The sequence below is a fragment of the Equus quagga genome, chromosome 20 (assembly GCF_021613505.1).
Source record: "Equus quagga isolate Etosha38 chromosome 20, UCLA_HA_Equagga_1.0, whole genome shotgun sequence".
In the NCBI taxonomy this organism is placed as follows: domain Eukaryota; kingdom Metazoa; phylum Chordata; class Mammalia; order Perissodactyla; family Equidae; genus Equus; species Equus quagga.
In genome coordinates, this window is record NC_060286.1 from 9,245,991 (window position 1) to 9,390,169 (window position 144,179).

The 144,179-nt window shown below is 41.1% G+C and overlaps 2 protein-coding genes across 2 annotated transcripts; one reads left to right on the forward strand and one right to left on the reverse strand.

The window, feature by feature from the left end:
- Positions 1-32,651: 32,651 nt before the first annotated feature.
- On the forward strand, positions 32,652-116,112 carry RHOJ (ras homolog family member J). Its single transcript, XM_046647737.1, has 5 exons — positions 32,652-33,359; positions 94,053-94,111; positions 104,027-104,191; positions 106,366-106,461; positions 113,988-116,112. The coding sequence occupies exons 1-5, from the start codon at positions 33,116-33,118 to the stop codon at positions 114,132-114,134; spliced, it is 711 nt and encodes a 236-aa protein (XP_046503693.1). The 5' UTR covers positions 32,652-33,115; the 3' UTR covers positions 114,135-116,112.
- An 11,450-nt stretch (positions 116,113-127,562) lies between these two features.
- Positions 127,563-131,871, reverse strand: GPHB5 (glycoprotein hormone subunit beta 5). The gene is made up of 2 exons (XM_046647153.1): positions 131,668-131,871; positions 127,563-127,751 (listed from the first exon to the last, which is right to left on the reverse strand). Exons 1-2 carry the CDS (start codon positions 131,869-131,871, stop codon positions 127,563-127,565), a joined length of 393 nt encoding a protein of 130 aa, XP_046503109.1.
- Between the last annotated feature and the right edge of the window lie 12,308 nt (positions 131,872-144,179).

Here is a 144,179-nt window from a genome sequence, read left to right on the forward strand (position 1 = left end):
ATAAATTTTACAAAGCTTTAGTTTCCTTATCTGTAAACAAAAGAGAGAGTAATAATAGTATGTCACAAAGTTAAATGTCAAGATTAAATGTAACTTGGTATAAAAAATGATTTCTAAACGTAAAGTGCTAGATCTCTATTATTACTGCTGTTAATATAATTCCTACTGGGCAAATCACTTTCCAAAGAATGACTTAGTCCCAGTATGAATTCAGTTCTCATATCCTTATGTCTCTTTATTATTGGAGCTGACTCTGCACAATAAAACTTTAAGATAGTGCTATCTTGAAAGTGAAGGAGAAAATCTGGCATGTGTAAACAAAACACACACACACATTAGTATTTGGGTGTACATTGTATTTGTAATGGATATTTTAATGATTTTTAGAAAAAAAAGCCACAGGAAACCAACAGTCTGAGTCTCACCCCCAGCCACCAAATGATATAGAACAGGAGTTGGCAAAATTTTTCTGTGAAGTACCAGATAGTAAATGTTTTAGGCTTTGAGAACCATATGGACTCTGTCTCAACTACTTAACTCAGATGTTGTGCAAAAACAACTGTAAAAATTATGTGACTGAACGAGTATGGCTGTGTTCCAATAAAACTTTATGCACACCAAAATTTGAATTTCATGTAAGTTCACATCCTGAAATATTCTTTTGATTTTTTAACTATTTAACAGCGTAAAAACTCTTAGCTCATGGACTGTACAAAAACAAGTGTTGGGCAGGATTTGCCCTGTGTGCCGATGCCTGCTATAAAAGATAACATCCCACGGTGGACGGTCTTCTGGTAAGAGAGCAATGCAAATTAATTCCTTCCAGTGTAGTAATTTAGCCAGGGTTGGTAGTTTTCTAAACTAGAATACTTTTGAGATTATATTGTATTAAAATTCTTGATTGCTGCTGGGAACATTGTCAGAGGAAATTTAGAGGTAGTATTCCAAGCGAGGTCATTGTCTAGGTTAATTCAAGGTCCAACAAAATGTGCTTGTGCATATCTTCTACCTTCAGGTGGCATTTCATGTAACCTGGAGAGACTTACACATTTTGCTTTCTCATTATAAATTTGTATCTACAAAATCATTGTATCCTGGTCATATATTCTATTTCGCAGGCAACGTAACGAGAGCTTCGTTTGGAGGGTCTCTCAAACTGGGCTTAAATCCCAACTTTCCCCGCTTAACAACTGTGTGACTTAAAGGGAGTTTGTCAAACCTTTTCAACTTAATTCCTCATTTGTAAAACAAGAAAAATGACAAGAATGTTTGCAGGGTTGTTGGAAAGTGTAAAGGAGATCACGTAACTACAGCACCCAGAGCAACACGTTGTTCCTTTTCCTCATTCTGTTTCTGAATTCAAAAAAAGTTTCACCACCCATCTGCTCCTCTAGAGGTGAATTCCCATCTTTTTTTCTCCTTTTGTCCAAATCAGTACGACTATACAAGAAACAACTAATGTTTCTAAATTTCTTATCGCACCTTGCCTCCATTTAGAAATGCCTTTCACAATGAAGCTGAGTATTCATTTTTGTGGAAACATTTTGGATGCCTTTGTTTTTAAAGCAACATCTAAGCATTAACCTAAAGTGTAGAAAGTGTCAAAAAGTTTCAGATATCACGCATATTTTCCCTTGTGAAAAAATTAATATCCTTTAAAATTGCCAAAACATACAAATCTACTTTGTTTTCTTTTTAGATGTACAATTCGTTAAAATTGTGAATTTCTCCATTTAACTTGACATCAAACCAAAAATCTCAAGAGAGGGGCCCGCCTGGTGGTGCAGAGGTTAAGTTTGCACGTTCTGCTTTGGCATGGGTTTGCTGGTTTGGATCCCTGGTGCAGACATGGCACCACTTATTAAGCCATGCTGTGGCAGGCGTCCCACATATAAAATAGAGGAAGATGGGCACGGATGTTAGCTCAGGGCCAATCTTCCTCAGCAAAAAGAGGAGGATTGATGGCAGATGTTAGCTTAGGGCTAATCTTCCTCAAAAAAAAATACTGATGAGCATTCTCATCATCAAACTAGAAAAAGTTGAGAAAAAAAAATCTCTTGACATTGAAGGGGCAATGATGTGTGATTGTCAGAGCCAATCTGTTACACTTGCCCAGCTATCCTCTCACTTGCACTCAGAGCACTGTTTTGGGAGACAGAAGGTTCTAGAATCAGACTGCCTGCACTCGAATCTCAGCTCTTCATCTAATAGGCTGAATAACCTTGGACAAGTTTATCACCTTCTCTGTGCCTCAGTTTTCTCATCTATAAAATGGGGCTACAAGTGGTTTTATCTCACAGGTAGGTCTATTGTGAGGGTTAAATCTGTGTGTCTTAATTTGGGTTCTCCTAAAAGCAAAACCTGAGATGGGACTCGGGTTCAGGTAGCTTGTTTGGGAGGTGTTCCCAGGGAGCAGCAAGAGTGAGGCAAGGGAGGGAGAAACACGAAGCCCACTAAGGATACATTGTTGGACTGGTTACCATTCTGGGCAACTGGGGCTCAGTCCCACAGGGGGCCTTCTGAAGAACCTTATAGAATGGTCCTCATAACTGTGCATCTGAGGGATGGGAAACTGGGGTCATTTATCCACTAATTCCCACTCCTCATTGTTGAGGTTCACTCCTGGAAGATTTATCTTCCCCTCACAACCTGGCTGGCTTGTTCACTGGCTAAGCAGCCTTCCCCAGCTTCAGAGTAAGCGCTGAGGCAGGAAAGCTGAGGCTTGTCCTGGGGGTGGGATGATGGCAACAAGCACAGAATGTTTCACCATAGCTGCACTAAAATCAAGCTAAGTAGGCCACATGGCTGGGTTCAGAAATTACCTAGTACAATGAATGAAACCCTAAGCACAGTGTATGGAATATAGTGGCTGCTTGATAAATCGTAGTTCTTATTACTGATATTAATTTTGTTATCAGAATCAACTCTGTGCAGTAGGAAGACAAGCACCATTCATCCATTGGGTCCTGAACACTGAATGATAATGACACATACCCAAAGGGGAAATATAAGCCAGAGGGCAAGTAGCAGAAGGGCACAAAACGATGAGCTCAGTTAGAATTTCACAGGGTTCCAGGCACCTGCACAATATTGTGGTGGAGATTTCTAGTGACAGACAGGAATTTTGGTCCGGAACTCAGGAGAAAATGGATGAGAGCTGGAGATAGAGACTCAGGAACTACCGGGATCTACGTTAGAGTTCCAATATTGGTGTATGACCATGGAGGAAGACAAGTTGAATGGAGGGAAGAAGAGGACTAAGAGTAGAACCTCAGGCCACAGTGGTATTTAAGAGACCACGAAAGGAGGGTGACGCTGGAAAGCAAAGAAAACCAGTCCTGCCAGGGAAGTAGAAGGCAGGCAGGAGAGAAAGGTGTCATGGAAACCAGAGGAGAGAGGAGGAGAAAAGTCTCCAGGAGGGAGAATTCCACAGTGTCAAATACTGCAGAAACCAACATGAAAACAACTGAAAAATGTTCATTGCATGCATATTGTAAAAGATGTATTTGTTTTTAATGGAATATTATTTTAGTTGGGGAAAGTTGAAACAACAAGAGCAATTAAAAACTGAGGCACGGGGGATCTATCAAATTGAGTTCAACACGAAGTCTTTTACTGAGCAACTTTAGTGTACTAAGAGCATAATTGAGACTAATTATCCAAAAATCATGTAAAGCTAATAATTAAACATTCTTTAAATCTCTTCTTCTCGTCTTTTTCGGTCCTTTAAAAGTGGATTTCATGATGTGAACATTTCGTATCTTGAAATTGGCCTCAAGCTTTAACTCCACTGTGTGCATTGCTTGATCCGCAAGCATTCCTGACTGTTCTTGCTCCACTAGAATGCAAAGCATGTCATCTGAACAATGGAAGCTGTGCAAGCCAACCTCGTTATTAATACGCCCACCGGCTTTCCCAAACATATGCTTAAATATCTTCTTCATTCTAGGATTTGATAGCCTAGTATTGCAAAACAAGAAACCTCACTTGTTTCATTGCCATAATAAACAATTGTCTTTTAGCTTTGTGGTCGGGAGGCATTGGCCACTAGGTGGAGAAAGATACCCCGTGAGCCCTTAGGCAAATGCATGAACTGAATTTTTAGTTTCCAAGATTCACTTAGTGACTTCTTTAGACAGTAGTTTGAATTCAGTTGTGAACAAAAGAAATCTCTATGAATGGCGATGCCAAATATTCCATGCACGTGGGGGTCATTACTCTGTTCCCTGGAATCTATGCATTCACTTTCCAAGAATGAGTTCCTTGCCCTTCTGATCAAGATAACCCTCAGAATTTGAATTAATGAGTCATTGTTCTTCCTCTTAGCCTTCCATACAGCTCTGGGTAACACAGCTCCAGCTCCATCAGTGAAATAGAGGGGAGTGTGCCCCCTTGTTTTCTCCTCCAGTCCCTGTGCCATCCTCAGACATCACTCTTGCCCTCAAAAAACATAAAGGACCAACCACACCCTCCAGACATATTTGCATTTTTACTGGGGACCTCAGAAGGGCAAAAGATCTTCAGGATCTGAAGGAATAAAACTCTCAGGGGTGAAATTTGAGAACCACAACTGGCACACTCATAACCCCCGCTAAGATCTGTCTTGATCTGGAATCATAGTAAATTTCCCATTGTTTTTTAATAACTGATGTGAATAGTATCTTAGAAAGAAATCTGTTCCTCTGGCCAAAAGACGTTTTTATTCAAGTAAATTAAAGAAATTAACTCTATTAAATGCCTTTTGCTATATTCTTTATCTCTCAAATTTTTTAAATCACAGAATAATTTTTGTTCTTTTTCTTTCTAAAGTTTTCCTCTGAATACAGATCTCTCTATTTTTAATGCATTAATCACTTTCATAAAAGACCTTAACTATAGACTTTTAACTTTCTCTTTAAATAAAATTATACACTTATTTTCTCGTCTCTCATCTAAACAGGCATGTCCACATATGTCACTTACTGGAAAATATTTTCCCACTTTCCAACTGATCGCTGTTGGCAGAGAGGAAAATTAAGTCATCATTTTTTCATAGATATGATTTTCTTTTTCCCCAAGAATATTCCAGCATCTGCCATTTTAAACCTTATATTACATAAATTAAAAAATGTAAGAGAGTAGATCCTATGAGTTCTCTTCACAAGGAAAAAATCATTTTTTTTCCTTTTTTACGTATCAATATGAGATGATGGATGTTAACATTGCGGTAATCATTTCACAATATATGTAAGTCAATTCATGATGCCCTACACCTTAAACTTATAAAAAAATGAAAAGATAGAAGTGGAATAGTGGACAGACAAAGATAGTTAGAGAGATGATACAGCTAAAAGGGAGCCCAGGGAGAAAATGAAGGAAGGAAGGGCTGACTGGAAAAACATCTGATGGGGCCCTGGGGCTACATCTGAAGACCCTGGTGCTGGTTTTTACCCCAGACTTGTCCTTTCCTCACCATAGGTCTTTTCAGATTTGATTCTTTACTTCTTTCATCACCAGATTCACTGCTTTTCCTGATGTTTTTGATCCTGTAAAGATACCAATAAATCTAAAGATAACTATTAATTTTAATTTTTTTTCAAGGAGAAATCACTATAATTAACTTAGTGATTAACTACCAACTGATTACGTTTTGTTGTTAACTTAGTTGGTCCGAAAATTGTGAGGTCAAATCTTTTACTCTGCTAGATTCTCTTAACCTTTAGGAAAGCATGCCGCATGCACACACAGGATCATGGAAATTTAGAGCAGAAACCGTGGGAAGATCTAACCCTAGCTCTCTCATTCGAATGGCAGGACCCCGGAGCCTGGAGAAGAGAAGCACCTTCCTCCACGTCTCCTGAGGACAATCAATGGGGCCAAAGCTTAAGGCCATGCTCCTGACTCCTAGTCGAGTACTCATCCCACATTACAGTTCTCCGGAAACGAGGACGAGTTCAGCCTACACTGAGAGTGTTTGTTACACTGACAAGAGAACAGCAGGCACTCAGATTTCTACCAGCAGAAACAAACAGAATGGTGGTCTGTGCAGTTCACATTTCTCTGACAGTTCGGGCTTATGGCATAAGGGGCTGGGAGCGCCATTAGCTCATGCCTCAAATTTAGACTTTTCACCTTACCTCCAAATAAGGTTTGTTCAGTTATAGAAAGACGCAAAGAGAACTGAAAGGCATTCCCCACACACCTTTACACTTGGGTCCGTTCCAGACCACACTGTAGGGCACCGGGATCATTGAATAACACAATCATGTTGCACACAATGCTTTGTGTGTATGTGCGCATGTGGTAACAGCACTGATTGGTTAAATGCAATATGCAAACCATATATCTGTTTCTATATTTCACTTCTTCATATACCAGAAAATTCAAAAAGGAAAGTACTCTGACCTCTTTGGACACCCGAGAAGCTCTGCTGACAGGAATACCAGGTTGTTTAGTGGGGAAAAAAGGAACTCCTCCAAAACAGAGGCACCATTCATAAACACCCTCTGCGGGACATTCTATTTGGTGCTTTGTGATATCGTATCGTATCATAAGATATGATCCCGTGCAATCCTCACAATACCCTCTGACATAGGTACTGTCATCATACCCATTTCACAGATGAGGAAATTGAGGCTTAGGTTAACAGCTCAAGCACAGACAACTAGCAAGCGGTTGAACCAGGACTAGACAGAACCCAGCCCTGGCTGACCCCAAAGCCATGTTCCAGGCATTCCGGATCACCACCTCCCAGGGTGGGTTAATGTCCATGCAGCAGCCCTAATCATTCAGGAAAATCACCAGAAGGTCTTCAGCTCCCCCTGAGTGGGCCATCCATCACATCCTCAGCTATTCCCATTGGCCTGTACTGCCTTTACTAACCTGGAAGGAGTGAGGGGCTGCAGCTGTCCCAGAGAGGCAAGCGTTTATCTGACGGTCTGCGTAGGTGCATCACATTCAAAGCTTAAGGTTAGTGACATAAGGACTAACTGCTGGTTGACTTACCTATGATCCTGCATCCTTTTCCCGACCTTTATTTCTAAGTCATTTCCGACACTAGCCGTTTTTGGCCCCTGTTTTATATTGTAATCTATTGAATTAGTACAATTATGGCTCATTCCTCAGCTTTTCTGCCCACTTCCAAATAATAACCAAATCCTGTTTCTGTTTCTTTCTCCATTGACCCTATAGGACAACATTTTTGTCCAACATTCTCTTAGCCACCATGATATGCCAAACTACATCAAAGCCTGAAGCTTTGTGAGCAGCCAGCCCACGACCGGGACCAGGTAACGGTGGAGAAACGGGAAGAGCTGCCCTCACTGCCTCCCTCTCCCTGTTCCCTGTAGAAGCCTCTTTTGTTCTGCTCTCCCTGGACCTCCTATGTCCACCAGCTACCCTGGATTCCGGTAGTCAGGAAAGATAATGACATTACTAACTAATGGACATAGGTATTTGTGACTGAGTGGTCACTGTCCCTTGCCCTTCCAGAGGACTCCTGGGGTCAGCAAAGCCTTTGGCAGAATTTCAGACACTGCACACCTGGTAGGGAGATATTTTTAGGAAGGAGTATTCATTAGAACATTTAAGTGGCTAATTGCTCCCATAACATTGGCCCTTCCCAGAGCTGAGTGCCACATCTCAGGGGATGGCCAAGTATATTCCCTCTTCCCTGAGGCGGGAAGATGAGGAGCCTAGGAAAGAACAGACTTCAAACTAGACCCACTCAATGGAGGCAGCCAGGCCTCAAGGACGAGTTCAGCCCAAGAAACAGAATACAGTACCCAGAGGATGCAAGGCAACAGAGAAAGGGAGTGGTCTGGGCAAGCTGCCAAATTCAGGAATGTAACACAAATTAGCAGGAACATCCAGACAGGCAGGTAGAACTATAAGGAGGAGATTCACCCTGGAGCAGGTCACATGCCAAGATCCAAGGAGAAAGGGCCATCAGGGAAACTGGGACCAGGAGCCAGGCTGGGAGCAGGAACAATGCTTGAATCCATGGCATGAGGATGGCCAAAGCAAGCTGGGTCCCCAGCTTTACAGGGAACAAGACACCAGGCAGGTCTCTGAGATATCATTGTGGCTCAGGAACTAAGCCGAGTCTCTCTCTTCAGTAGAAGCAGAGGCCTTGGGTCTCAGGGCAAAACTAGCACTAGCTGGATTGCAGCCTCCTTCTTACCCCTCAGTGAGGCCCTTTGGGCAGTAAACAACCTGCCCAACCATACCCAGCAGACCTGGGAAGTACAGTGACTTAACAACAGAAGATTTGCTCTGGAAAGGGTTAGAACCAAGGGCAAGAGAAGGGATTTCCTTCTCTCCTCTAAGGTGTAAACAGCCTCCTCATATCCTACGGGACGTAAAAAGTAGAATCAAGAGGAACGTGCACCAGCAGCTGACAGCAGACTTTTTCCTCCCAGAAAGGACATTGAAATGAATTCAAGTTAAGAAATCTGAGAACCTCCAAAATAAATGCTTTGGCAAAAACACGTACTTCATGACTTTCTTTTCACAGTCAAGTTACATTCCTCCTTTGTTTTTTCCAGGCTTCCTAGCAGAGTTTTCATTATCTATGACCAAGTAGAAGATAAGTTGGACAGATGCACCATTCAGAGGCCAAGTTCTGCACAGCAGTGTTTTTTCTAGAAGTAACATCTGGCTCTGTGGCCCTTCTTCACTTGGAGACTCGGCGGCTGTGGACGTGGCTGGCAGCTTGGCTTGCTCCGCAGCTGTGGAGCTGCATCCCAAGTCGTTTCTGGCATCAGCTGCAGCTGAGCAACATCTGACTTTGTCCTTCCACATCCTCCCCGGTCCTTTTACATGAGGCAGACCCCGAGGAGCCAGGGCAAGATTCTGGATGGTATTAGCACTCTGGCCCTGGGCCCTCAGTAGCCATTGGAAGTGAGACCTGGCTGTGTGGGGACCGGTGTTCAGTACCGTGTTACAGTTTAGGAAAGAGGTTAATCCCTTCTGTCAGGCAGGACCTAGGGGAAAAAAATGAGTTTCCGTTCACAGGGGAAATGAAATGAAAAACCTTTTTGGCTAGTGGGGACTTTTCTGTCATGAAGCCTGAAGACAAAGAATGAGGAGAGAAGCCTATAAAGATACTTGCGAGAGAAAGGAGGCCAACAGTCCCTAAGGGTTCCAGAAATACCTTTGAATTGGAAGGATTCTTGTCTGGTAATTTTTTGAAAATAATGTTTTCATTTTCCAAATGATACATATTCATTCAAGAAACTGTAGAAAAAGAAAGAAAAAAATAATACAAACCTAAGAGAATCACATTTCTACCATCCAAACTCAGTCCATTTAGGGCATTTCTTTCCTACTCTTTTTTCCCTGTATACATAGAATGCTGCGGCTGGGGTGGGGGGAGTCCCCTAGATTTAGTCATACATGATATATGTTTTTATATTCATGACGCTAAATTATAAAAATTTTACCATGTTAACATTCTTCTTAACAATTTTTAGTGGCTACATAATTGAGCAGTCATGTCAATTTTCCAAATCATTCTATTGTAATTTAGGCTCAGTGGACACTGAAGAGACATTTTCGAAGAGGAAACAGAATCAGTAAAAAAAAGATTGGATTTAGGCAATGAGAAAGAAGAAAAAGTTTACGTAAACTGAAAGATATATATAGCCTGGGAAACTAGCAGGATGATGATACTAATACCAGAAATATTGAAGCTAGTAGGAGCCTTAGAGGTTGTCTAGTTTCTTGCTACTCACAGTGTGGTCCATGAACCACGGGCATCGGCATCGCCTGGGAGCTTGTTAAAAACGCAGAATCTCACCCCAGACCCACTGAATCAGAATCTGCATTTTCAAAAGAACTTTGGGCAGTTCATGTGCACATTAAAGACTAAGAATCGCTGGTTTTAGAGCAACCCCTTCCCCTAACCAGAACGGTGAAGTCTGGCCATAGTCACTCAGCTCTATAGTGGCTGCTTTCTACCAAACTGAAATTTATCTTATTCAACTAATAATACTAACGGATAATATTTATCAATAACTATGTTCCAGGAATTATTCTAATTGCTTTACATCCAGTCCTTACAACAACCTTGTTAGTGTCCCTATTTTACAAATCAATAAAAATCAGTTTTAAGTAACTTGCCCAAGGTCACATAGTAATTGGCAGAGCTGAGACTGAACCTTGGCTCCACCACTTGTGTTCCCAACCGCGGCACTGAACTGGATGGATAGACGGATGCATGGAGGGAGGGAGGGACAGATGAAGCCTTTTGCTGTACTTTAGCCCAGCTTATCTGACAAGTATCACATTTAAGTATGTTAGGGATGTACTTAAGTATGCTAGGGATAGTATGCATGGCTATATATCGGAACCAAAGAAGTCTAGTTCCAAAACCCTCACCCACTCTTAATCAATCACTATGCCAGGAGAACCGCAACAAAAAAGAGTACCTCCTTCTGGCTGAAAGTCGCTGTCATCAATGTAAGGAGTTTTAGGTCTACAAGAATGTTAGGCTCCCCTCTTTATTGGATTTTCTATTATTTTCTATGTACCCATTGGTTTCTTCTCCCAATTCACTCATTCACTTTAATCTTTACCCTGCCCTTTTGTTCTTTTTTAGTTCTTAGGGCACTGCTCAGGAGATTATTGTAATCAAAGTAGACAGTCTCTGCCCTCATAGATTTGCAGTCTAGAGGGAGAGACAGAGATTAAGTAAATAATTACACAAATATATAGTTAACCTCAAGCAGTGCTGTGAAGGAAAATTACATAGAGCTGAGAAAGAAGAGCAGGGGTCTGTGCCCCCCACCTTGGGTCGAGCTTTTTCTGCCCCACCTCCTCCCTGCGGTTCCACACATACTTTACCTTCTTCCAGCATTGTCTCTCCACACAAACATCAAACTTAGTTTGCAAATATTTACATTCTTCCAAAAATTCGCATTCTTCCCCCATTAAATTCGGCATCTGTACTACTTTCCTACTGCTGCTATAACTAATTACCACAATCTTAATGGCTTAAAACAAAACAAATTTATTATCTTAAAGTTCTGGAGGTGTTAAGTCAGAAATGGACCTCCCTGGCTAACGGCAAGGTGTTGGCAGGTCTGCGTTCCTCTTGGAAACCCTAGAGGACACTCAGTTTCCTTGCCTTTTCTGGTTTCTCGAGGCTGCCCCCTTCTAGCCGGCAACTGCATCACTCTGACCTCTGGGCTGTCGTCACGTCTCCTCCTCTTTGTTTGACTCTCCCGCTTCCCTCTTTCACTTATGTGGAACCCTATGTTCACACTGAGCCCAGCTAGATAAACCAGGATAATTTCCCTTATCTCAAGATTCATAACTTCATCACATCTGCAAAGTCCCCTTTGCCAGGTGTAGTAACATATTCACAGGTTCTGGGAACTAGGACGTGGGCCTCTTTGGGGGCCATTGTTCTGCCTGTCACAACAGGCTAACCCAACCCTCCTGCCCTTCATCCTATTGCCCACTGTCTCCTCATTCTTTCCCCTCATAATGTAAGCATGTAATGATTCCAGTAACACATCAGCCAAACAGGAAGAAGGGAGCATAACGGGTCAAGCCATGAGCCATGACTTTTCCACTGGAGCATAATCTTTCTTCTTTTTTCCAAACAAAGCTTTTGTCTCGGATTTGATTTTCTCCGAACCAAAACAACACATTTCCTGGTTCAGAATGTGCCTATGAAACAATAGAAAGACACTCATTTTTTCCAGGTAACTTTTATAAAGGAAAAAGTTACACTGTAGCAGTTCATTATATTGGTACAGACACTGGGAAGATCAAATCGTCTATATCAAAAAGAATTTCATTCCCAAATATCTATCCTAAAAATAATTAGGGGTGAGCACAAAGATGTGCATTTGTTTCTAATGAGGAATAGAAAACAACCTAAATATTCAAGGTTATAGGATTCAGTTATTACATGTTTGTGTGGTTCACTATGCAGCCTTTAAAATAATATTGTATATATTAAGTGACATAGAAATAGAGTAGTGGTATCAATTTTCAGAACAGTATAACGTGGTTGGTTAACATCCATGATTAAGTCCAGAATTACATAACCAAGATAAACACAGGGCTTTTTTTTTCACTCTTTTGGCTTTATCTCTGGTTTTCTAATTGTTTCACTATGACTTAGATCACTAAGCAATAAAAACGCAGCATTATTACAAGTAGGGTTTACTGATGAAAACATACAAATATTTAATAATTAAAAATGATAGCAATAACAATCAGAATGCATTTAGTTATTTTCAGTTTGCAAAGTATATTGTCATGCAAACTCTATATCCGTAAATGATTTGGACACTAGCCAGGAATATTTATATTCAAAACAACCAGTGAGAATCCACACAGCATAAGTAGCAGAAACAAGATCACTCATCTTCTAGCTCTGTCTTCCTTGCCTGCTACACTCCTGTCACACAGACCTCCTGCAGTTCCTTCAACATGCCACGCTTATCGTCGCTGTAGGGCTTGCGTAGAGGGAACTGCTATTCCCTCGCCTGACATACTCTTCCCACAGAGCTTCCCAAGGCTGTCTTCTTCATATTGTTTCAGAGAAGTCTTCCTTCACCACCTGATCAAGAATTTTTCTCCTGGTCACAGTTTTCTTCACGGCACACATCAGAAATTATTTTATCCATTAAGTAGTTTGCTTATAGTTTGTTTCTTACACACATACATACTCACATCCTTTACCTCCCCTAACATGTAAAGCGTATGAGAACCAGGCTATTTTTGGTCCTGTTCACCAATTCCTAGCTCATGCCTCACACACAGGAGGTACTCAATACATTTTTGTTAAATAAAATAGTTACCAGCCCAGGTTAATTTTGAAGAAATTATATCTATTGCATTACAGAACAAGGGCTACAAGAGAGTTTTCTATTTTTCTTTGTAAGCTTCAGTTCCTTCCATGATTGTGGGTTATTTTTTCTTTTTTTTAAGTTGAATTATCAATTATATACAGTGAAACGTGCAGATCTTAACTGTACAATTTGATGAATTTTGACAACTATATAAGCCCAGTTAACCCCAATCAAGATATATAGAGCTTTTTAATCATCCTAGAAACTTTTCTTTGCCCCTAGTAGTCACCTCCACAGGGGCAATAATTATTCTGATTTCTGTCACTGTAGATTAGCTCTCTCCGGTTTTGAGCTTCATATAAAAGAAATAATACAGAACTGTGCTCTTTTCTAACTGGCTGCTTTCACTCAACCTTACACCTCTAAGATTTGCCCATGTTGTTGCACTTAGCAATAGTTGATTCATTCTCAGTGCTGTGCAGATTTCCATTGTATGAAGACTTTTCTACTCTCCTGGGTATGGACATGTGTTTTATTCCCAGTTTGGGGCTATTATAAATAAAACTAGTATGAACATTCTTGTACACATCTTTGTGTGAACATGCATTTTTTACTTCTCTTGGCTAAATACTCAGGAATAGACTTACTGGGTCATAAAGCAGTTATGTATTAAACTTTACAAAAATCTGTCAAAACTTTTTTTCCAAAATAGTTGTCTGGTTTACATTCCCACTAGCAAAGTATGAAAGTTCCAGTTGATCCACATCCTCACCAACGTTGGGTGTTGTCAGTCTTTTTAATGTTGGCCATTCTAGTAAGTGTGATATAACATCTCTTGGGGGTTAAAATTGCATTGTCCTGATGACAAATAATGTTGAGCACCTTTTATGTTTTTGTTGTCCATTTTTACATCTTCTACATGCCTATTTAATTACTTTCTCCATTTTCTCATGTGGATTGTGTGGGTTGTGATTTCTTAGTTATAGCAGGTCTTTGTTACATTCTGGTTATGAATCCTTTGTCAAATACCTGGATTACAAATATTGCCTCCCAGTCTGCACCTTACCTGTTCATTTTCTTAATGATGCCTTTTGATAAACTGTTTTTTAAATTTTTCTCAAATCCAATTTATCAATTTTCCTTCTGTAATTAATGCTTTTTGTATCCTGATAAGAAATTTTTGTGTTCCCCAAAGTCTCCTTTTGGATCCATTTTTGCGTGTGGTTTAAAGCAGAGATTGATGTCCATTTTTCTCATACAGGCATCCAGTTCTTCCCGCATCATTTGTTGAAAAACTTTCCCTTTATCTATTGAATTGCTACGGCACTTTCAATGAAAATCAGTTGACTATAAAAATATGGATCTCTTTCTAGACTCTTTATTCTAGTCCATAGATCTATTTATCTGTCCTTAATTTAATATCATGCTGTCTTGATTACTGTATCTTTATAGTTAACCTTGAAATCAGGTAATATAATTCCTCCAATTTTGTTCTTTACTTTTTAAAGGACTACTCATAGCTTCTATTTCTTGTTGTGTGAGTTTTGTAAGTTGTATCTTTCAAGGAATTTGTCCATTTCAGCTAAGTTGTCAAATGTCTTGGCACAAAGTTATTCATGATATTCTCCTATACTTTTAACGTCTAAAATCTGTCGTTATGTCCAGTCTTTCACTCCCGCTATTAATTTGGGTGGGTGGTGGAGTCTTCATCAGTTTTGCTAGGATTAATCTTATTAATCCTCTCAAAGATCCAATTTAGGCTTTCTTGATTTTCTCTATTGTTTGGCTGTTTTTTCTGGTTACTTTTAAGATTTTCTCTTTATCTTTGATTTTCAGCAGTTTGACTCAGATTGTCCAGGTGTGGTTTTCTTTGTGTTTATCCTTCCTGGGTTTGTTAAGCCTCATGGATATATGAGTGGATGATTTTCATCATGCGTGAAAAATTCTTGGCCCCATTTTCTCTCTCCTCTCCTCTGGTACCCCAGTTACATCTCTATTATAAGCTGCTCAATGTTATCCTACACGTCACTCTTTTGAAACCTTTTTTAATCTCTCTTGTCGTTTGGGTAATTTTTATCAACATAGTTTTAAGTTCACTGGTCCTTTCTTCTGCAGTGTCCAATCTAGTTGAAGCCTGTACGTTGTTGTTGTTGTTTTCCATTTCAGAAATTATATTTCTCAATTTGATAATTTTCATTTGGTTCTTATTTAGAATTTCCATTTCTCTCCTAAAATACTATACTCTTCACGCACTATACCCATCCTTTCCTATAAATTATTTTAACAAATATATAATAGATGTTTTAATGTCTTTGGCTGCTAATTTCAATACCAGGGTCATCTATGAATCTGTGTCTAGTGGCTCTGTTTTTTCTTAATTATGAGTCAAATATTCCTGCTTTTCTCATGTCTCAATTTTTATTGTATTCTAGACATTGCATATAAAAACAATCATGATGGAGTATAATACTTTTGTTTCATTTTTTAAGTTTTTTCCCAGAAAGTAAAAATTCTTCTCCCCCAGGCAGTCAAGTCACAGAGTTGATGTTTAGTTAAGCTGGAGCTAGGCTACAGCTTTACTTAGTTAATATTCACCTGCTATTGGCTCCACCCCCTATTGTCCCATGAGCCTCTGCCTTTTTGATCATCAGTATTGGGAAACAATTCTCCGTGAGACTCTAACATTCTTCACATCTTACAAGGAGAGGCACTGACTGTCTTCCAGGTGGAGAGTCTTCCAGACTCTTTTTGAGGAGGTTTGTACAGCAAACAGCCTTGGAAGATAAAGATAGCATCTCCACTTGGAACGAAGAGTGGGTATGCTTACAGCCCACTATAAAATATTTGGATTCCCCAAGCTCAGGGTTCCTTTCCTGTAACAGAACCCACTGCATGTTCAGGCATCATCTGACCCTCTTTCTGTCACCCTGTGGGTATTGGGGTTTGGAGAACTGACACAAATATGCTGATTCTCTGGCTACTACTATAGCTGCAAGTTATAAATTATCCTTCATCTCTGACCCAGGTGTTTTGTGTCTTCTACCAGCATCCATGAATCTGTGTCAGGCCAACTTATTAGCTTGAAGTACAGTAGAATCTCAGACCCAAAGGATCTTTGAGAAGCAATATTTAAGCTGGGAAGAGTTTGGCAACTGCAATTACAGATTTTTTTAATTTATCTCCATGTTCAACTCCGGTAAAACCCTGAAGTCTACTCCCACAAGAACAGGTGAAACAATATTATTTCTCTCTGCTTTCCAGCTCCTCATCCATTGTAGCTTTCTAAACGATATTTAAGGATAGCGGGGGTGGGAAGATTTTTAGATCAAGCAACTTGCTTTTGTCTTTGGTGCTCTTCAAGAGTCCAATCCATCCCACCAGCCCACATAGTCATCTAAGGCTTGAGTGATTCTCATCCCTATAAGATTTCTTTATCTATGGCAGGTTTGTAACTCTATCAGCCCAAACCTAGGGCACTGACCAGTCCCCAGATATAGAAGCTGCCACACTTGATGTTTTCCTATGAAGGGCTTCTTTCTTCCTTCCTTTCTTCCTTTCTTTCTTTTTACCTAGAATTCAGTTCTTCAGGACACCCTGTGTTCACCCCTCTTCACTAGCTCCATGTAAAAGAATAATTTTAACTTTACCTGGGTTTTTAGTTGATTTTATTACCATAGGAGCATATCTTTCCTATTCTTCCATATCATAACCAGAAGAAGAAGGTTTTCTACCCTGATTCTGATATATACCCTTACAATGTAGCATATAAGCTCTTCAAAGGCATTTTATACAAAAACTCAGGAGCTACATAAGTGTCCTTGAGTATATGTGTCCAAAACTGGTTCACTTATACAGGAACTTTGGATATAATCAACAAAATTTAAAACACTAGACAGTATAGGTAAGAGACAGCTAACAACTGCTGGCAATGCTGCTCACTAAAACCCCCCAGAGAGTTTTACTATGCCTAGAATGATAACCTGAGTGACAAAAAAAGAGAGAGAGAGAGAGAGAGAAGTTTAAAAGTTAGATTTGAGTACATGCTCAAAACTAAGGACAGTAAAACTACAGAACTGATGATGGGGCCGGCCCGGTGGTGCAGCAGTTAAGTTCACACATTCTCCTTCGGCGGCCCAGGGTTCACCAGTTTGGATCCCAGGTGCAGACCTACACACTGCTTGTTGAGCCGTGCTGTGGTAGGCGTCCCACATATAAAGTAGAGGAAGATGGGCATGGATGTTAGCTCAGGGCTAGTCTTTGTCAGCAAAAAAAAAAAGGGGATTGGCAGCAGATGTTAGCTCAGTGCTAATCTTCCTCAAAAAACAACCTACAGAACTGATGGTAAGAAAAGGTCTTTTTAATATTGCCATACTGAAAGAGACTTTTAAATGTTGAACTAGTTGCTGAAAATCAATAATTCAGCACAACTGGGATCATTCACCTTCAAGATTTGGAAATTTAGCTGTACACTTCACTGAAACTTCTTTAGAATGCCCCACTATTTCATGAATTTGGTTTTTACTGAGAGTCAAATTAAGTCCTATGTGTACCCATGAATAGGCATATGGAGAATTTATTTCCCCTCAGATCAGAGACCATAGCAGAGAAGTGCCAAGGCTCTTTGAAGCACCGCTTACCACAAAATGAGCAGACAAATCCACCCTGATATTCAAAATCACAGATTCTGACCATCCACTACCAACTAGCCTCCTGGCCTTTTTGTTAGCACCCACTACTACTTGACATTACTAATTAGGAAATTTCTTGCTTCCTCTTCAATATAAAATTACTTTATCTAAATAAACGTTTATGAGTATCTGCCACATGCCTAACACCAATTCACCTCTAAGGATGTGAGGGTAAATAGGATGCTCTCACTACCCTTGAAGACTTCGGGACTAACTTGTCTCAGGTTTCCATCTGAAGTTTCAGCTCTTCTCAATCTCTTCCTCTTCCAGGCTCTCAGTCCCAGCTGACCCCCTTGCCACCATCCCCAGTGAGATTTACTTCCCACTGTTGACTTCTTTCCAGATCCCTGACTCCTGCTTGAAACAACAGTTTCCTCTACCTTGCTCTAGAGAGCTTAGGTTCCCCGCTTTTCACAGACTCTCTCTCTGAATTCAGAGGCATCCTAGCCCCAAGACCCAGGTATTTTTACTCAGGGAACATCTCTTCCTGGTTATACCCCAGATGAAGTCATTCCTAACCCAAGGTACCCTTTAATGAACACAACTAACACACATCCTCTCATTAAGTTTCCCAGTTCCTTGAACATACACCAAAATGTAACACATTATGCCATAGGAAAACAATGATGTGTATCATCCATTCAGAACCAGATATTCTTTCCTTGTCTCTTTGTCTAATCCTGCATGCTTCCTGTCCTGACCTTCCCTTGGGGCAAAATGAAAATGAGAAGACCACAGATCCCATATGTCTCTTATGTGAATTTCAGACCTGGATTAAAGGATCTCTCAGACTTTAGTTTCCCTAGGCGCTCTCCGGTCCTAGATTTTGAAAAGTGGAATTGCCTAGTATTTGTGGTAAATTGTTTAGAAAGATGGACACAATAGTAGTTACCATCCCATATATCCTTTCAGAGACCTTGTAGTTTCTATTTCTATGCTCCTAGAAAACTCCCTGCTGGAACACTGCCTTAAGAGTACTCTGCTGCTTGGAAGCCAAGCTACTCATGTGGAGAAATCACAAGAAGAAGATTCAAGGTGCCCCACTTGCAGCTCCAGGTGAACCCAGTCTTGAACCAATCTGCCAGCTGACTGTAGCCATATGAGTGACTCCAGACAACAGAAGAATCACCCAGGCAACCCACAGGATCATGAAAAATAACTACATTTTGAGATGGTTTTTATGCAGCAATGGAAAGTGAAACAATATTTAAGGACAATATATTCAATGTATTCAAGGCTACAAAAAATTTTTCTGCAATTTTGACTTTAGTTGGAAAGTATTCTAAGAGCACTTAAAGTATTCAACGTACTGCTGGGCTAAGATTTGTTGCTCATGTTAGCACTGTATATTTTTGAAGTGTCCGATCTCAGTACTTGACCAAATGAGGTGAAGTTTCAATTTGGATGTTCAATATTTTTTAATTGATTAATAGTAAATGAGACAATTGATTTTTAACAAATTTAATACACTGCTAAAGAGCATAAGTCATTCTTTCCTTTCTATTTTGTGGTCCATTCCATTATCTTGGGGGTCAATCATGAGGACAACATGACTGAATGGAATAAATTTTCTCTTAATGTTTTTAACCCAAAGGAACTCATCTGAGGGTTAAATAACTGGAAACACAGGAATAGGAAGCCAATTTTTATAGGACAGAATTAAGCACAAATGCCTTATTTAAATATTCATGCTTGGAAAGAATTCTCTCGGAAATCTCTCTCGTTTAGAGCCATCCTTTTACAGTACAGCAGGAATTTTGGTAAACTTGTTGCAAGTTTTGAGCAGATGTGGAACAAGGCAAAATGTGACCCAATGTTACCAGCGTCTGAAAAAACCACAGAACTGTACTATTTTACACCAGTCTGCCAAAATTCATACTGAATGACTCATTAGAAGTTTATAAAATAAAAATGGATAAAATATGCATAAAGCCTTACAAAAGTATGTTGTTTTTTTCAAGTTTTTATGGTTACAGAATTTGTGTTAAAACTGATGATAACAGGCCTGAGAACATAACCATTTAATTCAAGAATAAAATGAAAACAAGCTCAGCTTTGCATTTCCTCATATTTCTTTGAGTAGATTCTTGATGTTTTAAGGCCTGTTCTGGCACTCTAAGATTGCTAAGTGTGGGGAGTAAGAGACAAGGAAGAAAGCCGATACCCAATTCTAAGATATTAGGAATATTAGAATCCTTGTGAAGAGGGAATATAAGGCAATAGTAATTTATGTAAAATAATTTGAATGTACATATATTGAAGAATAATCAGGCAACCAGCCAGCCCTGGTGGTCTCGTGGTTAAGATTCTGTGCTCTCACCACCACGACCCGGGTTCGTTTCCCAGTCAGGCAACCACATCACCCATCTGTTGGTTGTCATCCTGTGGCGGCTGTGTGTTGCTGTGATGCTGAAAGCTTCACCACTTATGCCACTATGCTAAGTGTTTCAAACACCAGCAGGGCCACCCATGGTGGACAGGTTTCAGCGGAGCTTCCAGACAGACTAGGAAGAAGGACTTGGCCACCCACTTCTGAAAAAATTGGCCATGAAAACCCTGTGAATAGTGGTGAAGCGTTGTCTAATATAGTGCTAGAAGGTGAGAGGTTGGTGCAAAAAGACTGGGCAGGGTCTGCTTTGCTGCACGCAGGGTCACTAGGAGTTGGAATCAACTGATGGCACTAACAACTTCAACCTCTCTTTAGACTTGGGTTGTGAGGGAAAGTAGGGGTGTTACAAAGACCAGATGTTTTCTTCTGTCTACCAGAATGGGCTGGAACCACATCAGGAATATGATCTCATACCACCACCCTTCCAACTTCACCCTATGGTGTGATGGAGAGATTTAAGCAAATACAAATTAGAAGCTGAACAAATTAACATTGGCCCCCATGCCAGATTCAGTTAGCTGGCTCCTAGATTCTTAATGCTTCTTCCTCCTATGGATCTGGCAATTAGCAAGCCAAGTTTTGAGTTGCAGATGTTGCTTTTAGGGGAAAAGTTTTACCACAAAATTTAACTCTTTCAGATAGCTTAATAATTATAAAACAACAAATTATAATGTTACTATGAGGAAATCTGGCAAATGCCACTTTAAATAAATGCCCAAATTAACATCACCAATAATTGGGTAAACTGGCACCACTTGCCTCCTGACATGGTACATTGAGCACGACACAACCCTAGGTTTTATAATATTCCTCCCCAAAATGCATAACCTGAATCTGAGCCTGAAGAAACATTAGATAAACCCGAAGTGAGGAGCATTTTATAAAATAGTGTTCTGTATTCTTCAAAAGTTACATCCTGAAAGACAAATAAAGGCCAAAGAACTGTCCAAATTAAAGGAGGTTTAAGAGATGTGATGACTAAACAGAATGCATGGTCTTAGGTTGCACCCTCTACTGGGAGGAAATTGCTAGGAAGAAATTTGAATATGGACAGCAAATTATAAAATGTTATTATAAAGGTGTTATATTTCCTGAATCCGATAATTGTTCCATGTCCATATATGAGAATGAGCTCAGTGTTAGGAAATACATGCTTAAGTATTTAGGAGTAAAGGAATATGACAAAAGCAACATATTATCAAAAGGGTCAGGACATACTATGTACATATAAATATAGAAGTCATGATGAAGCAGATGTAGCAAAATGTTAATAATTGGTGAATCTAGATAAAGAATTTATGAGAATCTTTTGTACTATTCTTATAACTCTTCTTTAAATTTAAAGTTATTTGAAATTTTAAAACATTTAAACATAACTTTTAAAACACAAGATTGTTAAGACTTGAAAGATAAGAAAGCTGTCATTGTTTTCAATATGCACTATCCTGGTTAATAATTTTTGTGAGTTCTAGAACTTAAAAAAAAGTGATATTTATCTCTTAGCAAACTAAGAATACAGATCATTAGAGCTATTCATTAAACAGACAGTTCTAAGTATTCATGTACGTGTTTGAAATGGATATTTTTCAGAGTGTTTTTCTTTCACAGTGGTTTCATTGGACATCATTTGAGTGGAAATTATTAACCACCTAACACCCAGAAAGCTGAACTTTGAATGTCATGAGTCTGTACTATATACAGTCCACTCCGAATCCAAAGATCCACAGCTCCTCTGCAGTATTCCTGGGTCCCCGTTATGTACCAGGTACTGCATTGCTTCTGGGCCAACTCAAAGCACAACCCTAGTTCACAATAAATTGCCAGTTCCCAGGCAGATACCGCCCACCCAGGCCTCTCTCCTGAGCTACATTTCCACGTGGGCCACACACAGCCTACTGTGTATCATCACTTGGATGTCTCACAGGCATCTTGACCTGTACCTGCCAAACTGCACTCTTGATCTTTCTCTCCAAATCTGTGTATCCTCCAGTCTTTCTCTGTTTCAATAAATACTGGGCCTTCTAGTTGATTCAGGAAGAAACATGGGAGTCACCCCTGCATCTTCCATCTTCCTCACCACAGACAGCCAATAGTTATCAAGCTCTCTTGATCCTGTCTCTAAATGTATCTTTATCTACTTTTCTCATCTCCATCTAAGAGAGGCAAGTTGGTTTAGTGATTAAGATCATGAATTATGGAATCAGATTACTTGCACTGAAATCTGAGCTTCAATCTCATAGCTGGGTGACCTTGGAAAAGTTACTTTGCCTCATTATGCCTCATTTCCCTCATCTGTAAAACTGGGACCAATAATGATATCTATTTCATAGAATTCTTATAGTTGGTACTCAATAAATGTTAAGTATTACTGTCTTCTTTGCCACCACTCCACTCTAAGTAACCATCATCTCTCAAGTAAATCAGCCTTTTATTGATCTCCCTAATTTCACATTTGTACTTCTCTAACCAATACAACAACCAGAGGATCTTTATTGAAAACACTGATAAAAAGTATGTCATTCCCCTGCTTAATGTGTTCCAGTGGCTTCCCATTGACCTTGAATACAATTCAAAGATTTTTCAAAAAGCTACATGTTTCTACATGACCTAGCCTAGCGTTTTGCCAATTTTTTTATTGGATTCTTTTTTGGGGGGGGTGGTGAGGAAGGTTGGCACTGAGCCAACATCTGCTGCCAATCCTCCCCTTTTTGCTTGAGGAAGATTGTCCCCAAGCTAACACCCATGCCAATCTTCCTCTATTTTGTATGTGGGACACCTCCACAGCATGGCTTGATAAGCAGTGTGCAGGTCTGTGCCCAGAATCTGACCCCACAAATCCCGGGGCCACCAAAGTGGAGTGTGCAAACTTAACCACTATGCCACCAGGCCGGCCCCCTGTATGTCCAACTTTTGACAGCTGAAGAACAGAGGATGGGCAGTCAGTTGACACAATGCTACAAACTTTAAGTTAAAAAAAGAAAGAAGACTTATCCCAATATTAAATAATAAAAATATAATTTAAAAATAAAAACGATAATGGTTACATGTAAGTAAGGAATAGAATATTGTTTGCAATTTTTCACGAAGGCAGCCAGCTTCACCTCAACTTTGATCAGTTTCCATCCACATATAGACGGTTTATTTTCTTATATTTTATTTCTAATAAACTTTAAAATCCTCAATCACAACTGTAGACATCAAGAATGGAAGTCTAGGACTGATCTCAGACAGTTCATGACTGAGTTAAGCAGAGGATCCAAAAACTATAGGTGATTTTTCACTGAAGATCACTTTCAAAGCTCTGTCAGATGCTGAGTCAGGGAACACATCACACACAAAGGCAGAAAGGTTAGTGATTTGAACCAATTCTCAATCCACTCTGACAGCATCCAATTCTAACAGCATCTCTTCAGGTTCTACTATAGCACTTAGATATGGTTTTCAAATATACCCCAATAACACAGAATCATTATTTTCTGGGACCAGTGAAGAACAACGTCATGTGCTAGAAAAAAGTCAAACTCTCAGCAATGGAGCTCTTTTCACTGTTGGTCAATCTTTGTAACAAATCCTGTCATTTTACCCTCAATATTAAAATCTTGATATGCCAGCTTTCAATAATGGATCAGGCTGTTTGAGATTCTGATATCACTAAGATACCACTTGAACAAACCACTTGAAAATATATTTCAGTGACACAAAGCTGTCATTATCAGATCATCATGAAGAAAGATTTTTATCTCTTCCCTCATTGCAAAAACTTGTGAACCCCTTTCCTCCCCACAACAATTCTCCCTCTATCTCCTATGTCAATTTTTTTTTCGTTTTATTAGGTCATTCTCATCAGCATAAAACTATGCTGTTTTTATGGAAACAGCAAAACAGAAAAAAATCTCCAATTTCTCTGATCCATTTCTTAAACTTCTCCAGTCAGATTCTTGTTCCCGTCAACGCCACCAAAACCACTCTTGTCAAGATCACCAGTGGCCTTCACCTTGCAAAACCCCATGGTCAGTTGTCAGTCTCACTTGAACCTCAGCAGCCTTCGGCACTGTAGCTCCCTGCCTCCTCCGGCAACAGCTTCCTCATGGCCTCCTGGGCACCACATTCTCTTAGGGTCCTCCGTGAGCCACTCTCCCTGCTCCTCTTCAGTCTCCTTTGCTTCTCTAACCTCAAGAGATTTCTCCTTTCTCCAGGGAAGCAAATCTACATCTCCAGCCTTACTCTCCCCTGACATCCAGGACCATATACATCCCCGTTTGTCTAACAGACACACGATTCCCCAAATTGAAATCTTGTTCTTCCCTACTCCCAAATCTCCACTCACAGTCTCAGTTAATGGAAGTTCCAACTTTCCAGTTGCTCAGGCCAAAATCTTTAGGGTTCATCCTTGATTCCTCTTATCTTCTCATAACCTACAACCAATCCTTCAGATCACTGATATACCCAGAATATGACTTCTTCTCTCCACTTCCTCTCTTGTCCAAGCCACCACTGTATTTCACTTGGATTATTACAACTGATCTCCTTGCTTTCATCCTCCCCCCACTCCCAGTCTATGTTCTTCACAGAATCCAGAGTGATTCTTTGAAAATACACCCAATCACATCCCTCCTCTGCTCCAACCCTTCCGTGGCTCCCCACCACACTGGGCCAAAGTCCATACATGGCCTAAAAGGTCCCACAGCCTGGCCCTCTGCTCCCTCCATCACTTTATCCCTCACTCACTCTGTTCCAGGTACACTGGAGCACAAACATTCCAAAGATACCCTCACTTAGGGTCTTTGCATTATCTAGCCTCTCTTTCTAGAATACTGTTCCCCCACATATCAGACATTCCCTATTAAACATTTGGTCTTTGAGGATCGCCCCTCTTCTGGCCAAGCATCCTAATCTTACTATAGTCTTCTTATTTTCTCATACCACTTATCACCTATTAAGATAATTTACATATTTACTATGTTCGTTGTTTATTATGTATCTCCTCCCACTAGAATGTAAGCATCACAGGGGCAATGATGTTTTTTATCTGATTTGTTCGTTACAAAATCCTCAGCACCTTACAGGTGCTCAACGAATACCTACTGCAGAAATTAATAAATCCAAGGTAAACTGCACTTCCAGCTGTCTTCCCAAACCTACACTATACATTTAAAAATCATATGAACAATTGGTTATTAGCAATGATTCTAAGAAGGCTCAAGGAACAAGTGTGATATGACCTTCAGATTCGGACTTGGACTTGAATCCTTGCTCCATCACCTAACCTGCTGGCTCTGTGACATTAAGCCTGAGCCTCCATTTCCGTTTAAGAACAATGGAAATCATGACACTTACCTCCTGACTACAGAAAAGATTAAATGTGGTAAGTGTGCAAAATTTCTCAGCACAGTGCAATACATGTAATAGTTGTTCGTGAAATGTTAGAAGGTCCATCTCCCTTTTCTTTTCCCTCCTTGATTACAGGAAGAGTCACTTGTTCCATCTGCTGAAGGTTGAACATGGCTGGAAAAGGATTTTACTTTACGTGCCAATCAGTTTGCGGTAGATGCCTGGAGCTTAGGGTTGAGAAGGATTTGGCAGCTATGTCTAGATTCAGCTAAAACCAGCGCCACGATGACATCTACCCTCGCACTGGAGGGGAGAAGGGTGGGGTCTGAGCATAATCTACCATCTTGGATTCAATGGCTTACCCTACTGCCTCAGAGAAGAAGCATCTACTTCTTAAAACGCCCAGCTGATTTTTCTAACATAACTGTGAGTAGAGTGTCGATTGTGGAATCATTTCTGAGGTTAAGAAAAGGATTAAGGAAAGACAGTGGAAAATCTATATTTCCACAAAGGCTTATCAAGCCAATTAAGCTACCACTTCATTTTATGGAGTCTGCTTCTTTCAGTATATTCAGGCCAGGGTCTAAAAACCACAGAATGTTAGCTAATCAGGTTTCACAAATCTCATCTCCTCAACCAGATTTTGAAAGCCCACACTGACTCTAAGGGGCTTTGCCCAATAACATAAAGGGAATTCCAATATTCTTTAAAAAGATCTTCAGTCCAGAATAATTTAAGATTAAGCACTGTATTGATTGCGGTAGTGTAAGAAATACGAAAATTAAATGCATGAGACAGATGTTAACTGAAGAAAAGAACTTTAGAAATGGATATAATTATTCTCCTAAAATGCTATGTTATTCGTCAAGTTGACTTGGCCTAGTAACAGCATCTCTTATGTTTTCAAGGCATAGAAAATGTGATAGCTTAATTTTCTTAAAATAAATATTATGTCCAAACTATATTCTCGAGGAAGGAAGAGAGTGGGCAAAATGGTATTTACTTCAAAAGTGGTGTCAAAGGCAGTCAACTTATCTGACAATAAGCTTTTGTCTCAAAATTAGAAGGAAATAATGTTTCCTACTATGTGCCAAGTTTACCTACCAGAAAAAAAGAAAACAAAAATTAAACCAAACAAAATGTTCTGTGGCTCCTGTTCCACATCAAATCAAGAAACATGTAGCTAAAGATTTAGTCACAACAGCCGAGCAGTAAAGTTTCACATTTACTCACAGCCCCAATCCTGTTTTGATTAAGCAAAAGGTAGCCATAAAAACAAACAGGAGAGGAAGATACTTAACGGCCATCCTTGATTCCGGAATGATCGGAACCAGCTGCAGACAGGATACACTAAGAAGTATAGTGCTTTGTCAACACCTTCAACGAGAATAAATTTGACCTAATTAGATAAAAACCTAAAGTACAAGGATTCTGAAACTGATAGGCTTCCCCACGTGGCTCCCACAATCACTGCAGACAGCCTAAAGGAGGCACGGATTGTCCGGCATGGTGCTCAACATTGCTATGTGTCATGAGCTCTTAAATAAAAGGCCAAAGATTATAACCGGAGGGTGAAAACTGAGTGTGGACACTCATTGTTTGTGACTCACCATCCATTCTTAGTTCAGTCAAGTTAAACTGTGTGAGTTATAGCCAGAGCGGCTGGGTGAATCCTGGCTCTGCCACTTCGTAGCTGTGTGAACTTAATCTCTCCGTTTTAGTTACCTCATCTGTAAGATGAGAACTTAATTCTACCTCTCTCAGGGCTATGGTCAGGTTTAGGTATGTTAATACATGCCAACACACAGTACATACTGGACTATTAGCTGTTATTACTATCATCATTACTACTAGCACTAGTAGTATTATTATTACTACTACTATTTTTTTCACTCCGCTTCCAAACATCAATATCTGGAGTTTCCTCCCTCAGTCTCATTCCCCATTTTCAGCCCTGTGATTCTGTGAGCACCAGGAGTGGAGCCTGACTGGCTTAAACCCAGCAGCATATCTCACTTCACCCAGGTCAGAGAGAAAGCTGAGCCTCGTGGGGGATGTGCTGAGATACACTCTCTCCTCCCGACCAGAAGAAGTGAAGCTCACCTTCATTGTGGCTGTGGAGTGGCCTGGAGGTGCCGGGGGCCCACTTGTAGAGCCTGAGGGTGGAGCCGACCCAGAAGTAGGAGGCCAAGAAGGGATCCCAGCGGCAACATTAAGTTCTGGATCAGTCACACCCAGAGCCAGCTTCCCTGGGATGTTCAGTTACACGACTGTAAATGCCTTTTAGGTCAAGCTAGTTTGGGTCCAGTCATGTTCCTAGATTTTTGTATATACATAACTACCTTCTATAGATATATAATTAATATCTTTATTTAAAAGACAAAATGTTATTAAATGAGGATTCTCTCAGAGTCTACACAAATAGGGGCTCAAGTGACTTGCATGTAGTTCTTAATTATGTGTCTTAGTCCATTTGGGCTGCTCTAACAGAATACCATAGACTGTTATAAACAACAGAAATTTATTTCTCACAGTTCTGGGGGCTGGGAAGTCCAAGATCAAGGGGCCAGCAGATTCAGTATCTGGTGAGAACCAACTTCCTGGTTCATAGATGGCCATCTTGTTGTTGTGTCTTAACAATAAGGGGAGTCTTTTCCAGGGCATTCAACCTGAAAGCCACGTGTCCTTTCCCGTAATGACTCCATCCATCCTCTGCCAATGGTTGCTGGGGTTAAGTCATGAAAGACTTAAATTTTCTTCCTTCCCTTGTCCTGAGGATTTTAACAGATTTTTTTTTTTGAAGGAATTTTCTTTCCCATAACCCTCTCTCCACTTATCCCACTGGGAGTTAGTTTCCAGATCTTTGCTCTCAGTCTCTATCGTGCACGAACACCGAACCTGAGGTTCGAGCTGTGGTCTTATTTTAGCCCTGGTAGTCTCTATGTCTCTCTTTCTTCTGATGCAGGTGATATCTAGACACAAATTAATTAGCAAGTAATTTAGGAATATTTAAATAATTCAGCAAGTTTGATCAGACACATTAAGTCCCCAGGGTAGAATTGCATTTCCCTCTGCATTTAGTGTTTCACCAACGAAGAGTTGGTCAGTAACCTGCAGGCTCTCAAGAGGACACATTTTTAGGTTTAATCCAGTGACAACAACCAAAATGCCTCCATGGACACAACAGAGCCCCAAGTCTCCTGCTATTGTTGAAAGGCCCTTCAAGTCCTCAGTCTATGCATTAATTTTTTCACATGGCAACAATGCATCCTAAGTAGAGGACAAATTTTGAATTGTTTTCTAGGAGGGGTGGAAAATTTATGTCAATCTTTGTCACCTGTCCCTGTAGTTCACACAAGCAAAACGGACAGCAGGTTGTGGCGTGGCCCTGACTTCACAGAAGTTCAGCCTGTGGCAGTGACACTGTGAGGCTTCCCCACCCAGAAAATGACCAATCCAATGACCTTAGGCTTCTTGGGCCCATATCACTAACCAGTTGAAATAATCATCAAGGATCTTTGTTTGACTCCACCCCATGGCTATTTCCACAAGCTATTCCCTACTCCATGGCCTTGATGGAGGAACAACCCAGCACAATCTCAACCTCAAACTCCTCCACCTTCCAAAACACACCTCTCCAATCTGGAAGATCAGGGATCAAGGGGAAATTTCCTTCTAAACTATTACCTAACTCCTGATTTTCTGGATAATGGGAAAGTGAAATGTCCCTAGCCTCTGGATTTCTATGGAGGGAGACCAAAAAAAGATAGTCAGATCACCCATAGGACTCTCTTGCTCTGGGATGAAGTTTTGTACTCAGAGTTAAGGTATACAATAGTGAAATGCAGAAGAAACACACACATACACCTTTACCATTACTGGCCAAATCAGCCTCATCTGTCCTAGAACAGAAAGAAGTCCCCATCTGCCCGAGATTTGCAAGTAACCTACTTCTATCAGAATTAAGAGATTTGGCAAAGAAAGAAAAGCCCTCCAAGCAAGAAAAAAAAAGCCATTCTAGAACAATAAGAAGATCATATCCAAGAAAATGTGGCCAATATATGATTATGATATGATATGATATGATATATGATAACATGGGCTATAACCAGAGGCTAAGTGCAGGTAGTCTGACAGATAACAAAAGCAGGTACATGAGTGTCCCCGATGGCAATGACTCACCCACCTTAGAGAGAGGTTGTTTCAGTCCAGACCTATCCTAGGACAACCTGTTAAGTTTTAGCAGTGCCCTGAATGATCTTGAGGTTTAGGCCCAGTGAGAGATTGGGGTCAGAGCCCCTAGAACTATGCAGCCCCTCCTGCCTCACGCTATACCCACCACCACTGAAGGCTGGACATCATATTAGCCCCAGAGAGGGCTTTCTCTGGACTGGAGTGACTCGTGACTAGGCTGGGCATCCCAGAATCATAGTGACCACAGCACATCTGACATTCAAAGACTGGAGTCAAAACAGTCTCCTAACTAGAGGCTACTCCAGAATCAGAGTATCTGGTCCAATTGCATGATTTCCCTGTGTGATTCCTAATTTCGAGAATAAAAGAAGGAAAAAAAAGAAGAAGAAAAGTCTGGGCTTTTTTATTAAAGTCATACTAGAACTGGAGGTAATCAGAGGAGTCGGAATTTTATGCAAAAATGCTCAGTTGGCATTTGGGAAAATTCATGTGAGGCCAAAGCTCAGAGGACAGGAGGGAGCCAAGGAATTAAGATCTCCTGGAAAAAGCAAGAAGTATCACCCAACAAGATTTCACCATGTTCTGGTAAGTTTGTGTAAACTTGGTGCTTGAGGTAAACCAAATAATTAATGGCTACGAAACCACCACTCAATCATGCACATGGCCCAAGATCCAAAAGTACAGGCATCTGGTAAAGAATCTTCTAGCAAATGGTCTTCATACCACTGCTCAATTCATACTTATAAACCTTCGGAATTAAAGTATCTTCTTGATCATTCTTCCTGGGCACAATTCTGTGGATTCATTGACTTATAAGAACAATGCTGAATTGTCTTTACTTTTTTCTTAAGATTCTTTTACTCTGGTCCAGATCAAACTTTTAATATTTAAAACAATTCTCACATGGATAACATGATCCATATAATTAGCAGGTTATTAAAACTTTAAAATTTTTTTGCCATTTTCACTAGGGTGTCTCAAACATTTTTCCCTATAATATTCAATTTGGGGGGCAGTAAACAGTGATGAAGCAAGTTCGTTTTGAGAAATATAGCCCACATTCTCAATGGCCATGAACCATCTTTGCGTATAATCCAGTCTGGTAGATGTACCAATCTTTTAAGTTAGAGTAAAGGACTCACACTGGCTACTTCAAGTCTCCTAAATGTCTCAACTTGCAGTTCACATAGCAATCATCAGGGGCTTAAATATCTGTGTCTGATGGTGCAAAGTTTAGGTTATACACAGGTGTAGCAAAATTTCACCTGACCCAATTTCTCAATTTTTTTCTAGGCCAAGTGTTCGGTAGGCTGGTGCATATTTGTAATGTAGGAATACAGGCTGGGCAGTCATGTTTGAGAACTCCGTATTTGAATGGAGCGTTTACTCCACACCACATTTACTGCCTGATCTCAGGGACAAGGCCAAAGTCAGAATTCCCTCAAAGTTCTGCCGATCACATATCATCACGTGCTCAAAGTGGTCTTGCTCATCTTCAGGATGGGGTTCCTGACACTGCCAATCACTCCTTCACCTCCTACAACCTTCATGCTCAAGCATTTTTTCTAAAAGAAAAACAAGTTTTCAAGTTGCAATTTTATTATCACGTATTCCATATGTTTCAAGTAGATTAAATGAAAATAAAACTATATAAATCACATGCAGTCATAGGTGTCTTTAAATCGTTCAGAATGGCAATAAACATAAACAATTCAACTTTCATATTGCTAACTTAACCTCCACGAAACTATCTCTGGATGTCATTTAGGCTATTCAACAATATTTAGCTCTCTCCTTCCTGACATGGTAGGATTATAATTCTGACCCTGTTGAACCTAGCATGGGCATGTGACTTGCTTTGGCCAAGGAATGTGAGCAGAAGTGTCACTTCCAGGAGGAAGCTTTAAGAGCCAATACCACTTCACCACATCAGTTTCTTCCTCTGCCATGGTGATCATCAATATTCTCCATGTGACGGCTCCACCAGCCTAGATCCTTGAATGAAGATGACAAAAATACACAAAATAGATACCGTGTAAGCAATAAATACATGTGTTACTTTAAACCATTGAGCTTTGGGAGTTGTTTGCTACAGCAGCATAACCTACTAGATATACCACAACCTGACTGAGACTCCACTCCTTTATAGGAAAGAAACACTGGGACACTAAGCACAATGGCTAATGTTACTATAATCCAAAGCACAAGAAATTTGGAGATGTATCTATTATACAGCAGCATATAGATGTGGATATATATTTTTTTGATAGCCACTTATGAAACTACTGCTCTCTCATCCCCTCCATAAAATAACCTCCTCAAATCAATTGGATAATCTGAATTGTTAAAAATAAGTGCTCAAAATCTCAAAGAAACGGAACTCCCCCATCAAAAAAGTGCTTGACCCATTTGTCAAAATCATTTACAGAGTACCACTTCTTTTCTAAGACCAAGTACATTAATCAAAGGCAGGGCTTCAAAGGGGCTTCATCTCGAGTGACCCAACAGACAAATAAATTAGCTGCCAAGTGCTCCTTTGTAATTGAAGAGGGCCAGGCTGACCCAAGGGGAGAGGACTAAATCACAAAGAGAACCATCCACGCAAAAGCAGCATTTGGGGACCTGGAACAAACCAATAAAGCTGTCCCACACACTCTCATTTCCAAGAGCGTGAGCCAAGCACATGTGTGTTTATTCACTAATAAGAAGATGCAAACATCCCACATCTGATTGATTTCTTATGTGCTACAACCATAAAAATGTTTGTGTCTGGAATACGCGTTTGCGCATAGCGCTCAAATGTGGCAGCTTGTAAACCCGATCACACGTATTACACCTACGATCTGCAAAAAAGTTTCCCTTCGGAACAATGCAGCTCTGGAAGGTTCTCTTCTTTATTGCAGGGACGGCTTGCTTAAGGTTTCTCATTTAAGTATGTGAGGAACTGTCCATTTTTAATTTACAGAGCTTTTAACTGTGACTCAGTGAGGGATGATGTCATATGTTATCCTACAACGGCTGGTGCGGTTCTCTCTGCTCACTTAAACCATTCCCTCTGTTTCTGTGGCAGACAGTCCTCCCCAGTTTCCATCCTTTCGTCAGCTTCTTCCCAGCCAGCCACAGGCAAACAGCCTCCCCAGCAGTGGATGAAACAGGAAGTCTGACAGCTTGAGTCTGCAGTGGGACCCCTGGTGTTTTCCCACTCCATGTCCTGGCAGCGTTCCCCAGAAGTACAAACACACACACACAGAGCTCCCATTGTTGCAGCCTTCCCCGGCCCACTGATCCTAATATGGAATGCAGCAGGAAACCCATGATTTCCTGACACTCGGCAAGCTGGAGGAAGCAAGGGGAAACTCCATTAAAAAGCTCAGCCTTCCTCCATGTTAGATGTGAAGTGGAAAATGGGGACGATTTAGCAAAATTCCACCGTGTCTTCAGCCGGGGTGGAGAAGCAGGAGAGCAGAGTGAAACCCTCAAGCTGTTGAAATTCCCAGACTGCCAGGAAGCCCGAGAATTTGGTGAAAATGAGGGTTTCTTAACTCAAACTGATAGGGAAAAGGAACAGACCCTTTTACAAATTCTCCCAAGTGTGTGTTACCTTTCTTTACCAGTATGGTAAGCAAGAGGGCATATGCCAGCTGCCTCGGACGAGTCTGTACCGTCCCAGGGACTCAAAGTAAGGCAGAGTGATCTGGAGCCTGCTGCTCGCTTCCCGCCGCTTCATGGGCTTCGGGAGAAGCAGGAGAAGCAACAGCAGCAGCACAGTGAGAGCAGCTGGAGCCGCAAGAATGAACTGCAAGGAGGGAAATGACAGCAACTGTGGCTGTGGGGGCAACGAGGAGAAGAAGATGCTGAAGTGCGTGGTGGTGGGGGACGGTGCTGTGGGGAAGACCTGTCTGCTGATGAGCTACGCCAACGACGCCTTCCCAGAGGAGTACGTGCCCACTGTGTTTGACCACTATGCAGGTAAGAAAAGGTGGAATCTGGCCCTGCAAATGGGTGAATGGTGCGGGAGGCGACACCCCAACTTCAGAGGGGCCTGGCTTCTTTCCAATATCAGTTTGGGGTGTGGGCCTGGCAGTAGCATAACATACAACCAAGGACTTTGCTGGAATTGTTAGAACATTTGTACATCAATTTGTATTGTAACACTTTTTTTTTTTTTTTGCTTTTAAATCAAGTGAATAACACTGGGGACATTTCCTGAACTACCCTCTAGGCTTTAGGACCAGAGATTTTATTCAACATTTGCCCAAAGATTCATCACCTTTTTATTGTGAACATTTTAAAATGTAATGTAATTACATCACAATTCTTTTTTACAAAAAAAAAAAAATCACCACTAACCACACAAATGGTGAAAGAAGTGTTCTTGCCACTTTTCATATATTCATCTCATGTCATCTGTAAATGAAAATTCTAAGATTCATAAACAGTGGAACTCATTTTTCTATACAAATTAGTGCTGTATTACTATACTTTTATTTTCCTGGAGTTGTAGATGGAGGGAAAAGTATTACAAAGTTTTAAATATCTGTTAGGTAATCTATATCTTGAATTAAAAGAAACATCTTAAATTGATATGTCTTTAAAAGTAAAAGTAAGGATAAAAGTAAAATTTGAATCATTTTAAAGTATGTGCCGTAAGGAAAAAGTTGGGCAGGAAATATTTTAAAGCATGAAAGTTAAGATAGTGTAGTCACAACTTAATTCTTTCAGTTATATTTGTGGATGTGCTTGTCAGTGTGATAGCTTATCCCAATTTTTCCATTTTGACTCTCACTTTTTTTCTTAATTTCCAAAATAAATCTTACTAAGTTTCTCAAGAACAAGTTCATGAAATTCTTCAAGTTTACCCTAGCCTAGATTTTATAACTTTTTTGAACATAGTGATCAGCTGGGTAAGTGATCAAAGATTTGAGATTTTATAAGAGGAAGATTTCTCTCCCTTCCACCTTGGCTTTGGGTCGGGTTCAGCGAGGGGAAATGGCCCACAGGAAACCTGAGTGAGTGCTGGCTTTGCTGTGTGGCCGCAGAAGGTCCTCTTTCTGTAGGAAGTAGCTTCTTTTCCAGAGTTAAACAATCACCTACGTCCCTCCTCCTCCTGCATTTACTTGATTTATGACAGTATTACACAGCAGAGAGAGAGAACCACAGTAAAAACAGTATCCATTTCCCAGGGGTTTCTATATTTGTAGACATTAAGAACAGGTTTGAATGCTGGCTCCCTTAAGCTTTTCTGAAAATATAATGACTCTGCCCAGGAAAGAAAGTTTTATTGAGAACGGAATAAAGGGAAGAACAGGTAGACTTTCACCTCGAGGGAAAACACTAAGTATACAATTAGGGGGTCTGCAGTTTAAGAAAGTTGCTGGGGTACTAGAGCTGTAAACATCTCAGCCAAAGTTGTCTATTCTGCACCCTCTTTCTGGCTGGAAAGGGAAATTGGCTGGGACCTAATTTCAAAATTTTTAGATCAAAGGTGGAACCCAAAATCTACGAAAGGCAGAGATTTCAAGTGCTTTGAAAATTATGCCTCCCATCCCCATCTACTGGGTGAACCAATTATAGTGCAGTGTCAGGAAGAAAGAGGATAAAACCATCTTTGGAGATAAAGTTAGCCTATAAAAAAAATACCACTAGATTCCACTAGGATCAAATTATTTTATATTTCAATTGTGTACATACTTACTGTTATTTGAGCATCAAAGCATCTTAAAGATTTTGGCTATTCTATGATTTTAGCTCTCAAGAAATCACAGCTACTGAACCCGAAGCAATACTTTGCACATAGTAGGCATTCACAAACATTGCCGCTTTGATTTACACTCTGTACCTTTTTAAGTACACAATCATCTCATGTGCTTTCAGTTAGGTTATAGACGAAATGAAGACACGAGACACAGGAGTCTAGGATCGTAATGAAGTGGACATTTCCATTAGTGGAGGGATCTTCTCCATCAGAAAGACTCTAACTCCTTTTACCACCACCCTCCCCATGTATGAGCTGACCGAAGCTAAAACTTTACACAGTCACATGAGAATCTCCAATCAGTTGTAAAAGAACTAACACTCGCTTCTCCATGTAGAGAAGTACCCAGTATCCAGTCCCTGGGCCCCACTGGCCCATTCTGAAATGACGACCTGCAACTGGTTTCCCGAGTCTTTAGAAAATTGCAGTTGAAGTCAAAGAGAGCCTATCTCTTGAAAAAAGATTTTTCTCTAATAGTTGCCCATCCCAGGAAGGTAGAGAAATAATAGTAAGGATAGAAGTACTACATACTGCTCAAGATGGTGAGCTCTGAAGCCAGACGGCCCAGTTCTAATACTGGCTCTGCCGTTGCTGTGTAGCCTTGAGCAAGTTACTTAAGCTTTCTGTGCGTCAGCTATCACAAATGAAAAAACGGGACAATAGAGGTATTAGGATTGTTTGTGAGAATAAAATAAATTTATACATGTAGTTCTTAAAACAGTGCCTTACACACAATAAGTGTTAGGTACACAGTAGCTATTCTTATTAAAATAAGATCTCTACACTTGCACACAGCTATGAAAGGGGATTAAAATGTAATTAAAATACAAAGAATACAACAAGGAAAAATATAATCCCAAGAGTATTCTCCAAATGGAGCAGGGTGTGATAGAGTGTGTGTATTGTCCTTATAATATAGGAACCATGTGTATTGATACTTGATAAATATGGTATATTAAAAATTGATAACTATGTCTACATGGAGTAATAGTAGTGGGATATTCACTTGGAAGAGGAACTATTATTTTTGCATAAATGATTGTAGAAAAATCAACAATCAGTAGATTTTTTTTGTTTTATGAATCTTAGCTATTTTTCCTTCCTCCCACCTACCAGAATCCAAAAGTGCACCTCCTCTATGTAGCTCTCCTTGACTCCCCAAGGAGAATTCTTTGCTCCATCTTTAACCCATCTCCAGATATGTGTTACCATTTTTAGAACACTCTTCCACCATTGTACAGCAATTCGTCTGTTTCCATCTTTTCCCACTCCCACTGTGCTGGGAGCTCGTGAGGAAACGGTCATGTCTTGCCAAATCCAGTGTTCAATTCTCACCTTACTTGATCTCTCAGAGACTTTTCTTATGGTTTATTGCTATCCTTCTTGAAACACATTCTTCACTTAGTTTCCAGGACACCGCATTCTCCTGGTTTTTATTTCCCTCACAGGTAAATCTCTCTCCATCTCCTCTGCTGCCTTCTCCATCTCTACCCAACCACTGAATGTTGGCATACCTCAGTCCTCAGCCCCATGATCCTCTTCTCTAGTTACGCTCAGGCCCTGGTTGATTGTATCTAGTCTCATGACTTTATATATTACTTATACGTTGACAACTCCCAAATTTATATCTTTACCCCCCAATACCTGCCTGAAACCCAGACTCATATATCTGTCCATTTGGATACCTAATAGGCATCTCAATCTTAACCTGTCCAAAGCAGAGCTTTTTAATTGCCCCAATCTACTCCTCCTCTAGTCTTCTCCACAGAAGTATGTAACCACTATCTTCTACCCAGTTGCTCAGAACAAAAACTGGTATTATCCTGAACTGCTTTCTTCCTTGGACGATACACCTCTCCCTCTCCATTCAAACCGTTAGTTCCTATCCTTTCCTACTACCAATCTGCTCAACATTAAAAATACATCTCAAATCTGATCACATCTCACCACCTCCATTCCCTTCACACTTGTCCAAGCCACCATCCTCTCCCATCCAGACTGCTGTAATTGCCTCTCAATTCCCTGTTTCCTATCTTGCCCCATGTAGTCCAGTTCTTCACACAGCTGGCAGAGGGACTATCCACAGCCCCAAATCCACCAATTGCTTCCCCTCACACTAAGACTCCACCATTTATCATGCTTTATGAGGCACTCCATTGCTCGGTCCCTGTTAGCTCTCCAACTTCATCTCCTAACACTCTTCTCTTCAGTATTTCTGCTCCAGCTACACCAGCCATCTCGCTATTCCTCAAACACACCACACACCTTCCTTCCTTAAAGACTTTGCACTTGCTCTTCCACCAGCCTGACACTATTCCCCCAGATCCTCCTCTCCTTCAATTGACCACCTTATTTAAGATATTCACACACACAAACAAACACACATGCACACAGAGTTACATTTTTATTCTGCTACATCTTTCTTTATAACATTTAACACTACCTGACATTATACTTATATCTATTTGCTTACCATTTTTATCCCATACTGGAATGTAAACTCCAGGAAGTCAAGGACTTTGTCTTAGTCACTGCTCTATCCCAAGCTTCTAAAACAGAGCCCAACACATAGTAGACAATCAATAGACAGTCATTGAATAAGTGAACTAGCATGTCTTAATCGTCTTCCTCCCTCTAGTACTTAGGTAATTCCTGGTCCATTAAAAGTGAGGAATAAATGAACAAATTACTGGTTCAATAGATATCTCTTCAGGAATAAACATATAAAAATATTTATTAAATTTATTATACTTTTGAACTATTTTGTTCACACTTTAAATATCATTTTATCTCTACTGAAATTGTAATACAGCATTGAATTTTCTTGACCTAATTGGCCAATGTCACGTCTATTGAATAATGTAAGTCTACAGTTTGTAAATTTTATTTGTGAACAGATGGGACGTACTCAAATTGCTCCATTTGCATTATATTCAAAAACCTACCTAAATCTTGGGTGGCCCACTCAAACACTTTTAGTTCTTATATAAAAAGTATATTCCAAAGCAACCCCAAGATCAACTAAGGGCTAGGGCTAAAAATTGAGGACAGTGGGATGAAGGTAGAAAAAGTCACTCATGCCTTTTCCAAGTGTGCCTAAGAAGCATCCCTGGGCCCTGCTTCCTACTTCCTTCCAGGTTGACTCAAGTTGTCCTAACAACCTTTAGAGTTTTCCCCACTTACCGTGGAACAACCACATTTCTTCTCCCATCCTATCTTTGTTGCTGTTCTTCTTATTGAGGAAGATTGTCCCTTAGCTAACATCTGTGGCAATCTTCCTCTATTTCGTATGTGGGACGCCACCACAGCATGGCTGCTGATAGGTGGTGTAGGTTCGTGCCCAGGATCCGAACCCTGGCCACCAAAACAGAGCATGCTGAACTTAACCACTAGGCCATGGGGCTGGCCCTCCCATCCTGTCTTTATCTTATCTTTAGCTTTGAGTTTTGCAGCAGGCCTCTCACTAGTAAAGTATTATCAGTTAATGTTTCAAATGACATAAGGATAACACTTCCATTTTGAGTTTGGTTAGACTGTATTTGAATTAGATTATATCTGTGGTTGTATGATTATGTGCATGGGCATGTAAAATTAGCCCATTCAAGTGGAAACCTGTGTGTAATATACCTCATTCTCCATACCTCATACCTCCGTTTTTTATTCTATCACCCATCCCTCCTAGAGTTTGTCAAAAACCACCTGTGTTTGGAAATTCATTTTAAGTCACTATTTTCAAACTCAGGCTGCCTGTGCAGGAAATTAACACAATTCATGGAAAGGGGGAAAAAATCTAGTTGTTCTGTCAGCAAAGTGAGATGTAAAAGGAACTTGTTTTCACAGAGAGCTGAAAGACAGTTCTAACTTTTTCCACTTAGTTGAATGGTGATCAGCTCAAAGTAGACTCCAACACAATGTTAATAGCAAGAGCAAGGGAGGAAACTAGGTCCAATCCACAGGGGAAAATAACGTAAAAAATAAAGAGTGCATAAAAAAAAAAACCCCAGGCCTGTAAAGAGTTGGGACATAGTTTTGCCCGTTTGGGAATATTTACTCAGGAGTTTCTCTTTTGCTCTTTCTGAAGACACTTGAGAGTCCCCAGAGAATGGATGAGATTCTTTTTTTGTAAGCCAAACAGAAACCTAAAGCAACTCTCATGGGACTATGAAATAAATCATTAGGTTTTCAACTTTAGACAAAAATATAAAAGAAGTTTGTGGAAGAAGAGACAAGAATGGGCCAGTTGAATCACTCACTCTGCTCCTTCTAAAAGCAACCATGCTCAAAAGCCCCAAGTCTCATAGGTATCCAACCCCCGATATCTCTTTTTGAGGCAGTGTAATGTGTGTCTGAAGCTTTTTCTGGACTCTTGGAGGCCACACAAAAGGTGCAGTGACAGGAATTATACAGATAGTTACTTCCACGTTCTACATTGTGATGCTTATGGGAGCAAGTACATTCAGAGGCATTGGGAGTGGAAATCACACTCCAAAACCCAAAGCATACTGCAGAGATGATAAAATGTGAGCTGCGTCTCTTAGGAGTAGGAAAGAACAACAAGAAAATTAAGTATCTGTGACAGAGTGACCCAAGAAAGCCATGCTCCCAGGACTGGAAACCGCATCTGCAGTTCATAATCCTCCTGCGTTCCAGCTTTAGCTGGTGACAAACCAAGCACTGTGACCAACGGAGGCTTCCGTGGACAGGGTCCCTGTGATCAAGACTTTTAGTTCCACGCAGCCTGGCTCCCTTCACTGTCCAGGCTAGAAAATGCTTCATAAATTTTACTACCTAACTGCCCATTGAGGTTGGGCTTCAGGTAAACAAAATTTTATTTCTGAGACAGCTTTTTCAAAATCTGCTATCTCTCTCTTCTTGTGGGGCAGTTAGCAAATTTGGCTCAGAAATGGTTCAGCACATTGGACGTCTATGTTTTGGGATATAGTTGGCTTATTCTACAAAGGCAGCATGAAGGTGAGCGAAACATAAGGCCTCTCAGGAAAGGACAGGTAAGAAAATTCAACAGAAAGTGTCTCCCTCAATCCTGAACACCGATCGTAAGGGTCTATGGAGGCCCTACTCTCTGTATAACAAAACAGGTTCTGATAAGGCTGAAAACTTAGTTTGCCACAAACAAAGATCCATGCCACCACTTGGGTTAGTTAATAGAATCCAAACAGTAATTTTCTGGGTGTAAGGCAGTCAGGATAAATTCCATCAAGAATTCAACAGGGACCAACCGTGAGTCACAAAGTGGCCTGGCATCATTCCTGAATACTTTCAAGTCTACCAATTTTTTGGATGTGCCCAATTTTCAGGAAACAAAAGGTGCTGATTCATGTGGATTCACCCAGCATTTTATCTGGGTTCACAACACAGCCTTTATTTATGGTGTTCTCCATTCCCGATCTCAGGATGAAATCCATTATGGCCACATGTGATCCTACAAGCAATGTGGTAGTATTAATTATGAAACTCAAATGCCACTAGAATTTGCATTAACACAAATAGCAACAGCTATTCACTGCATAGTCCTTGCTATGATTCACGCATATATGAAATGTTTTCATACATTGATTCATTGCCTCCTCACAATGATCTTATGAGCTGTTATTATTTTCCCAGGTCAAGGCACAAAGATATTCTCCAATTTGCCCAAGTAATTCCTATAATTGAGTGAGTGGAAGTCATGAAACAGTAAGCAATGTAAGTGTATAGGTTTATAACTAATAACATTAATCAAACAGCTGCTGTTAGTCAGGGTATGCTAACCTGCTATAACAAACAGACCCACACATGTAAGGGATAAACATATTGGCAGGTGTTTCTTGCTACTGTCATGGTCCTGGGCAGGTACTCAAGTCAGTGGGGCTGCTTTCCTCCACGTGGCCATTTAGGGACCAGGGTTCTTTCCATCTTGTGTCTCTGCCATCAACTAAGATCTCATAGTCATTTGCATCCAAACAATCTAATGAGAAAGAACGTGGAGAAATTTGAATGTAAAGTTTTGTGCTCTAGGCCTGGAAGTGACAGATGTCATTGCCAGTCACACTCCATAGGGTAAAACTTAGTCACAAGGCCACACTTCACTCTAAGAGAGGCTAGAAAATAAAGTACACCTACTTTCCCCAAGGAGGGAAGAATGGATTTTCATAGAAACTACCCATCTCTGCCTGCATCACACTTTCCAGCCACCAAATATCCTGGCACACTTTTTCCCACAAGTAAAACAAGCCCACCCTTTTCCCAAGAGGACTGCTAAGAGTCCCATTCTGTCACTACACCAGGTCAAAGTCCAGAGTCTACAGGTGATTCACGGTCCTTTCCATTTGATGGAGATGTAACTCCTTGTGGTTCAATAGATGATTCGTTATCTACCCATATACAAAATCACCCCTTAGACTGTGGTAGCACAGGGATGGGATAACCAAAATATTCAAACCTCTTTCAGAAAAGGGAAGAATGGAAGACACATAGCAATAATAGAATCCTGATGGCAAACACTGGGAAGACCCCCTGCCCAGGCAGGGTCGGGGAAGTTTCTTGAATTGACTCTGATGCTATTCTCTAGGAGGAGTTCTTTCGCCCCTTATTCTCAACTTTCCCTGGCTCGGGTCTTCGAGAGGTCCTTCTTCCTCGTCCATTATCCCCCATGACACACATCTGAACTGGGCCTTAGCGGGTATCTGTTTTTTGTAGGCTGCACAACTTTCATAGCCTCTTCTAGCTTGTGCAATTTGGGGGACTCAAGTGTTGTTTTACAGTCATAAGCATATTTAGTCCAAGTTTGGAGTTTCTTTGGAAATACACCTCTCTCAAAAACTTACCAAGTTTCTGGTAAATTCCATTCCAGTATCCACATCCAAGGCCAAAGTGTGTCTTCCTTAGACATACTTCTTAAACATACTTTATTTGTCTGCTTCCTCTAGCCAACGCCTTTTACTCTCAAATTAGCAACAGCTACCTAGAAGTCACGTGAAGCCGTAGGCTTAGATGGGAGGGCAACACCCTAGATTTTATCTTTGACACAGGGACGACTCCCTGTTTAGACAGAGGAATGGACATTTGTTGCTCAAATTCTTTTTTAATTGTATCTTCTATTTATGGAATCCAAAAATAATCAATATCCTGACACTATAAGGCCGTTAATATCTGTGTGCTATCAGTCTCTACTTAAGAAACAACCAATTCAGCTCTTCTCTTCTTGTAGCGCCTTGTTAAACACAGTAACAGTTAATGTACACTAACATTCTGGCTTTTCTCAATCTTTTTTTTGAGTGCTAGAGATTCGGTAGGACATAGGTTTACCTTCCAAGTTTCACAGACAATAGTTTTACAAAATGTTTTGCCATAGAATAAGATAGATCTTTGTCTTTCTAGCCTGTTCTGTTCTCTTATCACCTGCCATTTAATGGCTACGCCAATAGCACACTTTTTTTAGGTTTTTGAATCATGGCGCCACACTAGATAGGCTAGGATGCTGTAACAAACAGACTCAAATATACAATGATTGAGACCATTAGAATTCTATTTCTTGCTCATATAACAGAGCTGGGCAAGTGTTCAGGTTGGTGAGATGGTTCTGCTCCATGTAGTCGTTCAAGGATCTACTTTGTTCCATCTTGTTACTCTGCTATTGCGTACAGCTTTGTAATGCTCTACTAGACAGCGGAAGAGGAAAGAATATGGAGGAGTTAGGGCAAAGGGGTGGTGTGGGTCAGGTCCACAAGTGGCATCTATTCACATTTCATTGGAGAGAATTTAGATCCTAGGCCACGCACAATTGTAAGAAAGGTTAGCTGTATAACCAAAGAAATGGTGAACAGATTTTAATGGACATTTAGTAAATGTCACCGCAATCACTAAGTTGAAATTTCTTATAACAAATACGATAGACCCATAAACCATATAAATTGCCCTAAGTACTATATTTAATTAGGTGTTTAGTCAACTACATTCAACTACAAATGACGCACTTGTATTTCCCAAATTTGCCTGGTCATCAGAAAAACCTGCTTGTTAAAAATGCAGATTCTTTGGTCCATGCCAAGGCTGCTATACCAGACCCACTAAGAGAAAGAGCTGTAAACATAAATTTCAACAAGAATCCTAGGCATTTCTTCTTAGGTGGAACCTATCAAATTGCCATTTTGTAGTTGAAAACCATTTGGATACCATAAGTTCATATAGTGGTCCATCTAATATAATTTAGTAAGTTCAGAAACTTTTTTTAATGTTATGAAGATGCCTATAAATCAAGTAAAGAGGAACAATTTTGTAGTCAACCATCAATCAATGAAAAGGAATTTAAAAATAGATCGTGGCCGGCGGCACTTAAGTTCGCACGTTCAGCTTCAGCGGCCAGGGTTCGCTGGTTCGGATCTGGGGTGTGGACATGGCACCGCTTGGCAAGCCATGCTGTGGTAGGCGTCCCACATATAAAGTAGAGGAAGATGGGTAGGGATGTTAGCTCAGGGCCAGTCTTCCTCAGCAAAAAGAGGAGGATTGGCAGCAGTTAGCTCAGGGCTAATCTTCCTCAAAAAATAAAAATAAATAAATAAAAATAGATATATGTATAAATCACTTCTTGACTTGGTAATTTCTAACAGGGGGAATTATGTAAAACAGAAGAGACCTTTAAAACCTGTTGGAGGCAGCTAGCAAATTCCTAAATGAGGAACCAGAGCACCCTCAAAAAAGATCTGCTCCCATGGCTGGGATGTAGAGAGACTCTGGAAGGAAGAGCACACTCAATGCTGAGAATCAGAAAGTGTTGGGAGAGGGTTGGTGTGAGGTGGGTTGAGAAGCCTCAGAGACTCAGAGTGCAGATAAGGGGGATTGTAACACAAAGCAGAAAAGAGCGAACAGGGTAACAGGGGCACCCAGCACTGGCGGCTGGGGGAAAAGCTGCGTAAATGTGAACCACCGTTTGCTGAGCCCGCTGTCTGTAAAACAATCATCAGCACGACTGTAAGACCTTTAGAGGGGTCACTGAGGGAAATTAGAGAACACCTACTCTCATGGGAAGAAGCAAAGAAGTCTTAACAAACAGGAAGGAGCCTGGAATCCTCAGGGCGGTTTTGGTGCGGCTCTGTCTTGGACACTATTACTGCTCTTCCATATCCACCCAGCCCTACGGTTATGAAATGAACATAAACATCTGTTTCCCCTCTGCAAATCCTTCTGTTCTTCTTCATGCTTTGACCTAGCATTTGGGGAAAAGGAAGAAAAAACAAAAATGGAAAGTCTCCTGAAATTCAATTTCTCAGAGTCCAAAAAACCTTTTACTTGGGATAGAATCTGATTCCTGAAAGAAATAGCATGTAAATCCCGGGAGAGGCAGAAATTTTGTAACTGAGACTCAGGCCCCCTGATCTGGACAACTGATTGACAAGCTCTCCTGCTAGTGGAGACCAAGCCTTCCTTTGGAGTCTCTCCAGCTGTTTTAATACAAATTAGTAAATCAGGCCTCAGAATGTGATTCCACTTACCAACAAGAGAGAAACAATGCTCCGTGTGGCCTGAACATGATGAACGAGATTGCTTCCTGCTCTTTTTACCATAATTTCTATGGTTTATTAATAAAACTAGCAATTAGCTAATATTAATTAGCTAAGTATTTAATATGTATCTAACCCTATGTCACCTTTGCTATCTTCTTTGAGCCTCACATTATCTCTAAGTAGTAAGTATCTTCATTTCATAGACAAGAAATCTGAAACTCAGGGGAGTAACTTGTCCTCTGTCACAGGGCTAGGAAGTGGCTGAACTGGGATACAAACCTCTCAGCTTAAATGTTACCTCCACGGTGAGGCCAGAACACCCTGACTTAATTGGGCGACCTTTCAAAACCTGTCTGTTTCCTCTATAGTTATTGTCTAATTTGTTTAGTTATTCATTGCTCGTCTCCCCCTGGAATGTACACTTCATGAAGGCAGCTTCTTTCTGTCTTGTTTACTTTCATGCTCCCAATACCTGGAGTGAGCCTACAACACAATATATACCCAGAAATGTCTATTGAATGACTGAATGAATAAATAGTTGAATGAACGAATGACATCCACAAGTCTCGCCATCTTAACCACTGCACTGCACTGGAGTCCACACCCTGGGTGAACAGTCGGGATAGTTTTCTTTGTTCAGGTTTCATCCTCTCACATACTGAAAGAATATGTCCTAAGCATGGTAAGCTTACATTCAGAAATAGTGTATTGGCTTTGTTTAAAACTTGTAAAACAGTTTTATTTTTCAAGGAAAGAAATTCCGAAAGGTTTTGCTTCCAAATTTCAAACTTGTGAGTTCTGAGTGACTTAACTAGGAAAAAGGGTTTCCCTAATTATATTAAGGATTGCTGTTATATCTCGGTTTTTGGATGCTATATACTAGAGGCAAAAAGAAAAATTTAATTTCTTAAAGTATGTACTGTATAAGTTTTTTCCAAATAATGAGATTAGTTAAGAGGAAAAACAGTAAGTCAATAATCTCCTTAATGCATACCAGGTGTAATCTCCTAAGAATTATGAATCATGTTTCTAAAACACAACCATTCATTTACTAGAAAGTGTACTAATTTTCAGCTGATATGCTTGTAAGAAATGCAATGAACACATCATACATATTAATAATGGGGCACTTTATACTTATCAAAGTAAGAGTATTGGAAGGAAAATGGCTATGATCTCTCTCCTCTAGATTCTTCTCTGCTCATATTGGATGATCTTGTGCTGTGAGCCCTAAATGCTTCTTTCCACAGTTAAAATGAATTTCATATGACATTTGCAATAGTTCGAGCTGGTAAATAAAAGCCTTAGGAATTTTCAATAGTAAATGTGTTTTTGACCAAATTTTTCAAAAGAGGCAGAGTGAATATTAAATCTTAAATGTCAATATTCAGCACAAACTTTGCGGTAGCGGTTTTACTCCGTTCATTTCATTCGTGTACCCTCCTATTAACTCTCCATACCAACATAAACTCCCTTTTGGAGAAACTGAATCTATCGGGCTGCCCATCAAATCCATTCACTCAAGTTCAGCAAAGATGGAGAAATTCTCATTATCATCCTCAGAATAATGGCTCAATGTATTTGCAGACCAAAGAAATTTTCATCCTTGACATCCTCAAACAATACACTCAGATCTTTCCAACTCCCTTCATAGATATTTGACCTATTCTTTCCCTGTTTCTAGTGGGTAGCTTCTCATGAATTCACTTCAAGTCAATCATGAACAACTCACATTTCAAATCCATAGCCAGTACACAGCAACTTCAGTAATTTTTTGGTAGGAAGGGGTATCTCGTCAATATTGTTAGGTGCAGTCCTAACACGATGTAGAAGTCTAGACTAAATAATCTTTTAGATCATCTCTATCTTTTTGTGGTATATTTTCCCTTGTTATTAGGGAGATAATATATCCTTAAATTGACAGATTTTTGCTGTTATAGGTCCCTGTGGTTACCACAGTTCACTGTGTCTTACAGTACTGAATACTCTACCATTGTAACAGATATGCTCGTCTTACCAGGATTTAGTATGTAGTAGATTACACATCATCCTGAGTGATTTTTATGTTTCATTCACCTTCTACCAGTTACCACATTAAAAGCTTCTTAAAGGTAGTCCACATCAGCCAAACATCCTATTTCGCATCCTCACCAATTACCACAGATTGAATCCAGTTTCACAAAAGACATTCTATTCCAGGGTAACCTAGAATTCAGGGGATTTTCCTGCTCACAGGAAGAAATCTTAGGCTCCAAGCTATAATCAAACCCCAAAGTACCTACAAGAAATCATGAGTTATTTTGGACACTACTACATCATCATCTAACCTTAAGGATAGTAATTTACACAGTATAAAGAAATTACTTTATATTGTGTCTGTTTATATATTTGGGTGCTAGAGCGATTTCCAAAATTTCAACTGATATCCAAGGGTTAGAGCTTACCGTGGTGCAGAAGGAGTGAAAGTAGGTCAGCAACATAGATTAAAAGATGCAAAGCTTTCAAAGCATCCGCACAACATTTGGAAAAACACATTTTATTTACCTTCAATGTCACGGGGAGCTGGTAAATCCATCATAGTTTTCCTATCTGATATTATCACTGCCTCAGCATTTCTATCTTTTACTGTCTCTAGAAGCCTGTTCCCTGTGAACTGAGGAAGAGAATTTCTATTCTACTGACAGAGACACTTAGCTCCACTTTTATAGCCAATATCTGATTACTCCCACAAACCCTGCAATTAAAGCTAAGAGAAAAAGAGCACCAAGTAAAGCAATTTGAGAGTGAGAAGGATCTGCCCACAGAATGATCCATTTGTCCATCAAAAACTTTTGGCATTTTTCTATTTTTGTGTAAATGATATGAAAGATGACATGAGTGGAGCCATATTAAAATAGAGCCAGAGCAGCCATTTAAAGGAAGGGCCTTGCACATCTTGTTTTCTTTATCTTCCAAAATGCATCAAACCACCAAAATTCAAAGAAGTCAGTAAGAACAAGAACACCCTGTCTGTTAGGACTGATGAAATTGGACCTCACTAATGACCAAATCTCTAACCAATCAATGAAGCGCAAGTCTAGCCTTTTGCCTGATGACCAAATGTCAAGCCACTTTATGAAATATAAACCCAGCCTTACCTCATCTAGCATCAATGGACTCTTCTTTAGTAGAACTCAGCTCATCTTTCTCTCGTTCACCCATAAAAGTTCTGAGCCCCTCCCCTGTAATCTGGACACTATTTGGGTTTCTGCCTGAATCTGTGCTCCCTGAATTGCAATTCTTTGATCCCAAATAAATATTTTAACTGGCTTCTGTTTTTGTAAGGTGACAACAAACACCAACAACCTTTAAACAAGGTAAATGAAAATGGTGACTTCAAAGGATTTAATGAATGTTTTTCCCTTTGCATGGTTCTTAAAATCTACTATTGAAAGATTTATGACATACTCACGAAAGAGCATCATAAAAATTGTTTTGTTCTTATTTAGTCTTTTCATGTTCTCCTACTTTTTTAAAGGATCCTAAACTTTCTTCGTTAAGAGTTTTCCTCTCCACTGAAGCACCTCTGTCTGGTGAATCTACATGAAAAGGAAAGCACATCTCCTAAGAGAGAGGCAGTGTATATTAACTTGACTAGCAGCTCCTGAGAAGCCAAATTTCATGCTAATGCTATTTAAATTTTATCTTTTATTAAGGAAAAAATGGTTAAGAAACATTTTAATGGATATGTGAGAATGATAGAAATTCAGTTATGGAAATTACTCTGTGATACAAGAGGAATGAGGAAGGAATGTATGTATCTTCCTTGGTGAATTAACCGGTTATTCAGAAGGAATAATGTAAGTCTACCCCTGAACAATGTCTACCAAATCTATGGAAAGAGAAAATTAAGTAAAATTTTTCTCTGTGATTCTTCAAGGACAAGGTCCTTTCAGCCCCAAATCCTTGGTATTTTTTCCACTAGGATCCATTAGGATCCTTTCTTCAGTACAGACAGTGGTCCTCCTCTATCACTCCCCAAATTTCTGCTTTTTTCTCATTTTAACATCAAGTCTCAGAAACAACAAGATTCTTGTATTCTGGGGATGAAGACAAGCACAGGAAATCGCTGGTCTCTGGAATCCCCAACCACGTAGCTCCATCTCACTCCCCAAAGGGAGGCACTGTTTAAAAGCAGCATCTGCTGGAGTCCTGTTCCATTAAATCAGAGTAGGTACATAAGGTGAGAGAGATGGATGATCTTAGAAAAGATCCAAGTCTTCCCTGAATTATAAAAGATTGTGGTTTTAACTTGACTTCCCAAACTCCTTCCTCCTTCCTGCACACGTCACTCAATGGCTAAAGATATAGAAATTTAAAGGGCAGAAGTGGAATTTTTTATTAAAGAATCTGGCATTATGCCCTATCTCTAAATATCTATATTGTTGTGCTCTGTCTCTTGAGGCAATAAGATGCCCCAAGCTTTCCTTCTCTGTTGTCTCTCAGCTGTGTGAATACCCACCTTAAAATAGATGCTCTTATCCCCTCTGCCAGGCTGCTTCTTCTAATGAGGCATGGCTCCTTCCCCCAATCACACATGGGGAGAAGGAGCACTGAGTAATAAATGCTGATTATATTTCTGACACCAGAGAATGGTGATAAAGGATATAGCCCTTTTCCAGCGTCAGGAGCACAATGGATGCCCTAGTGATGAAAATTGCATTATACATCTCCATGGACACACCCAAGAAGATCGTCTTAAACTACAGAACGAGTGATTTAGGTTAGACAGGTTTAAATGTGACATTGCTGTACAATTTCCAAACTGGTTTTGGCATCTTCCCCTTCAAAGGATCTAAGATGATTTCAGTGTGAATGGACCCACTTCTTAATGGGAGCAGCCTGGTATTGTGTTGGGTCTGAATGTCAAGAGAACAAAGGCAAAATAACGCAACTTCTTCAAAAGACATTTTGTTATTCCTTGGTCTCCTCCCCTCTGTGTATCTGGGGAACACAAAGGAACACTAGGAAGAAGAGAAGGAAGAGCATAGAATAGTACCTCCTGCTCTATGCTCACCTTTCATCGTTGAATGACAAGTGACAAGAACCAAGAACGAATAAGAGACGAATTTGGGGCTTGGGGGCAGATGAGTGGAACTTAGGTTTGCTTCTTACTGAATTTAGAGCTGAAAGCCATTTGTGAAAGTGTTCCATCTTGAAAGGACTTTCCCCAAATTTTATTCATACTGTTGAGTACAGCTGAAAAGTAGGAAATTACAGCTAGCCATCTGGAATATTGATTCTAGCAGGACCTGGTCTAAGGAAGTGATCCTATGGTCCTCTCCGTCTCTAGGGCCCCACCCATCCTCTCCACACTGAACTTCCAGCATTGACAGACGGCTCTTCCTTAGTGTTACAGATCTCTTTTCTCACCTCCATCCAGGTTCTGCATTTATGCATGACATTTTTAACCATTGCCCTACTCTGCCATCGTCCTAGGTGATCCGCAGAGATGCAGAGAAGAGAGGAGCGACACATCCAGTGAGTTGGTTATTGCCCAATAGCCTCCTTCTATCACCCCAGATCCGTGTCTGGAGGTTACTGTCTGCAGAGTTTCATGGGAAAGTCATGAAATATTCATAAAAGCTAACTTCATACCTATTTTATCAGATAAGTGCTGGCAGCAATGTTTTCAATACGAGCTTTCCAACCTTAAATTTCATGGACACCTCTGGAAGACTGAAATAAGTGCAATCCGACACATTGTTGATCCTACCTCCGTGTGTGTGAGAGACGGAAACCCCAACTCTCTTGGTAGAAAAAGAAGGACATATATAATATACTCCTCAGGTATTGCCCTTACACAACTCTGCTTTTCCAGGTTAGGATTCAGTCTCATCCCCACAAAATGACTTCAAAATGTTCTGTTCGTTTAAAAAAAAAAAAAGATGGTATTATCCATAAAAGCTCTTTAAAAGTTTCTATAGTCTCATTTCATAGTCCAACTTTACTCTACCCTGAGAGCCTCTAAAAACTTCTTGTTGAGCCAGTTTATCAACACTGTCATTCTCTCTAACATGTAATTCTGCATGGAAACCAGGTTCTCAGAAGTAAGCTGTCTTCTTGATAACACAGTGTTGTAGGGGTTCCCAGGCTACTAATCTGTATTAGGCAAACATCCCCAAGGAATCACAAATTATATAACGTAAATGAAAGCATCTTCATGTTGGAAAACACTATCAAATGTTCTTGTTTCTTATTAGTAATAAATCACTTTATTTATTAAATGTTCTACGAGTATAGAATGACATAAGATGTAATTAGCCGCAAGGTTCAGCAAAAGCATAAAACCAAACACATCCTCTTTCCCCGGGACTGCATCTCTAAGAATGCGGTTAATCTGTTTTGTTCCCTCACACATGCATAAGCGATATGGATGTGTGAGAGCCAGAAACAGGGCTCAGAACCGGAGGTCGCTGCTTCGTGTGCTGTAACTCGTGCACACAGCCTGCTTGTTCCTTTTATGGGTGGAAATGCCTCAGAACTGTTGGCATGATCTCAGCAGCAGGTGTGGGGAGGGCGTAGAAGGGTCTCCACAGTCCAGATCACCCAGCTGCAGTACCAGAAGAATCCTTTCTAACCAAGCATGTAAATCCATTTTTATGACCTTAAAAAGACTCACAATAAGAACATTTGGATATTAAAACACTCTGTTCCAAAGACATAATTGTATTTGTACTGTTTACTGTTGATGGCATACCTCAAACAATTTATTCCCTAGTGAAAAATCTAGGCCTACCTTATACCAAATTCTCAGAGTAGTTGATAAGTGCAAGTAGTTCCCATGAGGCCAGATCCAGAAGTTCATTGTTTAGAAGATTTCGCTGGTTTCTTTCCTGATTTCCCTAGCTTTCTCTGACCTCTGAAGTTAATGCTCAGCCTTATCCCATACCCCGACCTGGGGGCCTCTGACTAATTCAGTTTGTTTCTCAGCCCAATTTTGGAAGTGACTGAAGTCAATCTCCAAGAAAAGTATTTTCCCCAATTGCATCGACTATCACTTAAACTACCCTTATATAACTATCATTTATACATTTTTAAGCTATAGTTAGAAGTTGACGGAAAATAAAACTTTTCCGTTGGAACAATATAAATTGCCTCTAGCTTTCCAGGAGAGGGTTGTATTTGCTACTAGAGAAAAGAAGATAAATAATTGACTTGTAATAATCTCATCCCTATTCCCACAAGTATTGAAATCTTTTACTTCTCAAGAAATTTCGTCTCTAAAATGTCTATTGAGAGTTTGTGAAAATCAATTTAATATTTTTATGTTTACTTATGTAAAAATAATATTTCATTGGGATGTCTTATGTGAACTATAATTGCATAAATCCAGTTTTCTCCCCTTTCTGAAAACCATCCAAAAGAAAAAATGGAAAACAAAAATGCAAACTATATTTTTAGCAAAACTAAGACATAGATTCCAAAATATTTTGAAAAGGATGCCAAAAACAGCAGAATTCACAAAAGAAACAAAAGAAGAAAGTAGAAAGAAGCTAAGGAGACAGAGCCCAGCGGTAACAGATCTCAAAACTGCCCACTAAAATATGCTTTTTGAAGGTGAAGGACACACCTGGAAGAGAAAAGAACTATATCCCATGTAGTATATAAAAGAGTGCAGAAAAGAGAATAGTCTGAAAGTTTTAGAAGGCTCCATAGACCTGGTTCAGATCACAGAAGCTAAGGACCTCATGAAGAATCATACAGATAAAGCCAGATACAGAAGGGGTTTATTCCAAGTATTTCAGGATAGTTCAACATTAGAAAATCTATTACTAAAATTCATCATATTAATAAGTCTAAAGAGAAAAAAGTATGATCATCTTCATGGAGATTAAAAAAGAATTATAAAAGTTAATCATTAAAATTTGATTTCAATAATAATAATAAAATAGGAAATTGATGGTATGATAGCCTCCCTTTCCTCTATAAATATGTCACCCCACCATCAAGAGGTGCGTTTCTTCCTCAACTCTTGAATCTGGACTGGTCCTGTGACTGCCTTCACCAAGAGAATGAAGAGAAATTTATTTTCTGGTACATCAGAACCCAAGATTTCCTTCCTCTTAGAACCTAACTGTCAATGATGTGAAGTCCAAGCTATATGGAAAGACTGAAATGAGAAGAACTAAGGTACTCTGGAAAAGAGCCCAAGCAGATCTCCAAGACAAATCAACCAAGTCAACACCACTGCCACATGAATGAGTGAGCCTTCTGGGAAGCTCCAACCGAGTCAAGCCCCCAGACAACTTCAGCCCAAGTTGACATAGCATAAAGCAGAAAAACTGCCCAGCCAAGCCCAGTCAACCCACAGAAACATGAGATAATAAAAATGATTATGGTTTTAAGTCACTAAATTTTGATGTGGCTTTATATGCAGCAATAGACAACTTAAACACATCTCTTTGTGTTTGACAACTTAAACGCATATTTTGTTTACATATCTATCCTGTTCCAAGAGCCAGGATCATGCATAATGGGGAAAGACCATAAATATTTCCCCTAAGGTCAGGAATAAGTTATGGGTTCCCATGTTACCATTATTATTCAACATTTTATGGGAGGTACAAGATGCTGCACTTGGATAAGAGAAAAATATTAGAGGTATTAAAAAAAAGGGGTTACTCTCTCTCCTCCATCCATTCTTGTCTCTTTGCTGTTCCTTGAAAGCAAATTTCCCCTTAAGAGATTTTGCTCTTGCTGTTCCCACTACGTGGCAATTATGTCCCTAAAGCCATACGACTGGCTTGCTCACTCCCGTCAGGGATCTAGTCAAATGCCACTTTATCAGAAAGGTCTTCCCAAACACAATATATAATAAGGAACTACTCTCCACTTACCCTGCTTTATTTTTCTGTGGAATTTATCATCACCTAATACATTGCATGCATATATGCGTGCACTCACATACCACATTTCTTTATCGTCCATCTATGGAGACCAGGGGCCATATCTCTAGCATTTGGAAAAATATTTGGCACTCAAATAAATATCTCTTGAGTGAATGAATGAAAAGTTACAAGGGTACAATGCTTTCACTTTCTAGTTATTTTTATATGTCGGTTCTTCCTTAATTCCAACAATTAGTTGTATCCATCTCTACCTTTTTCCTCTGATTTTATGAGTCCTTTATAGTGGATACTAGAGCATTCTTATGAATAAGAAGAGAAAAATTGACCAGTTCCATAATTCAGTGAACCCAACCATCTTGCTGGGTGATGTTAACAGCTAGTCAAATAAATCAAAATTACTGCCTTTACGACATGCCATGCTTGAACTATTGTTTTCCCCAGTTATGTGGGCAAGAAAACTAGTCATGCTTTGGCAAAATTTTATCTTATAGTTATGTTGCACAGCTATGTTATGAATGGATGCACACACATGTAGGGTAGTCAAGAATATGTACTTTGGATCAAATATATCCAAATTAGACACTGAGTTCTGTCATTCAGCGGTAGTTTGATCTTGGCCAAGTCACTTAAATTCTCTAAGCTGTAATTTCTTAATTTGTAAAATGAGGATAGAATAGGACTTGACTCATCCAGGATATATGAGGATTAAGTAAGCAAATGCATCAATATATGTATCAGTGTTGAATAAATGTCAATGGCTTTTGCTATTGTTGTTGTTTTTATTCATGTGGGAGAGATACTTGACCCAACTTCTTTGTCCTTCTGTAACATCTGATCTCATAGACTGTATGGTCAGTTTCCAACATCCAGGGAAGAGTAAACAACACAAAATGCCCATGGACTAACCCCATATGGATTGATGTCAGTTTGTTTGGTTCATAAGACTTTGAAGTGAGGGTGGAAGTTATGAAGTAGATAAATATGAAGTTCTCTTCATAAAGAGAACAGACTGACGGGTCTGAGGCAGTGGATGATATGAAAGGACTTCCTGGGGTGCCTTCTAGATCTATGTTTTATTTTGGGGCAGGGGATGGAAGTAAAACTTCCTCATCCTGTAGGTTTCATCAAACCATTTTCAACTAGAGAGTCATTACTGCTGCTCTCAAGTAAACTCTTACATTCTTGGGCATTCAGACATACTTCCTTCTTTCCTGATGCTTGAAAAGATTAATTTTCACAAGTGCTTAGTAAATTTAAATTCAGGATAGGAAAAGTTGTCTTACTTCCCCAAAACTACATTTTGCTGATACGGCAATCTCAAGAAGGATTTAGACAAAAGCAGAAGGGAGAAAAACATATTAGGGTCCCTGGGAAGTAGATAACCAGGAAAACGAACACAGTCTATTTCTTAGAGCCACTTCATTGAAAGACGTTTGCCAAATATGGAGCCTACAGCTCATGCACAGTCGGTCCCCAGCAGGCAGCTCTTCACTGCAGTCTATATCCAAACTCAATAAACCATAGTTGGTTTAACATTGTCAGATTATTATGTTTCTCATACAACATTGAGAAGCAATAATAAATACAATGTGATTTCCGTAATCATAATAATTGTTTAAATACCTCTATTTTTCAAGTGGTGAGTCTACCCATTTGGTTGTGTGATTAAACAGTTATTATTATCCTGACCCTCCTTCACAATGGAATTTCCTCCCAACCCCAGCTGAAGGATGGGGAAACAATGAGATTCTTGGTCCTCTTATCTCTTAAGACACACTTTCATGAGTTTTCTCACTTATTCAAAAGATGAGGCCAGTAACCAAAGGACAGCTGAGTCATTCCAAGTTGAGGAAAATGTGAAGATCCTGAAAACTGGGATATAAAAAAGAAATGGGAAAGTTACCTGGGAATTTAAAAACTAGGGTGTTTTGTATTCTCAAATAGTAGTCAAGATCATGACTTTCGAGCTCATACAAAGTGAGACATGAAATAAGTAACTTCTGGCCTAATCTTTACTTTCCTCACTGGTAAGAGAGTTAAATAACCTACCTTGTGGATGTGTTGTAAGGAATAAGTAAACTAAAGTCCATACAGTATTTAACAAGTGCTCAATGCATAGAAATATTGCTACGTATTTTTATGATAATTTAGAAGCAGCATCATTACTGAATAAGTATCTTTCTCTATCTGACCTCTTATACAGCTCTAAGCACCTGTGCCTTCTCTGGAACTCTACAGGCTGCAGAGGGAGACAGTTTCAAGAGATTTCTCCATTTCTCAGCCCATTTCCAATTCCCTGGCTCTAATCATGAGCAAAAGTGAAGCAAGCAGTCAGTGACAAAAGACAGCGTATTGTCTGATTTGGTTTATATGGAATGTCCAGAATAGGCAAATCCATAGAGACAGAAAGTAGATTGGTGGTTTCTAGGGACTGGGGACTGCTAATGAGTACAAAGTTTCTTTTTGGAATGGTAAAAATATTCTAAAATTGATTGTGGTGATGGTTGTACGACTCTGTGATTATACTAAAAAACCATTGAATTGTACACTTTAAATGGATGAATTGTATGGTATGTGAATATATCTCAATTTAAAAAAGCTCTAAAAAAACAATTGGAAACAAAAAAATGAAGATAGTTATATGATCCCTTTGCTTATAAAAGTTAAACTGCAACTGGATAATAGCTAATAATTGAAATAACAACAGGGAAATCTTTGTTTCTTAACCTCATAAAAATTCATCAAAGTTTTCAGTTCCTGAGTGCACATGCTGAGTTCTATTTAATAGCTAGAGTAACAACTGGCTACTAGGCCAAATCACTCTTGAATCCATCCTCCTCTCCCTTCCCCCATCACTGATTTATTCGTCTCTTCCCTAGATTATTATAAGAGCCTTTTGACCAACTTGTCTTCTCCCTTTCAACTCATTCTCCATATCACCACCAGAGAGATTTTTCTAACAAAAAAATCCAAGTATGTTAATCCTCTGCTCAATATCATTCAGTGGCTCCCACACTTCCAGAATAGAGTTAGAAATCTCTGGAAAGGCTTAAAATGCCTTCATTTTCTGTACTCTTGACTCCTCTTTTCAATCATATCCCCGCCATGACTTCCCCACGTGAACTCTGAGATTGGGTCAAGCTGAGCTATGTGTGGGGTCCCCATACTCTTGCTACCATGACTGTACCAGCTGCCTGGTATGTCCAACCATCCATGTCCTCTTGGAAAACTCCTGTATGGCCTTTAAGACACAGCTTAAACTATACCTCCTTCTTCCAATCTTTTCTAGTTTCCCAAATGTTCTACTAGGTGATTCCTGTTCTGTGATTCCTTCGTTCATCCATTCATTCAACAAATATTTACCAAATATCTGCTGTGGGTCAAGCACATAGCACCTCGAATGTCCTTTTATTATACCAGGTATCACACAGCTATAATTCTCTACATTTCTGCCTCCTCTCACTAGACTATGATCCCTTGGGGAAATGGGCCACGTTCTATTATTCATCTTTGCATCCTTTCCCCCAGTATACTGCCTGAGACATTATAGGTGCTTAATAATTCCTTGGATAGACCAAAATGGAGAACTAAAGAGATTATTTGAATTTGTCTACATTACTTATAAACCATCCTTTCACTTCAATATAAGATACAAATATAAAAGAGATATGTTTTATTAGTATTAGTAACAGTAATGCCAGTTTCGTGGTTGCTTAGATCTAAAGTTGTTGGATATATAATACACACACCTATAATTATACGTACTCTCATATTTGAACATGAAAGAGTATAAAACAGACAAATAAAATAAGGCATGATTTTTTTAAAACATGTGTGAAATTGTACATGTGGAGTGAAAGGTGAAGTTCCAAGTCCCCAGTGATCTCCATCCACACTGTTACAGAGATAACTCCGTTTTCTTTTTTTCTTAATTGAGGTGCAATTGACATACAACATTACATTAGTTTCAGGTATATAGCATAACAATTTGATATTTGTATATATTGCAAAATGATCACCACAATAATTCTATTTAATATCTGTCACCATACATAGGTCCAGAATATTTTTTCTTGTGATGAGAACTTTTAAGGTTTACTCTCTTAGCAACTTTCAAATATGCACTACAATACTATTAACTGTAGTCACCATGCTATACATTACATGCACATGACTTACTTTATGTTTTATAATTGGAAGTTTGTGCCTTTTGACTCCCTTCACCCATTTCATCCACCCCTCATCCCCCACCTCTGGCAATCACCAGTCTGCTCTCAGTATCTATAAGCTTGGTTTTTGCTTTTTTGTGGTTCTTTTGGATTCCACATATAAGCGAGATCATATGGCGTTTGCCTTTCTCTATCTGATTTATTTCACTTAGCACAATGCCCTCAAGGTCCATCCATGTTATCACAAATGGCAAAATTTCATTCTTTTCTATGGCTGAATAATATTCTATTGTACATATAAACCACATTTTCTTTATCCATTCATCCATCAATGGGCACTTACATTGTTTCCATGTCCTGGCTATCGTAAATAATGCTGTATGAACATGGGGGTGCGTATATCTTTTCAAGTTAGTGTTTTTTTCTTCATATAAATACTCAGAGGTGTGATTGCTGAGTCATATGGTAGTTCTATTTTTAATTTTTTGAGGAACCTCTGCACTGTGTTCCATGTGGCTGCAACAATGTATATTCCCACCAACAATGCACAAAGGTTCCTTTTACTCGTTGCCAGCATTTATTATCTCTTGCCTTTTTGATCATAATCCTTCTCATTGTGGTTTTAATTTGCATTTCCCTGATGCTTAATGATGCAAAGCATCTTTTCAAGTACCTGTTGGCCATCTGTATGTCTTCTTTTGAAAAATGTCTGTTTATATCCTCTGCCCATTCTTTTAATTAGATTGTTTGTTTTCTTGCTATTGAGTTACATGAGTTCTTTATATACTTTAGGTATTAAGCACTTGTCAGATATATGATTTGCAAATGTTTTCTCCTATTCAGTAGGTTGCCTTTTCATTTTGTTGATGGTTTCCTTTGCTGTGCTGAAGCTTTTTAGTTTGATGTGGTCTTACTTGTTTATTATTGCTTTTGTTGCCTTTGCTTTTGATGTCAAATTCAAAAAGTCATCACCAGGGGGCTGGCCCCGTGCCTGAGTGGTTAAGTTCACGACCTCCGCTTCGGTAGCCCAGGGTTTCACCAATTCAGATCCTGGGCACAGACATGGCACCGCTTATCAAGCTATGTGGGATGCTGAGGTGGCATCCCACATAGCACAACCAGAAGGACCTACAAGTAGAATATACAACTATGGATAGGGGATTTGGGGAGAAGAAGAAGGAATGAAAAAAGAAGATTGGCAACAGATGTTAGCTCAGGTGCTAATCTTTAAGAAAAAAAATCATCACCAAGTCCGATGACAAGGAGGTTACTATCTATGTTTTTGTCTAGGAATTCTGTGGTCTCGGGTGTTACATTCAAGTCTTTAATCCATTTTGAATTAATTTTTGTGTATGATATCAGATAGTAGTCCATTTTCATTCTTTTTCATGTGGCTGTCCAGTTTTCCCAACATGAGTTGTTGAAGAGATTGTCCTTTCACCATTATACATTCTTGACTCCTTTGTTGTAAATTAATTGACCATATATACATGGGTTTATTTCTGGATGCTCTATTCTGTTTCATTGATCTATGTGTCTGTTTTTAATGCCAATCCTATACTATAGCTCTGCAATAGAGCTGGAAATCAGGGAGCATGGTGCCTCCAGCTTTGTTCTTTCTCAAGATTGCTTTGGCTGTTTGGTGTCTTTTGTAGTTCCATATAAAATTTAGGATTGTTTGTTCTATTTCTGTGAAAAATGCCAATAGAATTTTGATAGAGATTGCATTGAATCTGTAGATTGCGTTGGGTAGTATAAACATTTTTAAATACAGGTATACCTCAGAGATATTGCAGTTTCAGTTCCAGACCACTAATAAAGCGAATGTCTCAATAAAGCGAGTCATACAAATTTTTTGCTTTCCCCATGCATATAAAGTTACTTTTACACTATACTGTAGTCTATTAAGTGTACAATAACACTCTGTTTAAACAATGTACATACCCTAATTAAAAAGGCTGTTCTGCGTTTGTGTGTGTGTATGTGAGAAAATGCTGTTGGAAAAAATGGTGTCAACAGACTTGTTTGATGCAGGGTTGCCACAAATCTTCAATTTGTGAAAAACTCAATATCTGCAATGTGCAATAAAGTGAAGCACGATAAAACAAGGCACGCCTGTATTAATTCTTCCAATCCATGAGCACAGAATACCTTTCCATTTATTTGTGTCTTCTTCAATTTCTTTCATCAATATCTTATAGTTTTCAGTGTACAGGTCTTTCACCTCTTTGGTTAAATTTATTCTTGGGTATTTTATTCTTTTTGATGCAATTGTAAATGGGATTGTTTTCTTAATTTCTCTTTCTGATAGTTTGTTATTAGTGTATAGAAGTGCAACAGATTTCTGTATAGTGATTTTGTGTCCTGCAATTTCACTGAATTCATTTAGTAGTTCTAACAATTTTTTGGTGGGGTATTTGGGGTTTTCTATATATAATATATCATCTGCAAATAGTGACAGTTTAACTTCTGCCTTTCCAATTTGGATGACTTTTATTTTTCTTGCCTAATCATTCTGTCTAGGACTTCCAATACTAGGGTGAATAAAAGTTGTGAGTGTGGGCATCTGTCTTTTTCCTGATCTTAGAGGAAAATCTTTTCACCAATGAGTATGATGTTAGCTGTGGGTTTGTCATATGTTATGACAAACTTTATTATGTTGAGGTACATTCCCTCTATATCCACTTTGTGGATAGTTTTTATCATAAATATATGTTGAATTTTATCAAATGTTTTTTCTGCATCTCTTGAGATGATCATGTAATTTTTATCTTTCATTTTTGTAATATGGTGCATAACATCTATTGACTTACAGATGTTGAACCATCCCTCCATCCCTGGAATAAATTCCACTTTATCATAGAATATGATCTTTTTAATGTATTGTTGAATTCAGTTTGCTAATATTTTGTTGAGAATTTTTGCATCTATGTTCATCAGGGATATTAGATTGTAATTTTCGTTTCTTTTGGTGTCCTTGTCTGGGTTTGGTATCAGGGTAATGTTGGCCTCATAAAATGAATTTGGAAGTGTTCCCTCCTCTTCTGTTTTTTGAAAGAAGACAATTCTGTTTTCTTGAACCACAATTTCTCTTGTAAACCACAAGCTAGCATTCCCAACCATTTGCTAAACATATCCACTGAGGAATGATGAACTGTTAAAGAAATTAGTTCCGTTTCTTTTGATTTTAGAATATCTAAAAATCAGTAAACTTGGAAGCATCATGATCCCAAAATACTATGATGTTTCCTGCCAAATTCATTCTGTCCAATCTAAATGTCCTGGGGTTTCTGTATTAATCTGAAACCATTCACCACTTTGATAATGCTCTCTTTACTAATATGCTAAACTAAGTTCTTAGGCTGCTTTTTTTGTGATTCTAAATTATCAAAAAACATATCAAAACTACTACTATATTACTAGTTCCAGAATGTGATATATTCTACCAGAAAACTGGGCTGGACTCTTTAAAAAGAAAAAAAGTTATTGAAGACATTTTATGGGCGACTAAGGACATATTAACATGGAATAATTTAGATTATATTAGGAAATTAGTGTTAATTTTCTTGGGTATAATAACAATATTGTGGTTACATAGGAGAATGTCATTTTTAGGAGATGCTGCTAAAGTGCTTATGGATAAAATGTCACCATGTCTGCAGTTCACTTTCAAATGGTTCAGGGGGGAAAAAAATGTGTGCACATACGTGGAGAAATAAAGCCTATGTAGCAAAACCTTAACACTGTTGAATCTAGGTGGGGGTAGAGGGTGCTCATATCGCTCTTCCAACTTTTCAGTATGTTAGAAAATATTCAAAACAAAATATTGGGATAAAATCCTCTTTGGAGGAACGTTTTTTAAAATGATAATTTTGCCCTGTGCAGCAAACACACACTTGTTCAAACTGAGACAGTCGTTTGGTATTAGAGATAAGTAAGCACGTTGTTGGAACTGTTACTATACGGCAGGGCTTCTTTCTGATTAATAACTCTGAAACTGGTTAAACCAGAAAATTAAATTCTGTAATTCTCCCCTAGAACTTACCAAAAGACTTAAACTCAGAATTATTTTCTCACGGAGAGGAAACACCAAAATGCAAATTTATTACTTTCTTTAACAAATACTTTTTTCTGCCTGGATAAACATATCCCCAGGAGAAAAATGTGCCTATGGGGCAGGAATTCTCTTTCATCAATACATTTATTCACTATTTCAACGTTCTGAAAGCTAAACACAGCTCTCACAAAGAGTTAAAATTGTTTCTGCATTTTCTACATATATCAAATCTCCCCTTCTACATCCTTTTTCTTTACTCTGTCTCCAGAAAGGCTCTTAAATGGCGAGCAAGTTCCAAGAGAGGCTGCAGGTCCTAAGAAAGGATGCAAGTTTCATGAATCACTTGACATAGTACCTTTGCTTTGAACAAAGCCTTGTCAACAGAACCTGCTATGTGAACCAGCTATGATGGTAGATAACCCAGTTGAATGCCTTTTGGGATATTCTTTCCAAAGTCCATATGTGGCACGGAATATTTTCTAGTGGCCAAAAAGCACTGAAAGGTCCATAATTCTTTCTTCGTAGAAAGAAGTTTGCAACACACATGCGGACATGCTCACACACACACATACATGTTACATACTGTGGGAACTTTATTTCAAAAAGCCTTGAGTAGACAAAAGACGATGTTTCATGAGATATAGTTTGCCTATAGAAATAAGAAAAAATATGAGCAAGAGAAAAAATATCAGAGTTTCTCTATTGTTAAGAAAGAGCTTGGCGCTAGCGGAAAACAAGATGACATAACCTAGAAAGCATTTGACAAAACATTAACCAGCTCAGTTTATCTCGTGAGAAAAAACTTTAAAACTTAAAAAGAATAATTTTCTTTAGTTTCCAAAGTATTCTATATAACACTTGAAACAGTATAAATGTCGGATCAACACCAGTCCCTGGAAAAAATTAATTTGAAACATTAAAACAGATCTGCTCTTGAAAGTCATTATGATTTCTTACATCCCCCTGGTTCCCCTCTTAGGCCAACAGCAGGAGTTGTGACGTGGCATTCTGTTAGCTGTTAGCCAAAAACTCCAATTACACACTTGTTAAGTTTCAGTTGAAGTATGGCTCCAAAGGGTAATTTCTTGTTGCGTTTTCCAAATAGTATCTAAATAAGGTAGAAATGAGAGATATAACTGAAAAATGCTGGTGAAATTTTAGGTATACGTTTTGTAAGTCAGCTTTTACTACAGACTTCTACTGTATTCGAAGGTTAGGCTGAGCTAATTGATGTGTATCATCAGACCACCTCCATCACACCTCCTCTTATTACCACAGCACAGTGAGATCAAGGGATTTTTCACATGCTTCTCATTCTTTAGCAAGTACAGTTTAGGTGTGAAAGGAATTTTTCTCGCCACTTAAGCCTGGCTGTTCTCCCACCCTGCTCTGTCCTGCTGGTCCTGCAGCTGCCAAGCGTTGGCAAGCTTCTGACCGTATTCAATGCATTTTAGATTCACCCAAATGGGTTCACCTCTTGGCCTTGGTGTCCACCAGCAGTAGATCATAGCCTAACGTGGCAAATCTTTCATGGAGGGAAAAAATTTTTCTTTATAACTCATAAGTCAGAAATGAAGGGAAAAAAATTGTAGAGTTCAGGTATATTTAGAAAAGTAAAGTCAAATCCATCTTAGATGTGTTAGTAAAGGAAACTCTAATATTTCACTTTTTTGCTTGTTTGTTTCCCTCAAGCATAGGAAAAGGACATAATTCAGACCAGAGCACTTTTAGGAAGCTGTAGAAATTGTTAAAGCAACAGTCATCATCAGCAAGATATAAAAACAACTTTTCAAAAATCAGGGTTGGACAGTCTTGAGCTGTGTACTTTTAGTCATGCGTAGGATGCGAATATAGTCAGTGTTTACAGAATTAAGGACCACTGCTCATGCTTCAGGAACTGTGATGAGGACTTTCACGTATTTAAGTACATTTTCATGGTGATCCTGGGAGGTAACTGTGATTTCTCCATTTCTGGAGATGAGGACAATGCAACACAATTAAGAAACGTGTGTGTGGTCACATCACGCATGAGCAAGATGAGCACATGCTCATAACCATAAAACCACACTGCCTTATCACACTTTAGGCTGGGTGCTGAGGCTGTGGGGGCCCAAACTTGGCCCATGGTCTTTCTAGGTCATTACACACTAGTGAGTATAACTTATTCAAATGAGTAACAAATCATTTTAAAGTGGAAATAGGAATGAGAGTTCATCCAACAATTTGACTCATATTACTAGAGAAACTTCAGGGGAGCCTCACAGACTTTCTGTGGTTCCCATGTTATTCTAAGAACATTGGAAGTCAGCAGTCCAAACACTCTTACTGGCTCTTTTGGGAAATTTAAAAGGCTTCAAGTTGTTTCCAAAAGTTTCTTTGAATAGAACCATTAATTTGGTTGTCAGAACCTGACTTGACTGACCCACTGCACCTGTCAAGGGCTTCTTCTCTATTTCAGGGGTTAAGAGAGTCAGGTCGGGGGCCTTGGCCGCAATTTTGTGATAGTCTCTGCTGCCTGCTTAAAGGACAGAGATACATGAAATTAGACTTCTCTCAAGATGATCAGACCGAGGAAAAGAAAAGGTCCTTTAACAATGTGTGTGATATTTTCTGTAGTCAAGGGCATCAGAAAGAGAGAGCTACCAAGCAACTGGGCTCTATGCTAAAAGACCAGAGATGGAATTCTGGAGAACTAAAATAGAAATCTTTGTGGCTATCTGAATATCACTATTTCCAGTCCTCAGGGGCAATGGCTCTGACTTGCATTTCCTTTATAAAGTGTCCCAGAATTTTGCATTTTATTCTGTATAGTAAGTACTCTGTAAATATGGTAGAATGATAAAATGAGTAATTTATAATATTGAAAATAGAGCCTTTGGGAAAACCCCGAAGGAGTGGATTTGGTTAACAGGAAGGAGCAAAAGCTGGGAGGTGACTCATGGTTAACTGGAAACACGAAAAGTTTTAATAATCAGAGTATGTGAATGAAATCTGGCCATTTGCAGCAACATGGGTGGACCCTGAGAGCATTATGCTAAGTGAAATAAGTCAGACAGAGAAAGACAAATACCGTATGATCTTACTTATATGTGGAATCTAAAAGTAACCAAACTCATAGATATGGTGAACAGATTTGGTGGTTGTCAGAGGCAAGGGTGAGGGGGTGGGTAAAATGGATGAAGGGGGTCAAAAAGTACAAACTTCCAGATATAAATAAATAAGTCATGGGGACGTAATGTACCACATGGTGACTATAATTAATAATACTGTATTGCATATTTGAAAGTTGCTGGGAGAGTAGATCTTAAAAGTCCTCATTGCAAGAAAAAAAATTTTTGTAACGATATGTGGTGACAGATGTTAACTAGACTTATTGTGGTGATCATTTCACCACATATGCAAACATCAGATCATTATGTAGGACACCTGAAACTAATATGATGTCATCTATCAATTATACCTCAATAAAAAAATAAATAAATAAAATTTAAAAAATAAAAACCAATAGAGAGTCTCTTCAAAAACAAAAAGAGGGGGCCATCCCAGTGGTGTAGTGGTTAAGTTCGCATGATCCGGTTTGGTGGCCTGGGGTTCAAGGTTCGAATCCCAGGTGTGGACCCGCACACCGCTCATCAAACCATCCTGTGGTGGCATCCCACATATAAAACAGAGGAAGATTGTTACAGATGTTAGCTCAGTGACAATCTTCCTCAAGCAAAAAGAGGAATATTGGCAACAGATGTTAGCTCAGCGACAATCTTCCTCACCAGAAAAAAAAAAAAAAGAGTATATGAATGTACTTTCTTTTTGGAATAGTCTAAGTGTAGTTGTGTTTAAAAGAAAGAAAGAGCCCATCCTTATCTAAAGTATGTATTTATTATTGTCATCAAAACCATTAAGTACTTTCTGGCATGAAATATTACTATATCAGCTGTTATGTGGAGCAATTTGGACAGAAATCTTCCCCTTTCCTTGAGGAATTATAGCTTAATTCCCACAAAGCCTGTTACAGCAACAACATAACAAATACTTGCTGGTTGATTGCTCTCAGAGAAAAAAATAATGATATGGCTGAGATTGTGGAGGACTGCAGGGAGCAAAAGAGAAATAGTGAGTGAATAGAAAGATACTAGAATATTTCCATTGAATATGTGGTGGAAGCAGTGATGGAGGGAGTAGATGGTCAATGCCCAGCACAAGTTGTCAAGAAAAACAATCAAGCCACAAACTACAGGGCCCCCTTGGAGTCTAGATATTCAATCTCACAGTGGACACTTCATAAATACCTACTGGTTTTATAGAACAAGCGAAAACATAATGGAATCACGCTATGTCAGGATTTCCCCCATGTAACAGATTTTTCAAGGAAAATTATTCAACTTATTTAATGTAACAAGACATTTATTAGAGCATTCCACTGTATTTGTTTTCCCATTTATAATAATGGTTCCATGAGGCGGAATTTCTATTTTATTAAGAATGTGTTCAGCAGTGGACTAAGTATCTAAAGCTTTTGATTTCAAATTCAGTCCATGGCCAGCCTTCTCCCAATATTTCACTAGTTTTCTTCCCAGAGCATGCTTGGGAAATACTGAGTAATATAATATAAATTCCAGATATCACAGGCAGTGCCCAGGAAAGTGCCTTTGAAGTTATTATAAGTTCTAGAGTCGCTCACAAAATGCTACTCAGGGACAGGTCGAGCGCAGCAGGAGGCCACACCATACATGCGTTCATCCCATGATCACTGGAGGTCTACATTAAGAAAAGAAAAATGTGGATTTTAAATAGTGAGTCAAAAATGCAATGCCATCCCAATAGTATTGATCATCTATTCTCTAAGCTTTCTGGGAAAGCAAGGACCAAAAATCATTTGCACCCTCCCAAATCTTTGATACAGCCATAAATACTTAAGAGAAAGAGGGAGAGAGAAAGAGTCTAATCCCATCAACGACTTGCCAGCTTTATTTTTATATTTTACACAAATACTTGTTCCCCTTGTCTCTGGGCACACATTCAGAAGAATGACTTGCCAGTAGTTTTGGATGACTTCAAGGGAGGGCTTAGGATTTATTGATATAAAGGAAAGCAAGTACAAGCAAAAGACACTCACATTAACTCCCTTTATGTGCCTTCTGCAGCTTTGCAGATGACAGGGGCATCAATATCCAGTTAACTTTGCAGAGCAGTTAGTTATGTTGCTAAGAGCTTAAGAGGAAAAAAGTACAGGCTGGCACCCAGGGCCAACTGGGATGCCATCCTGAGGCCTGCAGGGTGTCTGCAGGGGCAGAGCCCCTGGCAGCTCGGGTTGATCCAGTAGCTAAATGTCAGGTTAACTTATCTTCAGGCCTGGAGATTCCATGGTATAAAGATAAATGAATAAATGGTGTAAGGGTACCACTTCTAAAGACCATATTCCCCTCGAGTGAAATAAAGGGTCATGGTGGAACCACCAGTGCCTCTCAAAACTTTCCACCAAATGGAGTCTTTCAGTGGAAATGACTACGAAGTAAATCCTTTGGTGGTGAGCCCAAAGGGATATGAGCAACTTGGAAATGGCGGGGCGGCAATCTTGAGGACTATACCCAGCAGTGGCAAGAAGAAAATTTCTTTGAACTTCTTTGTTTTATCTCTAATTTCCTTGCGAATTTGGCATTCTACCCCATAACATATCCTTCTTTGTTTTAACGTGAACATGAAGTGCTGTTATTTGGTTGTTTTGTTGGGAGTTGATGTTCTAGGAGGAAGCATCCGTTTTCTCTCCGTGCTTGTTACTCAAAGCCAGTTCGAGAAGCCTGGTCCTGATGGAAACGCGTACATTAGCAATCGCCATATGTTTCTTTGCCATAGTTCTCTTTAAATAAGCCATTCCCCACTCCCATTGTGCGAGAAAAATCTATAGGCTTTTATCCAAACCAAATACAACTGTCAACAGACCTAACAAGCAGTTATATTACACAGTTATACAAGAGAGATAACTCAGAGATGTAAAAGGAAGTGGCCACAATTCTTTGCTACATGCAGTATTTTTATACAAATGAAAAGCTCTGACAAATAATTCAAAAATAAAGGTTTCATTTTCTATTGAGTTTGACATTTCCAATCAATAGAGGGCATATATTGTGTCATCCATGTCACCAAATACAAGGAACCCAAAAGATTCCAGGGGCATGGGATGTATATTGTGGCATAGGAATATTCAAAATGATAGGGTAACCAAGTAGAGAACTATGGTACTTGCACCTTCTTGTAATTTTTTTTAATTTAAACTAAAAAAGAAATGAAGAAAAACTCCCAAGAGAAAAAAGTGATAAAATATACCTTCAGGCTCTCCACACTCCCAACCTGAACAAGCCGTTCTAAAAGCTGAGGAAAGGGGGCCGGCCCCATGGCCAAGTGGTTAAGTTCGCGCCCTCCTCTTCAGCGGCCCAGGGTTTTGCCAGTTCTGATCCTGGGCGCAGACATGGAACCGCTCATCAGGCCATGCTAAGGCGGCGTTGCACATGCCACAACTAGAAGGACCCACAACTAAAAATACACAACTATGTACCAGGGGGTTTTGGGGAGAAAAACGAAAAATAAAATCTTTAAAAGCTGAGGAAAGAAAAGTGTCTCCCCCGTACGTCTTGAAGTAACCCAGATAACATCTCAGTAACTGGTCTTTCAAATGGAGTCATCCACCCACGAGCACCAAGGCCAGCTCCTCCTACTCCCCTGCTCTTTAGAATGACATGCTGGTGTAAAACTTGGTATTTCTGACGCACTAGTGAAGGATTTGACCCGACCCCCACATCATATTTTGCCTAAATGGGAAGGATGGCCTGAAAAGTACTGCCATGAAACAACTCCCCAGCAACTGAGGAAGTCTTGTCTCGTGACTCCTTTAAATATGGTGTGGCAAAGGCAACAATAACAGCAACTACACTGGAGTGGTGATCTTCTTTTAAAATAGGTGGTTAGAGCCATATACTCTTTTCCAAGACAAATAGGAGTGATTTACACAGTTGCACAAAAATACTGTCTCCGATGTGATGCTGAAAGGGTAGCATCTTAACAAGCATAGTTTACAGATGAATTCCTATAGCTGACTAACATCAATTGATGAACAGCACATATTCCTACTCAGAACATGTACAACATTCACTTCCAAAACAGATGGTTCTATTGACGTCTCATCCTCAGCCTCATCATCTCTAAGCTGGAGATGATAGAGCTCTGACTTCACAGGTTTTTTGGGGAGGAATATGTGAGATACGGCATGCTCCAAAAAAGTGCTTGGCACTTCACACATTCCAAGAAGGTAATAAATTCTATCTGTTGTTGCTATTATTATTGCCATTCGTGAAACTATTAGGGACGTTATCAAACCAAAGTAATGTCTGGTCCAAGATGAGAAGCTTTGGAAATTAATAATGGCTATCATTTTTGAACACCTGTCAAATCTCCAGCATTACATTAGTGATATATATACACACATTATCTCTAATCTTACAACAATACCACAAAGGTATTAAGATCCCAATTTCGAAAACAAGGAAACTGAAACTCAAACACATTAATTAATTTGCCCAAGGTCTTACAGCTAGTAACAACTAGCTAATTATAGCTAGAATTAGTTTGTTACAGCTAGTTTGTCATAGCTACTATTAGTTAGTTTGTTATAGCTGGTATTAGTCAGTTTGTTACAGCTAGCTCGTTACAATTTAACTGTAGTAGTTGCCTTGTTTTTGCTGTAACAAACTCCAACACTTCATTGGCTTTTCACAGTAAAAGTTTATTTCTGGCTCACTAAAGTCCAAAATCAGTGTTTCTAATCTGCAGGCATTTCTCTTCCATGTAGACATTCAGAGATCTGGACTCCTTCCCTCCTGAGCATTACTGCTCACCATTTATGGGCTAGAACCCAAGCACTCGGTCACACTTCCTGCAAGGGAGACTGGGAAATGTAGTCTATTTATGTGTCCAGAAAAAAAATAAAACAGATTTGGTGAACACTTAGGAAGTCTTTGCTACAAGCTTTGAGGTCAAACAAACCTTGGTTTGAATCCTGGCTCCACAATTGACTAACCATGTGGTCAGGGACAAGTTACTTAAACTCTCTGAGCTTCTTCATTTCTAAGATGAGGATTACAATATCTTCATATGGTTGGTTGTGAGGATAAGTGATATAACAATAACTACAAATTTCCAACATTTCTTAAGTGCCAAGTAACATCCCAGCTTTTTCCACATTATCTCATTTAATTTCCACAATCAACCTATAGAGACTATTATTATCTTTATTTTACAGACAGAGGTTGCAATAGATGAAGTACAAAAATAGTCAACAATTGTTATGTCCCCCTGTATCCACACTCTATACAATGTGATTTTGCAGTAATTCTCATCAAAAGATGGAATCTCTACTCAATGATTCTGGTCTGGCCTTGTGACTTGCCTCAGCCAATAGAATGTTGGCAAAAGCAACACTATCAATTCCTTTTTATTATTCTTTTTATTGAGGCAACACTGGTTTATAACATTATATAAATTTCAGGTGTACATCATTGTATTCCAGTTTCTGTGTAGACTACATCATGTTCCCCACCTAAAGTCTAATAACCACCGATCACCGTACACATGTGACTTTTACTCCTTTTGCCCTCTCCCCTCCCCACGCTTCTGCTCTGGTAACCATCAATCTGTTCTCTGTATCTATGTGTTTATTTGTCATTGTTGTTATTGTTTTAATCTTCCACAATTGAGTGAAATCATACAGTGTTTGACTTTCTCTGTCTGACTTATTTCGCTTAGCATAATGCCCTCAAGACCCATCTGTGTTGTCACAAATGGCAAGATTTCATCATTTTTTATGGCTGAGTAGTATTCCATTATGTATATATACCACATCTTCTTTATCCATTCATCCGTTGATGGGCACTTAGGTTGTTTCCATGACACTGCCAATTCTGAGCCTAGACTACTAGCTGTTTTGGACCTCCACAACAACAACAAAAATTTGCCCAAGGTCATAAAACAACATAAAAACTAATCAACAAATAAAGGAGTTTTCAAGTAAGCAAAGCCTTAGCTTTGGTGTCATTACACTTGTCACTGATTGAGTCCACTCATACATGGGTATTTGTGTGTACACAAAAGCAGCACAGCTTATTGAAAACAGCATCAGCCTTGGAGCCAGGAAGACATGAATTTAAATACAGTGTCCAGGGTTAACTGGCTGTGTGATAACTGCAAGAATGGACACGTCTATCTCTTGGACATTGTGAGTCATCCTATGACTCTCTTCACATTGACTTCAGAAACTTCAGGACCAAATTTGTCTTCTGGCTCTTACAAGTTAATATACAGAGCTGAGACTGTGCGTTTTATATAATATCATCTTCTTTGCCTTCACTTAGTTTTTCCTTCATTAATTTTCTTTTCACCCTGATTTCCTCACTTGAAAAAAATCTTATATTTGTTTTGGCAAGCCCCTTTAAACCCTTTCTGGAAAAGCATAAATACATGAAGAATAAAATTGAATAATTTATAAATTATTGATAAATAATTGATCCAGCACAACATAATATCAAGTCAATGAATAAGTAAAAACCAAACATTTCCTCATCACCTCAATCACATCTATGGGAATATTAAACCCAAAGTATTTCCATCTAGCTCTAAAGACCTCAGTATGCATTAAGGTACTGAAGCAACTTAAATCCCTCCAGTGCTGTTGTTTCTTAGCATCACTTTCCTTACCTTTGAGTCACCACAGTATAAACTTAAGAACAGAAAGAAGTTCAAGATTTCCATGCTTCCTTGAGAAGAAAGGCGGAAGACTCAATTGGCTTCATTAATATACAGGGTATATTATTTAGAAAGAAAAGTTTTTTAACTGTCCAAATCTGACCCAAATGTAGATCAGACTATAAATCTGGGACTATGATCTCTTCATGGTAAATTCTTACAACTGAAGGGTCTGGAAAACTTCTAAAATCCATGACCACCAATGGCAGGGATGTCATAGAAGACATCCACAGTCACACACAGTAGTCGAACCATCAGAAACATAGAGAGAAGCGAGTGGTTAAAGCCCAGGCTTTGAATTGGAACAGACTGGCTTCTAATCCTGATTTTGTCACCTATTAGCCACGTAGCTAATGTTACTGTTAGATGATTTGTGACCTCTTCATAAACCCAAAGGAGACCCATAATTAGCATAAGGATTCCCAATACTTCAAAGACCCAGCTTAGGAGTGTCTCATGCTCCCCACCTCACCCCACCCCAACCCACTCTTCCCTCTCTCCTGGTGACAACAAGGGAACTGGGCCGGACTCCAGGGAAGGGCCCAACCCCACAACCTTTCCCCGTCACCTTCCCATCATTCTCCCTCCTCCCTTCTCCTCCTGTTCTTACTTCCCACCACTCATCTCTAACCCCACCTTTCACCTTGGTTTTCAAAATATTTTTCTTTTCATCTCTCCTCTCCTATTTCATGTGTAAGCTAAACACAACATGCAATAAAAAATCAAAAAATCTTGAATTTTTAGGAAAATCAGGCTTAGTAATAAGCCACTGACATCAAGATCCTGAAGTTTCTAGAAGTTTTCTTCAGAATCTCTACAAAAACCAGTGGGTAAAGCCTGGGCTTTGAAATCAGACAAACCTACATTCTACTTTGAGCTCCCGCTCTTACTACTAGTGTGTTCTTGGAAAAATCGGATAACCTGAGACTACTTTTTCCTTAACTGTTAAAGTGAGAAATTAAATGAGATAATTCATGTAAAGCTCTTAGCTCAGTGCCTACATGGCAAGTACGCAAGGGATGTCAGCTCTTATTCATCCTGTCATTGCCCTCCTCCTGTTTCTTGCACCTAGCTTTTTTTGGCCACTAGGATTCAAGAGAAACTGTTAATATTTTTTTTCTCTAACAGTATGTGGAGCAAGGAATTTTTCTACTATTCTTAATATACATCCATGAGAATTTAGCTTTATGATGTGCCATTATGGGCTAGCCTTGAAACCTAAACACTAGGGAAGGAGGAATATATTCCAAGTTGCAAATTCGGTTTGATAAACTTCAGATCACAATCTGTTCACTGGTTTTTAAGAGAAGACCTTAGAGTCAGCCTTTAGTGGAAAGACTCACTAATTCCTTTAAACTATTCCTTGGGTTCCTACCCAACTACATGTCACAGGTCTGGAAACAGAATCAGAAGGGGATGCAGAACAAGACTGGGATCAGAAAGAAGTGAAGCTGATCAGGGAGGCTCCCAAGAGACATATGGATCGTGGCCCTTATTGTCAGAGGAAACGAAGAATGAGGAATCCAGATCAAACGCTAAGCAAAATTTTGTGTAACTGGGTTGAAATAATACCCTTACATTTTCTCAATGTAGTAGACACTGTGGAATGTGTTGCCTCCTTAGACCCTCAAAAATTCTCTAAGCAGTAGACTCAGAAGGGTATATCCTACAGCCAGTACATAGTTCCAGAGCAGCATTTCCAGTGGTGGTTACCTACCCATCAGATGTACCTGAATTTCCAAAAGCATGAAATCTGAAATTAAAATCTTCTCCCTTTGCAGACTCTACCCTCTTTTTATCATCCTTCTGTTTCTACTTCCCTCTTTCCTGTAGCCTAGAATCTAGCATGTTCTAGTGAGTAGGTGAAAAAAAATAAAGAAAAAAATTAAGAAGGGAAGAAACGATGAAAATTTTCATTGCATATTGTCTGGGAAGAGACTGTATAAGCTTTTCTTGGCAAATGCAAACTATCTTTTTTCCCATTTATAAAAGTGAATTGTCTCTTTCTCATATTTGAATATGTCCTTGGGTGACAATCATCATAAAGGTCACTGGTAGATCTTCTTTCTTTTGCCTTCTTTTCACCTATGTTATCTGTAAAATGAAATAGATTCCTTCTATAAAATACCCTTGTAGCCCCCAATAAAGTCTCATATAACAAATTATGATGTGTGTCATTGGCTAGGTATGTTTATCTTTTGATTAGTGTAGTGAAACATGAATATATTTTTTTATGACATGGTGATTCCACAAATTCAAATATGGGCAAAATATTGGTAATTTATGTCATGGTAAATGTGATTAAATGAAGTGAACCATTTGTAAAGCTAAAGAAATAATAAAATACTTCAGTTTGGGAATTCATTGACTCACATACCTTAAATCTGAGTCAGGTTTCCTTCAATACTAGTATTGTGGAAAAAGGATTTGCTCCCTCCCATGCATCCCATGGCCAGATTTATCATTTTTTACTGCTCTTTTCCATTTTAGCTCCCTTTGTCATTGTAAAGTAATCAGAAGCAAATTCCATATTTTGCTATTTCAAGCAGATTTTCAAAATCAGAAAAATGATGGGAGTTTGGCCTCTTAGGTAATGATCTTTTCTTCTGCAATAAAACAAATTAAATACTGGTTTCTATTTCCTAACTTTGTTCTCTTTTCTCTCTTTACCATTCATTCATTCAACAAATATTTATTGTCACGCTGGATCAACAGTAAACACAGCAGACAGTCTCTATATCATTGCAGGTTACAGGGGTAGTCTTAGCTTCAGATGAAGCTTTCTATATGACTCATACAACATCTTTCAGCCCTGACTTCTCAGGATTGGCTCCATTCTTAAAGACATTTCTTTTCACAGTTCCAAACTGTCTACCAGCAGCTACTGGAGCTACCTCCTTACCCATTCACTTCTAGTCAGAAAGAGGGTCCATTCCTCTATAGCTCAAATAAACGACCTGGAGTTAAGTCTTGTTGGTCCCAATTGGTCTGATGTGGGTCATGTGCCAACTCCTAACCAATCAATGTGACCAGGGATATAGTATATGTGATAGACTTATGGCAATCACAGCTCACTGAGTCACTGCATAATGCTGAGAAGCTCAGGGTACTTTTAGGAAAACAGAGAAAGGTATGAAATTGATCCTGGAAGGAACAAGAGACGTCCGCTACAATCTCTGTCCTTACAGGGCTAGTAACCTCTGAAGGATTGGCAGAATCATCAGAATTCACCAACTCAGTGCACGCATGAATCATTTCTGAAACATGAGGGCAAACAAGTGTGCAGCCCTGGGAATCTTCCCATAGCATCAGGATGCAGGCCAAGTGTTCTGTGAAAAACCACCACTGAGCAGCCACCATATGCTCAAAACTGCTGGCCTCTGGCAGTAATTCAGAGGTGAAACCTTTTGTGTCCAATTAGCCTACACTTTGATTCCTGCACTCCCTCAGAATTCACCCTTATTTGTAAAGTTGCAGGTTTCAGATACCTTTGAGAAGAGTTGCTGAAAGTTAAAGTGTTTGCAAGGATATCAGTTTCCTTGGTTAATCATGATTTAATTTTCCCCATGTAGAGCTAGTTAGAGAAAACTGCTAATAGTTTGCTCCATTCAAAGCTCACATTGGTAAAAATATTTCTTCTCCATCTTGTTTACAACCTTGAATATTGGATTTAATTCTAACCTTACCTGTTACACTTCATCATCAATCTAATGCTCTAAGTTGGTGGTTCTTAATGGCCACACAATGGAATCACATGGGGAGCTTTAGAATACATCTATGCCTAGATATCTTCCCCAGAGATTCTGTTATCGTTGGTCCAGAGTGCCACCAAGGTTGAGAACCACTGCTCTAAGTAAAACCCTGTTGGAGCTGAAGATGCGTCTCCTAGGAAACATGCCCAATTTGATCATGCAACTAATTTAAATGCTATAGTCAATCAGTTAAAAAAAAAAACAGTTAAAATTGATTTAAGATTACATTAAGTTCAGAGATAGGAAGAAACGTTCTCCAGATCAACAGCAAGCCACCTATCCTGCATGCTTTTGCGTCCACCACCATAGATACATCTCCACATGTCTGCTGCCATCGCCTGGCCCAAGCCACCATCATCTCCCTGGGCCACTGCAACAGGGTCCCAAATCTCTCTTGCCTGCTGTCACACAGCAGCTAGGGAGAGATTCTTAAAATATAAAATTAGAACACGTCACTTCCTTCCTCAAAAACCTTCAAAGGCTTCCTACTGCTTATGCTACAAAATACACAAACTCTCCAGGCCATTGTCTGCTCACTCCCTCTCATTCACTACAATGAGGACACAATGACTTTTCATTTCTTCCATATCTTTTCCATCTCAGAGCCTCTGAATGTGTTGTTCCCTCTGCCGAGAATGTTACACACACATGTACATATCTCATCTATTCCCACTACACACGCAAAGATTCTTTGCTTTTCTCACCTTACTTATTGCTAAGATCTCAGCTTAAATGTCACTTCCTCAAAGGTTGTCCTTGACCCCTAATCTAAAGTGAATCCCCTGTTTCACACCGTCGTAGCGCCTGATTTTATGTCTTCCTAGTGTGGGTTTGCTTGTATGGTATCTGGCTCCCTCTCTAGAATACAAACTCCCCAAAGACAAGGATGACTCTGTTTTGCCCACCCATGTATGCCCTAGCACCAAACCCTGCCCCGACCCTTACTAGATGCTCAATAAATATTCATGGTAAATGAAAGAAGCATGTATTATTATACCATTTACCTACACTGAGGGATATTGTAAGAAATAGCTTATGAAATGCATAGCCATGTTAACTCAGGATGATGTTTAGAATCCTTCACTACACTATGTGATGTGGTCTCTTTATGAAAACCCATAGGAGAGAGTTTTTCAGTCTCAGTGCTAGGAATAGTTACATTTCTCTTGAGTAACCAGTTGGTGTTTCGCTACCATATTCCATAAATCATTAGATTTTGATTCTATAATGATTCTATAAATCATTAACCAATTAGGCTTCCCTCTTTGCTTTGACTGATAAGAAGCCCAGAGCCAAATTCGTGATCCTCCCCAGACCCACCCTCTACCAGCACCAGAACAGACCCTCATGGTATGTATTTTGCATCTAACCTCACTCCAGTTTCATCTCACTCCAGTTTCAGCAGATCATTTGCTGCTAGCTCTAGATTTTTTTAATATATTGTTTATTCCTCTTACCTTTCTTTACTCTTGACCAAAAGACCAAGAGCTCTACAATTCTCAAGAGGAAAGCCCTTCCAAATCCAAGGTAGGGTCATGCAAAGGGACAGTCAATAGATACTTGTTAGTCATTAATCATGAAGATCGCCTGTCAGTTGCTGACAATCCCTCATTTTCCCTGTTCCTCCTTTTTAATTATAATGTATCTATAAGTCATCTTAAATACTCTCTGGAACTAAGCAAGACATAGTAAATAAATTGAATAATGATAAGTTATTCAAGGAAAAGAGGAAGAATATCTATATGATGAGTTGTGTTTCAGGGGATTCAATAAATAACACCTCTTGTCCCTGCTTGAGAAAGAGAAAGAAGAGCCCAGCGAAAAAGACCAGACTGGGCTTCAGTACATGGGTTACAGTGGGCTTCCTAATCCATCACGAAAAAGCGATGGAAAACAAAGGCCTATATGTATCCAGAGAGAGCAGAGCTTTTACTTCTCTTGGCAGACAGATCCCAAAGGGAAAGAGGGTGCATGCCCAGTTACAGCTCCCAGATTTACCAGTCACATGGCTCTCCACTCTCTCCACTCCCCTGTGGGGTCAGGCCAAGAGCGTTAACACTAAGTAATACCCTTCATGTGCAAGCGTTACGCCAAGGGAAAGGATGTCTCTCTCTCCCCAAACATCATTGACTTCAAAGTATTTATTTCAGCTCGCAGATATTTTATAACATAAAGTTACTGTATTAGTTTTCTATTGCTGCTGTAACCAATTACCACAAGCTTATTATCTTACATTTCTGGAAGTTAGAAATGTATCTTACTAGGCTAAAATTAAGGTGTTGGCAGAGCTGCATTCCTACAGGTTCTAGGGGAGAATCCATTCCTTGCCTTTTCCAGCTTCCAGAAGCTGCTCTCATTCCGTGGCTCATTCCAGCCTCTGTTTCCATTCCAATATCTCCTTCTCTGACACTGACTCGTCTGCCTCCCTTCCCCTTACAAGGACACTGTGACTACATTGAGCCCACCGGGCAACCCAGGATGATCTCCCCAACTCAAAATCCTTGACTTAGTCACATCTGCAAAGTCTCTTTTGCCATGTAAGGTAACACATTCCCAGGTTTGGGGAATTAGAAGGTGGATATCTTTGGGGGACCATTACTCTGCCTACTATTGTTACACTGAATCATTAGATGTCTGTGGATATGCCAAGGAATGAATTTAGGATGCGGTTAAAACTGTCTCCAATATCTGGTACCATCCATTTAAACCAATTCATGTATTCAAACAGTTCAGTTCAGACATGATATAAAACACTTTTTCACCCTGGAAAAGTAGTCCAGGGATATTTCTAAAGGTGATTTTAACCTTAAGAAAAACATCACTGCTTCCTAACCAATAGCCCTCTAGCATGCGGCTGTGATGAAAGAAGCTATTTTGTTATTCCTCCTGCCTGGAATTCACCAGACTCTCTGTGGTCCCCCAAACCCTCCCCACCCCTTCCACTCACAACACCTACAATGTCCTACCCTCCCTTCACCCCTCCAGTCCCATTCCCAGAAATGCAGCAGCATCAGAACAGGGACATGAAGATGGGATAAGAAGCATCTCTCAAGAACAGGAATATGAAGATGAGATAAGATTTGTCAGAAAAATTAGGAAATTCCCCACAACTGTTTAAGAAGGATTTGGCGGGATTGTTAGATCATTTACTGCTAGCTCTAGATTTTTTTAATATATTGTTTATTCCTCTTACCTTTCCTTATTATTGACCAAAAGGCCAAGAGCTCTACAATTCTCGAGTGGAAAGCCCTTCCAAATCCAAGGTAGTGTCATGCAAAGGGACAGTCAATAGATACTTGTTAGTCATTAATCATGAAGATCGCCTGTCAGTCACTGACAATCCCTCACCCAAATACCTCAAAAGCACAGAGATTTTAGATAATATTTTAAATCATTTGTTTAGTGTTTTCCCTCACTGATTTAGGCCACTGCCGGCTTCTTGCCTATCTCTGCTTTCTTCCAGCCATTTCTATTTTCAGGCGGGTCAGCACTCATTGATTCATAAGGCTGCTCCCTTCTTGCTCTTCCTGGGATCATATGACAAAAACAACTAGTTACAAATGCCATACCTCACGGAGCGCCAGAAGACCTGATCCTCCGACCAAGTCTAAAAGAGAAAACTCTTTGCTGACCATTGAAGGGTCAGCAAATGTGATGATTTAAAAAAACTGTTTGGATTTGTCTCAAGAGGCTTGGTTAATGTTCATTTATTCTCCCTAATTCTATATTTTCAAAAAAAATCTGGAACATAATCAGCACGTACGCTTTGCTATTCTTTCTCTCTGCTTCTTGGCTGGGGAGTCAGATTTGGAAGCAGACTCTGCAGCTCTAGCACCATCCCCCACAGAGTTCCCGGGCAGCATGGCAGTGGCAGTGCTGCTGGAGCCAGTCCCTGGCAGAGGTTGGGGTCAAAGGCTTGGGCTGCTCCCCCAGGCCCTGAAATTGACAACCTCAATGGCTGCCTTATGTCACTCAAGACTGGATCAGGGTTGTCTCATCTGTCAGTGCTGAGAACTAGCCAAACACTCCATCATTGTCTATCTTGGAGTGAGCCCAAGCCACGGGCTCAATAGCCTTCCTTGTTTTCTAGAATTGATCAATGTCAATTCAGCAATTGTGCCTCCTGGCATCCACACCAGAAGGTATCACCAGGACCTTCTGCCGTGATTCCCAGTGTGCTGGGAAAGCTACAAGTCTCCGCAAAGTCCCCTCCAACCTATCAGCTGCTCCTAAGATCCCCGTCAGAGATGGATCCGTTTGACGTGACCCTCTTTAATGTATACCCTTCTTGGTGAGCGGGGGTGGATTTTAAACTATCCATTCACCCAACAAATATCCATTTATTGAATACCCATTACTTTCAAGACTGTGCTGGGACCCAGAAGTCTGTCTTTGCCTGTAAGGAGTTCACAGCCTAGTCAGTTATTAATCATTTGTAGAATCTCAATGTGTGGGAAAAAAGAAAGAGGGATAGATTTTGATAAGGGAGGAGAGGAAAGGAAGAAACCAATTACTAGGCCAGAGGGAAAAAATGGGGTGAGGGCAGCTCACCCAGAGAAGACACAAATTTGTCTGACTTCACCAGCTGCTCCTAAAACACGTCTGCACAGGCCCTTACGGTGGACAGACAGACAGACAGCAGTTGGAGCTACTTCCACAGTTCCAGAAGCACACTGTTGTAAACAGGTCGCAGAACTTCAAAAACACTCAGAAATCCCCATATAGAAGAAAGCACATTGGTTTTTATTAGGCTCCAAGCTGCTAGGTACAATCTACTGAAATACTGAAATAAATGACTGAGGGCTGGCCCAGTTGTGCAGTGGTTAAGTTCGCACATTCCACATTCCACTTCAGCGATCCGGGGTTCGCCCGTTGGGATCCCGGGTGCAGACATGGCACCGCTTGGCAAGCCATGCTGTGGTAGGCATCCCACATATAAAGTAGAGGAAGATGGGCATGGATGTCAGCTCAGAGCCAGTCTTCCTCAGCAAAAAGAAGAGGATTGGCAGCAGATCTTAGCTCAGGGCTAATCTTTCTCAAAAAAGAAAAAAAAAAGAAAGAAAGAAATTACTGAGAAAATCAGCCCTTTTCATGGTCTCATTTGCCCAAATTGCTTGCCTCTGTTCCCCCTCTCACATTTTGAGGTCAATTTCCCCTCAGCCATGACCCAGAGGAGTGAGACAACAGTTTCCAAGCCTCAAGATTCCTTGTTTATCACTTTACCTTTTTACCCTCTTGTTTGGCCAAAGTCCCTTCCAGGCCTCAAAGGCCCACTGAGGAAACCGGCAGCCCTCACAGGAGGCTGCCCCAGAAGCAGAGGCCATGGGCTCTTTGTGGGACCAGTAACGAGATTAGTCCCCCACCCCCTTACTTTCTGAAGACCAGTGAAGGGACCAGTGAGAGTGAGCGCTCTGGCTGCTGTCCAGACCCAGTTCGTTCCTGCATTTCTTCTGTGGAGTGTACCCCGCTCCATATAAATCTGTCAGCCCCCGAGGGAATCAAAGAAGCCACGTTTAAGGGAAGGATGAGAGCCTTGTCACTTGAAGTGTGACCCACAGACCAGTATCAAGGGCACCACCTAGACGCTTATTAGAAATGTCGGATCTCAAGCCTCCTCTCACCCAAAACCAACTGAATCAGCATCTGCGCTTTTACTAGAACCTTCATCATCTCCCAACCCTCCCGATCCTTACCTGCCATCCTCGTGATTCGAAGACACCTCTGATGACAGCAGGATGTAAACAGCTCCACTCTGCTCCCTCCCCCGTCTCACACGCAACTCAAGGGCCACCTGCTCCGTGTGCTGTCTTTTCTATCTCCGTGTTGGAGCCACATTTCTTGGGGCTTCACCAAGAATGCCTCCTCCACCATTAATAGAGGGATGCTCTGTGTCATTGGTGACCAAGTCATTTACCAATCATCTTCGCACCTTTATTCATCAACCTCATGCTTCTGTAGCTCATGCCCTGTGTCCCTTACCCATCACACTATACACAATTGGTGGTGACATCAGTTCTCACCTAATAAACTCTGTGACTAAAAATATCCTTTTATCATTCATTTGCTGAATCCCTATAATGGGCCAAACCCTACGCTAGATACTTGCTCTCTAGCTAAGAGCTTATAGATCAGACTGTGCAGTTGTACCACGTAGCCCTTGTATTAGTCAGGGTTCTCCAGAGAAACAGAACCAACAGGATGTGAAGAGAGAGAGAGGAAGAGATTTATCATAAGGAATTGGCTCGTGTGATGATGGGGACTGGGAGGCCCAGATCTGTAGTGCAAGCCAGCAGGCTTAAGACCAAGGAGCGCCGCTGGTACAGGTGGAGTGCAAAGGCAGTCTGTTGGAGAATTCCCTACTACTCAGGGGAGGAGCATTCTTTTCAATCTATTTAGGCCTTCAACTGATTGGATGGGGCCCACCCACCTTATGGAGGGCCATCTGCTGTACTGATGAAAATGTTAATCTCATCCAAAAATCCCCAGAATAATGTTTGGCCAAATATCCAGACACCCCATAGCCAGTCAAGTTCACATGTAAAATTAACCATCACAGCCCTTATTAGAAACTCATTTTAGGAGGGGAGGGAGTGGCACAAGTGTCACAAGGTGGGGGCACCAGAGCTGCAGCAAAGGTGATAGACATGTGTTGGTGAAGCCTCCTAACAAGGCCAACACTTTGGTTTTCTACAGTGTCCTTGGCCTGCCCTTTTCCCTTTACTGTGCCCTCATGGAGGACAGGTATCAGCAGGATATAATTCCACACAGAAGCGGACAGGCCAGACAGAAGCGACAAGAGTCTCTTTATCAGCCCTCCCTCCCCCCAGAGCCAGGCACCGCAGGCCCAGGCGCAGACGCCCTTCCCTCCACAGTCAGCTCCAGTTGGGAGTGTAATAATCCTTCAGAATAGGTTTGGGTTTTCCCAACTGAGGGTCATAGGTCAAGACCGAGAAAAGTATAAAGAGGCCCCAAGTTAGAGAGCTCTCCGGGTGACCAGGTCAGTCCAGGACAACCCTAGAAATGTCACGGAAGCTCTGAGCTAGACCAAAACAGCCGAGCTATCTAGACCGATCCAGCTCCTGGAAACGCCATGGAGTGGGGCCCACGCTGGGCTCGCACGGATTCGTTCCGATGAGAGTAAGCCAGCCACAGACCGCTCTCCGTCCTCTCCCTCTTCTCTCTCACTCGCACCCCCAATCCTTGTCCTCAGAAATCTGACTTTTTTCCCCCTCCTTGGTGGTGTAATCTCTCTGGAATCACTGGAAAAGCCACTGAACACCACTCCTCCACAGCCCCACCGCCACACCAGTTGCCGTGCGCCTCACTTCACAAGGACGGTGCTGGTCCAGGGAAGACGATTTCACACCCCTCCGTACATACAGAGTCCCACTGCCACACGCACAAGGCTTCCAGGGGCACCGCCTCATTTTGTTTTTGTGCAATTAGCAGTGACAAGAGGGCCATCGTCTGATCTCTAATCCCCCTCTACCCTTGGCCTGTAACTTCCTGGTCTAGCAGAGACTCCAGCTCCAGCTACCCATAGTGTCCTTGACACTGGGGTACCTTAAACTGCTGAGCGCGCATGGGTTCCCAGAGAAAGACACGATGCTAGTATGTTAAGAGAGTTTGGTAAATGATCCCTTGACCTGTTAAAACAAATACCTGCATTACGGATGTGTTGGGGATACAAGAAAAGGTATTAAATTATAAATGTTTGTTACCTTTCCCTTCTCCCTACTCCCCCCACCCCTTCTGCTGAGGAGAGAAAGTGCATTTGGCTCCTCAGCTTCCTCTCCTCCAAAGCCCAAAGGAGAGCACCGGGTCAAGCCCCGGGCTTTCTTGTGTCGGCAGAGAGGAGACTAAACTATTTATAGAAGGTGTGCTGACGAAGAATGCAGGGTAGGGGCAAAGCTTCGAGGCCATGGTGGCTACGAAAAATACTAAGAAGAAGATGATTTTAAGAAGCAGTGCCGTGGTTTATCATTGCAATCCCCCTTTGGTGTCTTTATCTTTTACATAAGGTCAGAATGGTTTATAAGGACTGTGGTTGTTAGCGTTGTGTGTTCTTGAACGTGAAACCACATTGAGACTCTACTACATGGCTCCCCACTTATTATATATTTTTTGCATTTTTTTAAATCCTTTCAAATGCATAGGAATTCTACTAGATTAGTTTCACTTCACCAAAAACCTGACAGAAAAGCATCAGCAAAACCAAGAACAAGATTTCAAAGCCTCAGATTGTGAATCCATTGACCAGTTGACCTCAGGGCTGAGCATCATACGAGGCCTCTTTCTAGCTTTGAGTGGCGGCCTGCGGGAAGCCAAAGCTCAGTGCATCCCTTGTCTGGCTATGAACCTCTCCTCACAGGACTGGGAGCCATGAACTTCGTGTCACTGATCGGCATCCCCAAAATTACGCTTTTATTTTTAGACGGTGTGAGGAAAATCAGTTGGGGGAAAATATGTGAGCAAGGACATAAAAGTGGTAGATGTTACCTTATACAAACTCTGAGACAATGCTTAACAATGAAGTAACAAGATGGGCTCACAGATATTCATTGCAGAAAGGATCCGAGAACCATTTTATCTCAAATTGTCATACATACATCCTCCTTTGATCATAATTAAACAGCAAGTCCTAATACTTCTTGACAGTTGTTGGGAAGTAAAAAATAAAGTTACCTGAAAAGAATCTCTATTCTGGTGGGGAATATTAGACAAAGATAAATGAAATAAATAAAGGAAAAAAACACAAATATGTAAAATTCTAGGATCCTGAATAACAAAGAGGCAGATGAGAAAATATAATCTAGGACAACAATCATGCACAAAAGAAGAAAATAGAGAAAAATAGCTGAATGTTCTCAAATTATCTTGTAATACTTTAAAAAAGAAGTTGAGAGCAGAAACACACACTCTAAATATTCACTTGGCCAGTTTATGTCACTATGCCCAGACAGTGTCAATAAAGGGCTATATTTAGAACCAATTTACTGCTGTTGTCTTTACAGCTCACATACTTCTTTTGGTTTACAACTAAGACATCCTGGCAGATTCTGGCATCCTCAAACGCACAATATTTTCTTGGTACCTTTGAAAAGCAAGTATAGGTAGAACATTAGTGGTTCATCATAATTCTCTGCAAAAGATAAGTTGCTCTGCAATGCACAGTTTATAAAGCTCCACTGCCGCAGACCCATTCATCACAGCTTCCTACTCGTAAAAATATAAGCTTGGTCTTACAGCTTAAAATGAATCTAGATAAGCCTCAGACAAAATCAGAGAGTGAACTAAGAAGAAATGGTAGAATTTAAGTGATGAGAGACAACTTAGATGGCATTTAATCCAATCTAGATATAACAGTAATAATAACAACACAATAACCACAACTGTCGAGCGCCCAAGTATCATTTTTTTCCTGATTTACATGTTCATGGTAACAAAGTATGGAAAAAATAAAAAGTGTTTTCTATAAATACTTTTACATACCCGATGTAGAATTTTATCTCCTACTATCTAGACATTATAGCCTCAGTATTTTACCACATTCCTCAGTATTCTTTAAAAGCTTACTTTTTAAGGTTGCTCCATAACTGATTAGGACTAATCCCCAATTATTGAACATTTAGGTTGCATCGAACTGTTAGCTATTATAAACACTTTGGTAATGGATAGTCTTATATGTATACACTGCTGTGCGTTTATATGACTATTCCTGGGGATACACTGCAGAAATAGCATTGCTCAGTCCGACAGACCCATGTTTAGGCATATGATCTATATCACCAAATGGCTTACCAGAAAATTCGAACTAGTTTGCATTTCCCCCAAAAGTGTATGAGTGCCCACATCTTCACGTGCTCACCAACACTGGGTGTCATTCTCTTCATCTTTATAAATTCATAGGCCAAAGATTACAGCTTGTTTAATTTGATTTTTTTTTTACTCCCCTATTCCTTGGCTCTTTATTTATTTGTAAATTGTCTATATTCTTTATTTATTTTCTTCTGGGTTAATTATTATTCTTATTGATTAGAAAGTACCCTTATGTATCAAAGATAATAACTTTCTTCAGCCCTCACATATTGTGACCATTTTCCTGGGACATTTACCTTTCTTTCTCTTTTTAAAGTGAAATATAGCAATCATTTTCTTGAAGGTTTCTTCCACTTGCTTTCATATTTTCAAAGTCCTTTTGTATTTTAAAAATAGTAACCAATGATCTAAATACAATACACTGAATACTTCCTCTCTTCCCCTTTCCACTTACCATATACAAAATCCTTACATATGAAGTGGGCTCTGGGGCTGAGATTTCTCTTCTGTTTCACTTATTCCTGTGCTGGCGCTGTACTGTTTTCATTAGTATAACTTGATAATACATCTTAACATACATTAGCACAGTTATCCTGTCATTCTTTTTTAATTGTTAGCTGTTCTCACCAATTTAATTTTTAATATAACTGCTATGATCTGTCATGTTCCCAATTCAACAATCCTATTGGAATTACCTTAAACTCATTAAACTGGGAGGTCTAACATCTTTACAATATGGAGCTTCCCACCCAACACCATGAGCTGTTTTTCCATTTGTCTTCTTCTATGTATCTCAGCAAAGTGCTTTTTGTGCCTTTTTGCATAAAGGTTTTGCATATTACCAGACACATTATAGTTTGTTATTGTTGTGAAAAGGATATTTTCCAACTAGTTACAGCTGTTACCTGATAGAATTTTTATGAGTCTAATAATTCTTGGAAACTCTTGGCAGGAGCACACAGGTCCACGTTTGTCATCACCTAGTTGTCGAATTTCCTTAGTGACTATTTCTAGACCAGGAGGGGAGACTGCTGTTACATACAGACAGCCCCGTTCCTATGTGTGTGTCAGATATGACCAAAAAGATAAAATTTACAGAATGCTACCCAGATATTAAGTTTTTCCCCATACATTACCTCATCTGATATTTACAAAACCTATCTAAAGCGAGTGGGGTACTCTATTGTAATCGAGTTATTATTAGTCTCATCTTAAAATGAGGAAACTGACATTCAGATGTGACTCACTCGCCTGGAGAACTTGATAAAAATGCAAACTTCTAGGCCCCACCCCACACGGGTTTCTTCAGAATCTTGGAGAGGGCGTGTGGAACCAGGGAATCTGTGTTTTTAATTAGCTCCCTCTGGTGGCTGCCATGAAACATTGCAATCACTCAGTCAAAATCAAGGTTAAAATTTAAAGTTTCTGCCTCATAATCAGGTATTTACTCCATCACACCTCAATGGCAGCTTAATTATTGTGAGTTTCTAGTGATGTACGAATATGACTGAAGAGGCTGGCTTGGTTTTTTTTTTAAGTATGTCTTTATACAGGGTTTCTGCAAGAAGCATGCTCTGGTTTGCGGACCACAAGCCTCTACATGCAGTCTTCACTTACAACTCAGTCACTTCTTCCCAAAGTCTTAATTAAGAGACAGCTCCCCTGTGCCCTGTGGGTAATGCCAGGGGGCCTGGCTCCTGTGTTTGCACAGCCACAATGAACCTCAGGACACCTTGGCAGTGCTCCTGCCCTACCGTCCTTGGGGTCTGGCAGCCCTGCAGCCAGTGAAAGTTGCCTGGAAAAGTGAAAGAGTGCCCTGAGCACAGATCCCACCACCAGAGACACGTTTCCACAGCATCCCCTCACAGCAAGTAGGCCCGCTCTAGTGTAGGATGTCATTGCTGGTGACCCCACCCTGCCATCTCATGTCCAGAAATGCTCACAGTGACCCTTTGGGAAATGCTGATGACTCCTCTAGAGAAAACAGACACCTCGGAGGAAATCTTTACTTTGATTGGAGTTTAATGTACTTTTCAGTCACTCAGTCAATATTCATGGAACTACATGCCAGGCCCATGCTAAACTCTGGGACATGAGAATAAGTAAGACAGAGAACTTTACAGCCCAATGGGCAAGTAGGCATGGAAACGGGCTTAAAGTACGTGGGCACGGCGGAGTTACGGAAGTAAGTTTTCGAGATTACGGGAGTTTTCCAGGCTGACAAGTATAGGAAAAGCATTCTAGAATTTCTTTTCCAGAATTCCAGTGGGAACACCTTGAACAAGGCATCACGAGCATAAGAGATTCCAAGAAGTGTGGATTATAGGAGGAAAAAAAAATAAAAGAGGGCTGGAAAAGTAAACCAGGCGCCAGACTACAAGGGCTTTGTACTTTCTTGAAAGGTATTTGAATTTTATCTTGGAGAGCCACGGCTGCCAGAACTCTGGTGGCAGTGAGGAAGGAAGCACAGAAGATGGAGCCAGGAGAACAGATGCCAATTAGGGGTCTTTCGCAACTGACAAGGTTGGAGCGTGAGGGGCTGCAGGAGAGCAGCTACAAGGATGGCAAAGAGGAGTCAGATTCTAGAGATATTGGCAGGTAGAATTGGCAGGATGTAGAGACCAAACGAATGTTGAGGAAGGAAGGGTGAGGCCAAGCAAGACTCTGAAATTCCAGGATGTGAGTGTCTTGGATCATGACTGTCTTGGTTTGGCCTCATCCCCAGTCAGTTCCAAGAGTCCTGGAAATGAGCAAGCTCCTCCCCGTCCCCCTCCTCCTTCCTCTCCTCCTCCTTTTCCATCATCAGACAAGTACTGACAAGGGCAGAGCTTTCCTGAACACTCACCCCACACCCAGAACCAGGGCAACTTCATTCCAGCAAACTCTGTTGCCAAAAGTATTGTTATTTAAGAAGCCATTCTCTCCGTGATGTACTTTACATTTGTGTAAACTTTGGTGTACAAAATTTCCATATACGATCTCCTTTGCTCCTCAAAGACACTTCACTTACCAATAAGAAAATTGAGATTTAAGGAAGCTGTGGTTTGCTCAAAGTCCCAGAGTTCGTTCACAGTGAGTCCAGGGCTCTAACCAGTCCTTCCACCTTAAATCCGGGAGGTTACAACTTGACATAACTACAAACCAAACTCTCTGTCACAATAGGTAAACCTAAAGGAGAAAAGAAATATGACCAGGGATGGAAGATGCATGGCAGATACACATTACCCTGTTCAAATGGGGTGCTGCTTATTGTAGGATGAATACACAGACCTAACAAAAGAAAGCCCTCAGCTCAGAGTCCTAATAGATTCTTAGGAAGCTCAGTCTTTGTTCTAAGGAAACAGCACCTTGTTCCAAATAAGAGACTTCTCCAAACAAGTGTTATTTCACACACACAGTCTGCTGCTCAGGAAAGAAGAGGCATTATTTTCAAAGAAGGGAAATGAACTGGCTGAGGCGAGCTGTGTAGATGGGTGAAAAGGGTTTCAAGCCACATTAAGGGGAATGTGTATCTTGGAAGGATGGAACCCCTCCAGGAAGGAATTTACCACCTTTCATATTTATGAAAATGTATTTACTTCTAGTTTCATACTGTTTTCTAACTTATTTTAATTTGAGAGGAATCTCATCTCAGATGCTTCTAAGTTGGTCCCTTATAGAACATACATGCACAGTAATGAGGCTTAAACCAGGTCCCAAACACACATAAGCAGCTCCTAAGAGTGGACACTGGAGCTCGGTGAGTCACTGTCCCAGGTGGTGCCTTCCAGAAAGGAAGACGAGCAGGGGACGAGGGTCAGTTAAGAGAGGGAAAAGGTCAGCGGATGCTGCTGAAGGTGTCCAGTCAGCACCACGATGAGGGTCAGAACTGCAAGTTTTCATGTAAGTTCTCCATTTTTTGCAGCCCCCAGGCATAGACAAGCTGCTGCGATGATTAGCCCTGACTTTTAAACAGCTTAGAAAGAGTTTTTTATGCCCCTTTAGGATAAACATGATTTGTTCATTTTCCAGGTGAGAGAGACAGTTACTGAATCGCCCAACATCTCACCAAATGAGTGGCTAAGTATGAACTTAAATTCAGACATGGAGAAAAATTATCTGAACCTTGAAGATGAGGCCAAGAGCATGCAACTGTCCTTTCAACGTCATGCTGGGGTGTTTAACACCCTCCCCCCAAGGACTAATAATCTAGGGAAATACATCTTTCTCTGGTTCTGCTATTAACTAAAAGCTTAGACTTTCTGAAGTTGCTTATCAACTTGTGAATCTTGTTGGGGAGAGATGCAAATAATTCCCGTTAGTAGAAAAGAGAACCCAAAGGCTCTCCTTTCCAAAGGACAACAAGCAGTTTTCTATTGAACCTAGCCGTCTTATTGTCACATTTTGCTTTTAAAGTACCTATAAATGCCCAGCTCCTCAAAATGCTCTTTGAACAAGATTTACCATCTTACCGGCTCTCTCATGAATGAGTTAACGCATCTTTGACATGTCTTCATCCTATATTTGCAATGAAAGCCATGTTTTTAACTTTCTTAAAATTCTACTTCTTGCCTTATCTATAGTCTGGTGTTTCCTCCTCCATAAGAGCACCTTTAGGGTACACACCCACACACCTAGTCAGGTCTGCCTCATCCAACCTGCCAAATCGAGTACCCTTGACGAGAGTGCCCAGAGAGCTGGTGATGTGCTGGGAATGGAAGGGCGATGGAGCCTCTGTCATCACTGACCTCGCATTTCCACCACTCCAGCTCTCAGGATTCATCACATACTCGTCATACAGATTCAAAAGACTGCTCCTGGCAGATGAGATGGCCAGCTCACCACCCAACAAGGAAGGGGCTTTCAGCCCTGTTCCTCATGCTGCTGATGGGCGGGACTGGGAAGGGCTGAGCTGGCTTACACAGAATGACTAACACTTCCCCATCCAAGTTTGCGAATGACACACAGTTTTGTGAGGTGACAGAACTGCCAAGGCGAATAGGCGCAGGTCCTGCCTGGGACATTTTCTGTCTTGGTGAAATGGACTGAGTCTCAAGAGACCAAACCCACAACTGACATCACTAGCACCTCACTCCAACTCGGGAAATCAACCACTCCAATCTCTACGAAGAAGAAACACAAGGAGGCAAGTAGTTTAATGGATTTGGAGAAGAAGGCCTTCATTTCACACACTTAACAGGTCACTGACAACTTTTCACACTTTATTGAGGGAACCATCTGAGCCATTAGCAGGTCATTTGACCCACTCTCTTTAAAACCTCGCTAAGCTCAGAAAACAACTCTAATAGCTCCGAGAACAGACAGCACTCTGGGACTTTACCTGACTACTGTCTGCCAGGCAGGTTGGCTGGCTGCAGGCGCTTCCCAGCAGTTAGACTCTTGCCAGAGAGCTTCAGGCTCCGCACATGTTGAAGGCCTTCCTTCTGCCTGAGTTGCCCCTGTGCTCCGTTTCTGTACCATGCATTCAGCATCTACCACACATGCTGCATTCTGTTCCGGGTATGGGGTGTGGAGATTCTGTCCTCAAGGGTCTTCCTGTCCAGTGGGAAATGTAAGACACAGATCTAAATAGCTATCGTTCAGGGTAAAAAGTGACTGGTAATTCACAAATACGATGAATTTTTGCTCCAGTTAATGTGCACTGAGTATACAGCGGCGAGCAAGACAGACTAGTCTGCCCTCTTAGGCACTTATTGAAGGAGGGAAACCAACAGTTGTTCAGCACCTACTTTGGGCCAGACTTGGTGCCAGCATTTTCTCATTTAATTTCTTCCTCCTGAGGACTCTCTTTAGTAGGTGATCTTATCCCCATTTTTAATAAACAAGAAAAGAGGGGCTCAGAGATGTTAGGTGACTTTCCAGAGGTCACTCCAACAAAGATAAGATTCGAATGCAAAACCATTTAACTTAAAAGATCCTGCTCTTTCAACCTCACTACATTTACTATCAGCATTTTAGGGCATACCTTCCTTCTGTGCTGTTGTGACTGATTCATTTCCAAATTGAGCAGCCTCACAGGACACAGGTTGGCAAACCATAAGCATCCACTGCTAGTTCAAGATAAGGACACACAAAGCCATTTGTACCTCCTACAATGTGTGGTTAGTGCCGGGATCTGTCTCTGGTTGTCCTTTGATGTGCTCTGGCATCAACTGTGTGATCGGCTTATCTTCCTTCCGATAAAATGGGAGAATAAAAGAGCAGATAAGAGGGAATAAAAGTGATACCCAGAGATAGAGACACAGCTCTGCCCCTTCCTTTAGGAGTCCTCCAGCAGGGCTGGGCCCACACACAGACAGAGTAGACAGCCACCACACAGCAAAGCTGAACGCCAACATGGCTTCCAGCCAAAAAACGTCATTCTCCCTCCGCCCAACATTTTGCCTTAACCCAAGGAAATTATTTTAATTCCTCCTCTTTCACTTTCTTTGGGAAAAAGTAGAATTCAGGACTTTCATAGCTCAACAAAGCCTTCAGAATAAAATCTAAATTAGTGAGTTATGGCAGCCAGCCCTGCCTACCCACCTCTTCTGTACCATCTCCCCCAGTGCACCCTGGGTAACTTTGAACCATCCTTTGTCTTGCCCCCAGTGTACCCTGGGTAACTCTTGGCCACCTTTAGGACTCAGCTCAGACATCTCCTCCAGAAAGCCTTCTCTGACCATGCTTCAGCAGTAAATGTGTGCACTCACAGTAGTGTCCCCGATGTGTGTTCCCACGCACCACCCCCCCCCCCCAGTGCACACATGCATGTGCACATAAGCATGCACGCACAGTAATGCTCCTACTTTGGGCTCCCACACCCCACCACGCTGCCCCAGCAAAGCATTTACTACATTGCTTCATGCCCAGGCTTTGCCAGTAAACCCCTCTTCTCCACGCTCCATGAAGGAAGAATTGCATCTGGCCTTTCTACTCCTAGCACTGAGCACAGTCCGGGAACCCAATAAACCCTCGAGGAAGGGAAGGAGAGAGAGAAGAGAGGCTGTGCCCAGGCTCTCAGCCCACAGCCCAACCTTCCTGAGCTGGCGGTGACCTCAGGCCTGGTAAAATTCCCTGGAATCAAAGCTGCCAAGAGAGAAAAGGGCGAGGCCTGAGGAAAAGCAGGCTGGAGGGAATGGTTGTTCTCTGAGAAAACCCAAGCAAGAGCTTCAGGGCTCCAGCAACAAAGGTCAAAGCCATTGCTTCAGAATATTTGCAGTGCCCAGTGGGGCCGCAAGGATGGCCTGGCTTCTAATGCTCTAACGTTCGCCTCACAGATGGCCCTGGGCCTGCGGGTCGTGGGACGGTCCAAGGGGGTCTCAGGAACAGCTGCCCCTGACCTGCATGTGCTGGACTCGCTAGGCAGGAAATTCCATGTTGTAATAGCTGGATTTCTTCCCTTCATTCCTGATCTGTGACTAGGGAGTGAATTGGTCATTAAAGAAACCATTTAGGCAGATTTTGGGAACATCTGACTGGGCTGAAGTGTTCAGGAAGGGGAGAAGATAACAGACAAAGCTCTGGGCCACGCGGCCTCACCTTCATTTCCATTACTAGCCTGACTTATGAAAGGGACTAAAAATGTTTCAACGCCCCTCTTCCGTCAGCATCGTCACCAGGGTTGGAGAGAGCTGGGTTCACCCAGCTTAAAAACACACATAGAAAAGCTCATCTGAGCGGCTGCAGTCACGTTATCAAGCTGAACATACGTTGATCTGAGCAGATTAGAGAAATTGTTCCCAGTGTCTCGGGAGGGAGTGCTTTAAACGAGGGCTTTTCAAAGAACAAGCCACTAGGAAGTACTTTGCATACATGTAGCCCGTGAACCTGAGGACAAATAAAAGTAAAATCAGGCCTGAATCAGCAGCTCTGAGCAGCAGACTGGAGAATTCAGCCGGCATATGTCAGAGATACGGTTATAAAAGGTCGCTATTCAATTTATCTTTCATTTCCTGCACAACAAATAGCAGGAGGAATCAAAAATCATCTTTACATTGCATTTGCACATTTTTTAATCCACTAGGAAAAATCACATTCTCCTTCTTTACTTCCTTTTCCCCAAAAAGAGATTAAATTTTTTTGAAAATTTAAATTTGCTCTTTCCATTCACCAAGAGAATTGTATTCCTCTTGCATTCGATCTGTTCGATCTCAGTTTAGTTTCAAGTTGAGATTTTATTTCATTTCCAGACATGTACAGAGTGGTTGGTATCCTTCTGTTACTCCTCACTTTTGGACACAATTGCCTGGGAAAGTGGTAAGCCTGCTGGGTAACTCGAACTCTCTACTCTTCAATGTAAATACACCCTTTCGGGATGTGAAACCAAACCCACGGAACATCTCCTTCTGCAACTAAGGTTCGAAACCGGAATGAGGCAGTTGAGCACAAAAATATTTACTAAAAACAGCTTTTTAAAATAAATGTTAAGCCCTTCTCATTTCATTATTATTTCATTATTAGCTTTGCCTTATAGACTATAAAATATAAGGTGGGTTAATATACTTTGTTTTCAGGGTTTTATTAACATTTTGAAGACAGAAAAAAAGCAGAGATTTCTAACAGAGAAGTTGCATACACAATTCTATATCCTGAAAGGTGGCTCAAATCAAAGAAAAGAAGAAAATAACCTAAGCAAGAAAGGGTCCAGAATCCTTTTCCTTCAGTAGCTTGATATAGGGCAGAATGAGGATCAATGAGCAGCCTACAGAGGGCCCTAGTGGTGACAATAATATCCATCTCAGTTGAGAAATTTGGACTTGACTCAGCCCATCTGCTCTCAGCCCAAGGTTGTCTCTCATTTGGAAATCACACTGTCAACTTGGTTTAGAATATACCCGGGTGAGGCATATGCTTATCCCTGCTGCCCAGGGAGAGGTTGGCATGGAGAAATGCAAAGGCTCCTGATTGAAGCTTCCATTTATGGACTTTCCTCTTCTCTTCTCCCCTAGTTACTGTGACAGTGGGAGGCAAGCAACACTTGCTCGGACTGTATGACACCGCAGGACAGGTACATTTTTATTATCTTGATTCATTAGGGGTTTGGGGGGGAGGAGAAGGATCCATTCGGCTGGGCATATGGGGACTGACAGTACAGACATTCTCTCTTCAAATCATTTAGGGCAAATTTATTGTCTTTCTAAATGACAATCAAAATATTCTTAATATTTTTAAAATATTTCTAATTACAAAAGACTAAGTCATTACATGATTCAAGGTATTGATAGGCAAATAATGACTCATTCACTGGTTGATGATTATCAATAACCAAGATAACATATTTGGCCAACAGTTTCAATTTCTTCCCACCCATCCCAATTCCAGATCCTGGATTACTGAGTCAATTTCATAAATTTTAGTTTCACCCATTAGTTTTTTTCACACTGTATTCTTTGCCCACCTCTTATTTGAATTGCCTAACAAGCTGTGGAAACGTCCAGAAAGAGACAGAGGACAGGGAATAGGGGGTAGGAAAAAGATGGATTAAGTGTTAGAAGGAAGAAAAGCCAGGATCCTGGATGTTTTCCAAAATTGAGGGTCAACCCCTTAATAACTAGAGATTGACTTGAAATTCTCTAAGATTCTTGAAATATTCTCACTCTGTCAGAAATGTTTCTTCAGGTTGGAGAACCTGGCCAACCAATAACGTGAGGCAATGGACCAGAACCCTCAATGTTTCATCAGTCAGCACACGTTCCACTTGGGGGGAAAAGCCGCCCTGCCTTTCTTTCTCTGCACACCACATTCCACTAGGACAAGTTTCCAATGTTACAAGTTCATGGGTTGGCGGGGAAGTGGTTAAGCAGTTGATGGCTGTGGCCCAATTTCTTTGAGAGAGCTTTTGTTACCATATGTCCTGGGTCATTTATTTAGGTCAAAATCAGCAGGTTGTTCAGTCTGTCCAAATTCGTAGATCTTAAGTCCTTTGGACTGAACGTTTGACCATGCTCTGTCCCACTGCGAATTTCCTGGTAATTGTTATTTGTAGTTATGCGTTTGTCTAGGCCTTTTCTCACTATTATCTGAAGATATGTCTTTTTGCTCAACCTGAAAGCTCTATGCTAGAAAAAATAACAACAATAAATGGAATTCCCTTTGGGATTTCTTTGTGCATTTGCAAGAACCACTGAATAAATATCTGCAGGCTGGTATTGGACAGACCAAACAGTGGAGAACTTGGCAAGTCCAGCACCAGACTCAAGGCTCCTAAGAGCACTCAGTTTCCTCTTACTGGTAGATGGCTCTTTTGGCCAGCTACTCTCAGGAACTGGGGAGCAGAGGAAATCTCTGACGTCAATACCAAGACACATGACTATGAAAGGATGCCCCTAGATGCCCAAATGGGAAAATCGGATTGGCTCCTCCAAGTTAATGCTCATGCTTCACTCCCCTCCACCAGAAAGCATCCCAGCAATAGAGGTACACTGCTCTTTGGGCTGGAGTTGCCTAGTCTCATTCCATCACATGGTCATTTGATGCCCCCACTCATCAGGACTCACAGCCTGAAAGAGAGAGGAGTTTACACCCTTCTCCTCCATAGTCAGAGTCTATGAATATAATTCAGTTTGAAAAGTGCAACACAGCAAGGACTACTGCCTGACTCTGAAACCTCTCTCTGTTTCCCTTGCCTTCTCTAGAAGCCCTCTGTGCCCCTCATGCACATCCAGGCTTCCCCTCTTCTACAGCAATCCACGACAATTGTGCTTCTGTGCCTTAATTGCCCCCAGAACAACCTCTTCAGGCCTCTATTTAATTTCAAATCCAATAAAACTGCTTAAAAGCTCCTGTAGAGCTTAATTATTCTTTCCCACTGCTCTGTCCTTTTCAGAAAAAATTCTAAATTATACTAGTATAGGAGTTGAAGTTCTAAGACAATGTAAAACTACCTTTAAACTCTAAATTGAAGAAAGCAGAATGACCCAAACCTCCGACATGGAAGAAGGTGATGCGCACTAAGAAAGTATAACAACAAATGGGTTATTGATATTCCTTCAGCCTTTCACTTTAGTAATTTCTACCAACTGCTTTGAAAGCTCCGAGGTGGACAAGGTTCATAAGGGAGCATAAAGCATGGGGAAACGAAATCAGAACACATCTTAAGCTTCCTTCTAGGACTAAAATTCTATGATTAGGACCTTAAAGAGATGACTTCAAGAATGCCTACAAGAACTGGAGTAATTAAGCAAAACTATATGAGGGTAGACCAAGGGAGACCTTTCAGCAGTAAAGTATTGTTAAATATTGAAATAAGTTACACTAAAGGATGACATGTAACTCGTTTTGTAGAACAGTCATTCTCAAACTTGAGCAGGTGTCAGAATCACCTCTAGGGCTTGTTAAAACTCAGCCACTGGGCCCCACCACCTCTGAAGTTTCTGATTCTACATGCCTGGGACAGCACCCAAGAATCTGCATTTCTAACAGGTTTCCTGGTAATGCTGCTGCTGGTCTGTACGCCGTACTTTGAGAACCACTCATCTAGAACCTTGCCACTCAAAGTTCGGTCCACTGACCAGCAGCATTGGCATCCCCAAGGACCTTGTTGGAAATGCAGAATCTCAGGCCCCATCCCCAGCCTACTGAATCTGAAAATTCATTTTAAGATCTCCAGATGATTCGTATGCATGTTAAAATGTGAGAATCACTACTCTAAAAGTCCTTGGGGACTGAAGCATTGTTCCTAGTGTAGGAGGATGCAGTGGAGAATAGCCATTGTCCGAGGTGATTCCCATGGTTCTACAATGCTGCCAACCAGGCTTTGTAAAAATTTAATTTAGAAGCATTGTCCCAAAATTCCATTCCCAGCCGCAGGTAGGACAATCCAGCCTCTTCAGTTCTAGTCTAGCAAATGTTGCTGAGGTCACATGGCTAAGGAACATCTATAACTAATTCAAAAATGCTCATTTGGCCAGAGTTATTAACAAGAAAGAGAGGTGATCTCAAAACCAACTGATTAATCCCTGAACCACAAAAAGGAAATAAGTCTCTGAACCCGGAGATAGAGTTCCATTTTGCTGTGAAGAATTAGATTTTCTCACACGAATAAACCAACGAGCAGTGCCCCTCGTCTTTATCTTGAGCTAACTGTGGGTCAGAGTCAATGAAAACAACCTCAAGAAGCACATGTGTTCTGAAAGTTCAGGGGATAGGAACTCATTATTTCTACCCTCAAAGTCAGCCCCGGACAAAATCACTTGACCTTGTTCCCTCCACTTTGCCACACTCAGTGGCCTCTAGCACCGAGGCAGCCCCACCAGCCCCGCCTGAGACCCACTCCCGGCTTTTCACAAGCCAGCCAAGCATTTGCTAAAGACAGTCTGTAATGAAGCCACATGCATACGCTGCCAGCACATGGCAGCTGCTATTAAACATCAGCTCCCTCCCCAAACCCCTGAAACAAATTAATATTTGGACCTCGAGTGGGGGCCTTTGAAGACAAAGAGTCTTCAGAACTCTGGTTCATTGGTTAGGTAGAATTCCAAACATCAGTTTAGGCAATGAAGTGAGGAGTTTTTCGCAGGGTATCTCCGCATGTCACCCCTCAGCTCACACTGGGGAGGCAATAAGGCCAGGCCTGGAAGCCAAATCTATTTAGCTCGTGCCAACTCATGCTGCACGGCACACACCCCTCGTAGTGCTTTACTGAAAGTCTCTCGGAAAGGGATTTCTAGAGCTCAGATCCTTGGCTCCGCTACACAGAGTCCCAGAGCTGACTTTTCCATGACGTACATGCAGGCCAGTTTGTTTAGAGCGCGTCATGAGAGACCAGGCGAGAGCAGCATGTTGGGGCGCAGCTGCTGCAGCAAAGCCTGGGCGTTTGCTGGCTGAGGAACGCCAAACTGTGAGAGGGGTCTCTCCCAGGTCATGGCTCAGAGCCAGGCGTGCCACTGTCCTGCCACTGGCCACCTAGAGTGGGGCCAGCCACGGCACTAAGACGTCTTGCCTCCTTCTCTCAGTGGACTGTCACTTATACGAACAATGTGGGCAAAGCCCCGCTCAGATCGTGGCCTCTCAGGCAGAACTCCAAGATGAACATATCTCAAAGGCAACATTTGCAAAAGTGGCAGTTAGCGGCACTGCCAGGGAAGAAAGAGAATCTCCTGGGTCAGGAGCCTGGTTTCTCAGCAAAGTCAACCCCCAAGTTCTCTACACACACACTCTATGGGGCTGTCTGCATGTGGGAAAGCACAGAATAGTGTCTGTCACCGAGAAACCACAGCCCACAGCAGCTCAGCTGTCACCAGTGACCATGGGAGTGGGGAGCAGGAAACCCATCAGAAACACCCCTTCCTCAGCCAGAGCTGCATGCTACACATCCTTACCCAGCCCTGATTTCTGAAGACCCTCTTATGGCAAGGGCTGAAGAGTCATGCAACCAGGCAGGAAGGCAAGGACAGCTGGGGTTTGCTAATGGCAACCCAGGGTCCACACGGAAGGACGCCAGCCTTCCCTTTGCCATTGGCTGACCCAATGGGGCCCTCTGGAGCACAGATTCTGACATCAGCCCTCTATGGAAAGTTAGCCTAAAACCTCAGAACAAATGTTTTTCCTCAATGAACAACTCAAGCTTTCTTGCTCACATGTATCTTAACATGGTTTTAGAAGTGTGCAAATTGGGGGGTTAGGAAGAGGTCTTCCCACATGACAAGTTATTATAAGTTTAGGACACGATCTCACTTCTCCCCAAATTACAAAAAATGGATTCAGAGGTGCCATCCGAGTATGCAAATCCTCGGGCTCTCATTCCTACTCAGTTTAGAAAACGTTCATTTCAGATTCAGCCCTGGGATCCAATAAGGTCGAGTCAGTGCAGCAGGACCTGCAGCTGCTGTTGACGTGGGATGGAGGACAGACCCTTAACCACTAAAGACACTGTCCTAAGTGGGTTACAAACATTAACACATTTTATTCTCATAGCAACCCTATGAAGGCAGCACTATGATCAACTTCATTTTACAGATAAGGAAACTGAGGCAAAGAGAACTTACCCCAGGTCACACGGTAGTCCCAGGCAGGGCAGGGAGTTGAACCAGGAGGATGGTCTCCCCAGCTCAAGCTCTTAAACACTATGCTGCACTCCCGCCCTATGTGTGTTGCCCACCTTTTCCAAACCAAGCCTGCCAGATATGAATGTATTTATGGGAAAATATGAAAATGAGATGTGTGCGGAAAATCTGGGAGAAGTATCACTCCTAAGAGGACTTGGAAGCAGAATTCTATTTCCAACTTAATGTGGGTATGGGGTGGGGTGGGGTGGGGTGGAGGGGGAGTTTAATGCAACTCTCCTTGCCACTCAAAGTGTGGTCCCTGGACCAGCGCATCAGCATCACTTGGAAACTTGTTAGAAATGCAAATTCTCGCACTTCATCCCACACCTGTGCTGAACGAGAATCTCCATCTTAACAAGATCTGCAGGTGATTCAAACGTACGTAAAGCCTGAGGAGGGCTGGGCTAATGGTCTCACTGACTCACCACCTTCCATCAGGGTGCGGCAGCTCCGGACACATTTAGAACCCAGGTGTTTGGCCCATCTGATGCTAAGGCTGTCCCCGAACTTTTCTTTTTTTAATAGTCACCCATAGTCATCCCAGAATACCAGATTTCCCTTCACACCAAATGACCTCCTGCCTTCGGAATGAAGTTGGGTGGAAGGCACTCAAAAGTCTACCTGGCCCAAACCTCACCCTCCCTTTTACTCCCACCCCGACCCCCACCCCAGCCTCTTCGCCCACTTTAGCCCTCCAAAGCCCCATTCCAGTAGCTCTTTTAGATTAAAACATTGTCTCTTCAAGAGACACATGAGCACCTCTCTTCCGTTCTCAATTTCCACACCGGAAGGGGCCTCCAACAGCAGCCAGACCACCATCCACTCCTCAAGGCCCCTTTACATCATCTCAGCATGTGATCATCCAATCTGGGCTCAGAACACGTTCCCCTGCAAAAAGCCACTTAAGTTATCAGCTGGGACCAATTCAACTCCCCAACGTCCCGCTGCCCAGCCCTCAGTCCCGAGAGGACACCGCCTTTTACCAACCCTGGACCCACCGCCGTGTTTCATAACTGCAGCCACTGGCAAACAGGGGCTGAAGGAACCGGGCCAGCCCAGGTGTGAGCCTTCTTTAAAGGCATGTTTGCTCTGTAATCTGGATTAAATCGATCTGTCTAGACTTCGGTTTCTTAAACTATAAAACTGGCTGAGGGGAAAGGGAAGCACCGTAACCCGTGGTCCTGAGACTTGAGCTGCAACAGAGTCACCTGGAGGGCTTGTTAAGCCCCAGATGGTGCAGCCCCTCCCCCAGAGCCTCAGCTCCAGGAGGGCTGGGCAGGCCGAGAATGTACCTTCCTAACAAATGCCCAGGGATGCCAGTGCTGCTGGTCTCGGACTGCACTCTGGGAGCCACTGCACTAACTGATCGCTAAGACCTCATCCAGCCTTGAAATTGTATTTTTCCAATTCAGTCAAGTACCTATTCTAGATTATTCTATGTTCAGAGATCACAAAGAACAAGAGAAACTTCACCTGTCTCACTTCCACATAAATCAAATTGTTTCCCATGTTTTCATTTTCTTTCCCTCAGCTGGATTGCCAATTCTTATTCACCCTGTGTAGTTCATGTAGCACGTTTAACAGTGCTAGACAGTCAGTAGGCAATTAATAAACCTTTTTGAACGGAATTACACAGTAGTTCTAAGGTTTCCACAGAAGAGGGATCCAGAATAAAGAGCAGGATAAAACCCAGTGAAGGACTCCAGCAGAAGCCACCGAGAGGAGGGCCTTGGCTACCTGCCAGGACGATAAATGATCAAAAACCAACCTCTCACCTCTTACCTATAGTCAATCCAGCCACCAATGGTCTTCCGAACCTTTCCCTAATGTAAGCAGAATTCTTTTGATAGCTTCTGGGCAAAGAATCACATAAACATGATCCTTTCAGACTTCTGGTTATCTGCTCCCACCTCATCTAATTGTGACATGTTGTGTTTTGGGTTTTGGCTTTGTTTTAAATATACAGTGTCTGCTGCCATCTGGTGGTAATTTCTAGCAGCTGCAAGCCATGAAATAGACACTATATCCCAAGGTCTAACTTTTCCTTTCTTAGATCCCTGTGGTAGAGTATGAGTCTGTATTAAGATTCCTGGATAACTGAGTTTTCAAGAAAATGCTTAATCTGTCACTTAAAGTTCTGAGCTGAAGCAAATAGCGTGGTTACACTTAATTGCTAGAGCTGGATCAAGCTAAGTACCCCATCCTGGTATTTAATAGCTCTGCAACATTGGTCCATGACTGAACTTCTCTAAACCTTAACTTCCTCCTCTGTGAAATGCGGATGTCGATGGTACACCTTTGCAGTGCTATTATGAGGATTCAGCTAGATAATGCATGTGAGTGCCTGCAACAATGCCTGGGGGCCGTGACAAGCCCTTAATACATCCTCAGTTGATGGTGAAGAAAATGATGATGCAAATCAGTTGTTCTCAACTCCATGCCAACCCCAGACCAATGAAATCAGAATGCCCAGACGCCCAGGCCCACTCCCCAGAGATTCTGATTTCATTGGTCCAGAGTAGAAGAGGGTAGTAGAGGCAGGTAGTTGGCTAGCAGGGCATCAGGATGGTCTTAGAGCTCCCCCAGGTGATTCTAATGAAAACTGCTGCAGTCAACGACCCACAGGAAAGCCATTTGTTCATCTGCAGGTCACTGCAGACCCGGTGTGATTCAATCAGTCAACAGCATTTATGGAATATTTGCTGTGGACAGAGTATAAATGGGGCATGAAAAAAACAACATGGTCCCTGCTCCATTTACGACAATCCAGATGGGAGGATGAAGTGGCAGAGGGCAGGTGATGTCATGAACAGTTGCAGACTGTGGCCTGGGAAGGAGTGTTCTTAGATCGTGGGCCTCACAGCTACTCTCAGAGAGAAAGGAAGGAGGCAGAGAGACCATGCGAGAGAAGGTTTGGTGTTCAGGGCTAGTTGTGTAAAGAGGAGGAGAGGTAGTGACAAGAGATGAGCTGTCCCCTTCCCCACCGCCTGCCCCCACCCCTGCCACTGACACACACACACAGACATGGGCACAACTCAGCTGAGATTCAACCAGTAGGCCTGGCCCAATTGCCCAGTATGACCAGTGTTTATTCAGCAATGCACCCAACTCCCAATTATTTGCTTTAATAGAAATGTGGTCAATGAACCACAATAACTGATTTTTTTTTAATTCTTTTTGTTTATTTTTTAGAATTTTCAGATTTTTCAGCATCCTTGCCATCTTGCATTGCATTTTGTTTAAGTAGCTAACAACTTTTGCTAGGGTTTTAAAGACATTAGCAGCAGCAGGAGCAGCAGCCGTGTGTGCTGAGCCCCTGAGCGCCGGGCTCCTGGGGGAGCTGAGGATGGGTCAGCGCAGACAGAGATGACTGCACTCGACATTCTGAGGGCCTTCCTCCCGGTCACATGTGTACTTGTATGTGGGCACCCCCTTCTTCAAAAGACATTAACAGAGACAACAGAAATATAGTGAAGTTGATAATTTTAAAATATCCATGACATATTACATTTAAAAAACAAGTGGCACAACAGTATGAACTATATAATCAACTTATCTTTTTTAAACTAAATGAATGTATATTATATATGTAAATAAATATAAAATATTTGGAAGGGTACTGTTAAAGAGTGGCTCCCTCTGGGAAGAGAGGAGAAACTATTAGAGATCATGTGGGGGATGAAAACAAAATCTCACATCTACTCTACGTACTTCTGTAATGTTTGAACTTTTGCAATGAGCTTATGTGAGTTTTATGACTGTTTTAACTGTTGGAAAGAGTAGTCGAGATCCTAATAAATGAATTGATACGTTGCCCATGTCTATGTACACATATATGTGATAAGTGTGAACATAGAGGTTTGGTCGCACCTATGCATGTATGATACGTGTGTGGTGTGTATACATATATGAACTATGTGTGGTGTGTATGAACATGTATGCCATATTGTAGTGTATGAGGACATGTATGTCCACATAGTACACACATATATAGAATAAGTATGCACACATACACATAAAATTACTTTTGGCTTGTGTGTTACTAAATTCTACGAAAATATATATCATCTTCTCATGAAACAGCACATTTTATCTGGGAACCTCTTAAAACATTTTACACACAATAAAAGGAACTTGCTTACATTTTTTCCAAAGTAGATCCAATGTCTTACTTTGTTTTTGTCACCTCCCATTAAAACAGCATCTTCGTAAACATCTTATGTAACCAGGAACTCTTCAACCAGAGCATTTCCAGTCTAAAAAGGCTTTGGGGAGAAAATAATTAATCTGGCATTTTATTTATTAATTTATTTATTAAGCCACACTGTGGCCTTTAGGTTGACTTAGAAACAAATCCCAAATTCTTAGCTCTAAACCCTCACACAGTACATTTCGTCAAATATTGTACTGACTGACTTGGCAACAACTCTTAGCTTTGCATTTTGGTTAACTTATTCTAAATTAAATTTGAATGCAATTTTTAAAATTGTATAGGGAGAGAATCTCGGTGCCTCAGCCAATGGCCCACTAGTTTAGATCCATATTCTGTATTACATGATTCCAATGTGTAATAATCCTTCTTCAATTACATACATTAAATGGGTGACCTTTATGTATGTAAATTCTCTCACTAAAGCTGTTAAAAAAATTTTTAAGTTTATTTTAAAAGGGAGTAATTTATAATCTCTATACAAAAAAAAAAAAGTGTTTTCCTGACGGATGGCTCCTTTATTTCTAGTAACATAGGGAACCACCAGATTCCAGGGAGGGGGGAGGAACGAGGTCACAGCGCGCTGCGGCGGATTCTTGTCTGTGTCGCTCCCTAGAAACACCCTGGACCCACCTGCCGCAGGCTGAACCAACTGCTCTTTCCACAGGAGGACTACAACCAGCTAAGGCCGCTCTCCTACCCCAACACCGACGTGTTTTTGATCTGCTTCTCTGTCGTAAATCCTGCCTCTTACCACAACGTCCAGGAGGAGTGGGTTCCGGAGCTGAAGGACTGCATGCCTCACGTGCCTTACGTCCTCATAGGGACCCAGGTTAAAGGCGGATGGTGGCAAGGGTGGGGCGGCTGGGGCGGCGAAAAGGAAAGACCCTTTAGGTTTCTCAGAAACGTCCGGTTCTACCAAACACTTTAGAAGAGTGTCTCAGATATATCAATCCTATGAACAGCCGTTCTTAAGACCTGCATGATTATTTAGCCCATAGTTGAAAAGATAATAGAGCTATTTAACATGAAGCGGGAGGTTTTGATGTGACCTTTAAAAATTACTTTCTCATATAAATAACAAGAAAACAAAAAAAAATTACTTTCTCAGCTTTTTATTTTTAAATAACAAAGTAAGTTTTGAAATATACACCCTTCTCCAGTGCTGAGGCAGAGGAATGAGGTGAGGATGTCAATTACACTTATCACCTAATATTTTTTATATCTAAAATCTACAATTGTTTGAAAGTCACAAAATAGGTGTGAATGTCAAAATGACCCCAGTAATCAGAATGGGCGTATTATGACAAGAAGTCCTTAGTCACACTCCTGGAGAAAGAAGACAGAAATCCACTGCTCCCTGTTCCCTTTAAGCCTCTGGGTCTTTTAGATCTTAGAAAAGAAGTTAAAACAGATCTACCAGATAAAAGAACCTGAGATTGTAAAAGCTTTTCAAGTGTTTTGAAAGCTCATAAAGTTCCATAGTTTGAATTTCCAACAGCAAGCAATTGTAGAAATGTATTAAAGATTGTTGCAACTTTATATGGTCTTAAATAGATTTTGTTCTTTACTATGTTGAAACCCAAATTACTATCCCAAAGACGTAGAAATGCAATAATACTGAAGGGCCTTATTGTTATCTGTTTCACACGCTGCTGTTTCTCATTTTACATTTCACTTGACAAGGAGAAATTTTTTTTTTAAGAATTTTTTCTTTTTTTTTTCCTTTCTCTCCAACCCCCCCGCCCCCCGGTACATAGCTGTATATTCTTTGTTGTGGGTCCTTCTAGTTGTGGCATGTGGGACGCTGCCTCAGCGTGATTTGATGAGCAGTGCCATGTCCGCGCCCAGGATTCGAACCAATGAAACACTGGGCCACCTGCAGCAGAGCGCGCGAACTTAACCACTCGGCCACGGGGCCAGCCCCCAAGGAGAAATTTTTTTAAAAACATAAAAGAAAAACAATATTGCCTAGAGAAGATATGGACAGATAATTAACACATCCATAAATCAGAGTACAGTTAATGCTTCTTCTGTGAAAGATAAGTATTTGTTTGTTTCAATGAAGTCTTTTGCCTTAATTCCAGATGATAATGTTTCACCATATTGATGGGGTCCGGATCTCTGCTGCCAAAATATGTGAAAGGACGTGCAAACATCTTTGTGTGATCTGAGCCTGTTTTATAACAGAGGGGCACTAGGTTGAACAATGAAGCCTAAAAATAAAACAAAACACCAGTTAGTAAACTTGAGCAGTGTGCTTATAAATGGGACCCTAATAGATGAATATATTGGCTTTTCTTTAAAACACAAGTCTTCATGTGCCCACATTTACACCCATTCACGGGTTCACGTACACAGTGAGATTTTTAAAGCAACTGAAATATTTAATTATCAAACCTAATCCAAACGTGTATACCATTTCCGTAGTAGTTCTACCTTTGAAAAGAACATTTTTACCTTGGAAATTCCTCTTTAGGATTTCCTTTCAGAGCCTGCAGCACAGTCAGAAGTCCTAGCAGGTGGCAAGTCTTCATCCTTTCAAGGGTGAAGATTTGCTTTGGAAAAGTATCTCCCCCACAACCCTCCCCAAAAAAGATGCATTTAGAGCCAGGAAATAAACTATTAAATAATGAATGATATAATTCAGGATCAAATGAGTCCTGGCAGTAAGATAACAAGATTGATTATCTTGTATGTCTTCTATAAGTAGGGTCTAGAAATAAATAGGAAATTTCACAAACATCTGAGACAGCCACAGCATCCCTGGAGTAAGTCCTCAGCTCCCAGGGTAGTTTCTTTGAAGGAGAAAGTGCAGGGAAAGCCTGATGTTTACACTTTTTTAGATATAATATGGTCACCGTACATGCTTCCTTAAAGAAAATTCGGCAACTTCGTAGATGTTAATTTCACAGGGGGGAAAAAATCTCTATAATGTTACAGTTTAAAATATCTGGTAAGGCCTGAAAAAATAAATGAGTTTGTCACACGTGTGTTTTTTGCCAGATTGATCTCCGCGATGACCCCAAAACCTTGGCCCGTTTGCTGTACATGAAAGAGAAACCTCTCACCTACGAGCACGGTGTGAAGCTCGCTAAAGCGGTACAGTCGGGTTTGAATTTAATTCCGAATGTGTGCTGAGAGAAGAGGGTGATGTGTGCTTTGGAATGGGGGCACTGCATAGGCTTTTGCTGTAAAGTACAATGTGTTCAGAATCTTCTCTCTGCTTTATATTCTCCTCTCTGTCCTAGTCAGGCTGGAAGGGACCGTTTGGTGAGCATTCTTGTCAGCCAGCATTGTCTGGTTTTCATTAAGAAAGAAACTTGGTGAATTTAAACAGCCGAAGCACTTATCATTACACTTAGCAACCTCTAGAATAATCCACTTGCCATATTTCGGATGAATACAGGGAGTTGTTAGATATACATTTGTAAATCTCACTGCTTATTATCAGCGTAACTCATTTAAATGACCCCATAAAAGGCATTTTATAATTTTCTTGGGAGAAACTTAGATTAGCATCTGGCAGAGTTATATTTGTTCTATATTTCTCACCATATAATGAATAGCCACTTAGAGAGGCTGCTTATGTTACAAACAGCGTCTAGAAGAATAACATATACCAAAAGGTAAGTAGTTGGAGAATCCAAGTGGCTACTCGGCAGATAATAGCAACTTGCTCACGGCTGAAACTCTTTGCACAGAGCTGTCTTCATTCTTGAGAGCTTCACATGAGTAGTGATTTTGTTGGGGAAATGCTCTAGAAAGTATTTGCCAGACACCAAGTCTTGCCTTCCCCTTACCACCGCCATGTGTGCAACAGCAGACACTAAAATAGACACGAGGGGATGTAGGTACTTTATGCAAAAGGAGGCTTATAAATCGTATTTCTACAACCTGAATCCACCTCTTCATTGATTTAGTTGCAAATCCATCACCCCAGGCCAGAGGTTTCAGAAATTTCTTTTACTTTCTAGAGTCACCAACCCTGCAAAACGAATGCGCCAGTGTGAGTCAAGAGTCACCCTTTTAAACCAGTCAAAGTAACAATAACTACAGATTCTTCATGAATAAAAACCTATGCATTTCTCTTATTAAAACTTTCTTATAGGCGCCAAACCTAAATGATACACTTGAATAGAAATGAGTTAAGTAAAATTTTGTTTCTATGGATTCAACACATGAGAACATCTCACAAATGCTGGAGAGACAGAACGCTTGTACTTCTGTGAGTAGTGAAGAGAGAACCACCAGTGGGAGCCGAAGCCCATTACAGGCTTCCTCGTGATAACTAACCCGTTGAACCAGAGAGTGTTTGTATCATCTTACAGATGAGGAAACCAAGTCTTAGGGAGATGAACATGTTGGATTCATGCAGCTGATGATAACACAGTCAAACGTTCCAGTCCAGCTCTGTGGACATCACCCCCATGCGCCTGACCAGCGTGCAAACTGTCTCCTCTGACTGTATATTTTTCCTCCAGTAAAATGCGTACATGTCTTTAGGTTCTTCTATCTTTTCACTAAACATTCGGCTTAAATTCTCTCACTAAGGAGCATAAATATATAGCTCCATAAATAATGGTATGTGATTCCTAGCTACGCATTTTCACACCGAGGAGGCCCCCATGGGCTCGGCACCTGCTTTGCCAGAGCTCGGTTTCTGCGTGCCTTGCGTCCCGCCTATCTCCCACCACCATCCTGTCGGCGTCCTAGCCTGACTTCTCACTTGGAAGGTTGTTTTTTCTCTCTGAAAAGAAGTTGTTCCAAAACCTCCCCTCTCGTTTCAGACTTATTTTAGGAACAATGGCTGAGTTCACCACTTTATTGCCTTTTGCCAGTTTCTCCTAGCAACTGCTCTCAGAGACAGAGAATCATGTTTAGCTTACAAAATCCAATTTAGAAGAAAATCAAGCAAGAGTTTAACTTGTTTCATCACAATTCATGTAATTATAGAGATGCTTTAAGTTTCTCTGCTCCCTGACTTTCCTGTCAAGTAGTTTATAATAACAGCCAGCGTTTATGGAGCGTTTGCAGCGTGCTAGGCTGGGCGCCAAGAGCTTTACGTGCCTCGTCTTAATTAATCCGCACAGCAACCCCCTGAGGTCTGTATATTATTATCTCCACTTTCCCAGAGGAAACTGAGGCTCGGCGAGGCTAATGGGATGCTGCTAGAAAGTGGCAGGGTAGGACATGGAACTGGACCGCAACTACCACACTCTTCCCCCAGCTCCTACAATCAGAAAAGAAGCGCTTAGGTTTGGGGCTTCTTTTTTTATCTGCTGGAGCCTCATGTTTTAATGTGCATATTCTCCCCATAACTTAGACACTTTACAAGTTCAGGTTTTTCATACCCAATTCCTTTTGTTCAATGCCTTCCATTTCCAAAGCGTTTTTCATCTACCATCTCTCTTTGGTCTTAAAGGCCATTTTATTTCTAAAGGACATTTTCATATCACACATATTTACAGTTCTTTACACTCCAAAGTCAACCACATATTTATAATAAATATTCATTCTTATCTCTTTCCTTGTCTTATCGGCCCTCTTTTCACTGTTGCATGTTTTCATCTTCAGCCTACTTTTCCCATGCTTTACTCCTTTGTGATGTCTGCATGGCTACTGGATTTATTTGACAATAATTGATTGAACACCCAATATGTGCCAAGTGCTATGGCACACTTTAGCTCTAAGATTATGATTCTTTCTGCATTCTCCTTCCCAGTTCCACTTGATACAATCTAATTTCTGACTTCCTAAGGTGTTTCTTCATAAATCACTTTACAGTTCTTCCTTTTTCCGTCTTTGGCCTCTTTTTGCCCTCTCCTGCCATCTTCTTCCTCCTGTGCCTTTTTCGTTGTTGTTCTCACACTTTGGCCTAGCTCCTGTTTCCGGCTGAGGTTTTAATGTGCACCAGTGGGGTTTCCAGTGGCAGAATTGCTGCAAAAATCCTGTAATCCCTGTTTAGTCATGTTAACCAAGCGGAGTCTGTAAAACCCTCCTCCTGACTGCAAAGTCACTGTTACCCTCCTTGTTTTCTGCTCTGGCCATTGCCTCTTCCCCCCATGGTCATTGAAAATGGGTCACGGGCCAGCCTGCGTGGCCTAGTGGTTAAGTTTGGTGCACTCTGTTTCAGCAGCCCAGGTTCAGTTCCCAGGCGTGGACCTACACCACTCGTCTGTCAGTGGCCATGCTGTGGTGGTGGCTCACATACAAAAAGAGGAAGATTGGAACAGATGTTAGCTCAGGGCAAATATTCCTCAGCGAAAAAAGGAAAAAACAAAAAAAGAAAATTGGTCACTCCACCACTGTTGTCTGAGTTACAGAGATGAGGGAGAGACAGCCCTGCCCTGGAGAGGCCCACAGGCCAGCAGAGAAGAGACAGACAAAGCATGCCAACTGAACAAATACAACAACAGATGTGTGCGCAAGGGTCTGAGGGAACAGAGAGGAGGGAAGGATGGACACATTCGGGGAGGAGAATTCAGAGACAATTACTAGGAGCAGTGACATGTGAGCCAGATTTGAAGGATAAGGACAAGTTTGCCAGGTGGACAAAGTTAGGGGACTGAGGAGAAAAAATTCCAAATAGGGAGACCTGTACATGCAAAGGCATCCTTTAAAGCAAAGGGCAAGCACATCAGCAAGTGATGGACCATACTTCACCTGCAAATGTTTTGATCAGTCTACACAGGTATTTTTAATGTGATTTGGTGGCCAACACTGAATAATTTGGAAACTTTAAGGAAATACACACATTTCTGGCTTCTAAAAAAAATCAGAAGTTTTGGCAACACTAGCCAGCATTTCCACATCAACTACAACTTTTAAACAGCCTTTTAGACAAGATAAGTACCCTTCAGTTTGCCACAATCCCCACCACTCCATATTACCTACATGTACTCAAGCAGTGCACTCACATTATCCACCCTTGAGTCAGCAATCTCTGCTTTAGAGTCTCCAAAAAATCAGCAGCAAATCCATCCAGCCTAGAAACGCTTCTCCTCTTTCAGCAATTTGATCATGATGCTGATTTGTTGAGATAGAATTTCTCTTGCAAGACATTTGGTTCTTTTTCCTTTTCTTGTCTCTCAAGTTGCCCTCTCTGTGTACCTTTCCCAATTCTTAAGTAAGAAATAAAGACCTTCTCCGCTATTCGCTGTTTGTTACTCTGTTTATCCCACTGACAACTTCTCTCCTCTCCATTTACAGGAAACACCTCACTTTTCCTTCCTTCTTCTCTCATCATCCTCACTCCGTCCACAACAACTTACCCATTTGTTCCTTAGTTTAGCTTTTTCGGCCACATTTCTTTACATTTGCTAGAGACAGCCCCACAGAGTGGTTAAGACTCTGGCTCAGGAAACAGACATTCAAATCTCTGCCATTTTCTTAGTTGTGTGGCCTTAGGGAGGTTACCTAACCTCTCTGGGCATCAGTTTCCTGAGCTATGAAGTGAGGATGGTGATAGGCTTACTTCATAAAGTTTTTAGGACGCTAAATGAACCCATGGACCATGAGGTCCAGCTCAGCAAACTAGAGTTGCTCCATGTGTGTGCCCTTCCAGACATGTATACAGCTAGGAAGACCTCTTTGCCGTTATTCCTTCCAGTTAAACTCTTTCTTATTCTGCAACAAATCCCATCTCCACGAGGACGACGTGGAAGTACTGGGTTTTCTTCCACTTGATTAGTGGCTGTGGATTTGTTTGTTTTTTTAATTTCTTCTTGTCAGACTCTTGTATGTTCTGTACATCTCTGATGAATTTCTCAGCTTTTAGGACAATGAATTTTAGCTATTATAAAGTTACAGGAAAAGTGTTCTTTCAGTTTGCATTCCCCAATCTCTATTTTTTTCTTGAAAATAAATCATTTTGGTAGAGCGTGTTCCAGATTGCTAACAAGAGTATCTAAACAAGGATCTGTGAATCCTGAGCTCTTACAGGTATGTTCTAAATATTTGACTGTGGAGGTCACCTTGCTCTAAGAGGCAGATGACGTTACTGCCGTAAGAAGAGCCGTATCTCCTTGAGACAGTTTTCCATTGCAAATTTCTGAGGGCACACACAGATGGTTCGGCCTTTTCAGCAATGCCTGTAACGTGGCTGTGCCTGTTGCCTAAACCACGAAGAATTCTTCTCTGCCCCTCAGAGCACCGATACGTAGTTAACAATACTCACCTGAGAACTGGGTTCTGATTCTCACACACGTTTCCCAAATCACACCCAAAATCTGTTCGCTACTTTTCCTGGAGCTGTCAGTACAAAATAATGTTATATTAACCCAGTTACACAACAATGCCTTGATCTACCGTTTCATTATCTTCAGAAATGTCTGAATTGGGAAAGACAAGTTTGGGCTCCTCCTGCACCATCGAAAGACAAGCTCTGACACAGTGTCAGCAGAACTCTGGGTGGGGGTGGGGGAAGAGAAGGAGAGAGAGAGAGCACTCGCCCATCCTGCAGGACCAGACAGCCCAGAACCCCCTGTGTGAGCTGAGCTCAGCCCAGCTCGCCTGTAACTTCCAGAATCAGCTGAGGCTTGTGACGGTTGGGGCAAGGTATTCTGAATAGAAAGGCCCCACAGCGCTTTCTGGGTATTTTTCAGGATGACTGACAAGAGCCAGCACATCACAAGCAGTCATTTAGTTGACCCATTTATTAGAGTGGTGTGCTTTTCACATGTGTTCATATCAAGTGTTGGACACATCTCAAAATGTAACAGATGACATTTCATGACATTATTACGAAAATTTTCTCTACTTTAGCCCTCTCTTGCATCCAACTGTTTTTAATTATAGAAAAGTTATGTTCTAACCCAAAGGCCAAACTATAGTTGAAATGAAGCCACAAAATAGGTTTTCAACATCCAACATCTTTTCTTTGGCTCATACAGTGACGATTCTTTATAGCAAAGAAAAGAAAAAGTGTATAATATCTGGACCCAACCAGAACAATTTTATTTCACACTCAGGTTTTCTATCTATGGGATTTCAAATGAGTGGGCAACCTCACTTCATTAATTGTCCGCTTGACCAGCTTCCTGCAGAGTTGAGTGATCAGGGTCGTAGTTACTGTCATGGAACGAGGAAAAGAACACACAGCAAGAGAACCAAGTTGTAGGTCTAGTTCTTTCACTCTCTAGTCGGATGTCCTTAACAACTCATTTTACCTTCTGCACCTGTTCCCACCTGTTCTAAGCTAAACCACAAGTTTCCTTAGTCCACACGTTGTGAACTGGCTGGTCGCTGCCAAAGACATCCCACATCCATGTCCTGCTTGGCCCACAGAATGTTTTAAAAATTGGTAAATATTAACTAAGAATCCAACTCCTCTTGAAAAATACAAAGATGGGCAACAGTGACCCAACATTCCTGCTTGGCAATAATTGCCTGAAGCTAAGTAAGACTGCCAATTCTAGAGGTGGGGTGCATGTCACAGTCCACCACAATCCCCGCCTCTCCCTGTTGTCTGGTAGCAGCCCTGCTGTACACATTTACATAAGTTACTGGCCCTAATAGGCATGTGATTTTGCTACCCTGCTTTGGCCGTTTATCTGCTGTGGTTTCCAGGAGCTCAGCATCCAGCTGTCTCTTCTGCATCTGCTGTCATTTTTCAGTTATTCTTACATGCATGTGATGGAAACATTTCTCCAGATGTCCTTAATATTCAAAGGCCCACATCATAATCTCATCTCATACTGAGCTTGTGAGTAATTAAAACCCTGGATCTCCTTCTCATGAACTATCTCATGAAATTGCCTTGCAAATGTCATCTGCTCTGGCCTGCAATTTTGTTGTTAATAAGAATCTACAGTTCTGACTTGAATTTCTATATTTCTCATAGGGATTTTGTGATGATCAAATACACTGTAGTATGAAATCATCAAAAGCTTTGAAATAAAGCCCTAAGCAAGCACAAAATATTGTATCATTTAAATATTCATACACTGTATACTGACAAGTAGGGTCTCTGTCAGGAAATGCTTTTTATGATTTTTATTTTTATATGCTTTGGGTTTTTTTAAACTGCTTTAAAATGTGGCTTGTAAAGTATGTTAAAACTGGAAAATAATACTAATCAGGGATTCCCTTGTTGAGAGATACCTTATGAGAAGTGCATTTCAATCAAGAATGACTTACACCACCATGTCACCCACTCTCTTTCTTGTGCCTTATCACCCACGCTGACACTTTGCCGTGCTACATACAGAAAGAGATACTTGTCACTTGTACAGGATTTACACATTCTGTGTACAATTGAGAGGGTACTAAAAACAACATCACGTAGCCCTGTTGTTCACAAAATATATTTAAACCAAATCGCTGGTTTTGAATCCTCTCTTAATTTTTATACTTTTATATTCTTATGTTAGGAATAAATGATTGTGGATCACTTTCATAATTTATTGCTTATGAAAAGAGATCCGCAACCCTTTATTGTTGATATCGGAAAGTAAAAAATATAAAAATACAAAAATTCAGAAGAGCAGATGCAAATTGAAATGCCAAAGGAACAAACATTCAGCGGCAGCCAGCTGTAGCATAGCACGGGGCTGGGCGGAGGCCTGACACCACTGAGCTTTTTTCTCTTTTTTCCCTCTCACGCCTTTCCCTCTTTTGTGTTTAAGATTGGAGCACAGTGCTACCTGGAATGCTCGGCCCTGACTCAGAAAGGTCTCAAAGCGGTTTTTGATGAAGCGATCCTCACCATTTTCCACCCCAAGAAAAAGAAGAAACACTGCTCCGAGTGTCACAGCTGCTGTTCGATTATCTGAGGTGGCTTGAGACCCGCCTCCACCCCATCTGTGGGTGAGAATGGCAGCCAACCTCTGCGACTGACCGAGCTCACGCCAAAAAGGGGGGCATGACCAGAGAGGAAGTCCCTTCACTCCGAGGCTTGCTCCTCCACCCTGGGAGCCCCTGAAGCACAGCACCCCAGTCAGCCAACTGCCACGTCCTCCCTGCCAGCCGGAACAATCCATGTCGCGCACTCTATGAGAGGCTGAGCCCAGATTTCGGCCAGCACCGCTGCTGACCGTGTTGGAAACAAGGTCAAAGGCCATCTTGCATTTTACATCCCCTTCTCCCGTGAACGTGAAGCTAATAAGAAACCATCGCAGGGAAACCAAAAGAGGCACTCAGTTCCTGTATTGGCGGCCTTACTTGATGTCTTTGACAAAACATGAGACTACAATACGTACTAACCCTTTTTTCTGAATCTGCTGTTCCACTTATGTGTCTTACATTCATTTGTATTAAGAAATTTACTAATTTACCACTCTACTCAGGCCTTACAAATCCATACCAAATTAGCCTAAAGACAAAGGGTTTTATATGCATTTCTATTTTCAGCATGTTTCTACCAAAGCTATTAGAAGCAACAAGTACCTCTGAATGCCTAATTACAAGAAAATGTTAAAAATTTCAGAAATTTACAGAGCCATGATTTTGGAACCTGTTTGAAAGAAAACATCAACTGAATCGTTGAAGGTCTACATTTTTTGCCAAAGATTCACCCTGAAAATGCTTACGATGATAGGTAGCCTTATTTTTTTCCCTATTATATTGTCTCGGCAAATTACAAATGAACTGTATTTAAGAAAGTGTATTTCTGCTCTTCAATCACATTGGTTGGGAGGAGAATATGGCAGATCTATTTTTTAAAATATTCTTTATTCAGCCCTCCCTTCCCCATTGTATGTCCCTTCCCTCCTTTGATTTCACACTTTCTCCCATGCCCAGTAATAACCTCATCTAAAAGAAGGATCTGGCCTTGGAACACAAAAAAGTATTTTAAAGTTCTCAAAGGTTAAGCAAAAGTGCCCATTTTTTCCACTTTCTTCCAGTGAAAGAGCTGCTCAGCTTGCCCCACTTGAGCTCTCATTCTATTTAAATGACGTTTTCCAAGTACAGCTGGTACTAAAATATTGTTTCTCCCTATTTCCTATCTCATTGTCCCAAATGTGTATGTAGGGGCTGGATGCATGAGTATCAAGCTCTGCATCTGTTTATTCCCTCCTTCCAAAATGATGTGCTCCATAGAACAGGGACTTTGGCCTTGGGATGATAAAAGCCCCGGGTAAGGAATTATGTGCCCTTTCTTTATGACTCTGTCAAATATCCAGGGATTCTTGTATCACAGAGTGGGTTACTTCCTAGCTTTTAATTAGAGACTATAAAGGCTTCAAATTAGTCATATTTGCTTAGAATTACCCTGGAAACACCCAGATAGGCACTTTATTTTTTATTTCAATTGCATAAGCCAAGTGCCTCTTTGCAGCATGAAATTACACAATTTTAGTTTAAGAATTTCCAGAGTCGTATTCCTTCTCTTGGAAAAATCCAATCTTTCTAGTCTCTTCTGCTCCTGGAGGAAGCACATTTAAAAAGTGTATGGTGTGGATCTTTTCTGTTAAGACCTCCCATGACAACCCTTCAGTTTGTTGGGTTTTGTTTGTTTGTTTAGATTTCTGAAATGTGTTTTCCCTTCTTCTACATTTCAAGTTCTGTTTCTCTTCTCCCTCATCTAGTTGCTAAACATTTTTTTAAACACACACACACACACACATACACCCTAAAAGAGAACGAGAGTTTTGTAAGTCAAAGCTTGACATTTAGAGAAAACAAGGACTTTCTGCCTTTGTAAATAGAAATCAATCGTGTATCAACTATAATTCTGCAGAGGTTATGAATTCATCCTTTACAAACAATAGTGAACATTTAGCCCCATAATAAATGAAGTGTGTTAACCAATTTTGTTACATTATTGCATAGTTACCTCTTGCTAAAGGGCCGCTCCTTCCTTCTCAGTGATGTGGATGAAAAATTGAGAGCAGTGTGTTTGCTCCACCAAGGAGAATTTTCCAGATGTGTGCTCTCAACAGGCAAATGGTTCCCCAGGCCGTCGCCTCCCTAATGGGCCACAGGGATTAACTTGTTCACAGTGGGAAGATCACGCTCTCGCCTGGAACCAGAACCTGGAGAGAGACTGTTAGTGTGGGGGGAACACAGGCTCCTAGAGGTCTCGGGAGCTAATTATTGAATAAAATAATGAAGAACAGAGCAACCTAAATAAGTTAATCTCATTCCTCCTAATTAATCATTTATTCCTTGTTTCATGACAAGATGTAGTTCATTTCACTAAAAAGTGTTTTCTGCCATAAGACTGAATAAAACTGTATTCTGAAACCAAGATAAGAAGAGACATCGAAATCTGAAGAAGGATCCTTTAATGGTCTATATTATCTTGCAAAGTCAAGAAGGGGCAGTCCATCTCCATTCGAGGGTAGAGTCTTAACTTGTCAGAGCTAGAAAAGGCCTCAGAAACTATAGTCCCGTCCCCTCATTCTACAGACAAGAAAACTCAAGCTCGGATGGGTTAGAAGAGATGTGGTGGAGCTGGAACAGATCTCAGCTTTTCTGCTTCCCACCCAGCGCCCTTCAACTCTATACTGTAATCTATTTATTATCACACATATTAAGTTGGAGTTTCGTAAGTGTATTATTGGAATTGCATCTGATTATCCTACAGATCCTAGACACATTCCAAACTCATGATTTAGGCAACCATAAATAAGATAATCCATCAAACTAGTAATAACCTAGAGACAAGAATTTGATGCTAATATGCTGGAATCCCCGGTATACAATGTAATATAATCCAAATCTAATTGCACAGTATACACTAATGTGATCTCAGTCTAATGTCTCCATCAACTAGCTAGTACGGCAGTTTTTTTTTTCAATCAGATGGTTGATTGTTTGGTAGAAATTAATAGACTCCTTGGGCTATTTTGGAAACAGAAAAGGACTAAGATACAAGTCAAAGCCACGTGGGCAGTAAGAAATCTGGGCTGATTGCTGCCAAGAAAAGTTATACTCAAAGAATAATTACTGAACGCAATAACTACAATAACCATAAACCAGGAAGCACTAAACAGGCAAATCAAAAAGCAAGTCACACGCATATGACAGGAAGGGAGATTTGATCCTGAGACTTCAATAAAAATATACCTGACCATGATATGCAAAGAACCATTTAGAAGACTTCTGGCCCATAAGAGAAGTGCCAGATAAAGTGGCTGTAACCGGACACGATTTCCATGGGACCACCAATAAGGAAAGAATATTTCAATGGTAGCAAAGAAGCAATCACAACCATGCTCACAATTTTAGGAGAAAACAACGTTAAACCTGGAATTCGAAGCCAACAAAAATGTCATTATTTAGAGCATTAGGTCCTGTGAGCAATAACCTCAAAAGTAGAGTCTTCAAGAAGAAATATTTGACTTGAGGTGAGCCTTTAAAAATGCAGCATTGCATTCATAAAGGCAAACTCATCCATGAGACCAAGGTGATGGAAGATTAGAAATTGAGGTTTTGTTTTAAAGGGATGTTTGACACCATGCTGGAAATGGTTGTCTAACCATTTCTGTCTTCGTTTTTAAATCTACCCCTATGTTTAGATGCCAGAATGCAAAATGTGCATTCTCTTCAACCGAGAGAACCACAGGTCACCAGCTATTCTCTTAAGAGTCATTGAGTGGGCTGCCCAAGGACAAATAAGGAAACTCAACAAAATATTTTCACTTCAAGGGCCATTAGGGACAGAAAGGAAAAGAGGTGGTGAGGGAAACCAAGTTTCTTACAAAGAAGTTAGGAACTTTGAAAAAGGAACATTTAGAGAATGGAGAGAAAACTAAAACCACATACAAGGCAAATACACATAGTGGACAATTCTCCCAGAGAATTGCCAATTTATGTCGAGTCTCCAGAGACATAGGGAGGAAAGGAGGACCATTCACGTGAAGAACATTCCATGTTTCTGGGTATCTAAGCAGAGTCAGCCCCCAGGGCTTATTGTGTGATAATCCTAGATAATTCCACCTCACAATTCATTGAAAACGGATGAAATGCTGGACAATCCTGTTTGGGTCTTTAAAAACCTGCACCTTCTCTGCCAATATAAAGCAGGCTGTTAAAGGAAACTTACCAAGAAATATGAGTGAATAAATTATTTTGAAAGTTTCCTTGAGCATGAACTTAAACCTGAAAAGGATGACTTTGAGATATCTGGAAAGACGGTTACTTGTATGAATGATATTTATTCCTCTTCAGTGGAAAAATCTCTAAATAGAAAGATTGCGATAAAATGCACAACAACGATAGAGTACAAACATATGAGATATTCATGATGCTCATATGGTCCACAAAGACCAGGAAGGAAATTAAGCCCTTCCGGCCCTCCTCTTTGGAGATCTCTCTGGGTTGGGGCAGGAATAAGTCAGGAAAGGTTTGGCCCATCTGTGAATCCATGGGATGCAAGGTCAGCCACAGTTCTTGGCTTTTGACTGCCACTACAGGAAATTAGAGTAAAAGCTTCAAGATTAATTTTGGTCATGATCTATTTTTTTTCTCCTTAGGGGATATTATGTCAAAATCTCGAGTCGTTTTGTGCGTGTGTGTATAAACATTTTCTACCCTGGTAATTTAATTTTGTGCCGAGTTCTTTGGTGACTCAGAAACTTTGTGACACTATAGCTGGAGTGATTTTATTGTATTTTCAGCCGTGTCCTCCAAGTCTCCCAGTATATTCAATTATCTTTGATGAACAGGATCTGATCAGTGTTTTAGGTGATATGTTGTCTGGGGCAATCTGAGGAGAGGGTCCCCAAGGCCCAGGACTGAGTTTCGCCCAGAAGCCATAGTAGCACACTTACCCTCCCAGTGACCCTGCACAAATCAGTCTTATTCAGTTTATGTTAATTCTTTGGAGAAAAAATAGAAACTCTTTCATGGCAGGGCAGTATGTTTGGGGCAGCTTTGCAAATATGCACCTAAAATTACCACCACCTGCCATTTTTTTAAATCAATTTCTTTTTTAAGCAACTGGATGTTTTTCTCGTAGAGGAGCTGTGGGCAGGAAGGTTAATGCATTGCACATTCTTCTCATCACCTGGCTTAAACTTGTTTTTGCTCTGGGTAAGCAGTAATTGCTATTTAAGTACATCTCAGGAGAACTGTGTCCCACCTGAAACAGCCCGCCTGCCTCCCTGTGTGATCTCTGCGGAGGAAATAATAGGCAAGGGAAGCACAGCTGACCTGCTCACGGGGTGGCCTTCTTACAACCTGCTTCTTACGTACTGGCTCTTCCACGTACACTTCTCGTAATAATGGAATATTGTTTCATGTACTCTTTACCCTCGCAGTTTAGTTTGTACCATGTTCTGACATTTAAGTCATTAAATAATCTTTTTTTTCTATTCTCATTTCTGGGTTATCTGAGGGTGTCTCCATCAGCCACTCAAGAAAACTGCCTTCCCCAGGCCTCTGTTAGAATGGGAAATTGTCTAGCCCTTGCTACTCAAAATGTGGTCCGGGGAACAACCAGGGCATTACTGGGAGCTAGTTAAGACTGCGGAATCTCAGGCCCAGTCCAGACCCACTGGATTCGAATCTGTGTTTTAATAAGACCCCCAGATGATTTGTGTGCACATAAAATTTGAGAATACTGGTCCAAGAGACAACCAAGTTTATCATCAGTCTTTAGCTCCACCTGTCTCCGTGCTGCTACATTCTGGGTATTCTTTAGGCTAATACTTGTGTTGTTCACATTTACTGAATGAATAAAAGGGCTTTCAGAAGTCGTTTCTTTTTCTTGTCATGTGCTGCCCAGCTGCAGTAAAGGAAAAAGCATATTTGGGAGTCGAAAGCAGAAAGCCAGCATCTGGTTTGGAAGATCTGCTAAATCTAAAATATTTCTGTTCTGAAAGTCTTTCTGATGTTTATAAGGGAGAGAAAAAATGCCCTCCAAAATCATTTTCCATGAAGAAATAAGAAAGATTCATATCACATGAAGTTATAAACTTATAAAACGAAGATAAAACAAATTTCTGAGGCCCAAAACTTTTGGTGAAGCTTCTGTCTTCATTGCATAAGACACACTGCCCTGGATGCCAGAATAAGGATTGACTACGAACAATTTGTCCTCTGAACGGGACATTCCACACATTTATATTTTTATTGCCCTAAGCACAGACCAGAATTGTATTCACTTATTCAACATGTTTTTACTAAACATCACAGGGGACCAAGCTTTATTCTCCCCTCCCACAGCCCACCTTGTGTACAAGAGCCCTTTAAAAATTGTACACACACACACACACACACTGAGGCCTCTTATCTTACTCAAATCCCATTGTTGCAGAGGAAATCCTGAAGGTAAATCATACCTACCTTCAAACACATAAAGAGCACAAGGTTTAGCACTTTCTTTGTACCTGCAAGTGGCCTACTAATTTTCTGGCTAGGATGTCAGTGATCTGATCCCAGAAAAGGGACCTGGTGTCATTGTGCACATGTTGCCCCTAAGGACCCACCTCCTCCGTGAAGGACCACCTTCTCTCCTGCAGTAGGCCTCTCTCTCCTCCGCTGACGGAGTTCTGACTTCGGTACCTTCAGTCAGATGTCCTCCTTCAGGCTCTAGGCTGCAGAAACCCACTTGTGTCCCAAGACACCCTTCGACTAGAAAGCATTTAAACTGGGACAGCTTTTACATCTGGGAACAGCTTGGCCACCCAAAGCAGCCGGCATTCTTGGAAGGGCATAGTCAAATCCAAAAACAGAGTCTTACCAAAGATCACTGTCATGATTGCAAATACATCCTAATTTCTTGCTCATAACCACTGGTGCAAGCTGCCAAAAAGTGCTTCTCACACCAGGGACTCCGCATCCTCCTGCAGCCGGCCACAGCACCGCGCACACACACCCTTCACTTCCTTCCCCAGCCCACCAAGTAAAGCCTATTTTATCTTCTTCCTAAGAAACTAATAGGGCAAGAAAACTGGCATCAATAATCAATTTCTCTTCAAGGATCCATTACTTGTCATTTTTGAATGTTTGGCTCCCAATCCCTTTACTGCAACAGTGAAATAAAACCCCATCTAAGACGTCTGAAAGCCTCTCTTCATTTGAATAAAAATGTTTCTACTCAATTAAGCACATTGAAATAATCAAGGGCCGAAGAAGAGAAACCCCCTGATCAGAGTTCACTTTCTTCTTTTCCTCCACCGTCTGCAGCTACGCAGTAGAGATTGGCATGAGTGAACTTAGGGTACGTTAATTCCCTCTGGTTTTGTCCTGAAGTTGGCTCAGATTTTTCAATGCTGAAATTTGCAGCCAATTTCCATTGGACTTTGTTTCTCATTAACTGGTATTTATATTTCAATGGGGAGATGTTTCAGCATTAACTTCCTGAGCTCACTCAAGCAGGAGCCAAAAGCTGAACAAAATCTTCCTCTTAAAAACATTTCCAATATATTTTAAAATTCTAGCTGTCTTATTTCCACTCAGTAAAATGGGTCCCCCAAAATATTTCATTTTGAGATGCAGATTCCAAGAGGGAAATGGAAGATGGAGATTCAGAACAGCCTGGAAGCTTGGATCACCCTCCATTGATGGTGTGCCTCTCCACGTCGTTGACATCTTAGGAATCTCTGCATGAGCAGCCCAGCGAGGCCAAGAAAGCCTGATCTCTTCGTGCATTTCCTGTAGAAAGAACTTGCAAACTAACAGGATTAAGTTTCTAGTTTAAGTGCATAACTCTGTATGGATGCTTCCTCGAGATAATGACTGTTAATGGTTCATCAGTATCGTTTATTGTGTATGTTTATAGTTTATTTTAAGTGAATAAATGCTCTTTCAAATGATTTGAAGTTGTATAATATTATTTGCGACTGGGGGACAGTTACATTTATTCCTTGCTGGTAATCCTATCTTCAACATCACCAAAAGAAAATTTCCATTCTCATCTTGGTAACATTGATATACTTTGTTAAAGCAAACTGTTTTTTCTCTCTAGGGCAACACCGTTTGTTTATTTGTATGTTTGTTTTCTTGTGGGAGAGTGGTTGTAATGGAGGTTTGGATGACTTTCCAGAAGCCCCAAGGGCCCACAATCAAGGTCAAAGCATATACTTGATCCTGTGTATCAGGAAGCCTTTTTTATTAACTCGGTTATTCAATATGCTAAAGAAAGTGCACAGCCAGAGGAAAGTAGACTCAAATATAAAGCCAAAGAGCTTAGGAAGTGTTTACTTTACTCCTGATAATGAGGACCTGCAAGAGAGAAGAGAATAATCCCCCTAAAGTGCTTCACATTGGAGACGAGCCTCTGCCTTACACTGCCAATTACAGCGCCTGCACCTGCTCCTCCTTCTCATCCTTTCCCTATTTCTCTTTCCTGTGCTTAGACATCACCTTCTCAGAGGTCTTTAGCACCCGCTTCAGATTCTCCAGCATCACAACAACCAGCCACTAAGCCTTCCAGATCTCCCCATACACAATTCCAAACAATGCCATTCATTAAAACAAAGGGAGATTGTAAAAGAACTACCAGAAGATTCATTTTGCAAATAAGGACCAAAGTTCTTCTAATCCAGTAAACTGTTTCACTAGTAGAAATTTTCCACAGAAAATAAAATTTGCCAAATTTGCTAAAGAATGATTTAAAAGTTACTTCTTAATAATTTGCTTTAGTGTTTCAAAGAAAACCAAAAAAGACAGGATGCACATTATTTTTAAGAAAACGTCTCCTGAATGAGGAAGACAAGCAGTCTTCTTGGAAGTCTTTATGAAATAACACTTATTTTGTCAATGCTACGTTATTTTCAATTAGATATATATTCATTTATTATTTCAGAAATGCTTTTTTATTACATTAAAAACCTAATTAATCTGAAGAGTTAATAGGGCCATTGCAGCAGAATTTGGTAGTTTTCTGCTGGCTCATTTGTTTCCTATCGCTGGAGGAAGGGAAGCATGAATTACCATTTCCATCAATGGAGTAATATACCCAGAACTAGCATGAGCTGTGAGAATTTATACTCTTCATTCAAAAATGCTCCCATGGGGAAAAAAAAAAAAAGCCAGGGAATTACCTTTCTCCTTACCTTTCGTTAATTGCAAAATAAACATATTTCCAAGAGTAAGGAGTTGCTGAGAGTCATTTTTATCTAGAGCTCTCCTAAAAGGCACCGGACCATCTGCCATCATTCCCCTGACCCAGTGTTCACATTGCCTGGAAGGCAAGTTGACAGAATACAACCTGCATCTCGGCAGCAGTCTCTCTGAATTGCCCTTGCAGGCTCCACTCCTTTTCTCCTTTTGTCTCCCGTCATATGCTTTGATTTGAGCTACATCAAAGCATTATCTTCCTAGAGCTTATACAGGAAACTAGAGAAAAATTGCATCCTCCATAAAAGAACCCAAGTTTGCATTGAGCCACCTCCTGAAGGGACCACAAACATGCTAATGAATGGTGAGAGAGTCTGACATCAAGAAATTTGAAGACTTCTCCAAGCAGGAATGACGTGGAAGGAGCGCTCCAAAAGGACATCAAGCGCCAATGGAAAGCATTTGGTTCTGGGTCAGAGAAACCTGACACGTCTGCTGTGTATCTGCTGTCTGCTCTTGGGCAAGTTGCTTGACCTTCCGTTTCATCTGTAAAATGGTAATGGTAAAAGGGCAATCACAGTGCCTATGAGCATGGTTGACACAGAATTACAGACAATTGATATAAAGGGTCCTGCTTATAGTGAGAAACCCATAAATGGTGGCAATATTTTTATCTTTATTTCCCAAACACAGTGCCTTGCACAAAATTACAGTTAATAAGTATTTGTGGAAGTGATGGAGAGAGGGAGAGAGAGTGGGAGAGAGGGAGAAAGGAAGAGGGAAGAGAGAAATTTGAGGAAGATTCAAGTTTAATACTGACAGATATTTTCCTCTTTTTAATTAACAACTTTCCTGGTTATAATACACATTCATTGTAGACTTTTTTTGATTACCTCAGGCCATTAGCCAGCACCACAGATCCTGCGATCAGAGTCCTCTGGTTTTGACTGGGGCTTCGCTGCCTGGTACAGCATTTGTGTTCACCTTGCCTCTAAGGAGGCATCTGTCACCTCCTGGTCTCTGCTATTCTGGACCCCTCCCTCGTTCAGTGACACCAGGAAGCCCAGTACCATGGCAGGTTCTCCAGCCATCAACCCCAGCCTGCAAAGGACAGCCACTATCGAGCTTGTCTGTGACACAGGTGCCCCTCCCCAGCGCTTTATTCCTTGTGCTTTAGTGGAAGGGGTGTCCGCTGAATCCTCCAGGTGAACACAGCCAGCTGGTGGGCTCTCTGGTCTTGTGTGATGAATTCATTCTAGCAGGCCCACCTCTCTGAGCCTTTTGCCCTCAAATACAATGCCAGGATAGTTCTGGCATCTTCTCTTCATTAATGTTTTCCCCAAGCTTTAAAGAGTCATCCTAACAGCACATTGGGACTAGAGCCAACACAGGGAAGGTCCCTCCCCAGCCGGGTCGTCCTGAGACTAGACCCTCTTTATCCCGGTAGAACCAAGGAGGGGTTGTGCGAGAGTTTGAGGAAGGCAAGTATCATCACTTAGAGCATCCTCCTTGGGTGGGGCCTCAGCCTGGTCTCCAGGCAAGGGGAGGCTGATCTCCTCTAGCAAGGATGAGCGGGGCCCTTCTGCAAGGGAACCTCAAATTAATTGTCCAAACTAATTGTCATCCATTAATTGTCCCCACTCCGGGTCTCTGTGTCCCATTCCTTCCCTATGAGGACCTTGCCCTAAGTATAGGAGACTGCTAGGGTGGTGGATTCAGCTTTTTAATAATTCAGCTGTTCTCCCGCGTAGGTGTGAGGCCTGGTGTGCAGCACAGCTGCCCTCCAGCTGCAGGAGAAGGGAGTCTCTTCAAATGCGGCTCTCAGGCCACACCCTGAGTGCTTCGATTGCACCTAACCAACTGACCTACAGGCCTGATGATTACCATTGCTCCCACCTCTCTCAAATGTCATAGATATTGTATAAAGCAGGATATACCTTCCCACAGGTTTCCCATCCCAGTTCATCACAGGGGAGTCAGTCATTGCAATGCTACAGCGTGCCTGATGGCTCTCAGAGCCAACGTTACTGCTTAAGGCATTCTGGCTGAGCTTGTCAGAAGGCAGCTATGCTGGAGTTTATGCATTTGCCCCCTTAGATCCACTCTCCACCCTTCTTCAACCTGCTTCCCAGGAAGCCAACATTTATGGCCTGAATCAATGCACTCTCTCACTCTCTGCTCTCCCACTTGATTCGTCAGAGGATCAGGGCGTGGGAGGAGAGAGAGCAAGGCCAGGTATTTGCTCCCCACTTCCCTCCCCGTAATGGTAATGGCTGCATCCTCCTGCGAAAGGCTGCAGCTCCTGTCAGGCATCCCTCTCCTGCAGTTCCCTTTGGGGTCTGATAGCCACTTCCTCCTCTTGTTCCTTTGGCCTAGGGTTGCCCCTTGCTTCTAAACAAGGGTTTAGAAGTGTTTTCCTACCCCCTGTTGGTTTCCTTAACTCTGTCCACACATTTATAAATAGTCTCTTCTTTAACTTCCCTCAGTATCCCCCTGCAGTGTCTTTTGTTTCCTGCCAGGACCCATTCTTTCTTATGCTGTGGTCCTCTTTTCTCAAATTCTGGCAAGCCTTAACAGCCTCTGCTTTTTTTCTCTGAGTTTGTTTAAGAAGCAGCCCCTTCTCTTAGAAATGCTGATGGAAGTTCTGAAGGACGGGTTGAAAACATTTGAGCGGTGTTTTATTATCCCTAATCAACACCCCCCACCCCCCCACACCCGTCCCAGCAGAGACCCCAGGCACTCAACTCCTTCTTCTGTTAGAGTCCTTCTTGCCTACCAACAGATCTGCACTAAAGGTTGGGGTGGATTTGGCCCATGTTCTTTGTTCCCAGATGTCCATGTCAGCATCCCAGCTCCTGCCCATCGATGCCAACATTTGCTTTACTCTTTTCATGGGGACGCGTCGATTCCTCATTCAGGGAGGACTCGTGCCTCCCCGCTGTGAGATGCCAGGGGTATGAATGCAGACTGAGCCACCTTTGGCCTCACAATACCCAGTCACCTGTCTGTGTCCCTTACTAAACATGACATCCTAAATTATCACGTAAGTGAGAACAACCTCGTAGTTGATTTTAAGTGTACTTATTACTGTTATTCCAAGTGTATTAAAGACTAAAAAAACATTTTGGAAAGTTTTCATGAATTCAAAAGACATGGGACATGCTTTATTGACATTAATATGGAGTTCCTGGCATATTGTGAAAAAGGAACAAGGTTAATTTCAACTCCAAAAATGTCAGAATTAAAGACACTTGCATAACATTAGAGTTTAAAAAAAAAAGTCACAGCAAATCAGCTGCTGTAAGATTTTAGCAAGAACAGGAGCTGGACAGTCACAGACTTTTCCCTCAAAGCCAGCAGTGCAGTTTTACTCCTATAAACACGTAAAATTTCTGAATTTAAAAATTTACAATTTAAATTTTAAAATAAGCCTAATGGGAAAGAATAATTATGATTGATCATTTGGGGCACAGCTTTGGGAGAGCAGCACATGAGTCTAAATACATGAGCTTGGTTTCACAAGTTTTTAAGCCTAAATGACAGCCCTAGCTATATATTTTTGCTGAGTTTTTTTAATCACAAGGGACCTCTTTATTAAGGACCTTAAAGGGACTTTGGGAATTTTGCTTGGGAAAAGAGTCACCCAAATCCAGATGCCTTTCAGTTTGAGCCACGATTGCCCTCCCTTTCTCTAGTCTGAGCGGTCTCTGTTTCTTGTGTCGAGAATTGCTCAGTTAAAAGAAGGGAGTATTTTCTCTAAGGAAGCTTGCAGTTGGATTTTCTTTGTGGTCAAGAGGCCTAAAGCATTGGTTTTCTTCACTTATGGGCCTTTAATCATAAATCCAGTGGGAGACCCATTGTTAAATAGGACACAAGAATTTAAAGACTTTGTAGCCCCGTTTCCTAATTACACCTAATGCATTTGTACCATTGCCATATTATAAATCCAAATTGGAGGAGGATTATGATATACAAATTATGTGCTGAGATTCAAAGTAACAAAAAATTAATTTGCAGGTGTGTGAAACAGAGACTTTATTTCAGCGCAGGCACAAACATTGTTTTGCATCTTTAGCGTAAGTATGCTGCCTCTGGGCCTTGGGCCTGAGCAGGACCTATGGGGCACAGGGAAGCTCCTCCACAGGCGTGGCCAGAATTACACGGTCCTTGAATCATGGGCTGTAGCTGCTGTGCTGCCCGTGCAGGTGGGTCCGCGAGACTCATGGCCACCAGCTGTGTTCGCGCCGGCTTCAGATGGTCTCGCACTCCGTGGTGGCGGTGGAGCAGGCCCCGCAGTCACAGCGGACAGCCACAGGGTAGGTGTAGAAAGGGTCGACTCCCGGGGCGCAGTTGGGCAGCCTGACTGTCACCTGTTTGGTCTCATTGTAGGTACAGACTCGATGATGGGCTTCGATGTAGGGAGGTTCCAGAATGGGCTTCTGTCCCCACAGGTAGAAAACAGGGAACCCGTTAGAACATATCATCCTGTTGCATTTTCTTGGTACCATTTATCACTATCAGAAATTAGCCTGTTATTCACTTGTTTCCTTGTTAATCTGTGTCCTCCCAGGAAAAAGCAAATTCCTGAAAGCAGGATGCTGATTGTGGTCACTACCATCTCCTGAGCTCCCAGAAGAACCCCCGGCACACAGCAAGTGCTCAATAAACATTTAGCAAAGGAATCATCTTGATCATTGAAAAGCCTTCAAACTGGTCTCCTCTCTCTACCGTCACCCACAACAGTCTATTTACAACACGGCAGCCCCAAGTGATCCTTCTAAAATTTGAGTCCCATCCTAGCTCCCCTCTGCTCAAAGCCCCATTGATTTCCCATCTCCCTCAGAGTCAAAGTCAAAGACCTTACCATCACCCTCACGCCCCACACCCTCTTCCCTGCACCTTCACCTTCTGATACGTCTCCCACATGCCCCTCTGGCTGGCTTCCTCACTCTGCTCCAGCCCCAGGGGGCTCCTGATTGTTCCTCAAACCCACCAAGAACAGTCCCACTCCAGGGTCTTTGTCCTTGCCATTCCCACAGCCCAGAACGCTCTTCTCCTTTGTGATTCACTCCTTCCGCAACCTCAGGTTTTTGTTCAAGTGTCGCCCTCCCAGGGCAGCCTTTCCTGACCATCCTATCTGAAACTGCAACATCCCGCCCCACACCCTGCAACTTCCTCTCCTCTTCCTGCTTCATTTTTCTCCATAGCACCTGTCAGTACCATGTGACATATATCTTTTACTTACTTGTGTTGTATTTCTCCCACTCTAGAGAGTAAGCTCCATTAGGACAGGGATTTTTGCCCATTTTACTCACTGCTGTGCCTCTACTACCTAGAATAGCACCTGCCACCCAGAAGGTTCCCAATAACTATTTGTTGAATCATTGAAAGAAAACAGAGGGAGCAGGCTCCCGAGTGCCCAGCGCACTGTTCCGAGGATTGAAGGAGTCGTTCCTTCCTGCACCTTTCACAAATCTTGAATTCAAAGATAATTTTGATAAACAGAACATATAGATCACAAAGTCAGCACAAAGCAGTAGTTAAAAGCCCAAACCCTGCAGTCAGGGCTACTGAGCCTGAGTCCCTCTTCTGCCACTTACTGGAGACCTTGGAAAATCCACTTAACTTCTTGAAGCCTCAGTTTCCTCATCTGTACAACAAAGTGTCTAGCTCACAGCATTGTTGCGGAGAGGAGGTAAAATGATACATGTCATGCAGAACAGTGAGCACCAAGTAAGTGTACAGTAAATATAATCTACTGTTCTTATCAAAGCAATTAGAAGAGTAAAGAAGTAATAATAAAAATAACAATTTACAAGCTTTCAAAGGACAGTGACTTCTCTTGTCCTAGGCAAATAAAATGTGTTTAATGGAGGCCCAGGGTGAAGTTCTGCATGAATGTCATGAAAATGATGGCTTTGCCTTTGACAAGGACCATATAGAAGTGCTGAATGGAACATCACCAGCTTCCTCCTGCTCCTCAGGTAGCATTTCACCCTTCCTCAGTTTGCTTCATGCCCTCTTACCCTCAGTAATCTGGAATCCCAGGCAGCGTTGCCAGATAAAACACAGGGAACACACCCTGTAATATTTGAATTTCAAAGAAATGACAATTTTTTTTAGTATAAATGCATCACAAATATTGCATGGGACATATTTATAAAAAGAAAATGTTGTTTATCTGACATTCAAATTTAGCTGGCATCATGGTTTTGTTTGGTTTGGTTTGGTTTTTTGCTTATTCTAGCAACCCTAAACTTACCAGGTCATGAGCAAAGGCCATTTTCAGCAATAGTTCCACTTTCAAAGTAAATCCAGCCACTTTGTCGTCATGAACATCCTTATTTTCAGACATGCTCTCCAGTTCAGGTACCAAAAGTAAGTGCTTTCTATCTCGGAAACTTTCAGATTGCTGGGGAAATAAATCTCATTCTTTCGTTTATTTTCTATAAGTAACCTTCCTTTTCATAGCGCAGTGAAGGCATAAATAAAAGCTGGTGAACACTAAGGAGAATCTCGTTTTCTGATGATTTTGGTGCTTCTGTTTCTCCAGTAAGAACACAGTCCCTGACTTCTGTCAGTGACCATGATCCAATTAAAGGTTTCATCAATTTATAAGGAAAAGAGAAGAGAGCTGAAATGAAGGACATGGCAGTTTGAGATAGATTTGGGCCCAGAAAGACCTCCAAGAAGCCCAGAATTTAACTTCGAGCAGGGGGAGGCACCACCAGGCTGAGCCTTTAATACAAGAAGGTGCCAAAGTTCCCTGAGTACTTGATGTCAAGTCACAGCCACGGTATCCTTAGCAAGTGGATTTTCATTTGGCTATTAAGTCTCAAGCACCTGAATGATGCAAAAGTAAAGTTAATTGGGTGAAGTAGTTTCATTTAATCTGGAGGTTTCATTGCCATAACCCAATTTCATTCATGGGCCATAATTTTGTCTAAGGGATAGCAGCTTGCTCTCTGAGTCCCCGAATAGAAGGACATTTTTCTTAATGGCACTGTCCTCTCCGGCTGCCCATGGGCTTCTAAGTTGATGTTGATTAGGCTAGAGGATGTCCGATTCCAGGTAGAGGTCAATACTATGTACTTATTGAATGCCTTGTTCATATACGAGACTTTGACAAGAGCTGTGAAAAGTGCAACAATGAACCTCCGTCCTCAAAAACCTTAAAACCTAGTGTTGTGTGTGTGTGGGGGGGGGGGGGGGGAGTAAGAAAGACAAGCCCTAGACTAGAGTCATGGGCTGACCAGGCAGGCAGAAAAACCCTGGGGAAGGAGTTGGCACAGGAGACAGGCATCAAAGAATAAATTGAATAATGACAGATGGAAATGAGAAAAGATATGAGAAATGGACCAAAGTGAGGTGTCATGAGGGGTGTTTAAGAAAACTTTTAAAAATCAGTCTGACAAGGCCAGAGCTTGGACTATGTATAGCCTCTGGGAAAACAGGCAGACGTCGTATTGCTGAGGACCTTGACAGCTGGTTGTTGAATTTGCAGTACTGGGTGCTCAGTAGTGGTTTTTGAGCTGGGATAACAAGATCAGAGTTGGTACTTCATTAGCAACCAACTCGGGCCTCAGTGAGAAGAATCAACAGTCACTATGTGGTGTGATTTGATGGGGTGCTGAATGACCGTCTTTCTCCCCACCCCTCTAACATCTCCCCGCCTCAGCCCAACAGGGTTCTAACTCTGTTTGAGAATTTTATCCCCATTTTAAATGAACTGTCTCTGACATGGCTGGATATAATTGAATATAAAGGGACTTAATAAATCTGTCCATTATAATCCCTGAGGGCTCGAGGAATTGTGGTGGGGAGTGTGGGAAGAGCAGGGCTGTGGGTGAGGCACTGGAGGAGGGGCTGAGGATGCCCCCTCACCTGCTATTTAGCTTAGAGTCTCTCTCCTGGTCCCTGGCCAGCTTCATCACAGGTGGAGGAATACAGGGAAGACTTTTGGTCACAGGCTCGAACCAAGAATTTATTCCCAACTTTCCAATGACTCCCTACATGACTTTGCAGTCATTCACCCCTTGAATTCCTCCATGTCATCTGCAAAATGGGTAGAATAATAGCACATCTTGACGTTCCAGAGATCATTCCCAAATACACAGGCACCATGTAAATCAAATGATTAATTTTATAAATGCTTGGTTAGAGTGGCAAGATCATATCTCTTTCAGATTATTTTTGAAGGATGCCAAATAATCATTATTAAAAGAAAAAAAGATCCACAGGAAAGGGCGGATGCCCCAGCTCTACTTGATTTCATTAAAAAAGTGAACACTCAGGAAACCAACACACGTGGCTGGCCCTAAAGGCGTTGCCCTATGGGCCTATCTTGGGACTCACCTCCCAGGTCTCACAGCGGCCCCAGCAGGCATCTGTGGTGATCCGAAGGCCCCTGCAGCCTGGCTTCTTGGCAAGGAAGGTAAACTCTCTCACAGCACAGCCCACAAAGGTGCGCAGGTCCCCACTGTAGGTGCCGAGGACACAGCCACAACCAGCCAAGAGGAGCAGGGCCATGGGGCCAAGGAAAAGGTATGCCAGCTTCATGCTGTTTCTCTGCAGAAGGAAGGGAAAGAGAGTTTATCAACAGATACAGCTGCCTGCCATGGGGCAGCCCACAATGTATTGTTCACTATCAAAGTGACCTTGCTCTTAGCATTTCAGGAGAAATGAGCCAAGAAATTGTAAATGCCCACAACTCCAACACAGTGCTCAAAATCTCTCTAAGTGGCTCCAGTATGGATTCCATGGACCCATTGTTCTCCTTAGACACCCAACCCTTCAAGGGCATTCTCAGACTCTTCCTTACCGTGACCCAACTGCTAGACTTGACTTGTGTGTTAAAGAAGTTTGTTCCAATGGTCTCTTCAAAATAAATGCAAAACATGAGTAACACCAAAAGTAGACCTCCCCTCGCATGGACTGAAGTTACAAGTATGGAGAAACACTTACCTGATCTTGCTGGAGCTAACTCTTCTTTTAGAGCTAAAACTCTCACCCAAGACTTCAGAAAGTCACAATGAGTGGTACAAGTTTGCTCTGGGTAAACGTCTACCCTCTGTTACTGGGCTGCTTGATTGCTCAAATATATAGGAAAGGTCTTGTCAATCAAGACAAAAGAGAGGCCGATCCTTACAGGAACCACTGAATACATCAAAGCCCTGGGATAGAAAGCCTGTCTCTATTTTCCAAAACTGATTAACTTAGAGGGTGTTGTTCTGTTTCTTAACATCACCTACTGAAACAGAAAGTTACCTTGGTGGGTGACATAATCCTAGGGGAACAGTCAAATGTAGTTTACCTGGCTCTCAGGAGAACAAACGCACTGGGGCAAGATGGATTAAATTTTCCTTCATGGTAACCACAAATTTCCTTCGAAACAGGAGTCAGTCGCTACCAGCTCATGGCAAACTCTTTCCCTTAACTCACAGCACACTTCAATACATTGAAAAATAACAAAACAATAATTCTTCCTGGAAAAAAACACAGAATCACTAACTGAAGGGATGGAAAGCACAGTGAGAAGAAACATTTGAAAGTCTTCAAATTAGTTGAGAATTGGATAATATTAATAACACTTTAAAATGAAGCATATAGGGAAGAAAATAGCAAGATTATCTTCCAGCATTGGAATTTAAGATGACTTTTCATTTCTTCTATATGGTTTTCAGCATTTTTCACATTTTCTACATTCAGTATGTTTTTAGAATAGAAAGTCAATTAATATGGCTACGTTAAAAATTAAAATAAACCAATAAGTATACATTTGGGTTGCAAGTAATGATATTCAATGCTGTTCTAATGGAAATGTTTCATTAGATTTCTGGTTCTTCAAAGTCTAAACTAAAAATTAAATCATATTCTTTATGAGGATAGCACACAGCTTATATTCCAATTTGTAACAGCAGCATACAAATGGATTAAAAAAACTGGTTGTTCACAGCGTTATTCTGGATTCTCTAAAAAATAAATGAAGCCGACATTGTTCTTGCCCTTAGCAGTGTACATATCATAGCAAATAACAACATAGCCAGAGACATTTAAGATGCATATTAAATAAATAAGTGATAAGAAGTTTAAGCATTTCCATTTTCCGCAAGGAAAGATGTTCTCTAAATAAACATGCTACTCATTAAGGCTTTGGTTTTTCAAAGCATCTAACAACCCTCATGCTAGGCCATCAATATATCATCCCTAGAGTCAGATTATTATATGTGTTTTATAGAAAATTGAATTAAGCTTGGAATAGTGAGAGGATTCTCTTTGGCCCTTCAGCTTGTGAGTAACATAAATAGAGCTGGGACACTATGGGGACAACTGCTCACCTGGTGTGATCGTCCCAACTTGCTGGACCAAGAGCTGGCCAGTTGGCAATGAGTTGCCATCCTGAGCTGTGTTTCTAAAGAGGAGTCTCAACCCTTTTCAGTTAGACCTGAAACAAACATGCTTGTGTCTGGAATGTCACAAGATAAGGAAAGACAGCAAAGGGAAGCCAAGAGTACCTTTCTTTCACAATCCCCAACTTCCTTATAATGTAGAGCTGTGGCATGATGCCTACCCTCCACCAGCATTAACATTATAATAATGACAGTTTATAGTCACTGAGTACTGTGGAATCTGCTCTGCTCCTACACATGTCGTCTCTAAATCTTACATCAGTTCTGTAAATCAATGATAGTCTTCTTTTTACATTGGGAGAAATGGAGGCTCAGTTATTTTGCAACGTGCTGCCTCCAAAGCCTTCGACAACATTGGGGTTGGCAAATAGGTTTGTTTCATCCCCATAAACAACTACAGTCAATTGGAAGGCAATACCTGGAACACGGTGTTAAGAAGGTGTCTGAATTCACTCCCAGTGCTGAGGGCAGGGACCCATCAGCTTCATCACAGGTGTAGGAAAGGGGAACAGTGAATGGATGCCATTTTTCCAATCCTTGCACTATGCCATGTCACTTGCCCCACTTTAGGTTGCTGTGTGATTTCAAAGGCTACTTAAGGCCCTGATACCTACAGAATATCTCAGCAACATAGTCTGTGCATCTGCCACCTTCCTTTCCATCTGCATTGACATTCCCACCATTAAAGTCACTCTCTGGAGGTAACGAAGATGTGGGCAACATCTCCAAGCACAGGCCCTGGTGCATCTTCTCTCGTCTTTTTCCATTATCACCTTCTCATGGATTCATTGTCATCTTGGAGGATGAGTCACAAGGTACAGATTCACTAGGAGCAAGGAGAGGGGAGAAGGAACACAGGTAAGCACAGGGAGCATGACAACAGAGGAGGAGTGAGCTGAATGTCAGTGCCTGGAAAGGGTGACTGAGCAACTGAGGCCTGGTCCAGGGATGGCAGCCCCGGATGGGGAGGGCCTGGGGTGCACACTGTATGCAGGGGATGGAGACATTGCAAGAGCCTGGAAACTCTCTTCTCTGGCTTGGCCATGCTGATTCCCAGTGGCACAACTTCCTGTTGTGACTGCCTTGGGCAGCCACAAAGTCACTTCTCTCAGCCTCAGTTTCCTCATCTGTAACATGATGGGATTGGCCCCCAGGACTCTTAAGATCCTTCCCAGCACCAGAATTTAAAGATTTGAAAACTATTTTGTGAACAGAACAAGGTGAGGGAAAGTCAGGTGGAGAACCTGACTTAGAATAAAGGCATCAAGATTTGTGTGCAAATCTTGACCTTGACACTTGGCAACTTGTGATCTTGGACAAGTCTCATAACCCCTCTGAGTCTCAGTTTCCCACAAAATTGAAAATGCCTCCTCCATAGAACTCATGTGAGGATTCTACAAAATAATGTCTACAAATTGCTTATCACAGTGCTTAATACATGACACACAGGCAACGCATGTTGTTTCTCTCTCCCTCCCAGGGAATGCATCACCACTGTGTGCACCCCTAAGAAAGAAAAAGCTGCTGATAAAGAATTACGTCAGACCATTAATTATCAGGCATATCCTGATTTCAAAGGTATTAAATGTAGGGAAAAAATGTGAGTCTGAGAATAGAGGAAGCAAAGTCTTTGGAGTCTAAGAGACCTAACAGCATCCTGAAACCAGGGGAGACACAGGTGGCCACCAACCAGGCTCCCCCAGCCAACCTGTGGTGCTCTGATCTGACAATAAAATTAACATGTTTTCCCATAGGAAAAATGTCTGAAGTGTTACATATAATTTTTAAGGTCCAAATCTCATACTTTGGAGGTACAAGCTTTACCCTGCTTCCAAAATTCAATATATTAGTAAATCTTCATAAATACTCCCAAACAATTTCAGTTCTGACCAAGAATGGAGTCCAACTAACTGAACCAACCAAAATGTGCTGAGCACTCACTCCGTTCCACAGGTATGGAGGGCCCCTAGGAACCAAGCTATTTGCTGTGTCGCCTACAATGACCTCTTGAGAGTTTAGAAAAGATGGACATGCTCCGATATGTTTTTCCTCATTGTCCTCTCAGAATACATAACACTCTGTGCAAGCGTCAAATTAATTAGCATTACGCCTCCTGTGGATGAATAGAAAAGCCACAAATGAAGCTATGTGTCTCAAGGAAGTAATAAAGTAGTGATTTTCTGTAAACAGACACAACGAAGTTCAGCTGTGGATTTTACAAAGTTGTGTGCCGCTTTTAATATCCCTTATTTACAGGGAAAAAAAATTTCTGGGCTTATGAATTGAAGATGAATGGTGAAGTCTTGGGAGAAATTAATGTTATTGAAAGATCATTTTGTCTGTTCAAAGCACTGGCTATTCGGGGGACAGCTCCTCATTTTATCAACTTGAAGAGATAACATTTCCTCTAGATGATGGTGCAGTTGCTATGGTAACTTTTTTTTTAACGAGACTAAAAATAATGAAGCCTGTGTCTGATTTACTAGGACAAGTCAAGTCTTTCTCCACAACTGTCTGAAAGAAGTATCTGTCAGTTGTCACAGATTTATTTCAGATTAAGGGGCACATGGCTTAGGCACTGAAGTGGAATGTTTTTATATCCGCCTGACTCTTCCACTTTTGAATGTCATAGCTTTGCAGGGCATGGCAGACACATGCCTAATAGAGAGGAACAGAGAGGAGCTTAATGAGCCACAAAGAAGCATTCTTTATTTCAAGTGCATCCTGTATTCTCATTGGAATGAGTCCACAAAGCTGCTGGGTCCCCAAATCCTTCACTTGTAATTCCCCAGGCAGTCACACAGACAAGGCCAAAGGTGTTGTTAGCTAAGCTTCGAAGCAACAGCACCTCATTTGTTAGCTATTGGCTTTGTTCCAGACAAAGATTCCTGGGATCATGGCCCCAGAGAGTGTGTATGTGTCTGTATATGCCCGTGCTTCTGCGTGAGTGATGGAGCAGGGTGATGGGAGGGTGAAGATGAAGAAAAGGAGAGCTGTTCTACTCTCCAGAGTATTTGTTACATAATTTAACACATTTATTAAGCAACTACTGTGTGCCACACACTGTCCAGCACTGGAGTGACTGGGTTCATTAAAAAAATTAAAAGGTGATGTTTGGAGACACGGGGTGGAATAGCTAACAACTGACAGAAATAATACATTTCTTTCCTCCTTCTGTTTCTTTTCTTTAACCCTTCTTTCTTATTTCTGTCCTTCCATACTTTATTGAGTGTTACCATATGTCAGACACATGCTAAGTACATGTAATACAAATCTGAACACAGCTAAGAACCCGCCCTCAAAGAGTCAATAGTCTAGTGAGGATGATAAATAAGCCAACATATGTATGACCCAGAAATTGCACTTTTTGACATTTATCCCAGACAAATGGAAATTTATGTTCACACAAAAACTTGTACACAAATGCTCATAGCAACTTTATTCATAATAGCCCCAAACTGGAAACAACTCAGGTGTCCTTCAACAGGTAAAACAAACTGGTACATCCATGCCATGGAATACTAGGCAGCAATAAAAGGGAATGAACCCAAAACTTGTAGGAATCTCCAAAGAATCAGTGAAAAAAGCCCATCTTGAAACACTGCATGATTCCACTTATATAACATTCTTCAAATGATAAAATTATAGAAATGGAGAACAGACTAGTGGTTGCCAGGAGCCAAGGAGACTTGTGGGTAGGAGGGAAGTTGGTACAATTACAAGAGGCAACAAGAGGGATGTTCGTGGTGATGGAAGTGTTCTGTCTCTTGACTGTCGTGGTGGTTACATGAAGAAGATGTAATAAGATTGCTTAGAACCAAATATTGCATAGATGTAATAAAATTGCATAGAACCATAGAACTTGTACACGAATACAAGTAAAACTGAGTAAATCTGAACACGACAGGTGATTGTGTCAATGTCAATACCCTGGTTGTGATATTGTACTATAGTTGTAAGTATAAAAAACATTGAGAGAAACTGAGTAAAATGTACACAGGATACCTCTATTATTTCTTCCAACTGCATATGAATCTATAATTACCTCAAAATAAAAAGTTAACTAAAAAACAAATCAACATTTTATTTCGGGGGTGGGTGAAATGGGTGAAGGTGATCAAAAGGGACAAACTTCCAGTTATAAGAAAAATCCGTCATGGGGGTGTAATGTACAGCATGGTGAGTGTGGTTAATAACACTGTATTGTGTGTTTGAAAGCTGCGAAGAGAGTAGATCTTAAAAGTTCTCATCACAAAGAAAAGAATTTGTAACTATGTGTGTGACGGATGTTAACTAAACTTAACCTGGTAATCATTTCACAATATATACATGTATCAAATCATGATATTGTACACCTGAAGCTAACACAATGTTACATGCCAATTATATCTCAATTTTAAACAAAGGATTATTCTGCATTAAGAAAAACAAAATGAAGTTCATTTTTAAGTATTACTGTTGAGAAACTGAATTAAAACAACTAGAATATTTTAAAAAGTAAACATAACACGAAGTAGGATGAGCCTATGATAAAAATGGAGATAGAATGCTATGAGCTTAGATGATGGATGTTGTCAGGAGAAACTTTCTATAGAGATGACTCCAGTGAGTTGGGAGAGAATTAACTCCAGGCAGAGGAAGCCACACATTGACTCCCTTTGGAACTAAGAGCAGAATCTTTGTCTTGTTCACTGCTATTTCCCCAATGCCTAGAACACTGCTTGGCTCACAGTTAATTATCAAAAACTGTTTGTTGAATGAATCACTGAAGACATGGGAAGCTGCAAGGAGGCATCATGGTTGAGCATAGAGTGTGTTGAGGAGGGACAGGGATGAGCATGGTAGCAGGAGATGGGCTATGGGCCGAGTACTCAGAAGGGTTTTCAGCCTTATTCCAGCGTGAAGGAGGAGCCCAGTCTGTGTTTTAAGGATACTGTGGGGATAAGGAGGAGATAGATTGGAGCAAAAACACCAGCTGAGGAGGCTGCTGTGGCGATCCAGGAAAGTCCTTTGCTTACCACCCCAGATGTTGGAAGTCCTTCAGGATAAGTCCTATGTCCAAAGCAGAGGTGTCCAATAGAAATAGAATTCAAAGCACAAATGCAATTTTAAATTTTCTAGTAGCCATATTAAGAAATAAAAGGAAAAAGGTGAAATCAATTTTAACATTAATCCCAGTGTAAGTGCTAAAAGTAAGACTGTATTTAACACAATATTATCCAAAATGTCTACATTTCAACATGTAATCAATAAAAAAAATTATTAATGAAATATTATACACTCTTCATATGTCCTTTTCTTTTACTAAGTCTTTTTACAAAGTCTTTGATCTGTATTCATGCATATAATTGACAGCAAATCTCAATTCAAGCCAGTCACATTTCGAGTGCTCAGAAGCACCAGGCAGCGGCTGCCACACTGGACAGCGCAGGTCTAATGCATAGAGGGTGCTACCCAGTGGCAAGGAGTAATTATTTGAATTCCTTCTGGACCCTTCTCATGTAGCAGGTCTGTTAATTCTCACGACAACAACAATCCTATGACATATTTTTATCTGCCCTTTATGATAAGGAAACTGAGGCCCAAAGAAGTTAAACGAATTGCCATGGCCTTCCAGCGAATCAGTGGTGGAGGCGGGATTCAAATTCGGCTCTGACTGACTGATTTTTCCAACTCCGGCTGCTTCGGCCACTCGGCCAGGCTGTTCCAGTGAGAAACCTTGGCGTCCCGTGAGGGGATGATTAGATGGATCTTAGAGAAATCTTGGAGCCCTCGCCAGCTGAGCCCGTGCAGCTGATACATGTGAAATTTCAAAGCTTAACGCAGCAGAGTCCATAAAAGAGATTTTTTTTTTTTGTATTTCATCAATATGCTTATTTATCCAGAACCTGACTTCTGAGCTGCTGAGCCCCATTACTTGATTTGAGAGTCTCAATCTTTGGAAATGTACTGGTTTGCCTGACTGAATCACTGCTTCTTACCTTAACATCACTGAAGAGCCTGCCTCAAAATAAATCGTGGGGAGAAATTTCTCCTAAGCAGAGATGGCCTGACATTTAGTGAACGATGAAGCCTGAATGGTAATCAGGTCCCAAGCAGAGAAACTAATATAATCAAGGGGATGGGAGAATTTCATAATAAAGGATGGGCTTGAAAAAAATCACCAGCCTAAAGGATGAGCTGACAGGCAGAGGCTCGGAGGAAGGAAAATACAATACCATATCTTGAAGCCATGACAGCTGTGGGGATAGCGAACAGCAATTTTTAGCACTCCCCTACCACCCGTTTCTCTCTGTAGCTGCGGCCCCTGGGTCCTGGGTGTCTCTTGGAACCCAGTGTCTTGGAACCAGTGACGCACCTTTGCAAAATGCTAGCCAAGGATTAAAGATGTAGTTTGAGACTTTAAGAGCTGAGTAAAGGAAGTCTCAAACCCATGATTTGGAGTTAACAAGCCATGGGTGGAAAGAAAACTAGGCCCAGAACAAAGCGGAAATGGTCTGAAAATTAAGTATATAAGCATCTAATACCATGCGTTGATTTCCTCACGATCTATTTAACCTCTTTACTTGGATGTCACAGAAACACCTCAACCTCATTATGTCCCAAAGTTAGTTATCTTTTTCTCTAGGCTCTTTCCCACGCCTTCATCTGGCATTTCCCATCCCTGTAAATGAAACCCCTTGACATTCATTCTGGGCACCTTCCTCATACCACACACACACACACACACAGACACACACACACAAAATTCTGTCAGTTCTATTCCTAAACACTTTGTGACTCGGTTTCTAATTCAGAACCCTTGAAGACCCTTCTTACTGCTGCCTCAGACTCCCTCTCTGTTCACTGTAGCTGGAAAGGTCTTTCGTAAATGTCAGTCTAATCCCGATTTGTACGTTCTGGTTGAAACTCTTCGCTGCTCCCCATGGCACCCAAGAATAAGATACAAACTCCTTGACAAATCACCCTCATTGGCCCCGCTCTCTCTTCTCCTGCTGTTCCCCACTCTCCCTCCGAGCCCCCCTCTCTTTCTCACCTGGACTCCGCGCTTGCCCTTTCCTCTCCCCAGCCCCTCCCTCTGCTTCACCCCCTACTCATCTTTTAGGACTTGCCGTAGCTGCCACTTCCTTCAGGAAGCCTTCTCTGACCCTCAGAGTCTGAGATGAGTGCCCAAGACATGTGCTTTCATTACACCTCCTGCCCATTGCAGCTGCTTTCACATGGCATTGTCATCGACAGCTCACTTGTCTCCAACCCTACTAGATGGTTAGCTCCAAGAAGCTGCCCTATGACTCTCCTCTTCACCCTTACATCCCCAATGCCCACACATAGTAGGCAATAAACACTTAAGTAAGTGAGCAAATGACTGAATGATTGTGGAGAACACCAAATATCACTTATTCTCATTTTCCCCCAACTCAAAACGTTGTCAGTCTCCATTAAAATTTGGCAAATATTTCCAGCAGAGCAAATAGTCAATCCAATCAGACTTGCCTTCCCATATCTAAATGAAAATTTAGTGGGCCATGGCAGGTGTCCTCACAAAATGTCACAAGCTTCAAGTTGGTGCAGTCTGGGGCCCACATGTGGGAGTGTGGACTTACCCAGGCAACCACAGACCTGGATGCATTAGGCCCAGGGAGCAGGGTCCATTCTAACTTCTCCATCGTATTCTTTCCCATACATGACACTAAACCTGATGGCTTCCACCCCCACCAATTTGAGCAGAGTCCCCCATGTGAGTGGTCAGGCAGGACACGCCTGTTTCTTGGTACCCTTGGCACCATGATCTGGTTGGGTTTTATGACTAACTTCAATTACTCGGAGGGGAAAAAACATTTTCCCTCTTTGCAGCCTGAAATATCGCATCAAAGAAATGTGGAGAGTATGGAAATTAGATTTGATTGGCAGCCAGCTATTTGCTTTAATCACTTCTGCTATTCTGTAGCTCTCTTTGGAAAAAGGAGTGTAGGTTTTTCTGACAGCCTGATGGGCAATGACATAATTTTAATAATCTTCTCCCCTCAGGGGCAAAAGTAAAGCAGGAAACTTCATAATGAAATTAGTGTGCCTCAAAGATGGAGTCACTAGATTTCATCCTTTTTGCATTGTTCGTGTCCAGGACTCTGGAAACAAGATGCGTATTTCAGGCATGCCTAACACTGTTGTTAATGCTCTATTTTCTGAACTCCCTTGAGATCGATGAGGCCTGCAGCAGAGTGCGACAAAAGTGTGAAGTCTTAGAAGTACTATCAGAATACACACCAACACACACGCACACTCAATTCAACTCTGTCCATTACATAAAATTGTGGATCTAATTCCTCGATTTAAAAAAAACTACAAGATCCTTTTTTTAGACTCCATTCTAATCTTTTCAGTCCTATGTTATAATGAGGGTTGGTTGGAGCAAGGAGCACTTAACTCCCATTCTCACTTTTCTGTAGTGGGCAAGAGGGAAATGTATGGATAAAACACTCAGGTTTCTGTCTCCACACTCCCACCCTGACTCTCTTATCTGATTGATGGATGAGATTGGGAAATAAACCTGGTGTCTCAACATCTTGGAGGTTTAGAGGTGGGATAGATTTATCATCTAGGATGGTTTGGGCTGCAAATAACAAGGGCAAGCCACTGAAGGTAGCATAAATGTACTTATGCTGAAGTAACAATAAGCCCAGAGTCAGGGCAATTGGGCATTTGTGTGGCTGTTCAACAATGTCATCAAGGACCCAGGGTCATCCCATCTTTCTGGTCTGCCACCCTCAGTGTATTGACATGCTTTCCTTCATCACCTGCCCCAGCTCCAAACTTAGTGTCCTTAAGCCACAGTGTCCAACAACAAAAAAAGAACAGGAATAAGGAGATGAAAGTATCTTGTCACAAGCATTTATCTTTTAAGAGATGAAAGGTCTTGCAGAATTTCCTGCCGATTTCCTCTTTAATCACATTGCCCAGGATCAGGCCACACGATCATATCCTAGCTGTCTGAAAGGCTGAGAATACATTTGCAGCCTCTGCAATGGAAGATCACCTCTGCTGGCAAGGGAGAAAGGCAGGGGATACCTGTAAGGTCGACAACTATTGGTGCCTTCAAATGGTTAGTTCAATTCAGAGCAAAGGCCATTTGACTACATACCAAATTGTACTCTCTACTTTAACTTCACTCAGGAAGAAAGCCAATATTTTTACCCCCTCTTGTCAGATTCCTCTGTCTTATTTTTCTACTAGTTCCAAGCTCAGAACAAGGAAAGAATCATGACTACTTAGTACCCCCAAACACTAACAATTACCACCAGGAACATTGCTGATTATAGGAAAATCAACCACCACCACACCTTTGGACCTCAGTTTCTTTATCTGGAAAGCAAAGGGGTTGGATGAGAGCATCTCTAAAGCCCCCTTCCAGCCCTGACACTCTGTGGTTCCATGACTGTGCATTCAAATGCCTCCGAGCAGTGAACCAAATCACAAGTAGCCCAAGAAATGTTATGAAAGGATGAAATTTGACTCACATTGACTTACATTGGCCTTGAGGAATCAAAACTAGTAAATAATGATGAACTTTGACGCCAGTGTCAGTTTAATAAAAATAAGAACTTGTGAATGTGCTGCAGGCATGTGATTGAGGGTAGCCACGTAATGGGTTTACAAGAGTTTAGGAAAATTGCTTCTCCCTTGAAATTGAGTTTTATAAGACAAGCAGAATGACAAGGCACTAAAAATGGCTCTCTCCTTCATCTCTGTGTTGAAACAATCTCAGTGTCCACAGGGTACAGCTCAAACATCTTGACATAGCTTATAAAAGTTCCTTCCCCGGGCTGGCCACGTGGCTGAGTGGTTAAGTTCGAGCGCTCCGCTGCAGGTGGCCCAGTGTTTCGTTGGTTCAGATCCTGGGTGTGGACATGGCACTGCTCATCAAACCACACTGAGGCAGCGTCCCACATACCACAGCTAGAAGGACCCACAACAAAATATACAACTATGTACCAGGGGGCTTTGGAGAGAAAAAGGAAAAATAAAAATCTTTAAAAAAGTTCCTTCCCAGTCAGTCATCAGCCTACATCTACACAAACTCGATAATAATAATAACTAATATTTTTAAAGTCTTACTCTGTGCTCAATATGTACAAAGCACTTTACACTTCATTGTCTCTTTTAACCCTCACAAGAATGTTGTTATCTCTATTTTGCCTATGGACAAACTGAAGTTCAGTGAATTGCCCAAGGTCACACAGCTAAAGGTGGTGGAGCCAGAATTTGAACTTAGGCAGTCTGTGCCCAGAGCCCATGCCCTTAAGCAGTGATAAGGGCTATGACAGAGATACATAGGGGGCTATGGCTTAGGAGGGACATTTAAGCCAGCCTGGAGGATGAAGGAAAGGCTCCCTGGGATGAGGACTTTGAGCATGTGAAGGACCTAGGAGTGAATATGTTAAGAGAAAGGAAACGGGCATT

Bases quoted from the DNA above. Each gene is read 5' to 3' on its own strand.
- GPHB5 (XM_046647153.1), bottom strand. From the start codon at position 131,871: ATGAAGCTGGCATACCTTTTCCTTGGCCCCATGGCCCTGCTCCTCTTG. The intron at 127,752-131,667 runs GTGAGTCCCAAG...CTGTGGGGACAG, and splicing joins GCCGCTGTGAGACCTGGGAG to AAGCCCATTCTGGAACCTCC.
- RHOJ (XM_046647737.1), top strand. From the start codon at position 33,116: ATGGGCTTCGGGAGAAGCAGGAGAAGCAACAGCAGCAGCACAGTGAGA. The intron at 94,112-104,026 runs GTACATTTTTAT...CTCTTTCCACAG, and splicing joins TGTATGACACCGCAGGACAG to GAGGACTACAACCAGCTAAG. The intron at 104,192-106,365 runs GTTAAAGGCGGA...GTTTTTTGCCAG, and splicing joins ACGTCCTCATAGGGACCCAG to ATTGATCTCCGCGATGACCC.